The sequence below is a fragment of the Vanessa atalanta genome, chromosome 22 (assembly GCF_905147765.1).
Source record: "Vanessa atalanta chromosome 22, ilVanAtal1.2, whole genome shotgun sequence".
Taxonomy (NCBI): Eukaryota; Metazoa; Arthropoda; class Insecta; order Lepidoptera; family Nymphalidae; genus Vanessa; species Vanessa atalanta.
Window position 1 is genome coordinate 8,292,825 of NC_061892.1, and position 144,179 is coordinate 8,437,003.

The 144,179-nt window shown below is 32.9% G+C and overlaps 8 protein-coding genes and 1 non-coding gene across 13 annotated transcripts; 5 read left to right on the forward strand and 4 right to left on the reverse strand.

The window, feature by feature from the left end:
• The first annotated feature begins 1,236 nt into the window (after positions 1-1,236).
• Positions 1,237-1,320, forward strand: Trnal-cag. The gene has a single exon. It is a non-coding gene; the product is annotated as a tRNA-Leu (tRNA).
• A 766-nt stretch (positions 1,321-2,086) lies between these two features.
• Positions 2,087-4,330, forward strand: LOC125072722 (6-phosphogluconolactonase). Its single transcript, XM_047683398.1, has 4 exons — positions 2,087-2,328; positions 2,604-2,804; positions 3,264-3,544; positions 3,993-4,330. Exons 1-4 carry the CDS (start codon positions 2,211-2,213, stop codon positions 4,089-4,091), a joined length of 699 nt encoding a protein of 232 aa, XP_047539354.1. The 5' UTR covers positions 2,087-2,210; the 3' UTR covers positions 4,092-4,330.
• Positions 4,331-5,685: 1,355 nt separating this feature from the next.
• Positions 5,686-25,636, reverse strand: LOC125072643 (protein lingerer-like). Of its 5 annotated transcripts, none has more exons than XM_047683286.1 (27): positions 25,581-25,636; positions 22,875-23,020; positions 22,318-22,392; positions 19,476-19,598; positions 18,886-18,997; positions 18,311-18,475; positions 17,865-17,941; positions 17,673-17,747; positions 16,872-16,961; positions 16,151-16,219; positions 15,851-15,935; positions 15,361-15,446; positions 14,947-15,135; positions 14,601-14,693; positions 14,308-14,389; positions 13,679-13,791; positions 13,365-13,448; positions 12,618-12,719; positions 12,034-12,426; positions 11,628-11,726; positions 11,427-11,507; positions 11,189-11,345; positions 10,793-10,896; positions 10,422-10,541; positions 8,961-8,996; positions 7,017-7,111; positions 5,686-6,940 (listed from the first exon to the last, which is right to left on the reverse strand). In XM_047683286.1, exons 2-26 carry the CDS (start codon positions 22,980-22,982, stop codon positions 7,025-7,027), a joined length of 2,805 nt encoding a protein of 934 aa, XP_047539242.1. In that variant the 5' UTR covers positions 22,983-23,020; positions 25,581-25,636; the 3' UTR covers positions 5,686-6,940; positions 7,017-7,024. The 5 variants fall into 5 exon arrangements, with proteins under 5 accessions (XP_047539242.1, XP_047539241.1, XP_047539244.1 ...); XM_047683285.1 differs by having other exon boundaries at positions 25,518-25,593; XM_047683288.1 differs by lacking the exon at positions 25,581-25,636 and having other exon boundaries at positions 14,601-14,690.
• A 416-nt stretch (positions 25,637-26,052) lies between these two features.
• LOC125072705 lies at positions 26,053-29,713 on the forward strand. The gene is made up of 5 exons (XM_047683379.1): positions 26,053-26,382; positions 26,903-27,049; positions 27,617-27,753; positions 28,106-28,299; positions 28,847-29,713. Exons 1-5 carry the CDS (start codon positions 26,244-26,246, stop codon positions 29,688-29,690), a joined length of 1,461 nt encoding a protein of 486 aa, XP_047539335.1. The 5' UTR covers positions 26,053-26,243; the 3' UTR covers positions 29,691-29,713.
• Positions 29,714-30,405: 692 nt separating this feature from the next.
• On the reverse strand, positions 30,406-39,380 carry LOC125072686 (homocysteine-responsive endoplasmic reticulum-resident ubiquitin-like domain member 2 protein). Its single transcript, XM_047683352.1, has 4 exons — positions 39,028-39,380; positions 33,780-34,219; positions 32,755-32,976; positions 30,406-32,493 (listed from the first exon to the last, which is right to left on the reverse strand). Exons 1-4 carry the CDS (start codon positions 39,160-39,162, stop codon positions 32,250-32,252), a joined length of 1,041 nt encoding a protein of 346 aa, XP_047539308.1. The 5' UTR covers positions 39,163-39,380; the 3' UTR covers positions 30,406-32,249.
• A 797-nt stretch (positions 39,381-40,177) lies between these two features.
• On the forward strand, positions 40,178-41,914 carry LOC125072687 (mediator of RNA polymerase II transcription subunit 20). Its single transcript, XM_047683353.1, has 4 exons — positions 40,178-40,414; positions 40,496-40,638; positions 40,979-41,238; positions 41,578-41,914. The coding sequence occupies exons 1-4, from the start codon at positions 40,401-40,403 to the stop codon at positions 41,785-41,787; spliced, it is 627 nt and encodes a 208-aa protein (XP_047539309.1). The 5' UTR covers positions 40,178-40,400; the 3' UTR covers positions 41,788-41,914.
• Positions 41,915-43,617: 1,703 nt separating this feature from the next.
• Positions 43,618-70,684, forward strand: LOC125072608. Its single transcript, XM_047683239.1, has 14 exons — positions 43,618-43,632; positions 44,022-44,139; positions 44,850-44,958; positions 45,624-45,760; positions 46,478-46,552; positions 46,632-46,714; positions 47,082-47,207; positions 47,987-48,143; positions 48,570-48,691; positions 49,998-50,130; positions 50,770-51,069; positions 51,260-51,393; positions 51,765-51,767; positions 70,673-70,684. Exons 1-14 carry the CDS (start codon positions 43,618-43,620, stop codon positions 70,673-70,675), a joined length of 1,515 nt encoding a protein of 504 aa, XP_047539195.1. The 3' UTR covers positions 70,676-70,684.
• Positions 54,864-58,548, reverse strand: LOC125072759. The gene is made up of 4 exons (XM_047683442.1): positions 58,390-58,548; positions 58,042-58,176; positions 55,478-56,503; positions 54,864-55,073 (listed from the first exon to the last, which is right to left on the reverse strand). Exons 2-4 carry the CDS (start codon positions 58,156-58,158, stop codon positions 54,957-54,959), a joined length of 1,260 nt encoding a protein of 419 aa, XP_047539398.1. The 5' UTR covers positions 58,159-58,176; positions 58,390-58,548; the 3' UTR covers positions 54,864-54,956.
• A 7,859-nt stretch (positions 70,685-78,543) lies between the features above and the next one.
• On the reverse strand, positions 78,544-81,639 carry LOC125072609. Its single transcript, XM_047683240.1, has 5 exons — positions 81,589-81,639; positions 81,086-81,205; positions 80,569-80,719; positions 79,520-79,629; positions 78,544-78,849 (listed from the first exon to the last, which is right to left on the reverse strand). The coding sequence occupies exons 1-5, from the start codon at positions 81,637-81,639 to the stop codon at positions 78,544-78,546; spliced, it is 738 nt and encodes a 245-aa protein (XP_047539196.1).
• Between the last annotated feature and the right edge of the window lie 62,540 nt (positions 81,640-144,179).

Consider the following 144,179-nt stretch of genomic DNA (forward strand, 5'->3'; position numbering starts at 1 on the left):
TTACATGCCTTTGAATGCACGTAAGAGCTTTTGATCCTACGCGTGAACTCTGTGCGGTCTTGTCGATAATTTCGCGTATAGACACAGTCTCGGAATAAAAAATAAATACAATTTGCTATTTGCTTTTATAAAGATTTCAGTTTATTTTAAAGTCTAAACATATACATTACTTAACCTGCTAAAGACTATATAGAAAATAATATGCAACAGTAGGTCACCTAATATTTTAATAATTATTTAATTTATGTATACTTTTATATTACTCAACCAAAATTAAAAGGTAAAAAGGCTACATATCTTTAACGTATTCAACCTCGATTACTTATTAAGAAATATATTTGTCAAAAGGGCAAGTGAATCAGCGTAATTTAAAACGTCAGAGGACGATATCCTTCGTCTTATTTTAAGATAAAAGTACACGTAAGATTTAAAATTATGAGATGAAATTAATTGTATTTATTTTTATTGTTATATATAAAAACAAAATATAGAATAAGTTTCTTGATTATTAATTATCTACACAAAAGTATTCCATATAATTAATCATAAATTAGCATATTTTATGGGACACGAAAGACATTCTAGTAAAGTGAACACAAAACAGTCACCGAATCACCACCATTACATCATGTAGAAATATTTTTGACGGTCAACAACCGTTCGGTGGCGGTCGACGTGCCCATTTTCAATAATACTTTCACTTTTTCTCACTTACCCTATTCGTATAAATTAAACAAAAATGGGGCAAACAGCGCCATCTGGTAAAACATTAATGATAACAAAAACAAATATCGGTTAGACTGCCATCTAGTGCAAAAAAGTATGTTTTATATTTTGAACGCCATCTTTTATCGAATAGTATGCTTAAGCATAAAATTAATATAATGGAATATATTACTGATTTCATGAACGTATTGTAAATGAAAAAATACTTAATATCGTTAAAAAAACTTCTACACATCTGAATGCATTTATGGAGAAAAAGTTTTTTATGTTTCAAAAATAATTTATAATCCTAAAAATATTTAATATTCATAAGTCTATTAAAAAAACTATATAAATGATCAATGTGTATACATATCAGAACATTATGATCTTAATTTAAAAAGATTTGAAGTGTTTATTGCTTCTTATATTAACGATAATATGAGAAATTATATTCTTCAATTTAAGAAATCGTTTTCATAATGGTAATGATTATGCTATGTGTAACTAAATTTCAGTAAAACGCAATAAGTCAGGATGGCCGAGCGGTCTAAGGCGCTGCGTTCAGGTCGCAGTCCACTTCTGTGGGCGTGGGTTCGAATCCCACTTCTGACAAATCTTTTTGCGACTAAATCATTTTTCCTACTAAAATAATATTTTTTATATTACATACTTAAATATTTCTTTATTACTATAAATGTGTGATTTTAAGCAATAATGGCCAATTCCAATTCTCTTACACACTTCTGACACGGAATATTTAAGTAAACGTTAATGAATTAAATTGTAAATAATTTTGTTAAATTATTTACCAAAACTTTTTATGCGATTTAGAAAGTAAGTATGCTGGAGTTATATATGTAGTAAGTTTTCGTAATTGCCGTTGACATTATCATCATATTTTATTTACTTAAAGCATTTAATGTAATTTAATTAAGTAAGTTTATCGTACCTCTAATGAGATGCAAACAAAAAAATTGAGAAGTTAAATAATGTATTTTTCCATCGCATGCTCTCAAAATAGAGCTAGATCTAAAAATAATCTTAAAAAAACTATTGGATAAATCGAAAAGTCGTAGCTGCAAGTTACGGCATATTGAGCCTAATTTTTGGTAAGATTGTATTTTCTTGACCTTATTTAAAAATTAAGAAATTTTAATGTATATAAAGTCAATTTTTTTATATAGATTGTTATTAATTTAGATATCCTTCATATCTCGTACCAATGCAATGATATATTAGGATGATAATAATATTTGACACACCTTATTAAAATAATTTTGTAGTAACGATCAATTCAATTCAATTTATAGCGTGTTTATAGTGCTACAATGACATTTCATTTTCCAATAGATTTGTCATTTAAAACTGCAACTTAAGTCTCAAACTGACAAGTGCTGAACGACTAATTTGTCTACAAGTTAGTACTTTGTAGTTGAACATAGTTTGTCGAACTTTTGAAGGTTGTATCTGTCAATTTAAGGTTATTCCAAAATATTGTAATTATGACGACGGTAAAAGTTGCAAATGAACAAGAATTAATCAAAAAGTTATCTTCGTATGTAGAAAAAATTTCAAACGATTCTATCAACAACCGGGGAAAATTTTTCGTCGGTCTTTCCGGTAAAGCTTACCAAAATATTTTATTTCATTATTAAAGTTTCCCTGATAACATTTTGAATGATATTATAATTAACAAATTCCCATTCTAAATTTTAAAAAATTTACATTTCATCCTATGTTGAAAAAAAAAGAGAATTTGGCACTTCTTAAATGCAACAGGACAATAAGTTCCAATTAGAAACTGACTAAATAAATTAGCAGAACATTTAATTTTTCATACATTGTTCTTATATTATTATATACTTATGCTAATTCGTGTAATTTCTACTACTCAGGAGGATCAGTGGTGAAATATCTGTGTGAAGGATTACCAGGTATTAACACAGATTGGTCAAAATGGGTATTGGCCTTTTGTGACGAGAGAGTTGTACCAGAAGACAGCGAGGATTCAACTTTTGGCACATATAATAGACAATTAATACCTAAAACTGAATTAACGAAAGATCAATTCATTGTTATTAAGCAAGGGGTTACTGGTGAGTTTCTTAAAAATATAGGAATAAAATAAATGTTGGGATACTGTTATCGTACTTATCTATTCATATTTTATCAAAATTATCATACAAACACCATTCCATTGTTCATTGTCCATGTTCCATTAGTCTAATTTTAATGGGACGGCTCTGTGATGAGACCAGAGAGAGCTCAAGTATATTTCAATTGCAAAACCCTTATAACTGTAGCCATAACCAGAGGTTTGAAGATGATATATTGAAGAGTTGATAAATTGCCGCTCTGGAAATAATTAACCACATACACAAAAGATATTTAAAAACTCACCCTTCACATGGAAAAATACCTATACAAACTTAATGTTTAGGAGTTAAATAACTGTTAAATGGGAAGCTAAACTATTACCTCAGTACATTTTTAAAAATACTCTGCATATTACAAAAGTAGTATAAGTAGTAAACGTAATATGTATTTCTTTACAGCTGAAGAAGCAGCCAAGGATTATACTGAGAAATTGACAGCATCTTTTAAAAGTAACAATTTCAAATTTGACCTCTTGTTATTGGGCATGGGGCCAGACGGCCACACATGTTCACTTTTCCCAGGTCATCCTTTACTTGAAGAGACTGCGTTAAAAATTGCACCAATAACTGATTCACCAAAACCACCACCGAGCAGAGTGACAATGACATATCCAGTAATTAATAATGCTAGAAACTGCATCTTTGCAATCAGTGGTGCCGGCAAAGCTGAAATGATAAAAGTAAGCAAAATTTTTAAATAAATTATTCAAAAAGAATCATTGAGTACAAGCTTTATTTTTAGTCTTATAGATGGGTAGGCTGGTGAATAGCCCACTCATATCGCTGACTCATATTTGACCCACCAACCTTGATAACTAAGATGTTATGTCCCTTATTTAATTCCTGTAATTACACTGGTTCACTACTAATATATAGTAGTATTCTATTATTGCTGTTTGCCAGTAGAATATACAACTAAACCAAGTAAAATAATAAATGAAATAGTCAACATACAAGTTTCTATTGTTGGTGGTTTTCTTTAATTGAAAAATATAATTTACGATAGTGTCAATAATACCAAAGTTAATTTGCTAACATACTGAGATTTTTTAGATTTTTTTTTTTTTTAATATTAAAAACTATTGTAACCACTTAAATTCATTATAAAATGTAATTTTCTTTTTTCAGCGCATATTAAAAAATAAAGAAGACTTACCTGCAACTAGAGTAAAGCCTGAAGGTTCATTGTATTGGATTGTAGACAATGCTGCAGCAGAATATTTGTAGTATCTTATTTATTTATTAAAAAATAGAAGAAAAAGTAACTTGAAGCAATAATAACAACTAAATTCTTCTGACGATTTTTTGCTGTAATATTGTGATATAAATTTAGTGCCTTGTACTACTGCTTGGATTTTATATGGTTTTTTTTATATTATTTACAATTTGATAGCTACTGTTAAGTATGCATTTATTGTTGGTTTATGTGAAGTACATTCCTGTTTTAATAAAAAATATTTAAGATAGTTCTGTTTATTAATTACCAGAATAATTGTTCTAAGGTAATTTATGTATTGATCGTCTTTCCAATAATATTGTATGTCTAATTGATATATATATATATATATAAAATTGGGGTGAGAATAAAAGACCGCCTAGGAATAATAAGCTAACCCACATGCCTAAGCCGATGCTTGTCAAATGTAGAGAAGCTAGAGTCTTTCATTTATAAAATTCACAAATCCAAGCAGGTATACAGGCAAATATTTTATGGCGTGAATGAGAGGGGATACCTATCGTCCTAGAGACAGAATCGTTGACATGATTTCGTAAGTTTTGAGAGGGGTAATAATAGGCATCACAACAACCAATCAAATCTATTTTGCAGGGTTACATCCCAGTGAAATCTATCGTCTTATCATCACAGTACCAAAGCTACGACTACCATACAACCAAGGGATCGCAGTAATTGCTTAAGTGGTATATTGTATTAAAAGATGTTTGAAAGAGCTTTTGATGAGCCTACTTGAATAAAGATATTTGATAGGATTATAAGGATAAAGGCATCAACAACAGATAAGACTTTTATCAAGCAATGTTACTGCAAAATAATTATCCAAGAGTGAATAAATTACTTGTCCGCATTGTTACAAATATAAATTGAATACTCCCTAACTCTACGTCATGCGTGAAAAGCAAAAATAAGTCGCTATTAACAGTAACTAATAACTACCTTTTTATATATATATATATTTTTCATGGCATAGGTTGGCGGACGTGCGTATGGGCCACCTGAAGGTAAGTGGTCACCGCCGCCCTTACATCGCCAATGCGCCAGCAACCTTGGGAGCTAAGCTGTTATGTCCATTGTGCCTGTAGTTACACTGGCTCACTCACCCTTGAAACCAGAACACAACAATGTTGAGTACTGTTGTTTGACGGTAGAATAATTCATGTGCACACGCTATAATATCAATGAACTCCCCTAAACGATTTTAATTTGAATGAGTCGTTGGGTGACTTCGATTAGATATGATAGATGTCGCTACTATCAGGTATCCAGGATAGTTTTTAAACGAAAAAATAATATTATTACCATGAAGTTGGGTCGGGCAGCTCGTAATATATATATTCTATTCCAATCGAAGGAGGAATGAAAACCCAACTAACTACATCCATTATACCCATTTTAATCTTACCTCCAAAGTTCCGATAACAGTTTAGTCGACGATCGCAATGCCAATTTTTTGGCAAATATCTAATGAATACTTATAGATTATGACAAATGTTGTTTATTTGGCTATGTCCCTTATGGTTGGAATTGATTACAGTTTATTGAGGTCCACGAATACTTACCCCGTTTAAAGTAATAAAAAACACCTCATGTTCCAATATGTGTATTCCCTCATAGTTTCAAATGCCTGCGAGATCATCTCGACATTCTTTCACAATAAAAAAGACCTCGACTATTATAATACGATTGTTACATTACCAACTACAACGTCCATTTATTTATTTTTTTAATAATAATATGTAATTACAAAAAGTATGACAACTAAATACAAAAGTTTCGGCGCGCATAGCGCACCAAACGCTTACATACATATACATATTTTATATATAAAGATAAATGTAGCACTACTGTTAATTTATTTTTAAAAAAAATGTAACCTAACGGAGCGGACTTACGCATAAATGAGACGCATCGGGACGCGGCGGCACGAGAGGCGCGGACACACTGTGAGCGCAGAGGACAGGAACACGAGACGTACAAATTGGCCCCATAGTGTGTGCTCGCCGTAAAAATAACCCGAATAATAGCTAACTAACCTAATCTCGCGTTAAAACGCTGTATTTTCATAATGTTATTACTAAAAAACGCTGCGTCCCGAAGCTTAAATACACTAGGAATTTCAAAAGAAACATTTTATTAACATAGATTACCTTTTCATTCAATTACCTTTCATTTTATTTTACAATATCAGTTACACGTTTAAATAGATACACGTACTGTCTGTTTTATGTAGTAATAATGTATATATAATATATCACGCACATAACAAAATGAAGAGGGCCGGTTGCGTACTCGCCACGCGTCGCGCCGCGCCCACACGAGCACACGCGAGCACACGCGAGCACACGAGAGCACACGCGAGCACACGCAAGCACACGAGAGCACACGCGAGCACACGCGGCATTCGCTTCGCGTTACTTTTACATTTTATTTTAGGAGAGCATTTACAAATCGACACTATACACTATCAATTATTTTACTTTTAAATATTTCCATACAAATTGACACATTAGAAACGCGCAGGAAGGCCGCGGGAGTCACCTCGACGAGTCGATCGTCTAGAAGCGATCGGATACGTGTGAGCGCGTAATTCGAAGCTTAAAATCTGCAAATATATATCAACAAGTGTTTCTCGTGTGCACGCGACGACAACGCAACAAATGACATGATTAAACGTTACACATGACAGTGCGCGTACGCCGGCGACGCGTCCCGGGTCCGGCGTCTCCGGAGCGGCCGGCGCGTCCGGAGAGACCGGCGCGGCCGGCGTGTCCGGAGTGCGTGAGTCGGGAGGGGAGCGGTCGCCTTCTATGTACACGTGTTTATCTTGTGTATTGAGAGCCTGTAGAGCAAAAGTAATGATTAAGTTGTAATTTTACCACAGCGATTCCTTTCCCAAGCGATGTTATGAAACCTACCAGGTGAGCTAGTTGGGCGCCCAGTAGGACTGCGAGTAGGTGGGCTTGCTGGCGGCCGGCTTGGCGGCGCCCGAGCGGCCCGCCGACGCGCTCTCCTGCAACAACACGACGCCGTTACGACGGTTCGTCCCTAATGGATTCGTTTCCTTTAGATGCCCCGGCACGCATCTTGAATATTTTTCGGTGTGGTGGGGGGAAGTGTTCGCCCGTGTGGCCGATTCCAATGGCAGAGGTTAAGATATCAAACGACTCGGACCTTGAATTGACAAGACTTTATTGGTCGAAATTTAAAATGACACTATTTAATTAATTTAATTAGAATAGTAATGTATAAATAAAGATATATTAATCAAGAACCGTTTCATTGCATATGCAGAGATAAAGATAAATACATAGAATGTACCATTAAAACAATCGCGCAATGAACAAACAAAACTAAAAAAAAAAGGATCACTGAAGTCAGTTCAAGATGTTTGCCGGTTTCTACACATATGTACATATATCATTCCACGCATATGTATAATTATTATTACCTAAACGACAACATTACCTACGCACAGATTACATATTTACCAGTAGAATAATAATTTCGCAACCAGTCTCCTACAAACAGTACATCAATATAGTTTACGAGCTATTACGACAGAGGCATTTCACATAAATAGGAGTTATATAGCGCTACGACAGAGACTTATATATTTTTTAGACAACGCAAGTATAACACATAAGCTGAAACGATTTTTACAACAGCAACATCCGAATCCGTTTATATATACATATATACATATGGATTATTGGGTATATAAGTGTTACATACTATTATTATTAAATATATTAAACCTTATTTTTGATGCTTAAACATCTTACGTTGGCACTCAGTACACAGTAAGAAGCGTAAGACTAGTTTACACGTCAATCCTCGCAAGTTAAGTTGCAATAAAAACTTTTTTTAAATGCTTGAATAAATGATATCTATAAATAAAAAATAAATATCAGACACAAGAGTAAGCGGGAAGCAGATTATTAGTAAATTACATAGTATACAAGATATATCAGCCAACAGACTGTTCCAATAGAAGTTGCAAGAAACAAAAAATATTAAAATAATTTTAAAAAAAAACTTGGCTGTATATCCACCAGCATTTGCTTTTACAAATTCATTGTGATAAATAAATAAAAACAAAGACATTATTTTTTCCTTCCGATTGGAAAAAGTAATCATTTAAAAACTCTTACAATAATTGCTTTAAATAATTTTAACAACTTCTACTGAAATGGACTATACATAATATAACAACTACACGATCATAATATCTGAGCACCTTGCTGGAATAAGAACCACTCTCGTTTCCCCCTTCACCATTCGTACTCGCCCTAATTTTCAACCTTTGAAGCTCAGTTTCTGAACTTTCCATATAAATTGTCAGTAGTGCAGGTTCAATAAAGCTGTATAATAAAAAGGGCGTCGGCTGTATAAAAACTTTGAAATCCATTTAATCCGTAAATGTTCTACTAGATGGTTTTTGACTAAAACCAGTCAGCATTAGATTTAATCTGTTTATTTCTTTATTAATAGTAGCTTGATTAGTAATTATATTTTTTCGAATGTAAAATTGGGCAAAATAAAATTATAGCTATAAATTACGACAACTGATGTATCTTATATATATTTCTCTGTGATGTTTTTTAATATTATAATAATATGAAACTTAAAATTTCTATTGGTGATTGTTTTTCACACCGTACCGGTAAGTCCCCGAACGCCAAGCAGTATGAACTCATCGACGGCGGGTGCTCGGATATTGTGACCGGGTCGTGTATATATATAGATATAGATATATATTTCATGCAATATAGGAAAAAGGCGGGTAACACGAACATATAATAAGACAACACACAGTGCACGGACAGACATCGCAAAATAAACATATATTTATAACTTACCCGCCTATTATGACTACTGTTCACCCGACCATCCATCTACAAACGAAAGCAAACTCTAAGAATATAACAAATTAAAAAAAACTCCTTCTCTATGTAAAAATCCCATGCAATGTATTATAAATAAAAAAGTGTTTTTCAAACGCTAGCTCGATGCTTCTTCATGTTTTGAGGCTATGTAATTACAAGCGTAAAAACTGTAATGAAATAGTTGAAGTTTAAATGTGGTTATATCATTTATAATGGAAAACATGTCAAACTATTTATTAATTTTTTTATTTTTGAATATTTTTTTCTCAATATATCACGTGTTTTTTTCCTTTTTTTTTGCATTGACACCCAATCCTTATATACATATCTTTTTTTAATTTAAGTTAACTCATAAAGTAGTTACTTAAAGTCAATTTCAAATTTCCCCTATCACAAACAACGGCCAAAGCAATTTATTTAAATATGTTAAAATTAAGGTTGTTGAAATTATAAATGACCTAATTTCTCTATTAAATAGCATATTCACCAAAAGTTCAATGTCTATATTGAAACCTGACAGATGGAAGCATGACATCTGGTGGCACAAATAGAAAGTATTTTCAAAAATAGTTACTAATATATCTGACCGTGCAAAAACAAAATCAATATATACTTTATTCAATTAGGCTTTTACAAGCACTTTTGATCATCGTCATCGACGGTACGGACTATATTAAGTGAAGCTGTATGTAGATTCTACCGAGAAGAATCGGGAAGTAACGTAATTAGCCGGTAAGGAAAGACTGGGTACTTAAATTTGTAATGATAACCCTCAATGCTAATTACCCAGACTGGCTAAGCCAAGTTAGACTCCTTAATTACTATCAGAAAAATCAGAAGTAATAAAAATCTGCAGTCCTCATTAAAAATAATTTCTCGCCGACTCAATTTTATACTTAGTGATATAGGCAGGTCGGATTGGTGACAAAATAGTATTATACAGTGTTTTATTGCTGTTTTTACAGCTGATACTAATTGAAGTCCACATATTATAAAATAGTATGAGTATATGTTTTACAGGTAAAATCCGGCCTATCAGCCTCGGTAGTTTGTGTTTTCAATGAAACTGTAACTATATATCCGCTGTTTTTAAGATCTGCCCATATGTCAGATCTCAATACGAGCAACTTGCAAGCGCATTAGCGTTTGAACATGAGGTAAAAGTTAAATAACTTATTAGGCTTGTCAATGTGGATTTACTAATGCTCTAAGCATAGAATATTAATGTCCATGTCAGTGTCTGTGTAATGCGATGGAAGTAGACAGTGTACATGTGTTGCTATTAGTATAATATATATTAGTGTAAGTCTCATGCAGTCTTATCTTCATCACCCAATATACGTACTGTTGTATGTGTTTGCGTGTGTAATAGCTGTTAGGTAATGGTGCTGTCTAAGTGTGTCGCGGCGCGGATGGCGGCGGTGGCGGTGGTACCTGGTGCTGCTGCGGCGCGTGGTGGTGCGGGTGGTGGTGGGGCGGCGCGGGGATGTACAGGTGCGAGCCGGCGCCGAAGGGGGGCGGGGTGCCGCTGTGGAAGCCGGCCTTCTCGTAGCTCTGCAAGACACGGCGGGACGAGTGAGTGGCGTCATGTCGAATATGACGTAGTGACGGTATTGTTTGGAAAGACTACTTCAGCAAATGCCGTAGTTTCTTACAGTAGTCGAAAAATCATATCATATTGAAGGAATTTAAGTTAATTATCTCATGCTTCACCAATCTGATTCTGTATACGTACGTCAAACGTATATATATATTGGTGTTAATCTACAATTTGTATGGATGATTTAATGAAATCGTGTACTCACATTGACCTTGTTGAGCGCGACATGCGCTTTCCCGTACATGGCGCTGGTCAACTCCGCAGTCGCTCCGGCGGCTGACTTGCTAGCGCTCCCAGTGTAGGGACCACCTGATGGACGGTTACTTATGTAATTAGTTATGGAATTATATATATCATTTTCTTATTATATTCTTTTCACAATTTAAAATTACAATCCATTTGAAACGTTACCACTAATTGATCATTATTTAAGTAAAAAAAATCTCATACCCACTGAATTGAGAGCAAGATAAATTCTACTACTATAAATTCACAATTTAAATAAAATAAAGTTTCTTTACTATCGCAAGAATTGTCTAGAAGGTTATAAGAACGTCTAAACAATCAGTTAGTATGTCATCAACAAGCGCGATGTGCTCACCAGGTTTGTAAGTGTCTTGCGCGTCGTAGGGCGGCTGCTGCTGTTGCGAGTACGCCGACACTTTACCACCGCCGGACACACCCACTCCTCCAACTCCTCCCACTCCACCGACTCCTCCCACTCCACCTACACCACCTACGCTCGAACCACCGCCGTACTGAAATTCGATGTATATATGAGTTGGGTACGAACATAACATTAAACTCAATAACATAACTCTGTCGATAGTGAAACTCACCGTGGGATAGACACCATATTGGTACGTTGTAGGTGGTGGTTGGTAGAAGTATGCATAGCCTGGTGGTAACGCGGCAGGGACCTGCAGTTTATGTTTAATGTCAGAAAAGATTCTATTACTCCATTTTATCACGATTATAATAGCAAATATTTATGATCATTTGAATTTTATTGTTCGATTAGAAGTTTAAATTTGTCTCACCTGTTGAGGCGACGCTGCGTCCGTTCTGCCGAACCTCTCGCCAGCCCCTAATCCGAATGTGCCTTCCCTCGCGCCGTAACCAACTTCATAGTATCCACCCTGCAAATAATCCTTCCAATAAATATTAAGATATATACATTATAAAAATGTTTAACGAAATACAGCAACTATAAGCAAGATACATTTATGAATTATGGTTTTGATAAAAATTTTAAGCTACATGGCCCAGTATGACCTTTATCGATTATTATCTGCAAAGGTATAAGTATCACTTTGATGACTTATTGTGACACAAATATCAATTTCGTAATTTGAAATTTGATGAATAGAGATTAGACTTGTTAGATTTTATGTACCTGACACTACGTGTAAATATAATTTATATATAAATAACTAGTGCCCTCACCATGTGATGCGGCAGGCCACTCCTCATGAGCTGCTCGTCGTAGGCGTAGGCGCCGCCGTAGAGCGCGCCGCCCGCGTAGCCGGCCGCGCCCGTAGCGCCCGCGCCGACGCCCGTGGCGCCCGCCGTGCTGCCCGCCGACGACACGGCGCCCGAGTTCACCGCGCCGCTCACCGTCGTCGTCGTGACTTTGGCCGTGGACGTCTGCGTGGTGGACGTGCTCGTCAGGCTGTTGCTGGACGCCACCGAGCTGTCGTACTGCGGCTGCGCGTCCTTGTGGTGCTTGGGCGGGTGGTGGTAGGGCGCGGGGTGCGCGGAGTACGGCGCCGCCGTGTACAGCGCGCTGCCGCCGTACGCCGCCGACACGCCCGACACCGCCGACGACGCGGGCGTTTGCTGCGATACGAGCGGCGTTAGTGTGGCGGGGTGGCGGTCCAAACAGGACATTTACAAGCTTTTATTTCATTTATATTGAGACTATTATTCCACGGATCTGAACATGTTCTGGGAACAAGTCTCAAATTCGTTATTTGGAACAGAAAGTTCAAGAAAATTCATTAGCCGCAATGTTCAATTATTCGTCTAACCTGGTACGAGTTGATGATGGGCTGGTACTGTGTGAGCGTGACGCTGGAGGGGTATGCACTCGCCAGGGACGCACCCGTCAGCGAGGCGTTAGTGGAATTCACCTTTATTAAACAATATACAGAGTAAGATTATCTTAACTGCTTTTATTATCACTAGATATTTTTCTTCTATAATTATGTTCGCAAATTATAAGTATCGCTTAAAATGTATGACTTTCAAAGCATCGCCCGACCAAGTAAATTTGATAGAACGACACATAAAGCCGGGTTATCTAGCTCGGGTTTTACACCGATGTCGACAAAAAAAAGTCGAATCGCTCTAGCTCCGCGCGTTAGCTATACTGTTTTATTTCTATTACAAAAATAGTAAAAATAAAATATTATAATTAACAATAAAATAAAATCAAAAGTCGATACATATCAGGTTCCATGTATGCAATACAACTGGCTAAAAAATAACCATTAATATTGGACCAAATAAACATTATCTTTGAGACCAATAATTTACAAGTGAATTCAACTCTTTTTCTATATATACGAGAATAAATAAATATCTGCATTTATTTTTAATAAGATTTAATTCAAATTTGGGAATATGAAAATTGTACCAAATTGTTCTACAGCACACGGATCAGACATAGGTTAAATGACACTGACCCTGTGTCAGTAAGTGGTTCAAATTTAGTATATTTCAAATACCTTATTTTATTTTATATTACGTAACATATAACTGCAAGTATATAATACCTGTTGCGCGTAAACATTAGCTCCGTACACGGGCGGATGATGCGACACTGCATGATGGGCGTACACGTTTTGCTGTCCCACCGTCTGCAGGAAATCATTGTTGGTTTATATCATCAGCTGTATTCCGAAATCGTTTGCTAACAAGTTTACGAAATTTGGTTGACGATTTTATAATATGATCATCCCATTGATGGAAACTTAAAAATTATTCTCATTTGATTTACTTTTATTTACTTCAACGTTGAAATATTCGAACGAAGAATAAATTTATCGGTACTTTGGGAGGTTTCTCTAAAAGGAAGAATTGTGTTCACCTTAGGCCTGTGGTGCGCGTAGTGGTGGTGCGGCTGCGGCGGGGCTGTGTCCGCCGCACTCGCCGCGCCCGACACGCCCAGTTGCTTCATCGACGCCGACAGCTTGTCTAGGGCTGCAACGCAACGTTCCTTGTATACTAAATGGAGCTTATGATCGTCTTTATACTACATTATATATTTATATTACATAAAAATATTTGTATGAGGTTTGATTTTAAGGCCGTTTGTATCACCAGGAAAATTGACACCTGTATTTTTCATGGAGATGTATTTATGAATACCCTCTCAGTCCCTTTCTATTCTTTAGAAATAATCGATCAACCATCGATCGAGTTTGTACTACAATGTAGTACAATAAAATCATAGACAAAATGAATGTACGGAGGTCGCACTTGTTGCCATAGCTGTACTATATCGTCGTTTCGTAATTAAACAGAGATGTGTACAACGCATATGACTTAACTAGTCCTTTCGCGCTGATGACGTTGTAGACGCAACGGTATCAAATATGCTATCGGTACCAAGTGCAGAGTACTCGCGTGGGGCGCAGGAGGGCGTCGCACTTCAGAGAGGTGTTTAGTTAAGTCGCACGTATTGTATGATCCTGTATAATATCAAAATATATTTACATGTACTGTTTGTGACTGCAGATTCTGTCGTGACGGGTTGACTCACGGGCGTCGTTTCTGCTACCGATAAGCTTTCACTTAGCTGTTGAACAAGATTCTGTATTTATATTCAAATAAATAATGTTTATAATGTCGTATTACGTACAAGAAATAAATATTTATTTTAAACTAATAAAAATAATTTAATACTTGTATATAAACATATAACATTATAAATGTCTTCTTGTGTCTTCTTCATTATTTTTATACGTTTTTAACATTATTTGTTATTATTATTGTGTAATCGTACTCACCATACTGTTTGTGTTGGGGTAACTGTTGCTAGGTGCCTCTGTCGTCGTTTCGTGACTCGATGACACTGGCTGTGTTTCTGCTTGTGTTACCTGCTACGTTTATAAAAGAGTTATTATATGAGGTCATAAAAAAATATAGATGTATTTTCAAAGATAGGTAATATATAATATAGAGAATAACAAGAGAATAAGAAATGCTCGCAATAGTCAAACCGGAATATTTAATCATAATAAAGTTCACAAGATTTTTCGGTACGTACGTAGAGTATGCCAATAGAGGAAAAATTCCGAGAAGTAATTATGTTACAAACATAAGCATTTTTAAACGAGAAGCGGGTCAACGCACCTTGGGCGGCGCAGGCGGCGCGGCGGGCGGCGCGGGCGCGGGCGCGGGCGGCGCGGGCGGCGCGGCGTGCGGGCTGGCGGCGGGCGCGTCGTGCAGCGCGTCCGACTCCAGCGCGCCGAACTGCACGTCCAGGAACATGCCGCCGCCGCTCTCCGGCCCGCCCGGCATCTCCACCGCCGACGACGGGATCTGCGGTCGCGTGACGCGTGACTCGTATACGGCGTGTTCATATTTATGCCAATAGAACGGTTACTTTATTCCGTTGTTAGATAATTGTCTTAAGATATTATTTTAAGTATATCGTCATTCAAAATATTAATTGAGTTCTTGGATGAATGGTTCGTCTCTTTCGTCGTCTACCGGCGTGTGCCCGGCAGCGCGATAACGTCAATAGTCGAAACTTTCGATTCTAACCTTAGATGGCGGCGGTACTCGCACTCGCTGCGTCTTGCGCTGTGTGGACATGTCGCCGTACACGCCGTAGTTACTCGTGTAAACACCTGAAATAATACAACTTATTAACTTCGATGGACAATACATTTCATACTAATATAGACATTAATTTACTCCAGTAATCAGCATTGAATACTTTATATCATTTTTGGTAGTAGGTAGTAGTTTTTTCTAGAATGTATCTTAGACAAAAAAAAATGCAATTGTAAACATGATTCCAAAAAAAATTGATAAGGATTAACACAATTGAATTATATTGCATTATAAAAAGTAAGAGATCTTCAAAAAGTATCATGAAATAGTGACAAATATTTGAACGCTCGTGGGAAAATAAGAACGTAAGTCGATAGATTGACAAAATAATGAACTCTAGAATATGTATCTTAAGTCTACCGTCTGACAATACACATGTCCAGCAATATGGGTATGGACTATGTACACTTGTACTCACTGGCGTCGTGCCTCTGCGCCTGCTGCGTGAGCTGCGACAAGTACTGCGACTGCGCCGCGCTGAGGCTGCCAGACATACCCATCGGCTGGAAACACAAAAATATTAACATGTAGATTACATTTTTTTAATATAATAGGCGTCAAGTATTGCAGTTCAAGCAATTCAACACAAAGCAAACTACATAATTTCCGTAATACTTTTGAATACATTGGAGCCATTAATAATAATCTACTAAGCTACGATGGGTGTCGAGGACTGTGTTTGCAAAGCGTAGTCGCAGTGGAGTACCGAGCGACATACCTGGTGGTGCTGCGCGTGGTAGGAGTCGGGCTCGCTCTTGGGCGGCGGCGCGCTGCTAGCGCTCAATTGCTGCACACATATATATTTTTAATTTTATATTTCTAATTTATGAGTTTGGCGACGAGTCTTATCGCCTCTGCTACTAACTAACATTTTAATAAATATTTAAATAATATATATCAGACATTACTTGAAAAAGTTGCTACTGAGAGGGGCTCGTTGATTTCTCTTTCTTTTAAATAAAGATTTATGTAAATCTTAAAGATGGATAGTTGCAATTATAGTACAATTTATTAATAACTTTTTCCTTTTTCAAATTTCTATTACTTAAATCGTTGAGTCGTGTGTGTTTAGTAGTTTTGGACACACAAATTTAATCAATATAAGACAGAGTCCTGAAAGATACCGAGTAAAACTGAATGAATGGAGAAGGGTTCTCTCACAGTTTTGGTTCTGTCCACTCAAGGATACATCACAAAACCCTCCGTTTCCTACGATATAATTCCATAGTAGGACCCCTAATTAATGACTTGATATGATTTGCAACATTTGTTGGACTATTTAAGTATTTAAATTCACTGTATAGTGATTTTTGTAAGTGTTATCTCATTATGCACGATACGCGCGCTACGCTCACACAGTCGTCCGAAAAAGTAGACTTTTATTTCTGACCAACCTCCGACGTGGCTTATGTTAAACGAATATACATTAATAATCTTACCGGGATGTGCTGCTGTGTGTTGTGGTACGTGTAAGTTGGGATGTGTGCCTCCCGCGGCCCGTTCGTCTCGGCAGGACACTCCCAGTCCTCCTGCAACAATATTATATTAACTTAACTAATACTTAACTATTATTGAGTCAGCAAATTTATTACATGTAAATATTATTACAAGAATTGTAGCTTTAGTAATATTACGAGATATTTAAATAAACGCATGGTAAGATACGCAGCGTGAATTGTGTGACAAATTAGCAGAGTACGGGCGAATATTTATGTCTCGCTGATTAAAAAATATTATTAAATTAAACCTTATTTTACCATACAGAAGTCAGGACAGTTAGCTAACATGCAATATTTGTGTAAATTTTTCACTAAATATCACAATCACTTAAATAATCAAAAACTAGTCGCCGCTCAATGTTCAAAATTACTCTCAATGAATTGCTAATAAAAAAGAGACTTGTCATTCATAGAAGTATTTGAGCAATTAATTAAACCTAAAAAAATATTATACGAGAGAAATGAACTGTCTAACAAGGAGAGGGAGATTAATGTAAGAGACTGACGTAATTGAGATAACAGTAAGCAAATTCTGAGTATGTACTCTCTATTCCAATGGAAGTAGGAATTTGGTAATAACTCAGCTATATTGTGCACTACTGAGAGTTTATGATTAATAAATCTTTATTTATAATACAACACTATTACACTTAACTAGTTATATCCACTATATTTATTTTATTCCAAAATTCCGATAACAGTTTGTTTGGAATAGAGTATATGTATATGGTAACGACTTACTGTGGCGGGCGGCTGTGCAGCCGTGCCGTCCGCATCGCTGCCAGCGCTCTGCGTGTTCACGCTCGGCGTGAACACCTGCGACACGATATATAACATATTTTGAAAAAATTGAGTCAAATCATTTTGTAACTTCAATAAATAAATCACATGCTATTCGTAAATTTTTGAATACGTTTTTACTATTTTTAGTACCTTAGTGTCTGAAAGAGAGCCAGACCATTCCTCATTGTCCCAGTCTTCTGTGGTAGGAAATGAGTCGAGGTTGCCACCTGAAAATAATTGATTCGGTAAAATTAATCTAGTCGTAATAAAACATACGTTTTTATTCGCCGACGACAAATTTATTTTTTTCAAAACTTGGGTTACTTTCTATTTAAAATATTTAACTGACGTGTGGATGGTGGCTGAGATGAATAAGTTCGAAAAAAATATATGCGAGTAAAGCAAAGCAAGCCAACAAAATACATAGTGAATAGCATTCGCCGTATTTCGTTCATTCGCCTCATATCTAGCCACCAGACTACCAAGACGGGAGATTAACTTAATAAGTTTTACGACTTAGTAACTTAGTAAAAAAAAAATCAATCAAGAACATAATCAGTACGTCTCCGTTATTTATTGAATAAAAATATACCGACCGGTGTCGGGCGCGTGCGGCCAGTCGGCGTCGTTGCGCGGCGCGTGCGCGCGGGCCGGCGCCCCCCGCCGCGCGCCCCGCCCCGCGCCGCGCCCGCCGCGCGCGCCGCCCCGCCCGCGCCCCGCGCCGCGCCCGCGCGCCGCCCCGCCCTCGCCCTCGCCGCGTCCTGCACGATGACGACTTTGATCAGACTATTGGACGAACTGTATTATTTTACCTTTGAGACTTTCGGGGAAGTGACCCGATGGAAAGTCCCTGAAAATGATTGTGTAAAATGTATAATATTTAAAATGCAAAAAACATGGCTCTTCGTTTTAGTATAAATTCTGATTATAATATTATAAAGAAATGAGTAGCTGCTTCCTGCTGAACCGGCGATGCTCATGGCGGACCATGGCCATGGCCATACAGGAGCAAATTGATTACACACTGATAGTCCGATGTGCCGACTGTTCGACACAACTGGTACTATGTATTTCTTGAAAAAATAGCTTCCGTTTCGTTCGAGCCGGGATTCGAACCCTGGCGCTCGGTATCAGCAGAGGGAGCAGAGGGGGCAGTGAGGCGGGTACGGACGTGTGCGCGGGCCGGAGCGGCTGCGGGCGGCGTCTCGCGGCGCCTCCACGTCTCCGTTGCCGGCGGCGGCGGCCGGCTTTTTCTTCTTTTTCTCGCTGGTTTGCCATTCGCCCTGAACGAACAAAACATATAGATTAATTTAATTCGCATGCAGCCCCAACTACTTTAAAATTATATGTCTGTCAATTTTTCATGGGGAACTTAATGCAGGTGATTCATAAAAAAAATAGGATATGTCATTGTAATCTTTTTTTTCATGTGTCCATCGAATAGAATTTTATTATAGGATTAATTCGATGTTCACGTAGCCTGAGCAATCGAAAATAAACTCGTCGATAGGGCGCTTTTCTGGCTACTATTATATTTATGAGCTACAGTTTATATAGAAAATTAGTGAATCAATAAAACATACCATTTTCAAAGGTATCCAAAACAGCATGGCTTGGTTAAAAGTGCTGGATACAGGGAAAGAGATAAAGTCAGGCCTATATTGTCTCTTTATTTTTATTGCTTATATAGCTGTTCATTTAAAATAATATACAACTTTTTTTGCCTTAATTATAACCTATATATTTACAAAATAAACATACCTGTATCCGCTGACTCTCCTCGTACAGGAGGTTGCAAGCGGCGGCCATGTCGTTGTTGGTGTCATGTAGTGCTGAACAAACCTCCTCTTCGGTACGTCGAGTCATATCCATTAGTTCGGTAACCTTTAACAAATAAATTATCATTTAAATTTATTTATTATTGGTATATTTACTAAAAACTAGTGTAACCATAATGTAGGAGACACGTTTTCTTGCCAAATAACAGAATAACAGACCATAGTTATCGCACTTCTGGGCAAAGGTATCTTCTTCCCTTAACGAGAGTCTTCCTAAATGTGGCAGAATTTTGTCTTACAAATGTAGGTTTTCTCGCAATGTTTTTCTTCACCTTTGAGCACGATATGACTTATAACCACAGTGAAACAACAAAATTAGTATTTTTGTATTCCGGTTTAAAGGGTAGATGAATCCGTGTAATACAGGCACAAGGAGCATAACATCTTAGTTCCCAAGTTTGGCGGCACATTGGTGATATAAGGAATGGTTAATTTTACCATCTGTTTTAAACAAAAACTAATTTTAAAAAATTATGCACATGAAATATCAGTAACGCTTAGCCCATTTGTACTATGTTCTGTTAAAATCCACGTGTGCTATTCACTGGGTTTGAAATTGGTTGGTAATATAGTGATTTCGAATAAGTGATTGTGTATCTTTTGTTTTAAAATTTTCTCAATCAAATATAAGTTTTTTTTTTTCATTAAAATTATTAATGTAATCTATTTTTTCTTTTGTGTTGTCATTAATGTTTACACTATTATCACACTGTTTCTTCTAACATATACAATACAACATAGATATCACAATATGATGCGAGTCGAGTACTTCGGTTTATCTTAATGAGTACACTTATCATAGATTGTCACAGAGTATCATACAGTGAATATGAAAATTCCCTCAGCCGTTTAAATTTTTAATAAATCTCTAATTAAAAAAAAGTCGAAATAGCCGTAGAAATAGTTAGAAAATAGTGTAAAATTATTTTTTTCTATGAACGGTTATCAGGGGAGGATGTCTTATAGGCTCGAGTGGGCTCGGGTCTAGTGGACAACATTTCGGGAAGGGTTTTATTTTAAATCGATCATCGTTTAAAAACTCAAAAATACACCCAAAGAATTCCTTATTATTAGGGCGCCAATATTTTAGATTGTAATACACATGCAACATGATACAAACTTGCTAAGATTAAAAAAACTGCTGCATTGCAATGCAATGTTTATCTCAGTGATTGTGTTTATGTCAGTGGCGAACTAACAGGGGGGCGGAAGCGGCAACGCCCCGGGTCTTCAGTTTTGGGGGGCCCCAAATGCATCCGCGTTCTCCTGATCAAATCCTAAACAAGACTTTAAAAATGTGCTTATCACTTACATAATTTCATCAAGATCAAAACAGACTTTTTACGCGTTACTAATATTCCTCTAACTTGGCTAATCGCGTCCAATAAGCTGGGGGGAATCCCCGTCTTTGTAGAGGGTACTCCTCCAGGAATCTCTATATAAATGAAGTGCAAAGAATTCACTCTTGTATACCTACATTTTCATTCACTGCATTCTATTTACGTCGAAATAAACATTTGCCTCATTTAAAATATACAAAATTTCATAACGTTGATATTTAATAGTTTATTAGTGTGTACTGATATTTTTGTGAACGGATAAGACTTTGTTCAAATTAACATAAACACTTATTTATTCCAAAAATGTAAACTAAATAAAAATCTTGTAAAACTACATTTTTTTAAAAGCTGCAGGGCCTTATTCTGCTTTGCAGTTCCGGGTTTCTGACGGACTTAGACCGCCACTGGTTTATATCATCAATTTGACGAAAATTGACGATTTCCCGTACAAAAATTGTTCAGGCAAAGGACTAGACATCCATTTTATTTTTCTTCTTATATTTCAATCTTGATTCGTCTATATTTCAATACAATTTTGCGATCATTTTCTTAAAGGGGCACCGGTGCATTTACAAAGTCAGGGTATATAAGTGGTACCCCTTAAATTTAACCAAAGACTTCACTTAATTGGGAAATCTAGATGATGTCATGGAGACATTTTGTTATTTATAAAATAAACTTTTTTTTTTTACTAAATTCGATTCCCTTATTATAGCTCAGTTGACTCAGTTGACGTCGGCATGCGTTGCAATGCACTAACCGAAACGACTTATGCGCCAGCAATTTATCTTCAATAATACTATATTAAAAAGTGAAACAAGTTCTTACAAACACCAAAGAAAAATATTAATTTGTGTCTTAATATTATTCAAAATGTCTTATAATGTTTCTTAGGAAAAACTTAAGAGTACAAGAAATATATATAATTAACACTCCATCACTTTCAATGTGCTGTCAACTACAGTGCTACAATAAAAAGTATTGAAGACGTTAGTCTTAAATTTAACCAAATAGTGTTGATAATTCTTGTGTTTTATTTCATAAATAATATTAATACTCAATTTATTGACTAAATTAATCTTAAAAGATTAATTAAATACTTTAATAATTGAGTAAACCCCGATAATAAAAAACTAACACGTCGATTCTCGTTCGTAGTTTGATATAACTAATATATAATGTAAGTTATTTATCCGCATTTATAAACTATTATAAATCTATATGTGTGTAGTCTTATATTATAGCACTATACCAGCAAAAGTATTCAAACTCAAACACCTGTATAAGATCAAACTATTGATTCACGCTGTATAATTAGTCTTGATACTAAACACGAATAATATGTAACGGGTAAACGGCCTCCATTGTATAAAGAACTTTCCCATGTACAATTAGAAATTATAACGATCACTATCACAAACTCACCATTCTTCGTACGTCAGACGGATCTTCGCTTTTGCAGTCGATCATATTTGCCATACGAAGTTGTTCTGTGGTTGCCTGAAACAATTAAACATATCCTAATTTACAACGTGTCGATATACCACGAAATAATATGAATCTCGTATAATTTCTCGATTGAATTTCGAACACTCCCAATTTTATAAACTATACCAAATGCCCAAGAAATATTGTGCACAAGTAAGAATGTAAGCACAGATGCACTCCCTATTCCTATATACTTAATTATCTGATTGGAACAGCAATCCAGCACACGACCGCAGATCCGTAGACTTTCGTACTTGCCGATATTCGGAAGTCGTATCCGGGCCTTTAAAATACTGCCATAATAAGCTAGCCATTAGGCATAAAAGGCAACTCGTGCAAATACGCGTCAACAATATTTAAATATTTTTTTAAGAACAGTGACATTATATTTTAAGAATTCCATATACATATTAAATGTTAATAAATTTGGCAACACCTAAACACAATTATACTAATACATACGTGCATATTCATTATATAAAAAAAATAATTACCTGTGGTTTTGTTTTTTCCTTAGGCTGAGGCTTTTCTGCGGCCTTGCCTTTGTCCTGTTTCCCGTCCTTCTTCGCACCACCCTTGGTGGCGCGCGCACCCAAACTCATCTTTATCTGCTATATTTACAGCCTCTATTTACAAGCAGCTGTAAAGAGAAAAAAAAAAATACATGAAAAAAAAATCATATAACATTTTTTGTAAATTATACTAATATGATAATACTAAATGTTTTTAATTACATACTAAAATTTAAAGAATGGTGTGTGCAGTGGATGTCATAAACTAGATACCGTTTAAATACCATTTGTCTAAAATTTATCTGGTTGGTTCAATGAACAGCAGAACTAAAGGCATACTGCAATGGGCCTGATAAGTGGATGCATAGCCTTATACATATTCAGTTGAAACCTTAACAACAACCCGTTGATTGGCTGAAATACCCTTAGAACTTTATTGGCTCCTATGTACAGCTTGTTTTGATATAATACTTTCCTCAAAATTGGCCAATAAACAAGACCCACGTCAAATTATGCAATTAACAGACTCAGCAGAATTTATTTCTCGGACCCATAAAAGACACATACATGATCTGTTTGAGTGCGCTTAGCATTAAAATTGTTCTATTTTATGCCAATGTTTATACCAAACACATAAAGTGAAATTCTGAGATAGAATTTTGAAGATTCATTATTGTATCAAACAACAACACGAGGTATATATTCAAATCTTTTAACATAGATTAGAATATGGCTTATTAAAATATTTATTATTTTCAGAAAGATCGATAAATCAACAACCTATCATTATCGTTAGTATCGTAGAATACTGCTAATCCAGAATCTGAATGGATAGGAATCCATACACTTAATTAACTTGTAATTTAATATATATATAATCTTTTATAATTATCTTCATTTTTAATTATTTAAGATAATGTTTAGCTTTGTTAATGTTATGAGCTATCTCAGTTCATAAGTCAAAATCCAAAAAAATACATTATGTATCGAAAAAAAATTATTTACGAGTCCAAATATTTATATTTTATGACACAAATACAGCAGATATTAAAGTTAAAATAAACTGGTAATCTAAGAGGAAAATATGTGTTATACTATAATTTTTTTTTAAATATGTGTTAAGAGATTTAGTCAATCCATTTGAATTTATGTACTTGAAACTATTGCTTTTTTTACAAGGCTATGAACAAAATTGTTATTATTTCTAGTGAATAAATAATTTGAAGTGAAATCATATAAAAGATGTACTTAATTAATTATTGTTATACTAAAATGAAAATTATATTAACTATTAAAGTTGAATTGGTGTAACTAAAGTGCATTTAATTGTGTAAATTAAAATTTATTTTATCAAAATATGAATTAAATATAACTAAAACTTATCTAACCAATAAAATATTTAAAAAAAATCTATTATTTAACTCTTCATCCAATGAATAAAACCTAACAGAGTTAAACACAGAACATTAGTAAAAAATATTAATTATTTTACAAACAATTGTTATAAAATTATTTGGACTTCTTCAGCACATCTAAAATGATCTATCTGTATTCTCTCTTTGAAATATTATTATAAATTATATATATATTAATATTGCAAAGATAGAATGATATCTTCACTACTAAAAGAATCAATCAAATCACTTAGTTGGACAAGAGATACTTTAGGAAATGTAATAAAAATATCATTAGAAAACATTGGAAAAACATATTGACTCACTGAATATTGTCTAATATTTAAGTTAATTTTCCAAAGTATATCCTAATTAAAATATTAAATCATACAAAATTTTCAGTTAATGAGATCTTGCAGTAAGCCCAGTATGCAAGTTATAATTCTGATTAGAATATTGATTTATTAAATGGAAGTAAGAATTATCAACACTGATGTATGTTTATTCACTCTAAAATGGTTACCTAAATAGAAAATATACTTGAGAATTGAGTTGAGAACAAACGTAATCAACTAATGTTTAAAAAAAATCGTTTTAATGAATATTTTTTTTTTATATATTTTTTAAATTGAAATAATAATGATATATAATGTATTTTGATTATAATCTCATACTAAACGTTATATAAACAACGAAATCATACATCAAACAGTTAATTGAAAGCTACTTCGCGGAAGGAACCGCCAATCGGTAGGAAAGCGGTAATCGAAAAATAAATAAACAAAACAGTTTGGTGGATAATTGTCTAATTAATGTTTCAAACTTAGGGAAAAATCTTTACACCATGAATATTCACTATAAGCATGCCTAAGTGTGCGAATAAAATAGATTTTTGCGTTACTTTTCGCTGAAATCGGGACAATGATTCATTGTAAGTGGCAAGGGCGATACCAATTTGAATTTCTTTAGTGTGATGAATATTAATCGAACACAATCAATATTAGTGCATTTGCACACTGGCACGTATACGAGAGCTCACGTCATCAATTTCTCAAACTTCCAAAGGAGACGAAATTCAATAGGCGGCACATGTGGGGGACGCCATTCCTGAAGCACCTTTCTTGGTATCAAAATGACAGTCTTTGTTAACGAAATAAACGTGCACGACACCATTTTACACCTTAATTATACACTCATTAACACAGTTTCAAGCCTAGACTTAAAAAATTACCTTAAAGCTATTGTTTTATCCGTAATACAACGCGATTACTAATAAAATTACGAATTTCCATACCTGTGAATGCGCTCTCAAAACGCAAGCTGGTCACGTGACTTACTAGTGGTGAACCATGTTCACAATTACGATTCAAAGAATGGCCAGATTTATTGCCAATTTTTTATTGCATAACAATTGATATGCATTTGATAACACATTTTGGATTTAATTGTTAAAAAGGATACAACAATAAATAAAATATTAATCTTAAGATGATAAAGCTAAAAAATTATCAAAATTAAATTGATATCTATAAAGTTCAACTAAACAAGTTTTATTTGCTCACATTCGATACACACATTTACTCGTACAAATTCAAATAATACTTTTTTTAATACATTTTATTGCTCTAGGCTTTAGATTTTTTTAACTACGTTTAAATAATTATATCTTATCTACAGTACAAAGTAAGCAAACTTTAAGAGTTCCCTGACCTCACTTACCTGTGAGTATATACTGTGGTCGCTGATCAGTGATGTGACATGACATATGATATTGACAGTTAACGTTACGTTTGGCTATTGACCGGCGACCGCCAAAATTTAATGATCATTGTGAATGTCAAAAGTCTTAGAAAAAGAAACGCGTTGTTACCTATTTGTATGATATCTATCTTTTTGTACTTGGGTATTTGGACTTAAATGAACTAAACAAACCTTAATCTGAAATATAAAAATTAATATGTCACTCTTGGAGGATGTTTTTCTCCAAGATGAAGCAAATGAAGCCCAGGAATTAGAAAGGGTTATAGAAGGCGACGAATTTGAAGAAAGACCTCGTTCAGATAGCGATGAAAACAGCGAAAAAGAAGACGAAGCAGGTACATCACTTTGTTCTATTAGCATTCACACTTTAAAACCATTTCTTAAATTATTGGACCTACACTTTTGTGGCAATGTTTGTATTGAGGGGGAACAAAAGCAAGTTTGTAAAGGAGACTATTTATCCTTTTTAAATATATTTTATACTCTTAATAGTTTGTACCTTATGATCATTTTTAGTGAACAAAGTTATTAGTCTATAATTCTTGTTATTAAAATGTATTTGCCATTAGCCATATTAGACTATTCTAATAGAAAAAGGGTGTGCACTAACAGTTAACCATTAACCGCTTACTTCAACTTTCATTTTCTATAGGAGATTATTTCAGCCTAGGTTCACCAAGGAAACTGATACAATTTTTCAATTTATCTTATATTTTTGTATAAGCTAAAGATAATATTCTTATTTTTGTAATTTAATAAGTATCAATATCATATTGTACTGCACTTAATGAACAAACCAAAATAAAAACAAAATATTTTTCATTAACTATGTGTACTAATTTATTTCCATTTTAGAGGAAGATAAAAGACGAGTCGATCCAACCACAACTAAGTCCAGACGTGTAATTAAAAATCCAAGATTTGTTTTAAACCCAGCAAGGCTCATGGGACCTAGGGGTATACAAGTTATACCTGATCACTTCAAGGATTTCAAATTTAAAGGTGATATTTGTTCAAAATGAAAGGAATAGACAATAATATAAACAATTTATTGAATTTATTTTAAAGTTTGGGAAACATTTTGAAAACTATTTGGACATGAATAATATAGAAAATGTATGTTAAATAATAACTCATTAAATGACTTTTCACATCTATAAAGCCCACAAATGCCCTAACATTGAGCAAACACTTCCTTTCCTCTGTTATGAATAGGAATATATCAAATCATTATAAAGTAGTTAAATTGTCTATGTCTTAATCTCACTGTATTTTATTAGTGATATTTGATCACTTGTTTGAGGGGCTCAGTGCAAACCCGCCTGAATAGGTACCCACTACCAATAAATTACATCGAATTCTACTGTGAAACAGCAATACTTGGTATTGCCATGTTCCAATTTGAAACGTGAGTGAGACAGGGCCACTACAGACACAAAAGACATGACAACTTATTTGCGAACCTTGGGAAGGTTGATGGAATACCAACGGCCAATAGCAAAATAATACAGTTAACAATATTGCTTTGAATGGTAATGTATGACATAAACAATCCTTTTTTTTCAACAGGTAAGGGACACGAAAAAGAGGACTTAGATTTAGTGCTCAAAAAGCTAGAACACTGGGCATACAGATTATACCCTAAGTTTCAGTTTGAAGATTGCTTGAAGAAAATTGAAACACTAGGGAAAAAGAGACCTGTTATGGTTTGTGGAACTCATTTTCATTTCAATGACTAATAGATGGATAGAACTAGTAATTTTTTTTAAGAAGACTCCATAACAAATTTTATGTTATGAAATTGAGAAAATTGTGCCATACAGTTTTTACTTTTTTAATTCTATGTATAATATTCATAAAAAGTTTAATATTTTGCATTTCGAAACATGGTTAAACTAGAAGGTGAAAAAGGTAGAATATTCATTACAAAAAAAAAAATCAATCACATAAAACAATTTTATACAATCCAAATCCATATATAATTATTATACATATTATAATTGGGAAAGTAGCCAAAGCCGAGGGGGAATGCTAGTTACAAACCTTAAAATATTGCAGGTACATCTGCACAAAATAAGAACAGATCAATATCTGACTGAGGAAACTGTGGTTCAAAAGGATTCTAGTGATGAGGAAGCACCCCCAGAGGATGAATTTGATAAATTACTACAGCAACAAATTGAGTTGGCAAGATCAACTCCCGCCCCAGGGTCTGTTAAGAAAGTGCCGATTAGCCCCATTAAAGAAAACAGGTAAGAAGATATACTATTTTATAAGTTAAACAGTAAAGATTATTTGAAAAAAAAAAAACCGTAGCCCGTATGACTCGTGATGACTCGAGATGCGATGCGGGAAAAACGGAAACCTCGAAATGCACGCCTTATGCATAGTATTTAAAAGTTTTAACAATCTTTCCAATGAAAATAACTTTAGAAGTAAAAATTCTTTGGGTGCTCTGAGAATAAAATTACAAGGTCGAAAAGTGTTTGAATGTATTAATTATTGTATATGTTTAATCGTATCTTTTGAATGAAATATTTATCATCCTAACGATGTTTATAATAATTTCCTTATGAACAATTTAACCTGATATTGAGCCAATCCATAAGTATATCATTAATTTTATTTAATCATTAGCAATATGCTCCAAAACCTTCTCTTCAAAGGGAGAGGAGGCCTTAGCCCAGGAGTGCGAAATTTACAGGCTGTTAATGTGAAAAAAAAGAAAAAAAATACATAGAATCAATGAAAACTTCACAAACATATTCTTATAAATTTAACTTCAATATTTTGTTGCAGATCTTTAATTATGCCAAAAGCGACTTCATCACCATCCATCAGTGAAGAACAAAGAGAGAGAATGTTGAAAAACAGAAAACTCGCCGAAGAAAAGCGCTTAGCACGGCTTAAAAACCTTTCAAATGCAAATATTAATGTTTCGGAAAGTCAAAGTACAGAGGTTATAGAAACAGCAAATCTACAAAATGGTAATGATAATATTGAAAATATGAATATTAATCCAAGAACAGATGATATAGTCGAAGTTAATACAGAAATACCAATTAGAAGACACAATAGATCTAATGTTATCGACAGTTCAGATGAAGATGAAATAACGACAGTTAATGAATCAATTACGGCTGATGTACATATACACAGGCCAATAGATCATGGGACAAGGAAAGATAATTCTATCACAAAAAAAGCTCAAGATAATGACATTGTTTCTGAAATTAATGAAGATATTGAGCAAGTTCCAGGGAATTCGCATACAGAGAATGCAAATACATTAAAACACGATTTTATTGAAAGCGAAAATAATTATTCTGAAAATGTTACAAAGACAGATAATTCTATCGACAATATAGAAAAAACTCCATCTTGTAATCAAAATGACGATAATGACATTATTACCGAAATGATTGATGAAGTTCCAGTTGAAAGTAGAATTAGTCATTCAGATATTGTTGAAACCGATATACAAGAAACAGATAAAATTAATCAAATTGTGAACTCGACTGACACTAAAGATACAAATGAAGACCAAGTAAATATTCTTAATCAAGAAGCAGTTGTTAATCACAAAGATGATGTTGAAATTATTGAAGATTTAATGGATGTTGATTTTAGTGATGATTTTTAAAATAAAACTGATAAAGTATGTTGTTTCTTTTTTCTAAGTATTCATTGGGACTATTCTGGAGTGTAATATTTCTGTTAATGTCTAATGAGATCTGAGCAGACACCATATTCGTCTAGAAAATCACTGAAATCTTATTGTGGTTTTGTTACAAATTTATTAAGTTCTGGAGATGTTATAAGTAGTAATACAACTTCTTCTCTTGTACTTTTGAATTAGATTTTTATATAAATTAAGCATCTAAAATTCCCTATGAAAATACAAACAAGTTTATCAAAAAAAAATTCATTACTTTTGAATCAAGCTCAAGAAATTCTTAAAATATGCAAGTGGGAGAGAGACACGAATACTGTTCCTAAACTTTCATATTATCTTATGGTTATCTAATCTTCCAAATTTCACATTGCTAGCTATTTATTAAGCTATAGAATATAAATGGAATTAATCAAGGTTAACTGTTTACAAGCTTTCTGGTGCTCAGGTCTGACACTCCAAGTATATTGAGAATTTCTGGCTAAAAAAACAAAATGAAATTAAAGAGATAAACCTAGGTTTATTTACCGGGTTAGGAGGGATTGCTGTCTACAGCATGGGTATGAAAGGCTGTGTTATCGTGACATCCACAACCTCTCCCTTTCTGTGTTACATTTGAGGCTCCTCAAGAGATGATTAAAACTTATACAAAAACTGAATGAACAATTAAAAAACACCATTGTAAATTTTAAAAATTTATTCACGAGATCGCAAACGAAAACAGAACTTATCACAGTATGATTATGATTTCATTTCGCATGCTCTTAAACTGTTTACATAAATAACCTTAATTATATTACAAAATGCGTGATCTTTGTATGACATAAAAACCGGGTATAGATTTATGTAACTATAAAACAATATTAAACTAACTAAATCATGGAAGTATAAAATCCCTTTTAAAACGAGACGGGCCTATTTCAAGCAAAATGACATTTAGCCTTTACATTAATTTTCTCTTTTAATATGTTTACCCAAACGTCAGAGTTAGATAGCTGGAAAGTAAAATTTCTATATAATTTGCTCATGTGACAATTTAACCTACTTCAGCCCAAGTAAGACTTATTACAAATTTAAAGCGCTGTAACGCTTAAAACGCAGCAGCCTTACTAATGACTAATCCAAATCAACTCGTACCTCCAATCATCACATGAGCAGATCTTACATATATCGAAATGTTACCGAAGCGTTCTAACCATCATTCGATTCCAAAAATATTCAAGCCATTACATTATTTCCCGATTAAAATGTTAAAGCAATATTAAATATTACCTATAACATCTAATTAATTATATTTAACAAACATCGTACCAATTAAGAAAAAAAATATTTTTTGACCCATGACTTAATACTTTAAAATCTACAATTACATGAACAATATTTCTATACCTAATACAGATAACTATTTTTATACCATATAATTAATAAATGGCAAATTTTAAAAGCAAAAACGATCACGAAAATATTAACAAAAGGACAAAATGTTCATTTCCTCTGTACATACTTTTTTAATATCATCAAAATATACGTAATTCTAACACAGCTAAACTAGTTATATAAGTTATATACAATTAATATTTGGTTTAACGTCAGTTCATACGTTTAAAACATTCATACAACCATATATTTCGCGGTAAAACTTTTTTTTTTTTAATAATATGTATGCCATTAACTGAATTAGGGGCACTCAGGAATAATAAAAAGATATAATGCTGACCGATTATATGACAATAAATCTCAATATTTAAATCCATTTAAATGGAATTGTCAATATTTATTGCCATATGTTTGTATTAAAATTTCTCGTTTATATGTAATCGAATCCTCAAACAGTGGTCTGCCTCAATCTTCCAAATTAATCAAAAGCAAAAAAACTTCAACAACCCTACCCAAGAACTATATCAAATATAAATCGGAAGGAAAATGTCAAAGCCTTGATAATATAATGAAATTTAATTACAAGGATTTTTCTCCACCATTCTTAATTTCATACAAAATGGTTTTGAATTCCATGACCTAACGTCAGATGTATTGTAAAACCCCTAAACACAATTTGAGATTGACCAATCTACATGACCAATCATGTTCAATGTGTCCGATAATTGGGCCGCCATTTGGCACTTTTGACACATTGACAATAAATGTCGCAACTGTCAAAGAATCGAAGAATCAAATCGCGCATTATTCCCGTCAATTTAGTGTTGCTAGATTTGATTATTTAATAATTATTTGAATGTCACTCAAAGGTCACAAAGCTTCACCTTCAGCGAAGTTATATATCACGGCTTTGACAATAACTCGAAATATATAATAAATATATTTTTTTTCGAAGATAATTCAACATGCTCACATATATACAGTGTTTGTAAAGCAATTACGTTTTCACTGGTATTTCATCGAGCTAGGCAAGCAAGTATATGATATTAAAAAGTTATTTGTATCATTTTTATATTTTTAAGAAATCAATATGAAGTCTCTTTTTAAATACTTGAATGGTGTTAAGAGATCTAAATCGCTTTAAAAGAAACATTAATTTGTATCCGGTATTAATGACGCGAAAAATGACGTGAATATCATCCAAGTAACCGATAGCAACGATTGTTGATTATCGTTATCATTTTCTTGCTGTTCGTTCGGTTGTCGACTGCCTTGATTTGGTTCCTGGTCGTCGTTATTTTGCGGTTCGTTTCTTTGTCCGTTGCGCGGTTCGTTACGGCGTTGCCCGTTATTTACAGGATTCACGTTCAAGTCGCGGAAGAAGCCGATTTGGTGTCTGCAATTAAATAATTACTTACTGTTATAGTATACTGTTTCCTTAATATTAGACCGATTAATTTAAATACTTATGCTTATATAAGCATCAACATTATAAACGTTTCTTGTTGCTATTACACCATATTTTTTACAATTGCAACTTTAAGTGACAAGGGTTGCCAGAAATAGAATAAGGAACGTTTCGTAACCTTTAAATGTTAGTCGAATTTTCCCCTTGGTTAGTCATTGAGTACTATTACAATATGAATTATCTACTTACAAATAACCAGCTGCCGCCAACAATATAACGAGCAGAAGTCTCGCAGGGCTTCCGTACAAGCAGAACAACGACAAGAGTATCGCAAATCTTGAAGCCGCATACAAATGGTCCAGCCAGTCTCTCGCTGCGCCCTCATCTAGTTCTGGCTCTGGTGCCTCCGCTGGTGGTGGTGGGGCTTCTGTTGCGGGTGGAATCGCGGTGTCAGTAGCCATTGCTTGTCTCCTGAAAAGTGAAGTTGTAATTATAATTTCGTCTAATAATGCACATTTTAAGTACTTTGGTAATTTAAAGTACTGTTTTTTCGTTATTTATTTATACAAAGTTTATATAAAAAACAATAGTAATATTTTGGTGTCTATTCAACTCTGTGATTGTAAAAAATAATTGATGAATATTCGGTCTAAGTTAATAGCGTAACAAGTTTTAAAATGATGAATGAAATTTACTTGAGTGGATTTCAAATAAATTGATTGCGTTAATTGGGTTGACATTGAACTGGTATAAAATTCAGTCGTAAGATATGATCCACTCAAACTTTTTTAAGAGTAAGGTTGGTTTGACATTATTTTCTTCTGAATCTTATTATTATTTTATTAAGGAAAGTAATGTTTTGAGAATTCTTTAAACTCTACAAAAACGAAACAATTTTAATGTCAACGCTCAATATGAACAATTATTAATATTGATCTATTCACTCAAGAAGACGCGCCACTCCACGTTATTATTATCAGTGCGTAAATGAGTGACACTCGTGCCTATAACATGTCATAATGTGCGTGAGACGAATCAGAGTACAGACAGCAAAATAATCAAATTAAGAATACATTTCTTATTTTATTAAAGCATCGATAAGTTAGTGAATATTAGTACTTGAACATTCCATAATTAAATTTATTTATAAATATAAATTAAGTTACAATTGAGTTGTATTTTCCTTCTGCATATGTTGTTGTTATACTGTTTAATTTAATGTGGGTGGAAATAATGTTGAATGATATCATCGATATTTAAATATTTCTACTCACATGTTAGCATATTGCTGCATATATTGCATATATGCCTGTTGCATCATCAGCATATGATTGGCCATAGATGCCGGATCATTCGGAACAGGCAGGTAGCCTTCTCCGAAATTATAGTTAGGATAGGGCGGAACCCTTCCATAGTTGTTAACGAAGGATGTGAGATAGTTCTGCATTTCGACCGTGTGGTTTTGATCATTTTGCCTCATTTCCGGTCTAGGTGTAGTTTCTGCTGGACGCTGTGAATTCTCCGTCGTAACATTTCTCTGTCGCAGACCGTCCGTCTTGGGTACTTCTGGGGTGTTTTCCTGCATTCTTTTCGACGAGCAAACCAAGTGCATAGTATGTGCTATTTGACTTTCATAGTTTCTTAGCACGTCTTTTAAAATGGCGTTGTCCTCTAACAGCTGACCAGAATAGATAATTTTCTGCTCGTCTGCTTTCTGTAACGGAACAAAATTTCTGTTACATTTTTTTTTGTCTGTATCTATATTAAGTACCTACTAGCTACCCGTCCCGTCATCACACGATACAATCATTGTCTATAAACTACCATTAAAACAAAAAAAAATCTTGCTTTTTTTCCACCAGATTGAAAACCAGATGGACCTACGAGAAATGTCTCTTTCTTGCACACCTTTGCTATTTAGAGTAACAAAGACAGAACATATTTTATATAAAATAAATACAAACAAAAATAATTATTTCATGGTTACGACATCTGTTCTATTTAAATATTTTTTGTTCAAAGATCGATAATAAGAAATATACATGAAAAACTTGTTTTAACCTTTGATCCATTAATCGATAGATAAACGGATGTATGAATTAATGCCCGTTATTGTAAGGCTTATGCTACACACTAAGCGATTTTAACGGCGCGTTTTAATAACGGAAATCGCATACGGCCAACGGCGTCAAAAATCAAATGTTTACAGCTCGATCAAGCTATACAACGATTTCTTTCGATTGCATCATTGCAAGCTTAGCTTCTAGTACGCACGTACCTCGTACCTTAATATGTTGATCTTGTTTGCTAATACCGATGACCAAAAACTAATAAAAGCGCATCAAAGGACTATCTATAGCCTCAGAGAAACTAGTGAGAGCTTTCTCGTTGAATACGAATATTGAAGATATTTTTGAATTAATAAAACGGTACGGACGGTACTTTCTTTTCTTTCATAAAGGCCAAAACACAAATACATGATACGACATTGCATGGTGGCAAGATTCGAAGTCGTAGTCGATTAAATATGATAACAATCTCATATGTTTTATCGAAACCCCGAGACGATAAAACAAAAACATAATGTAGATTTATCTATACTAATAGTATAAAATTGTTTTTTTTTTATTAAAGTAAGTACAACTTAAAATAATTCTTGAACCATAACCTACAAAAGAAGTTACAGTAACATCGGTAATTTTATTGACATAAGAAATACGTCAGTCTGAAATAACAATAAGAATGCCTCATACTAACAAACAGAATGCCACGATTTTTTAAATGTTCGCTTAATTTTAAAGTAATTGTGAAAGACTGAAATATCTTTTCGCCGTCAACGAAATTAACTTTTTATTAACGTTTTAAATACAAAGTGAAAGTTAGTATAAAAACGTGTAATCATTACTGGGCTTTACCTACATCACCATTTGCGTGCAACGATATTTTGTACAATATAGACGACGAATGTCAAGAATGTTCTTTTAAATACTAACCAATTTATAAACATTAAACAACATTTTACGACTACGAAATGCTAGGCAGTTAGTTGTTATCAACAAAAAGCGATTATATTTATTAAAAACATGTTCAACGTTTACAGTTATTAATTTACTTTGCTATTGTTTGAATTCGAACACGTATTTCAAGGTTATATTTTTTATTTAAAGAGAAACTACTTTGAGCGTCTTTAGATTGAATTCATTGTTAAATTTAAATTAAAATATTATAGTATTTTGCGTAACGTTTCAATGTTCTATCAGGATCTTAGATCCAAAGTAGAAGGCAGACGGCGCACGCGGAGTTTTCAATAAAGCGAAGCACCATGTAGAACAATGATAAGAACGTTGATTTACAAAGATGTGTGTGTGACCTTGTTTCACAACCAAGTACAAACTGCTGTTGCTACTGAATAGTTTTTACCCTATTTTTGCATATTAAAAATAATATCAAGAAGTTATTAATATTATTTTTTAATAGAATAATTAAAAATATACGTATATTTTTCACAAACTGGTTAAATAGAGAGAAGGTAAGTCCTGGTTAACTAGTAAGACCGGGCAAATTAAAGTTATGCTGGTAACAATACTATAAATTGCTTTAGTTTTGTTTACAAATATCCCACTGGATGGCATTTTAAAACAATAATTGATTATTATTTTGTAATGTCTAGCGCGTCCGGTTTCTCGTATAGCAATTAAAATAAATTTCAAAATCATCTTTCTTTATTCTCGTGAGAGATTTTTTTATTTCTTATTTGATTGATTACAAAATCAAGTTTGACTCATTAAATTGAGTATTGACTAATTTTATTGACCGATCAAATTGACGTAAAATTTGTCAATTCAAATAAAAACACTATCGCTGATTTTAGCTGCTTCCATTCAAAAAATACATGTCTGTTACACGTATTTTTAAAAATTCTAAAACGCGCGGTCTATTCTGAAGGCTTGAAGTTAGTGAAGAGGGCTGAGCAGAAACATATTTTGGGAAAAACAGCGTGGGTTTCTACCCTTTAATTATGACTAGATTAGAATTTTAATTATGTAAATGGTGGTTTACCGTTATTATCGATTGTAAATGGGATTTTTGTTCAATGTATCGTGTCTATGGCATTCTTTGGTGTGTAAATGCTATCAATATTTTTTACTCAATGTACTTAATAAAATATTATATTTACATACTAAATATAAAATTAATTTAATGTTTAAACATCGTAGAAAAATCTGACTGTTTCCCCTATCCAATTTTAAGAGCGAAAAATCGAGCAATTTTCGAAGCGATTATCAATAACAGTTGAAAAAAAAATCAACAAACATTTTGATTCTGATGATCAATCCAATACTACTGAATATATCAATATTTAAATTCGAATAAAGGAAAACATTCACGGAACTAACTAATCTCGTTGTAAAATCATAAATTACAAGTTGCAAAGTCTATTTAAAATAAATTGAGATTCGATTTAAGATGACCTCTGACCTAGACTGGTAAATGAGGCCACCATGTAGAATGTTGTATAAAATAATTGGAAAATTTATTATTTATTATAAGATATATAAAAAGACACAGTAATCTTTGTAGATTCTAGTCTAGTTAGACATCACATATTTTAAAGATCCCACATAATCTTGACACGACAAAACATACAAGATTGCTGAGAATACTCGCTGTATCAAGAGAAACAGCAATTTGTCAAATGACGCATCTTAGCACTTTTTGTAGCTGTAAAGTGAGGATTTTGCACCAATTTTATAAGTGATGATGAGACATCAGTTTGAGCCCCAATTAAAGCAAAAGTTCTGGCACAAGCAAGCAATAAAGAAAGAATTAGATTAGACAACAATGAACATATTTTGGGCCAAAAAATATGCGTTTTGGCGTAGTTTGGACCTCTCATCATATTATACATTTAAATTTTTAACTCCTGGTAGGCTGACTTAGTTTGTGCATACTTTAAGTAAGTAAAATAATGTTATTCCATTGAAGAAATGGATTAATATGAATTTAAAAAAATAAAATGGTATCTTTTATTATTTTTTCAAACAGACTCTGTATTTATGCATGTAAAATAAAAATATTATTTACAATAATTATTGTAAATAATAATTTCATCAACCTTGAATTTTTATGATTGCTTACTAAATAAATAATGCAATCTCGGACGTATGTATGATTGATAAAAACTCAAGATTACAGACTCAAATTAGATAAACAATGACATATATCATATAATTAATGACTTCAAAATAAGTAATAAATATTCCAGAGTTAATATTGAATTTTTAAAGACATTGCATTGACCTATAGATTTTAGCTCTTGAAAGAACATAAAACATCAATCACATCTTTGGCTTACTGTGAGAATCATTTAAGTACAACAATTTATTAATTACCTACATTGATTGTTATGAATTATTTATCTATCTATAAAGTACATACATTATTATTTTTCAATATAACAATATCATATCAGCTATAGCATATGTGTGCTTGATATAAATCATATTGAGACTTAGCAATCGGTGTGTTTACTTTGTGAATAATCACACTATACTGTTATATAATCACTCTTAATTTAACTTTTATGGTAGAATACTCTTGCAAAATTTATTTTCGTAATTTTAAAATTATATTATTTGTAAGACAATAATTTAATGCTCAACATACCTAAAAGGTAATTTATTGTTAAAAACAATTTTATTGTTTTGTCGTTTAATCTATATATAATTATATGAAAATACATATTTTTTTTAATTAAATATTCATATATGTATCATGAAGGAAAATTAATTTTAAATTAGTTTGTTTCAATAATACTTTTCAAAATTACATTACGTACAATTTGATGGTATATGTTATTATTTCAAGCACTTAAAATTGCTACATACTTATTTACATGACATAGATTTCTGATAAGTGTGTGTACTATAATTTATATATGCAATGCAATAAATTTTATTTGTGATTATATTTGTCAAATATTAAATACTTTATTTATCATTAGTATGTAAAATATTTCACATCTATCTTAATGCCTGGAGACTGACTGGTGCTGATTTTTAGCCAAGAGAATCAGAATTAGATTCAATGAGGAAATGCTAGTATTATAGATATAGTCACAATTGTAGCACTACAATTAACTTATATATTTAATATATTATTTAAGTTCTGATTATCTCAAATAATTGTCATGTAAATAAAAGTATTAATAATAATTTAATTTCAAAAGATTGGCAAAAACGTACCATTTTTTCCCCTTTTCTGTGGTGTATCTAGTTAGGCAAGTTAATTATGTTAACTATGTTTAATTTATTTTTAATACGGTTACACAAGCTATTTATTCTTACATCATTTTTTAAATTTTTTAAATGAAATTTCGTATTTGAAAATGCCATATAGTTGTACATATTATGGTCAGTTGCAACTACGTAGGAGTTTAATGATAAAATGATTGAATTTATTTAGTTTGTTATTAGAACTTTTTTGTTTGTATCCGAGGAACGATAACAAATAAAATATTACCGGTTTGCTAGGATAAACTTCAGATAGGTGTCCTTTGAGTTGTCTGACTGTCCATGAAGACTCACACTCGATATTCTGATCATCAATTTGCTGATTAGGCGCCTTTACAATCAGTGTCACGTTATCTGGTATCATATTTGATCAATTGTCACACTGTTAGATAATAAAAAACTCTTATTTCCACTCTGTATTGTACTATAAAATGGAATTCGTATAGTAGATATATTATTTGTATGATGTAATATAAGTCAAACTAAGTGGTACAACTGTTATCAACACAGCACTGATCAAATATAATTGGATTATACGTAAATAAATACTCGCTAAAATAATTTAAGAGACCCCAGTACTTGTCAATTTGCCATCAAATTATCTGTCCGTTTTTCATTGGTCCAGTAATGAATATGAATTTGAGATTGTAGTTAGTTGTTTTCGTTGATGTTAAATCTCTCTTGTGATTGGCTTAAACTGCTTTACTAAAATATAAAGGTAATATGATTGGTTGCTTGTAAAAAAGGTTTCATTACAACATTGTTATTATTATAAGGGAAAACATACATCAATTGTTGGCATAAAATTTTGTTTTAAGTGGTTTTCAAATATTCACTTTTCATCGAAGATAATTATTTGATGATGATTTTTTCAATATTTTAATTGAGAACATTTCATAGTAAATATTACTAAAATAAAAATAACTCAAAGTTTGAGTAGTACGGTTATTTAGTTACAGAAATGTATTATTTTTTAATATACTAGGTACAGTTACAAGTGATACACACCGAATCGAATACAAAAAATCGAATATATTTTGCCTAGTTTCAACAAATGGGTAGCTTTTTGTCAACTCTAATAAAATTATATAATATAATATTACATTTTATGTATGTTTATTTGTATTAATCTTTAAAATATAAATTAAATATTAATATTCGATTCTAATGTAACTTAAAACACGTTCGTTTTCTTAGAAATTTTAAATTAAAAAAATATATTCATGTTCATTATTTAGTGACCTTATTGTAAGATATTGTAAGGTTTTTCGTAGAAAAGACAGTATTTGCTATTGAACCTTGCGTTTTTTTTTAGATATTATCATGTAAATGGCAATATTTTTTAGGACTGTAATCGCATAATTCTGTTTCATATTCATACTGACAACTCACTGTCAATTTACTGTTTGTTGATTTTTTTTCGTTGTAATTTTAATCAACATTTATAAACTTGAAATTTTTAAGAAACGACCACAATACTTTATAGAGTTTATCTATGAATATTTTAAATACAGCTCCCAAAATATTAAAATATATAATGATATATTTCTCCATAACCTTAAAATAATATTAGAAAGAATAAGAATACAAAGTTTAGTCAGAATGGGTGTTACAGTGTTAGTGTTTTCTGAATAATAAAGCTATTTTAATTTGTTTATTATTCAATGAGAATATAAAGTAAAATATATAATATACAGTTTGCAGCAGTATCCAGTACCCGAGAATAAAACCGGCACATACGTAATAGAATTATTAACGAAAAGAATATTAGCTCTTGGCGCAACACAACAGGGACAGTTTCTTGTGGATTGCGAAAGTTATCTTTCACTTCCCCAAATGGGTAATGATCTTCCCTTCTAATTACGTAAATTACATTTTAATAAATATTAAATCATTTTAATACACATAAATTAGTCTATAAATTTATCTCTATCGACAAGTTTTTTCTAACATTAAATTTTGCACAATGTCCATATTTTTAGATTGATGCATTATATAGTATCCTGAAAACAATACATTGACATAAATATTAACTTGAAAACTATATAATCAATTGTTTTTCCATTAAATCTAGTACAACACAAAGAAATTGTAACTATGTTTGTGGTTAGTTTTGTTTCATGTCCCTAAATGTATTCCACAGTATCAAATAAAATGTGAGTTGATATGTCTATTTTAAGGTACAACAAAGACTGTTCACATCCTTCATAATTCAGAGCAACCAGCATCTGTTTTTTCAATACTAGAGAGTGGTACAAAAAATATCCATGTCATAGCTGATGGATTGTTCGACTTATTAATGATGAAACTCTCCCAACACTATACATCTAAAAAACAAACAAAAATAGAAAGCAAAGGCCCAAGATTTGAGCTTGGTGACTTCTGCGTGAAACTGGGCTCAGTAACAATGAATCAAAGTTTTAAAGGTGTTCTTGTTGAGGTGGGTGTATTTCATTTATAGCTTTCTTATATATATATATATTAATAAATATATGTATACTGTTCATATACCAAATATTTATTCTGATTACTTAGATATTTACATAGAAATATAATAAGCATATTTATATTGAGCCTAATTTAAAAAGAATTGTGGTATTGACTTTGAAAACAAACAATGTGTGAATTCAATTTCGAAACACAGGTTACAAAACAATAAATGGCACACAGCCAAAAAAGGTTGTCTAGCTATAAGCAAGCCTACTTTCTCAAATGCCTATCAATCACAATACTATAAGGCAAATAACAAACAACTCATAAAACATTTTTTATTTTGTAGGTAGAGTATCGTCCATGTGTTATGGCAAATGCAGTATGGGGTCTGCTTCGTGAATTCCTACAAGGACTTTTAGGTCCTTCTGTACCTGTCCAGCCGCCGCAACACCTCCTTAGTAGAATGAACGAAATTTATACACCAATTGACACTATTTACCAGTATTTAGAACATTTTAGTGCTTACAGAAAACTTACAGGATTAAGAAGTGCATAGTGTGGGTGATTTTTTTCTTAAGCATATTTGTCTTTTTAAAACGGCAAATCAATGGTCACGTCCGGTTCCTATATTTAAGGATACGTTTTTGATTTAAATAACTAGCTGTTCTTTAAATTAACATTTCATACATTGAAATAAAACTAGTTTTTAATGGATTTAATCGCGTATATTATCTGCCCGTGACCACGAACACTGCAAAGTGCTCGAAACGTCGGGATGTTAAAATAATTAATATACGCGATTAAATCCGTTAAAAACTAGTTTTATTTCAATGTGTAATAATCGCGAAAATCTAAGACAACATCATTTCATACATATTTCGAAACAGACGGATGATTATTTATTTTAAAGTTTTTGAATTGCACATTGTTGATGGTTCGTGAGCAAAATGAGTTGTTTCTTAAATATAGGTAACCATTGTAACTGATTTAAAGTGTTGTTTAATAATATATATAGATAGATTTCGTGTATAAAACTTGTACTATGCACAGTTTGGGATACAGTCGTTCTAGATTGGTCTCACAACTGACAACGCATGTAACAGGTCTTTCAGAAATACAAAAATTGCCTCAATTGCCAAAATAACCTTATAAACCCTTTTTGGGTTGTTTATCTAGCATATAATGATATATTTTATTAAAATATCTGTTACTTAATTTAAAATTAATAAAACCGGCTAAGCTAAGAGACAGAAGTATCGATGTTTGACCTACGTATATTTTCATATTCATCATGTGTATTTCATATTTTCATATCTGAGTCATAAAACACATTATTGTTTTATTATATTAAAGTTAAAAGTCGTAATTTTTAGTCTGTATTTCACGTGACCTAAAACACGAGTAGCACCGTAGAGTAGTAGCACGAGTAGTGTTTCTGGCAAGAAAACCTGTTTAATTTGCCGAAATATATATTTTTGTGGCTTTTTATTAGGAAAATCAATATTTTTAAGTACTTTTTCAAATATAGTAGAATACCATATTGTTTTGATTCATGACGTCACGTTAGGTACTAAACATTATCACGCTTGCCTTTTATACAAAATAACGTACTCGCGGAATCTATCTATATATAAATAAGTTATAAGGTAGTTATAATTAGAATTACATTAGGAATGACTTAAGGAATAAGTCTTTGAAGTTATAATAAATATTCCTAAATTTTTGTATATATATCTACTTTTTGTAATGAAATTTTATTTTAGTTGTAAAAAATTAAAATAACATTTTTTAAGATTTATGAAGTGCAAATTTCTGCATTAAACTTGTTAGTTCGACTAATAAATGTTTTAGTTGAGTTGTTTAGTTGCAAAGAAATTTTAGTTGTGAATTTATAATTAACAAATAATCTCAAACTAAATACAGCAAAATCGAGACTTTGGAAATAAAGTTTATTTAAACAACATTTTGTTTAATTTCTCATCTCATTCCCATCTTGTAAACAAACATTGATAATATAAATACTTCTTATATTTCATAACAATACATAACATTGTATTATGAATGATCGTTAAATCATTCTGAATTATAATTTCATTTTAAGAAGTACATTTGTAAGATAGACATTAACAGTATTAATTGAATAAATTTAATTGTTATTTAAAATGTCTTTTTGGAACTTTAAACTAGTGATTTTAATTGCATTATGCAAAGGTAGGTAGTATTTTAAGTTCATTAATTCGTTTATATTTAACTCTTATGAAGCATTATACTGATATCGTGATCACCCAGTGGTAACTAGACGTGATTTTTAACCGATGATTCGGAATTTAAATAAAAGGCGAACGCAAATGAATTCTTGTGTTTGTAATTTATCTCGTGGTCGGCTATGAAGGGAAGCATCGTGAGGAAACCTGCATGCGGCGGACGAGAATCTGCCACGAGTATCCACCAAAGTGGGGCTCGGATGAACATAGCTCGCAAGCACCATAGATCATTGTAGAGGCCGATCATTTTAGGCGAGTGCAAACACTTTATCTCTCACTTTATAACCACTACCTTCAATAATAAAAATAAAATCTTTTTCAAAACTTTACAAAATATCCTATAATAGTAGATGCGAGCAAAGTTATAACAGATTGCATAAATTCTGTGTTCACGAACTCCGTATGTACTTTTGATTTTTAATTTTAAAAATATGGAGAGGGAATATTTTGCGTCGCCTAAAAAAAGGTCGATCTTGAAGTGCAGGCTCAGATTTAAATTTATGCGGCAAAACATTCAGTGTTACAGGTACATCTCGTGGAGCTGGATTTGATAGACTGTGGTATAGACCATGAAATGGACGTGGCGGAAGGCAACGTTGATATTTCACAGTACCCATGGCTCGGGATATTATATTATTCCTTCTGTGTGTATTAGTTTTTTTTTTATTTATATAACTAATAAAAGTCTTTGCTGGACAAAGGGTTCGTCACTTACGACGTATTCTAACATGTGCTACTCTGTTGATTGGGAAATTTATATGGCAGGATTTCTTCCGATGATTTGTTACTGCCAAAATACAAAATCACTATGATATAATGGGCGAGTCGTACCTATCAGACAATTGTGTACATTTAAAAAATTAAAAGGGTATTGCAACGCAATCCTGGTATTGGCTTATAAGTATTATAAATGTGATGATGATTCCTGCCTGACCGATTCTGATCACGTAGACTATTTTCAACCGAGACTGCTATAAAGCGTACAGTTGTAGACGGCCTCGATACCTGCATCCTAGCCCATAGTCCAACGAGGCACTTAATATACATAACTAATTGTTCTTGTGTGTATTCTTTATTTCGATATTCAATCAAGAAGCAATTCTGATAGAGAAACTCCATTTGTTTTAACTTTGTTACGAGGTTAGAATTATTCATACTTCTTAAAAATTGTGAGGGGCATTCTAAAAGATGATCAATATTCTTGGTACCTAAATAATTAGATTAGCTATAGGTAGTAAATTAATTTCTTAGTTTAATGATCTTAGTTGTACCAACAGGATGTCAGGTAGGATTGGTTATCAGGGAATTGGTCGGTTAAAGGTACTCTATTATTCTTAAATATTTTGGTTTACAGATGACAGCGCTGGTGAAGCACGCGCCGTCACAACCGTTGCGCTAATACAAGCTGAGTTTGTGATCGCTTCGGCTGCAGATATTGGACCAATGCCTAAAAAAGATTTTAGGTAATTTTAAAAAGTATTGCAACGTATAAATAAGGAATGCCTGTAATGTACAATTTCAAGAAATTCCCGCGAGTTCATACGCGTGAAATTTATACATATATCCCGTGTCGCGTTAATAACATTAGTTTCTTTACAATGGGACAAGAAATGTATGTACATATAGCCTATTCCAATGGAAAAAGGGAAAAAAGATAAACAAATCTTAGATTTACGTATTTCATGCGATTTACTAATAACTCCGCTATATTGTGCACAACTAACAGTTTATGGTAAATATATCTTTAATTATAATACAACACTTAAATACTTATTTCCACTTTAATTTCACTTCCAAAATTCCGATAACAGTTCCGTCATTTGAAAACCCCTGTTTTACGCAAATGATATCGCGTCAATTAGCTGTAAATTGTTGTTTATTTGGTTTTTTTCCTGTTATGGTTGGACTGGAGTATAAATGATATTTCAGTCATTATCTTAATTAAAAAAGTTATTTTTGAAAATTTTATATCTAAAATTAAATTAGGTACAATGAATATACATGATTCTTCAAATCAATACTTATAATAACATGACGTATTATTGTTGGAAATATATTAAGTTAAATACTCATGTCTATGAATTGCGTACATTTCTTTTTTAATATCAATGTAATATTTATTGTCCAGAAGCAACAGTTTTGTCCTTCTCGGCGATGACTGGCAGCGAGGCGAGCGTCGCGTGCGCAACTATGTTTTGCATCCTGAGTATGGCGAAACTTATAATACTGTCGCTTTAGTGCAGCTTAATACGCCTGTTCGTAGTGGTAAGTGAAGCGTAATTATAAAACTTGTCATGTATTATTATAATTTAAAATTTACATACGTTATTTATCATAGGGGCCACCTTATGGTTTACTTACAGTGCCAACAATCTAGGCATCTAAGATTTCTCGTGCCTGTAGTCACAATGGCCTCACAATAACTCTGCCCTGAATATAAAAATACTAAGGATAGCTGTTTGAGGGAAGATCATGTCAGATGAATGGGTGCTGATTGTCGGGTCCAACATCCAGACTTCGAGCTGTTAGAATTATGCTGCATAAGAAAAATGATAAACTTTAATCGGTCCGACCTGGCATTTGAGCGTAGGACCTCTTGATCTCAGGCCTTATACCTAGCTACTAGGCCATCGAGGCAGTTAATACACATATTATGTATAGTATAATACATACACGTTATAGACTGTAAATATACTGTTGACCGCGAACCTTTTAACTACAGGCACGAAGAAAATAATATCTTTGGTCCCATGGTTGGTGGCGCATTGGCAAGGTACGGATGGTCAAGATTTTTTACGGGGCCGATTTCTATTGGCAATGGTGACCATTTACCATCAGGCCATTCCAACCATCCAACCATCCATTTGATAGTCCACGTACCAATGATTTGCAAGCAAATATTTGGTTCCATAGAAAAATAATTACTAACTGTGTATGTGTTGAAATAAAATTTTATTAACATAAGTATTATTTTTTTTACAGAAAAGATAAGACCATTATGTCCGCCTCCGGATAGATTGAGAAATCCAGATTTTTATGTTGTGAAATTTAAAGATAGTGATGGTAATTTACATTCTTAGACACTAAGATTTTTCATCTTTGTTCCATGATTATCGAGATTTCGTATTTTTTCTAGATTACAACATTCTTCAAAAGCAAGTGATTCCCGTAACATACGTGATGTCAAGTTTGTGTAAGGAGTTTTACGTTCGCGCGAATGTACGTATGCCAACATAAGCTTTGTTTTTGTAGAAGATCTTTTAATGTGTTGTATTTTTCATGGAGTACTTTAGTCGCTTCTCTGTCTATCATGGGCCTAGGATTGACTTAATGTGCCTATCAGTTTGGGTGTACTTTTTTATTATAAAGTCAAATGCATTACGTGCTATCCAAGGCACGGGAGTGTAAACTGATTCAAATTCGGTGCTGCTACTGACATGACATATGAATAATTTGTTATCCCAACCTGGAGATCAGTGAAAAGATTAGAAAGAAAGAAATAAAAATGGAGATCGACCCCAAGGCTTACAATGTACTTGAGTAAGCAAAGAACAAAGAAAGATAAAGACCTCTTATTTGATGACAGTTATACGCAAAGAAGATGCGTCCTCCACACGTGGCGTGCGCGGTGTCGCTGGAGCAGGGCGACGTGTGCGTGTGGCAAGCGGGCGGAGCGCTCGTGGCGCGCGACGTGTGGGGGCGCTGGCAGCTGGTCGGTCATCTCGTATTTTCCATCCCATTTCCTATGTCGAAGACTATTATTATTATTTTAACAAAGCTGCAATCGAAGTTTATTTAAGATTGCTATTAAAGACCTTCGGTCCGAACTTAATAATAATAATGTCGTCCTGACCGGACTTTTTCCACGGCGGCCAATCTCAAAGGAGACCAGCCAACTATTTCTATTTTCGAAAGTTATATATTTGTAAGAAATAACTAACATATTTATCAAAAAAGTTATTGACGACCATAGCTATTAAAAGTAGAAAAACGTGCTCTTCATCCAATCAGATTCTTACGAATTTACGAAAATTACCACACCGTTTATTTAAAACTATACTTAAGGTCTGGCTGTAAGCAAATTATTTATACATGGTAGGAAATATCTACCAAAAGGGCCCCAAATTCATGGGTGCCCAAAGGCCCCAGGATAGCTTGAGACGGCTCTGGATGGAACGGCAAATCCGATACGACCGGAAAGAGTTCAGGCACAGAATCAAAAGCTCTACGTGCTTTTCGAGGCGCGGAGGTTACACACTTTCAACCTCTGGGCTGTTACTGAAACTGATTCGATAGAAAAACCCGATAACTTTTGACTACTAAAACGGGCTACTAAACATATTCCGAGGTCCTGGGTTCAAAAACATAGGACCTCGGAATCCACGGCATTCTACCTAGCCACTAGACCAACGTCAAATCCGATTTTACGATACGTTGGGTCGGAGCGCTGAGCGGGTATCAGACGCACCTAGCGACCTCGACGTGCTGCAGCTCGGGCTGGGCGTGCGCGGGCCGGGCTGCGGCGCGCCGTCGCGCTACCTCGACATGATGAGCTACTACCCGTGGGTGGAGAACAGCCTCGACAAGTTCCGAAGGGTCAGCATCTCTAAGATATCGAAGCAGAAATATATCTTGCGAGGTAGGAGCCGTATTTTACTTTTGGAATTTAAGTAAAAATCTACTGTGGGCAGCAAAAATGTTGAATTAGAGCTGAGCCACTCTCGTAGCCGTACCGGTTGCATCTTTACATACATTTTAATCTTGTATATTGACGATATAAAAATTGTCGTAGAAGCTCCTTTAAACGAATTTTTATATGATTTGATTTGCATAGAATAGCGATCTATTTGTGTATTTTGAAGCACTATACATAGTACATGCGTACGTGTTAGCCTATAATTATAAACATTTTATGATTTTACCTTGTCAAATTTTGATTCAAAAGCATCTCAAGCCTCCTTGAATAAACTACACTGTGATTTTAATTATTTTATTAATCAAAATATAAATATTTAACTAATATTAAAATTATGAGTAAGTTTGGACAGCTAAAAAAATTTCCAATTTATTTCAGCCGGAAGTCATGCGTATCAGAGATTCGGTAATTGTGACGAGGGAGAAAAAACCAACCTGCTTTACCGTGAAATGATAGCGCTAAGAACCGACAATAATCAGTACCAATTTTTGACGTATAATGTGAGTATACGACACAGAGAAAGTGAAAGAGAACCGTTTGAGTTGGTATGTGAGGCGCAGAGACTAACCAAAAGAGTGTTAAACGTGAGCGTGGGGGATAAAGGGGATGAGGAAGACCTAAAAAGACCTGGATATAGTGTGAGAGGGATAGGAGAGAGATGGATGTGAACGATCAGATGACTAATAATAGGTGAGAATGGAAGGACAAGACATGCTGTATTGACATACACTCATCATTTATCCTGTAGTCTATTTCAATGGTAGGAGGAGTAAAGATATATCAACTTTGACCTCGTGGAGACATGACATCATTGGTCTGGATACAAAATAAAAATTGTGGGTTTGATTTTATTTGTCGTTTAAAAAAAGTTGTCGTTAAAAAGGTACATTGGCAATATAAATATTTTACACGAAAAAATATAAACATATTCTTCGTAACATTCTCTGATTTTGTGTACAAATTAAAAATGTACACAACATTCACAAATTTTAATTTGTTAACTAATTTTAAAATTGTAATCGTGTTGATTAATAAAGATATAACATTCAAGAGGTATTTGCAGGGTATAATATTGTCTATTAACAAATTGCAATATATATATAAGGAAAATCAATTAACATAACTAAAACAAACAACATTCAAACAAGTTATATAAAACGGCGCAAGAGCGGAGAGATAATAATTATACTCGAGCGCGTCCCTATTTCGACTCTTTAATTTTCTTTAATTAAATACTTGCAATGTATACTTATAGTTACTTTCTATTAAAAAAAACCGGTAATTAAGTTAAACAAAGGCTTATGTTTAGTCTGTGGAGATGAAGTAACATATTCTATACATATAATAAAATTGTTGTTGAGTGTCTGTTTGTAATAATAAAATAATCTTTTTACTAAATGCATATGTATATACCAAAATGTCATTTATATTGTTTGTCTGTCTGTTTGTTCCGGTAAATCTCTGGAACGGCTAGACCGCTGACGGGACTTTTACTGACAGAAAGCTGATGTAATAAGGAGTAACTTAGGCTACAACAATAACTGCGGGCACAGCTAGTATATTTATAAATGAACTAATAAATATATGTATCTTTATCAATTAGTAGTAAGAAACTTTCGCACTAAGAGTTCCGTTTCGGTAGGAAATTGTACTTACATGCCGAGTGTTCGGCTTGGCCTTTATTGGTAGACTTGAAATTGTATCACACCCAAAGACATTGGTTCTGTAAAAAAAATAGGTGTCCCCTATGCTCGTAATTACACTGTATCATTAAACTTTTTAAAACTTATAACAAAATATGTTCAGTTTTCGATGTACGACTCCGTGGAGTTCTCGTGCCTGACAATGGAGTTGCTGAATGCATCCGCCGTCTCCGAGATGAGGATCAAGCATCTCTGTACGAGGGAGTCTAAGGGGCCACCTTGCTATAGTTACAAAGGTACTGATAACAAAATAAAACTACAATTCAAAATTGATTTTGATACGATTTATTGTGAGCAATCAATTAATATCGCCATATTGTTATTATTATTCCTCATACTTTGTATTGTTATATTTAAAAAACGGTTTATTAGCAGCCCGTATATGTCCCACTGCTGGGATAAAGGCCTCCTCTCCCTTTGAGGAGAAGTTTTGGAGCATATTCCACCACGCTGCTCCAATGTGGGTTGGCGGAATGCACATGTGGCAGAATTTCGTTGAAATTAGACACATGCAGGTTTCCTCACGATGTTTTTCTTCACCGCCGAGCACGAGATGAATTATAAACACAAATTAAGCACATGAAAATTCAGTGGTGCCTGCCTGGGTTTGAACCCGAAATCATCGGTTAAGATGCACGCGTTCTAACCACTGGGCCATCTCGGCTCAAAAAACGGTTTAATATATCTAATATCGACAAGCGTGTCACCAAAATCACGTACGTGCCAACAACGGTACCTATAAAATTTCAACTCAATCGAAATAATGCTAGACGCGAATTCAAAGGTTATGAAACGAGCATTTATTTTAAATAATAATAAAAGTATAGGTACCCAAATAAATCACTTCTAGATATTTACATTTTCTTCTATTTCAGGATCCGTCTTCGAAATCTCAGTGTACCTCATGTTCTCCGACACATGCCGCTTCGAGATGTACGCGTGGGGCTGGAAGAAGAACATGACGCTTATCGATATCCAGCATTGGAAGTGGGAAGAGGGCACCTACTACGACGATTTCACCTTGCAGCCGGTGGAGTATCGCGGCCCGATGCACGAGACGGAGTTCGGCTTCGAGCCAGTGGACAGCGAGATGTGGGTGCCGGACTACGACTCGTGGACCACGAGCGACATACCCGACCCCATGTGCACCACCACCACGAGGCGCAAAAAAGGAGGTATAACCCTTCAGATTTATATGGACATAGCGAACATGACTATCGGACCTTTCCTGCTTTGTTTTCCTATATAATTATTGTAAACGGAAATATTGGTCTTTTAAAAAACATTTATTCATGAAGATGAATATATTGCAATTGTCTATTATTTAATTAATATATTTGCCTCACTCGCAAAAAATTTTTTCAGAGGATGAAACCCCCCCACCAGAAGAAAACGTAGCAGTAGCCGGCGGCCATGGCGATACTGGCGTTAAAGATTTGCGTAGCACGAGAGAACCGAGCTACAAGTATTTAGAATTCATGACTGGCCAACCTAATCCTGTACCCAGGTATACACCCAGGAGAACGTCAGAGCCGGGGTCTACCGACGGATATTCAAGTTCGACGGTTGAAGGATTTTTTTCGACGACCATAATATAAGTTTTCGTTTTTCTCAAAATAAGTTTTGAATACAGTCTGCTCATTGCATTGTCCCAAAGGGCAGATGGTGCACGCGGACCGTTTATAGCGAAGCAACAAAAGCGAATACAAAATTAAAAGCGAATGTAAATTTCGGGAGTGTGTGTAGTAATTAAAAATTTGTTAAGAACGCTTATAAGGATGTTATTTTTCTAGAAATAAAATGAAGTTTGAAGCTCAATATTGTGCATTTAGCTTAGTTTTAATTCCTTTTTTTCTCAAAAATAATATAGAATGTTATAATTTTTTTATTAATAGGTTCATTCTATATAAGAGGCAATCTCTTCGTTTTTGTGTTTGCAGAAAAAACTTACAACTATTTTTTATGGGCAAAAACAACGAATATTTTGAAAACATGCATTATAAAAAATAATTTGTCAATTATATCAGTAATTAGATATATATAGTTTCAATAATTTCTATCTCTAAAGAGACTTAACTTTTATACACTATTTTTTATTTAAGTCCCTTCAAGAAAAACCGTTAAAACGGTTAGTCCGGTATAAACGCTCTTAATACGTCAACAAAATTAAGCCCTCGTTTCGCTTCGACTTGTTGGTACTTGGATAGTAAGTAGCATGCTCTTATACTGTTAAATCTATATCTAAATTTGAACTGCGATTCAGAAACTGAAGATTAGTAATCAAGTGTCAATAACGTTATTATAATATGAATATGCCATCAGATTTATATATTTATATGTAATATTTAGGCGGACGGGCAAATGGGCCACCTGATTGTAAATGGTCACCACCGCGTATAGATATGCTGTAAGTAGATAATTAGCATTCCTTACATCGCACCAATCCGGTACCAACTTTGGAAGCTAAGATGTTATGTCTTACGCCTGTAGTTACACACTCACTTGTCAAATCGGAACACAATAGCTGTTTAGCGGTGGAATATCTGATGAATGGGTGGTACCTATCTAGGTGGACTTGTACCCAACCCTACTACTAAGTAATACTATTATAATTGTAAGCAACGCGATCGACAAGAAAGTCAGTATAATAATAAAACATTTTAACTTTGCCGCTCTGAAGTCGCAGCAAGCAGCGATTATCGAGTTTTATATCTAGTTTCCGTCCTTTTGTGAGGGGTAGTAAGCGGTAGGTGTTAGGTGCCCTTTTCAGTACCTTGATGTATATATAACCGATAACAGCAATATGTCGTCCTCGCTTTTAAAAAAAGTACCTCATTGTCTATTTTCTATATTATATTTATCTATATAGATTATTATCGGTATTTATGTATTAACGCCATCGCAGCAAAAAATAGGCAGGTTAAGTTTTATTAATTTTTTTTTTTTTACAAATTTATTTTAAAAAATCCTAGCCTAGCCTAGATATTGGCGATATTATTATCGGTATTTACGTACTAACACCATCGCAGCAAAAAATAGGCAGGTTAAGTTTTATTAACTTTTTTTTTTTTACAAATTTATTTAACAAAAACCTATCCTGTAATTTATTAGATATTGGCGCATTCAAAGATTTTTTTTTGCCGCGGTGGCGTTTATACGCTAGTACCTTTTTATCTTTGTTATATATATATATCGGAGCGTGGTTACTTTGGTTGTTGATTTGGATAATTAATGAATCGAGTAGTTGGCAATAATGTTTGATGGCTGATTTACTTATAAGAGCGGGTCACCCCGAATGGAGTTGTAAGCGTCATGGCAACGCGAGTCGTTATGTTTTGACAAGCTTCTCGAATGCGATGGTTGCTTGCAAACCCATTTGCTCTTAATCGAGATGAATTATTGTAATCCTTTGATATTTTTGTGGTGTACGATTATTGAATCAATGAATACAGTGATTAGACGATATTAAATACCTTTTATTTTATGAATATCTTCATTGCACGCCCACATAGTCTTCCAAATGTCGGATCAATCCCCGAACCCAACTGTTCGGCATCCTGCTTCTCCGACATATATTTGTCAAGTATTTCAATGAATTGACATAATGAAAAAAAATCCATTATTTATGACATAATATTGATATAATCTCAAAAAAATATAAACGCTACAGATACATAATTACATACATAGCTTAAAATTCATAATACTCATACATTTTTAATAATACATTATTGTAATGTATTTATATCATTAAAAGTTTATAAAAAAAAACTGTAGTCTTATTTCAGTAAAATTATATAATAATTAATAAGATTTATTTTGTAGATATGTCTTAATACTTATTCGTATAATCCTTATATAAATGGCAATGTCCTGGCTGACTATCAACTACCAATGCTCACTTTTGATATAAATTTATATAAAATTATTTGTATATATAGAAAAATCTGGGTAATCTGGTAAAAAATCTGGGTTTACTGTGAGTTTTTACTGCATATTTTTATGTGTCAATTTTCATGGCAACCGGTATAGAAATTGATATGTAGTGCATAATTTATGTGTGTGTGTGTTCGTGTGTGTAGTCGATTAAAAAGTCTTGGTTATTTTATCTCAAATAATTATACACTACAAATTTTACTCCTGGATTGAGTATTCAATAGAATTGTCAGTGTTGATTGTAACTAGTTAATTTGTACCAGTTTAATTTTTAATATATATAGTTTTTTGTGACTTGTTTGTGCTGGTCGGGCACGGATTATTTTAAAAATTTTTACAATGCATATTTGGTTTATAACTTCTGCTGATTGTAATATTGATCGTGTTGATTGTAACTGAATGGTTGTAACCGTTAGGTTTAATACATTTTTAAATACTGATTGTAAAATAATTTTTACTCAGGAGTAAATGACATCATCGATTTAGTCAGAATTTTTCATTCATATTCGACATTTGGAGGAAATATCACTTATTGCATATAACAAAATATGTATCTTTAAATATTGAATAACAAAAAAAATAGGAAGTCCTTACTAAACATATTACATAGAACCTTTAGTGTTTGCGTACATAGCACCGCTACAGACTTTCTAATAACACTAACAAGCATAACACTCTGCGTTTACTATTAGCTCACTTCAAGAAAAGTGATTTGGCTATCGAGTATCGCAAACTTATAAACACCAGCCAATTTAAAATGAAGTTGATTTTTTATATGATTTCCATTAATCTTCCGTCTTATTCTATATTATTTATCCTAATATAAACTATACTAATTTGTAAGTTATTTTTTGGAAATTAAATATCACTTTATAGTCGATTCCAATGGAGGGAGACAAGATAAATAAACATTTTTGACATTCAATTGACATGACATATTGGTCGAGATAAAATAATCTATAGTATTTATTATTAAAGGAACTTTATATGTCATTTTATATAGATATATTAATCGATAACTGTTTGTATTGCTTATGAAAAACATGACATTAAAGTTTGTTTATCGTTACTTCTCCTGCCATTGAAATGTACATAAATTGTGCAGAACAATGTTTAGTACAATTTTTTATATATAACCCCTGTCCACACAATGTACAACATTGTTGGCTTCCCTCTGTCGCCCAGCTTTAGTCTTGAACGGTGGAAGTTGCCAAAAATCATCAATGTTCATTTTTTTGTCACCCTGCAAATAATTTAAAGCACATTTATATTTAAAATCAATGTTAATTGAACTCTCAATAAGTAACTTGTAAACATCCCAATGTTGGGCTAGTCTTCTTTTGAGGAGAAGGTTTTTGATACTTATTTCAGCATACTGATCCATTTCGCACATGGAGTTTTATTCACAATATTTTCCTTAACCGTCGAGTAAGAGATGACATTAAAAATGTTGCTTGTCCGGGTTTCAACACGCAATTTAGGTGTTATATTAATTTAGAAGCTAAATTGATAGTTAAACATTTGAAAAACAAAAAAAAAAAACAGATGACACATTCAATTGACCTCAAAAGAAATTTTAAATACTACTTTATAATAAAGTATTCACGAACAGATTAGCTTTTTTAATTGTATATCCACAAAACTAACCTCCATCTCCATATTGATGGCGTCCTCTGGCGCCAAAATAATAAACGGCGTTGATTCAAAGCTAAACGCCAAACCGAAGTAAGAATATTTCTTCACTTCTTCCATAAACGTTTCCCACGAATACAGCTTATTCGGATCGCTGCCTAACTCTCTTATCTGCTTGGAAAGGATATCATAATAATATTCCAGCAATTCATCGTAATGTTTGGATCTCAATTCTTGTTCCGTGCACGCGGCAATTACAAACGACATATCAAGAACAGGACTGGCACATCTGGTTAGCTGGAAGTCAATTAATTTCGCGTCAATCGGACCACCGTCTTGGTACTTGTATAGGAAATTATTGGTCCAACAATCGCCATGCGAAATGACACCGTTCGTTTTGTCCCTGACTGCCCTTATCATGTCTTCGTAAGTTTCCGGTACAGCGAATTCTTTAATTTTCTCCTCGTATATTGAATTTGGGTATTCTTTCTCGACCGCATCAATAGCAATGCCGCATACCCTGTGCCAAAATTTTCGGTACCAATTCCAGAGTCTAGGATCGTAGTAGGTTTCAAAGATAGCATCGCTCAGTCTATTGAATGTCTCCGGTTCTTGATCTCTCAAAGCAAACGAGAGTGCGTGGTATTTGGCTAACGCTTTGAAAGTGACTTTGCAATGATCTAAATCTATACCTTCTTGACGTACAGCGCTACCGAAATTCTCCAAACCAGCGTCTTCGAGGCATATAACTCCATTCAGGCCATCGGTGTCGGCCAAAAATAGCTTCGTGTAGTTTGTAAAGGGATCTGTGACATTTTTCTTTGATTGAAACTTGAGCAAAGTTGGAAGAACTTTTTGATAAAAATTGATTTCATTCTGAAAGAATTCCTCGCTTCTATATGTTAATCGTCTGCAAGCATTTTTGGGGATGTTCTTCAAAATCACTTGTACGTGGTATGGGTTACCTTCGGAGTTGCCGTGGATTCGAATTCGAATTAATTCGCTCAAGTAGGAGTCTCCTTTGCCCGTGTCACTTACATACTGGAAATGAAAAAATAAATTATACGTGTGATAGTTTTCGAATGATCATAAAATTTTTGGGCCGAATTTATATTACACGTGAATTTAAATCGAAATTCGCGCGCGATCATTGATTAGTGAAACTAATTGTTTAATAAAACTAAGTAATATGGATTTAATAAATAATCTTCTGACCGAAAAAAAGCTGACGTGATTGCACCTGATCCCACTCCACGCAATGCACGAAGCAAATAGCAGTCTTATTGAACTATGTGAGAAGTGAAAACGTGATTTTTTTTTATGAAGCTGGTAAGCAGACGTGCAATTACACCACTCAATGGTAAGTAGACCCCATCGCCTATAGAGATTGACACCACCATCTTTGGAAACCAAGATGTTGTCCCTTGTGCGTGTAGTTATAATGGCTCACACACTCAAATCAAATCTGAACATGGCGGTAGACTATCTGATGAGTGAGAGGCACCTACCCAGACGGGCTTGCACGAAGCCAACACCAACTATATCTACGCAAAGGCATGTGCCCAAGATATGTATCTGTGCGCCGTAATATCTCTGCACAGATGGCCAAATAGATATTGGCCTCCATGATCAAAATTCGATCAAAGGCTCATTATAATAGAAGGTTATTATGTCTTGTGGCGGGAATGACTATTTTGTTAAAATTATTAATTAATTTTAATTTAATATTAAGTTTAAAGAAAGCATGACAGTGTATCAGTACTGTATTTTATCTATAAATACCTTTGAAGTAGTTGGTTTATAAAATTAGAAGTAGTAGTCAGTATATAATATTATATACTTCTGATTTTTCACTTTTTATAAAGATAAAATTAAAAACCGATACAAATCATTACCATGTAGAATGGTGCTTGAGCATAGTTATGATATAAAACACTGATAATGCAAGGAGGGCAATAAATCACTACTTATATGGAGTGTCAATGTACTTGGCATTCACATACCTTTCCCAAGTACAAAATATAAACTTGCTATTCACAATTTCTGTCCTAACTCATATAATTATTATATTTATATGTTGTTTGATATGGTATTTTATATTCACTTTTATAAAAAAATGTTATGATAATGGCAAGGCGACTTTTTTTAAATTTGCCAGACAGCGGTTTAATCTTCATTGAAATTGTATATCAAATATCGTTCATTAAGAAAAAAAAAAAAAAATTATTTTCATATTTAAAATATAATATGTTCTTAATCATATCTATTATTACTTATTCCATGTATTTAATTTGCAAAATGTATTTTTTATGTTGAGCCACCTTAACAAGCCAGACAACCGTATCTTGAAATATTTGGCTTAAGAAAAGAGTATTCTCCAAGTATGATTGTTTGGGTATGACAATGAACATGAATTATAAAGTAGAAATGGTGATATGATGGTTCGCTTGTTTTTTTAAGGTTGAGGAAAGCGGTTCTACGAGAATAATTGTAATCTAATTATAAAACAGGCTGTGGTTGCCAAAGTGACCATAATAGATTTTATATACTAAATAATATGAATAAAAGCTTTTTATTACCTCCCAGTGAGTAAAAACAACATCAGTGTGGAACCATTCAGAGAGTGCTTTGGTCAACATATCATTAGTGAGCGCTGGAGACACATGCAACAAGGACGTAAAATCATCCTTCTCCATAGTGCAATCCTGAATTTTCTATAAACAAATATAATTTTATATAATGTATATTTATATATTTAAAGTATAAAAAGGAATATGCTGTATTTTTAAGCTATTTCTATGTACAATTTTAAATTTATTTAATTAGAAGTTACGTATTTTATTGATTTTAAATTGTTTTTTGTAGAATAATATAGGTATAAGAAAATTATAAATTGCATTAAAATTGTATTTTATTTATTTACTTACTTCGTATAGATGAGCAATATTAAATATATTTGTTTACTTCAGAATTATCACAGTCAGAGCGCCTTGTTATAATATTTACAATAATAAACTAAAAATGTAAGTAGATTATTTTGAAACCCACTTTTAATGATTTAAGTGAGGCGACAAGTTTAATTTTGACATTTCAAACCAAGTACCAACAGTATAACACTAAATACGACCACGTCAAATTTGACTACGAAGACGACTTCCACCGGATATTGAGGTTGAGAATTATTTATTTTGCCTGATATTTTTACATAATACAATTAAAATGATTTTAATTAATTTAGTTACTGAAATATTTGAATCAGTTAAGGTTTTTAAATTAATTTCTACCGTGATATTTTTTCGCTGGCAAAAAATTTCATGTTTCAGATTTGACATCTGAAGATTCTGAAGTTTTGACGATATAGAGTTGCCAATGATTAAAACTATTCACTTTGAAAAAAGTTTCGATAAATAGATTACAATTAGTAGGTAATCTATTAATTACAATGAAACTAAGTGTCTACACGAATAGTATACAATTACTTAGTTTAATATTTAAGATAACAAGTTATTTATGCCTAGATAATTAGAAAACTAGGGGACTTGTTCTAAGTATATTATTTATTATATTGGCCTATTCTGATATTAAAACTTCTTATATTATTGCAAAAAAATCGGCAAGGAGTGGAAAAATTGTGGATGTTAGTAATTGATTAATTTGACATGTTACATAATTAGCTAAAAAAGGTATGATCCTCACAATGGTGCTTAACTAATTAAAATAAATAATATAATACTACGTAATATTAACTAAATAAAGTTAAACAAAAAGCTAATAAAAAAAACAAAAGCTTAAAGCACTTAAACTAAAATTAACAATAATTGAAATATAATAAACTGTAGAAGTCGTATTTATTTATTATACCGATATAAAGGTGTAACATAAATAATTTTAAGTTTACAATCTCTTATAGCAGAGTTGTTAATTAATTTATAAAGACTAATAATTTTGGAGTAAGGTTTACCTTATCAATGCTACTGATACTATTCATGAGAAATGAGATAATCTCAGCGTTTCCATAGTAAGATATATCTATATAAGTATAATATATTTTATTCATATATCGTTAGAAATCATCAATCAAACGTAACTACAGTGCTGAGACTATAAAGAACATAAGAAGTAAATCCTTACGGGCCTTCCGTTGCCACAATCAACCTCTTGTACTAAAAAATAAGACTGTCTATGAAAGAGATTTATTTTTAAATTAGACCCTAAATAGTTGTCATAAGGTTCAAAATGAAAGCATGTATTAATATCAGCAGTAAAATGATATACGTTTTTGAAAAGGAGATGAAGCTAGTCAGAATAGCTGGGAGGTGTGAATCAAGAATTTTACGCGCCAAAAAAAATCACCGCAATCTTGACGGAACGTTGAACCGTGTACGTCTTTTAAGATTTGAATAGAGACAATCATAGGCTCACTTTAAAAACTTCTAATTTATCGCGTATTGTGTATTATATTTATGCAGTACTTATTATATAAATATATCTATTATTCTATTATCATACCTTTCTATTATTCAGAGAATAAAAATAGATGAATGGTCCCTAAATAGTAACACAACTGGTAATTTAAGAAAATTATCGATAAAGACAAGATTTTTTATTTTTGCAATATCAGACGAGCTACTTGTCACATATTAGTAATTGGTAGGTAGCCTTGCCCTCAAACACTGGCACTGCATGCATTCTACTGCGCTGTCAATCAGTCGATCTTTTATCTTAAGTAGGTAACATACAGCATTTAAGCTCACATGGAATACAGCACTAAATATTGAATTTTATCGGAAGATACACTAATATGTGAGACATTAGTATTTCCACTATCTGTTTATCGGCAGTTCTTAATTACTTCTTTACGTAGTACCAACTTATCCAGGTAGTAGTAGTAGTAGGTTGTTGCAATCATTAAAAGATATTTTAATAAATAAGTAAAGAATATATTGTATATTGAATAACATTTTATAACCGAATTACTAGGTACGTTAAATTCCGGTTTTCAATCTCACAAATCAGAATTGTATTATTATTTTTATTAATTTAAAAAACGAATATTGAACCTATATCCAATTTAAAAGTATAAATGAATGTAGGTTTAATTTATTTCGTGAAACCATTATATTTTGGATAAAATTCCAATTAATCAGCTCGGCTCAACAGCGTGCGGCCTGTTACTTTTTACTACCTTTATTTAATTTGTAAAAGAAATACAATCTATAAATTAATGAAATATAAATATGACTGGATGCTGTCAAATACATTATATTCGTGGATAGGACAAGATTCAATGTTCAGAGTACAATATGACATAATAGTGGGAGTATTTTTTTAACGCTGTGTCAACCTTCAGGAATTTATCCGATCCCTTGGGAGGAAGCGGGTCATGTTATTTTTACCTTCTAAAACAATTCCTATCGTCTATACGTCTTCGATACAGATCGGATAGGCAGCGGGATTGTGTCGATATAATTGCTTCCTTATGACCTTACCCGGGCTATGCTACACTCGTGGCTCTACCCTTATCAGACCTGACGCGTCCACGATCCCAGAGTGACGCTCTATCTTTTAGCCCCGAGTGTCGGTGTTGTGGAACGGCCGCAATGATGTTTTCGTTATCTTTGCCGAGCGGAGTGCTCTTTACCGTTCTCACTTCTTCATATTCTTCTGAATCATGATGGCAAAGGCTCTCTCAGCGATTCCCTTGCCGAAACCATTTCTCACAGGTGAGGTGTCGTCCGACCTCGCGGACAAGGATCAGTCTATCGCCGTTACAGGTCTTCAGCGGTATAATAATCGATAAAATGTTGGTAGAACTTTTTTTATCAGGTAGCTATTTCAAACTTGGGCAGGTGTTATACCTAAAAACCTATCTTAATTTCTGTACTCCAGGCAAATCATATTCATAATTTTAATGATGATCGGTTGAGTAGACATTATGAATGAATTCATTGGCGCATCCATAGTGTTAGTTAGTGCTTGCTGTCTATTACCTGCCTATTTATAATTAAAGGATTATTATTATCTATTCAAACTGTATTTTGTGTTGACATTAATTCGAATAATTTTATAATAATTTTTTATTTTGGTTATATCTAACTCCTTATTGGTGCGTTTCCAATAATACGTATGGTTGGAAATTTCGGTTTTTGCAACTACTTAGAAAGTTGCTTTATCATGTAGCATTCATTTCATGAATTCATCATTTTACAAAATTAAATTAAATAAAAAATGATCCGGCAAAATTCCGGCAAGAATCCAGCAGTTCTCTATTCCTACTGGAATTAAATTACAGAGGTAACAAAAGTTGCCAATATTCTTTTAGTGTAGACACAGTTTAACATTTATTGAAGTATCAAACTACAAACGATCACTAATTGCAAACGGTCTAGAAATAATTGAATCTGGTCTCTGTTCAATTCAGTCTAGATATTGGCAATTGCGTGTACGAATGCTAGGATTGTATGAGATAACCATTTAAGCTTGGCCAATTTAAACATAGAGATTGTATAAGATTGAAGATTTTTTAAATAATCTTACTAAAATAGGTAAACGAACAAATTTTGAACATTTATGGACATTTTTGTTTGTATTTTGAGTCGACTTTTATCAATATCGTATTAACAATAATTGTAATTTTGATACTAGCTTAGATACTTTTTGCGATTCAACGGGGAAATGCTGCTAGCAATCTTGCCACCATTCCACGTGTCAAGATTTATACAGTAACTATTTTTAATTCATATTTGTATATATATTTAAGCACTTGATGTTATCAATGCTTAGATACTTATCTAATATATTTTTTTTATATTTATAATGTATTTTATGTACTTTACAGCTTTATATGGCAATTTAGATGATTTTATTTTTACTTTTTGAACGTAATTGTAGGCAAATATTTGTCTCATTATGATCCCGAGAAATTCGATATTCGTTCGCTAAAATTATCAAATTCAACTTTCCTCTTCCCTTGTATTTTAACAACTTAATCTCAATTGATATTTACGACATAACGACCATTAAAGTAGTAGCTATAAGGCTGATTGTGCTGCAAAATTTAATTTGCGCGTATTGAGTTCAGTGTCCCGACGAATTTGTACGAATCTGTCCCATTTTCACCTGCTCGTTGACACCTCCGCTCGTTCCGTACGTTCATTTATAATTCATTCATTCACTCACGACCTGAGTCGGCAACCGAGTTTAAACCCCATTGGAGATACGTCTATAATGCTACTAAATTGTAAATGACCATCCCGACTTTGAGTGAACTTCGAATTTCGGGTGTTTAAATTATTCATCTTAAATTGGCTGCGTGCCATGCGGGTGTGGTTTCATGAATAATTTAGCGTTTAGAAGCGTTAAAGGAGCTGTTTGATAACATTTAATTTTATTTCCACGTGATTTCAGTAGTAACGGTCTTGTTCATAGGTTCAATGCAATAGCTTCGGCTTGTAAACGAGGAATTGAAAATATATTTTCACAGCTAAGGATTTTATAGTCATACTTATTTTTCTTAAACTCGCTTTAATAACTGTATGTGTTAGTAGTTAAATATCTTCTCTTCTGTAAAAGACGACGTTTAGATATTCGTTACGTTACTCTACTGCTATTGAAATTCAACATTTTACAAAATGAATGGTTTCGATTTTTGGAATTTGAATCCGAGCTCTTTGGTTAAGATCTATGCGTTCGATCAACATTGAACTGGCCATTCAGTGTTTTTAACATCCGAACAACTATTCGTTTATTAATTTTTATTTAACTTATTGATTTTATATTTCAAGTGTATCGAAGCAGTATTGGTTTTATATAATTAAAATGCAAAACAAAATACGCTAGTAGATACACGTTATCTTTTCGCGTTTACGCACTTTGTATCAAAATCAATTATACTTTATTCAAGTAGGCTTTTACAAGCACTTTTGAATCGTCATTTAACAAACTATATTAAGTAAAGCTAGCAAAGGTTTGGAATGTAGATTCTACAGCGAAGAACCAACAAGAAACTCAGTAGTTACTCTTTTTCAGCATCTAAAAATACAGTAATGTTAGTTAAATACAATTATATATGTATGTTATATATCCTGCCTGGAAGTCAACAACCATTAACTCCATATTTTTTTTATCATCTATATAATCTCGTATCGAATAATATGCCTTCTTTACCAATGTATTTTTTACAAATGATCTGAATTTATGAAACGGCATTATTTATATACCAGATGTGACAGAACACAATAAATATTTAATGATCCTTGACAGATGATGCGATATACTAAAATATCACACATTATACAAACACACACATATGCTTAGATCTACGTGCATAATTAACAAACATACACACCTCAATTTCTGGATAATTTACTGCTTATTTAGAGTTAGTATGTAGACACGTATTACACACGTGCGAAGTCGGGATAGATAGCAAGTTTGTATTATAAAGCTAGGAACTTGCACGTGCTAATCTCAGAAACAAATCAAATTTGAATTTTTTTACGTTAGATATATAGATTCTATTTGGCTAATATTGTCGAATGTTAGATGCTTATTATAAATAAGTTATATATACAATGTACTACTTGACTTCACGTTACGATCTTTAAGTCATAGAATCTGACAAACTATATGAAACAGGCACGTAATCCAAAATTAGCGCGTCCGTTTGGGATTAAACTTTGATTTATTTCTGAATACTATTGAGCTTTCGTGTACTTTGTCTATGATTATAATTCATTTCGTGTTCGGAGGTGAAGGAAAATGTCGTTAGAAAACATGCACGTGCCATACATGTGTATCCACCAACCCACTAGAATAGCTTGGTGGACTAAACACAAACCTTTTCAAGGAGAGAGGGCATAATGTGGGTGCTAAGTTCTTGATCCGTAGTACCCTGCTATTTTTTTAAAATTAAATCGTATTGAAGTTTGACCAGGTTAGGTGCTTATTTAACCATAATGCTCCAATGTGGATTGGTGCACACATTTGTGACAGATTTTCATTTACCTTATGCTGGTTTCAGGCACATCAAAATGTTTGTGGTGCTTGCCCGGATTATACCCACAATCGTTAATTTAGATTCAAGTGTTCTTAACACTAAGTTTGATCTTGACTCTTAATCTTAAGCAATACAAACAAAAATAATTTAAATAAACATTGTTCGTATAATTAATTCAAAGATGTTATTTATAGCAGGATTGTCATCAACAAGATATACCAGAATCGGATTAAACAATGGACCACAAATAAGACATTTACTGGGGAACGGCACAAAGCCAGGCAACTAGGCATTGTCTTCCATTGTCCGATTACTTAACACGACCTACGAAATGATGACCATTGTTAGGGTGACCATGATGTTTAAGTTTGGGATTTATAAAGATCCTTTTAATATTTATTCAGAGGTGTAAATAATTATGTTACTTATAACATCCCTGATGATGATAATGATTTTTTTTTTTTTTTTTAATCTGTTTCTTTTATTTAGAGGGTTTGTTCTATACAGTAGAATATGCCACCCGCATAGTAGCTATTACAAAATATTACATTCTACGTTTACAACCTTTATGAACCATCTTGTATAGCATCTTAGCCTCAACTGAATTTGGTGAGGCTAAGATACTATTGCAAGATGCAAAATCAAAAAAATAAGGTAAAGCAGCTTCAATTTGCTTCCTCTCTGCTTCGTTCCGTACACATTCCAGCAATATGTGATATACATCTTCTATGATTCCGCACTCGCTACAGTTAGGAGATGGAACCTTCTTCATGAGGAAAGCAAAACTATTCAGAGGGATGTGTCCGGATCGAAGCCTCATTGAAGTTATTACGTCACTCCTGCTCATATTGGAATTCTCAAACCAAGGTTTCTGCAGTAGACATGGTTGGACTGTTCTGTACCAGATACCTTTGGTTCGCGACCTTTCGTTAAAATATTCTGACCAAAGATTGAAACAGTATTGTTTGGCTAAATATAAATTTTCGGAGCAACTTGGTAAATAATTTATAACGTAACCATCAACAATAGCTTCTTTTGCTAGTTTGTCAACAATTTCATTGCCAGTAATTCCAATATGAGCTGGGATCCATTGCAGTTTTACATTAATATTTACCTTGTGAAAATCCTTTAAAAGGTTTAAAATAACAAAGGCTATTGGAATTCCATTATAACCCCAGGAGCACCTTTTTATGTGTTGAAGTGCGCTTTTCGAGTCACTTAAAATTACGAAGTTTTTACCTCCGAGAGACTTAATATACGACAGACATTCAGCTATAGCGATAAGTTCAGCAGACATGATAGGAATATTTAGGCCTAACTTTAATTTAATGGAACTTCCAATTTGAGGATCGAAAAACGCTATTCCTTCATCTTCACCTTTTTTTGATGCATCCGTAAAAATTATATGGTAATTATCATATTTATCATTAATAAATTTACTACAAATTAATTTCATATCACCAGTATTACACTTTTTCTTTGACTTAACTATTACAGGTATATCATGCATAATTACCGATTCTAAATCTATGTAATTGACCCATGTATCTAAATTATATATTTCAGGCTTGCTTGCAGAATATATGTTATAAGAGTTAAAGATTCTATAAATGTTTACTAATAACGGTAACTTTTTAGATCTCCAATAATAATTTTGACAATTTGCATTAAGTTCTACAATATTAGTGTACACTGGACTTTGATTAAGTGCTATACTTTTAAATAAAAATTTGCTTCCTAAATACATTCTACGTATATGCAACGGTACCAGACACAGCTCGCTTTCCATCACATGAATGGCGGTGCTCTTAACAAATCCACCAATCAAACGCATTGCCATATTTTGAACACGATCGAGTTTAATGAGATGAGTTTTAGCAGCATTGTCGTAAAGAAAACATGCGTAATCTGTCCTGCTTCTAATTATACTTATAAACAAACGTCTAAGGTGTTTGGGGTGAATTCCCCAATTTGAGCCAGCTAAAATTTTAAATAAATTAATGAACTTTTGTGTTTTTTCTATTACACTATTTATGTGTATAGCCCATCTCAATGACTTATCTAGCCAGACACCTAAATATTTAACGCTTTCCACAACCTCCAATAATACGCCAAAAATGTTCAATCTAACTGTATTTCTTCGAATATTTCGTTTAAAAATGCAAACTTTACTTTTCCTGGGAGAAATTTCTAATCCAATATCTAAGAAGGTTTTACTTAAATAGTTTAATGCCGTTTGTAGATGTCCAACGCTCTCCGAAATTTGATTTGTTACGTAAATCGCAAAATCATCTGCGTATTGAGATACATATACATTGTTTATATTTTTACAAATATGTATAGTAATGATGTTAAATAATAACGGAGACAAGGGATCTCCTTGAGCTAATCCTTTACTAGTAGAACGACAAATATAAAAATTATCTCCAGTTATTTTTAAATATCTTTCACTTAAATATGACCATAAATATGCACACACTTTAGACCCAACAGAAAATTTATCTAAAATAGTCAGTAAGGCTGTAATTTCTACATTATTATACGCGTTATCGATGTCAATGAAACAGCCAACCGTTGGACTTTTATTCGTAAAACCGATTTGTATCCTTGAGACTATCGTAACTAAGCTATCTAAAGCAGATTTTCCTTTTCTAAAGCCCACTGTATCTTGAGAAAATAAATTATTATGTTCGAAAAACCATTCTAATCTAATTTTTAGCATATTATGAAAAATTTTGCATATACAGGACATCATCGAAATTGGCCTTAAAGACGACAAGGAATGAGGATCTCTTCCTGGTTTAGGAATAGCTACGATATTGATTTCTCTCCACTGCCTCGGAACAAATTCATGCGTAAAAAACAAGTTATATAAACGTAACAGAATTATTTTGCCATTAAAAGAAATATGCTTAATTGCTTAATATGAAATATTGTCCAGGCCAGGAGAGGTGTCTTTTGATCGTATACATTTTAATAATTCTGAAAGAGTAAATTCAACTTCTAATTCGGGATTATCTGAAGTAAATGTGGGTTGCAATGGACGTGCGTAATCTGGCGTTATACTATTTAAAACTAGTGTCGCCCTCTCTTTGTCAATGCCATGCTTAGGAGATTTAAATCCCTTAAACCACCTCATTTTATCCCACATTTCGACTGACGTACTAACTTGGTTTATCGAAGTACAAAAACCTTTAAAGTCGACATCTTTTGCTTGACGCATCAACCGCTGTGACTGAGCTATTTTTTCTTTAAGAAGGTCAAAATTTTGGGAGATAGGATTACGACGGAATGCGCTTAACGCTAATCTGCGTTCGGCAACGGATTTTGACAAATTTGGATTCCAATATTTTTTTGGCGAAAACTTACTATCCGGATTTTGATTTAATTTAATGTATGGTATATGGAGTTCTGCTGCTATATTTAAAAAATCTACAAAAGTATCATAGTCCCTTTGAAGATCATTGGAAAAATTATAACTGTTAAACAAAGAGTTTAGGCAATTTGTGTACGATAACCAATCGGCCCGTTTATAATTTCTACGTAAAGAAAATTTTGAATTAGTAATAAAATTAAATGAAACTTTTATGATTAAATGATCGCTACCTAAAGACTCATTAAGAACAGTCCAATCTAATTTTTGCGCTATATCACAGGACGTAGTAGTTATATCTGGAGAACTTTGTCGTACCTGATCATTTACTACAGCTATTCTAGTCACGGAGCCATTATTTATCGCAATAAAATTACTATTGATTATTGAATTATATATTTGAGTTCCTCTTGTGTCTGTTTTGCATGACCAATTTGTATGATGTCCGTTAAAATCCCCAAGTATAATAGTTTTACTGTCGTAAAAGGAAAATATGTAATCCCAATCACTTTGGCTTGTTCTGATTACCGATGTACAATATACACCTATTAAGTTTTCTATATCGTAGCAATTGCCAAGTTTTATTTGAATAACATATATTCCTTGGGTCAAGTTACTGTTGTTCATAGTATTCAGCATATGCGACTTGATCGATTTATGAGTTAAAACTGCTAATCCACCATAACCGTCATTCCTATCAACCCTAAATATATTGTAATTACTTATCTTAATAACTTCGTTCTCTTCTAACCACGTTTCAAATAGTACAGCAATGTGAACTTTTTCTAGTGATAATAGATTTTCCAAGGCAATCAATTTTGATTTCAAGCTTCGGCAGTTCCACTGTATAATATTTACTTTAATTTTATTTTTATCCATTATTACCTATAAATTGTAATATATTTCTAAGCCACAAACAATCCGAAAAACACTCCACAATATTCAAAATTAAAAATTCTATACCTAATTTCAACACTCTCTTTACTTTTTCGTGTAAAGAAATTTTATTTAAAAATATTACGTTTTTAATTCTATCTATTAATTCTTTTAATGTTATCTTACCACTTTTATTAGTGTCCTTAATGTTAGTACTATCGTGACTTGTTTCACCTTCATTGGTATCGGCAACAGACTCTTTATCCGATGGTACACTCCAGTTAAATTCCGATGAACGATCATACTTCTGACGCTTTCTTTTCTTTTTTTTATAACGTGTCGTTGTTTTTCCTGACTGAATGTCTTCTTCCTCAGTATGGATATTTTCTTCAACAATACCTGTCTCTATTATTGGTTTTTGAGTGCCGAAAATTGTTCCGATGTTCGATTGCGTATTATCATAATTAATTATTTGAGCAGCTGTTTTTAGCTTTTGATCAGAGTCCGGAGGAACGTATACCTCAAGCGCTTTTCTATAAGTACAATTGTATTCAGCCATAATTTCTCGTAACTTTTTTTCTTTAATATACATCGGACATAACTTTGACAAAGCCATGTGCCTTCCTTTGCAGTTTGCGCATTTAAATACATTTGTATCGCAATTAGGATGCGAATCTCCACATTTTGGGCATATCACTTTTGGTGAAGAACATCTTTTTGCATAATGTCCTAATTTCCAGCATCGCGAACATTGAGACACAGGAAAGACGTATGGCTCCACATCAATTTTAAGTCCATCTACGGTAATACATTTAGGTAAAAAGGACCCTTTAAAACACAAGCGAACAGCTTCGCTTGCCACCCATAAAGCTTCACGGTCCTTTCCTCGGCGGTTAAGTCGACGCACAGATACCAAATTATCTGGCCCTTCATATTTAATATTTGTGTAGATTTCATCCTCAGACAAATCCAGGTCGACAGATTTAATGATCCCGTAAGTGTAACTTACTTCTAATGGCCTATGAAATTTCCAACCGATTCTCCCAAACTCTTCGCATTTTATAAAACTTTCCATACTCTCTTCATTTTGAAATTCCACTCTTATCTTATATGGATGTAAATATTTTATGCGTACTACATGTTGAATACCATTTTCTTTAAAAAGTTTGGCCAATCCAAATTGTTTGGGTAATTTATTTTCACAAGAAACGTAAACTTCAAATTTATCTTTCCTTAGTCTCTTCTCCTTCCTGTTTTGTACTATATCCCATTCTGATTCTTCTTCCAGTAATTCAGAATCTTCTCTTGCCCTCTTTGAATTCATAGTATCCCTTTCTTTATTTCCTTCCTCACATATATACTGCTCCTCACAAGTTAAAATGTTATAGGTCTCTTCTATTTCGATATTATTATCCATCATGTTTCAAAACGCATAAAAAGTTTTATTCATAACAACGTATCGCCGGGTCGGCATTACCTGCGCGACCCGCGCGCGCACGGCGTTGTCGCCTTATCGGCGATGTAGTAAACAACTTGCTTAAAGACAAATTAACGCGACCGCTTCGCACGAATACCGCCACGAGAATCCGATGATAATGATAATCTCCTGAAAAATATTAGCCTGACAATTCTCAATGAAGATTAGCTAAATGCACAGACGTTATTATATTGCTCAAGTGTGGGCGAAAATACAGTGATATCCCCACTCTCATAATCTGATGGGACAGTTTGACACTTACGACCGCAATTTGGAGACTACTAGTTTTCGAGGCCCGGAGAGTTGACACAACAGAACTTTCCAGTTTCGTCTGACCCGAGGTTTAAGCCCAGGATCTCGAGGTATGTAGCTTTGAGAGGTATTCGCTTTTATAATATTATTATAATAGCGAATCAGTATATTTATCTGTAGGTTTATCGTTCTTTCACCCGTTACCGGTCGACGTGATTTTTTATACATATATAGTAGATCGGAGAGTGATAAGGGTTACATTTATCCCTAAAATTTGGAATAAAACTTGATTGCATTATTCAATAAATATAACAATTTAGCGTTTTGTTGAAAAATTACTTTAGCTTTAGCTATTGCCAGTAAGCTACTGCCTCTCCTCTTAAATACAATGTTTCTAGTTTTCCGCCACGCTATTTCACTAGCTGATACATGTGTCAAATTTCATCCGACACGTGCAAGTTTTCTCAAGATATTTTCCCTCTCCGGCGAGCCGGAGATTAATTATAAATACAAATTAAGCGTTACGTTAAAATATAGTTTTTAATCAAATTTGAGCTTGTGTGGTTAAAATTAAATGTAACCCCTTTCGATAGTCTATCATATATTTTTAGATTAATTAATTCAGATATATTATATGAAAAATGAAGTATTTTATATATATGACAACATAAAACATAAACATAAACAGCCTGTAAATTTCCCACTGCTAAGGCTGGGCTAAGGCCTCCTCTCCCTTTGAGGAAAAGGTTTGAAGCATATTCCACCACCCTGCATTTATATGATATCCTAAATAAAATGTGAAGTTCAAGACTATTGCAATGAGTCAACAGGTGAAGATCAAGTTAAATAAATATAAAAACCCTACGTTAGTAAAAAAAATAAAATTTATTTTAACAATTAAAATATCAAAATTTTTCTGCATGTACACTTGACCTAAAAACTTAAAAATTATATTTCAATATTTCTAAAAAATCAATGAATAATTTATAGTATATATGTCATACTATAGTAATGGATGTTGTACAATGTTAAGCATACATTGTTTATAAATATAGAGCCCCGTGCCCCTGGAGTGCTGTATATTGTCTCAACAGCGTTGTTCAATTTTCGTTAAGTCTTACACAGCGTTTACACTGTACTATCGATATAGAGTATAATATAATTTGTATACGTAAATATCATTAGGTCATCATAAATTTGTCACTAATTATTATATTCAAATTGAATGCGATCGATTCGAATATACCAATTGAATATAAATTTGTCTACCACGGTAGCTATACTCTATTTGATGGTACGGGTAGGTGACGGGCGAGGTACCGTATGGTACCTACCATCCGGTAGCCCCATTTCCAGCAGTTATGACCACTTAGTCATAACTGCCTATAGACATTGGCACCGCCAATAAATATTAACCATCCCTTACATTGCCAATGCGCCGCGACCTTGGAAAGTAAGATATTATGTCCCTAATGTCTGTTCTTCAAACTGGAATACAACAATAGTTAGTATTGCTGTTTGGTGGTAGAATAAATGATGAGTGGATGACACCTACACAGAGGGGCTTGCACATATCCCTACCACTAAGTAATTTAGTCCAGCTTCGAAAACAATAATAAGACAAACAATGAACGCCACGTCAGAAGGACATAATAATTATGGTTATCAAATTTATTATAAATTTTATCTCTTTTAAAATTTTTAGTGTCTAATGATTGAGATTTTAGACTATTTCAGATACAGATAACTAAGTTGTAATAAGTGCTCCCAGAATTCCAATCGTTTCCAAAAAAATATTTTCCATTTATTTAAGTAGGAAGACGGTGAGGCGAATAACCATTGATAGTAAATGCTCATCTCTATATTTACGTTAGTAATTTAAGAGAAGTCCTTTCTCCCACCTTCAATGTGACTTCACCAGTAGGGTTCATCACATTTTACTTCCTTAATTACAACAATCTGTATCAAAGTACCTAATACTTAGTAAGTATTGATATTTGGCGGTAATATCCATGTGTGTCATGTGTGTCATATCCAGATCGGCTTACACAAAGTCTAATTACAAGATAAATAATAGTAAAATACATATATATTATTTAATGAAAACCTGCTAAGTGTGACTCGGATAGTAGCTTAGAAAGTACCCTATAGGTTTTGATCCCCTTTGCGAATGTATTGGAAAAAAGACGTAAATGTGACGTATATGTATCTTTTGATTGCGCAGGGTCTTTGATTGAACAAATCAAACGTCTAAAAGGTTCGACTTTTGCACAGATCCAAAGAAACGCAGATTAAATTGTTTGGTATTATTTTCAACTTTATACCTCTACGTGTTTCTGAGAAAAAGGATCTTGACGGACGGACAGACATACAGATAGACGGACGGACAACAAAGTTATCTTATAATGGTTCCTTTTTTCCTTTAAAGGTAGGTTACCCTATAAAATAAAAAATAAAACCATACTGTGGCGTGTTGAAACAAGATTTTTTTATAATAATTATAAAAATATCCTGAGTAATCATAATTTATGGTTCCACTACTATTGACTATGATATCCAGACCGAAACGTAGATCCTTTGGCTTAATGTAATTGAGATGACCCGTTTTATAGATATATATTAATTTCATTACAGTTTTTTACTTTACATTATTTGTTAAAACTTTTAATATATTCTATTACAGCTGACCAGACGAAAGATAGGACTTTAATTCATTTTTAAATTTACTGCGTTTCTTAGCGTATATATCGTGGGCGGAATTCACAGATCTATTAAAAATAATTAAACGTATATTAAATTGTCTTAAAATATAATAATAAACTACATACACATATATATCTGTGCTAATAGTACTACACGCTTATGTGTAAACTTTTAACTAGTACCATTATATTATTATTGATTTAACGATAAAATAGCTAACGGTAATTTGAATAACATTTTCAGTCTAAAACTTATTATATGCGTGTGCATATTGTGTTATTGTGTTATGGAAAATCAGAAGTCAAGGCAACATAAAAAACTAATGAACTTTTTCTACATCAACTCAGCCAGGAATCGAACCCGGGACCTCGGAGTGGCGTACCCATGAAAACCTGTGTACACAACTCGACCACGGAGGTCAACGATAAAGTAAGGTAATGTCGGTCGTTAATTTATTACAATTAATTTTCAGAAAAAAAAATTGATAATATAGATTTTTTTAATCATTATATATTTCGCACCAAATAACTTTCCAGTCAATCCACTTTCAATGAAAAGTGCACGAACGACTCGTCCACACAATACCGAACATTAATCAGGCTTATCTGATGCCGGCTTAATATAGATATTTCACAATTACAGCGGTTAGTCCAATTGTGTTCAATATTGGCTGAACTGGAAATGTTATCGTCTTTAGAATATTTTGCTTGTATAATTAACGTAGTCGACGAAAACTTAAATACAATTAGAAATATGTTAAAATCCACTTTAACAGTTATATACTAGTAGAGCAAAAAGTTTGTATCCTTTCAAGAAGTTGTCAATTCGTAAATTCGACGGCTTGTAAGTTTTTAAGTCACATTTTTTATGACCATATTATCAACAACCAATTGGAAACAATATATCTTTTGACTGGTCTATGTGAATATTGGAATATATGAAAGCCGCTATAAAATTTACGCCATCAGAAAAATAAAGGTGAAACAATTGAATCACTACGTACTAATTAATTTAATGTTATGTCATATATTGGCAATGTATATCTACTAGAGCTTGAACGAAGTTTGTCTATCTATGTCATGAGAAATGGCAGCATATTTAAGAAAGTCCTAGCGGTATACAGAAACGTGAGTCTTTTCAAGTTAGGAACACATAAGTAACCACTATTGTACAGCTATTATAAAACGACAAATATTTGGCATTTGCCGACATTTTAATGTAATTACTTGGTGGTAGCCCATCAGGGTAGGTTACTCCCACTCATCCGATATTCTACAGCTGACCAACAATACTTAGTATTATTGTGTTGGTTTAAAGGGTGAGTGAGGCAGTGTAACAGACACTAGGGCCATAGCGACTCAGCTCTCAAGGTTAGAGTTGCATTGACGGAATAAAGTATGGGTAATGTTTTTTATACAGCTAACGTAAATTGTAAATATCTATCATTATCTATTATTATCTATGTTTATGGCTGCACCGCCTACTCAGATGTTTTTAAAAAAATCTCTCAAATTGGGTTGTGTGGAAGAGATGGCTAATTAGCCATAAGTCCGCCCTTATTATATATTACATCAAATATTTATTTATATTTTTAGTATTATTTCTATTTTTGTTTATTTAATTTTTTGGCGTTTAGTCTTAAGGTTTCCGTAATTTATGTTTGTAGTGTACAATAAAGTATAGTAACATTAACAATTGCAATATTCCTGGTCCAAAAAACAGAGTTTAGTATGATAATCTCTGTTTCTATAGTATGCTATTGAATATCGACTACAGGGCTACAGAAATTAACGCGTCCAGCAGTAATTATCACGCGTGGAACATTAAACTACAGCTCTCCTCCTAGAAAACTGAGACTGCTTCAAGCATAAGTGCTCGTAAAAGCAAAATGGTTTTAAAGAACACCCCGATTCAAGACGACGTGGTTTTTAATTGTTGCATTAATAATATGACTACTAACAGGACCGATTCGACGGCTGTCAAACAGCCAAAATAATTGGATGTTTTAAATCGTATATATGTATGTAGATGTACAATATATATAATTTACAAGAATTGAAATTCAGGCAGTAAAGTCTGTGGATAAAAAGTATCGATTACGCAGCCCATTTAAATCCGGAACGAAATTTAATAAGTCAGTCGCTAGATTCAAAAGAAAACAGTTTAACGATGTCCAAAACAACAACAATTTTGCTAAAGGCTCGAAGTCCACCATTTTTGTTTTTAAGAAATATAGCGTGTGTCCTGCAAGAGTTGTGACTGTTATAAATCACACTGGTCCGAAATTCGTCCGGAAAAGACAGAAGCGGAATTGTTTTCGGTTTCATGAGGACAACGTCATATAACTTTTTTGTATTGAGACGCAACACTTTCATGGCAAATGCCAGTTGGGGTGAATGAAGAATCAGTTGACGATGGATCGTACGAGTATACCTATCTAGGGATACCTGTGCCTGTATCCGGTGTGTAACGTCGTGTGATTAAAAAAAACGGAATGACCAGTCAATTTTGATTAGTCCACTTAAAACATGTGAATACATCGTTTATACTAACTTATTTTACTACTGAATAAGGGGTAATCGTTCATAATATAACTTTTGTATATTTTTGTTTTTTGGTGAAGATATTTACGGTATCATATTTCATGGAACGGACATAATACAATAACATAGGCCAGGACCCGGATAATTAGTAATAATAACTTATGAGGCCAATAACCCGAGATACATAGTTCAAGGATTAGAACACGTCTTAATGGATGGTGCCAGACAAGCGTCACCGAATTTCCGTGTAGATATAAATTATGTTTTGTACTCTGTTAAACAAATCATCGAAAACAAATTTAAAATTTGCCATGTTTATTAACATTGGTCTCATCATATCGTGTTGTTAACTTGGTGAGAGGGGTTTTGTGCAAGACCGCCTGGGTAGGTACTACCTACTTATAAGATTCTACAACCAAAGAGTATGGTTGTGTTCCGGTTTGAAAGGTGAGTTAGCCATTGTAACTGCAGGCACAAGGGCCACAATATCTTAGTTCCCAAGCTTAGTGGCGTATTGGCCTTTCCTGAAAGGCCGGCAACGCACCTGCAAGCCCCCCGGTGTTGCAGATGTCCATTGGCGGTGGTAGTCACTTTCAATCAGGTGAGCCTCCTGCTCGTTTGCCACCTTTTGACATAAAAAAAGGATAGGTTAATATTTCTGACAGCACCATTGTCTATGGGCGGTCGTGACTACTAACAATCAGACCCATTTGCTCTTCCATCAGCAATATCATCAAAAACAGTAACAACAATAACACTTTCTTTTGTAATAAACAATAATAAATAAAAATAAATAAATTCAAGCCTGTCACATCAATAAGTCTAAATTTAAAGCCACTTAAACTGCCAATCTCAACTACTTACATCTACACTTCAAACCTTCTCCGAAAAACGCTGTATCATCTAGTATAAGTTTTCTAAATAAGACAACAAATAAAGTCTCCTCATTTATTGGTAGATTATTTAAAACGTGTCTGTCTTCTTCAGTATTATATTTTTTTTATGAACATATAAATTTAATTACCAATTAAAATAAGGCCAGTTATTCCAGCTTCCTTTGTTAATATTTAATCAAGAGAAGTGTTTCTGCATATAACATTAAATTGTATGAGTTAATAATTACCCTTTCAACATCTTACGTAATTATTATTTGTTGAAATCTCGAGTGCCGTTCTAAAGCAGAATCGTTTCAGAATGGAGTTAATCTATTGGAAATGTCCTCACTTCAGGTTAAACCTTTGATATAGAGATGTGATGTTCGTTTATCGAGGTTGCCGTAATATCGATAAAAAAACGGTAAAGTGTGTTACAAATACTTTATTAAATTTTACATAATAAGAGATATAGGCAGGCAGACTAACAAATAAGCTACACCATGGTAAATGACCAAAACCGCTTTTAGACGTTGGCATTGTGAGAAATATTAAGTATCCTTTACATCGTCAATGAGTGATGCATTCCGTACTAATTGAAAAGGTAACAAACTAAAATATTATATACCTTGTCTAATATAACTAAGTCTTGCTGATTAGCGATTGAATATGTGATGAGTGGGTACTTTATATGTATTTGATATAACCGTTTATGTAAAGGGGCTGACTAAAAGCCACTCAGTACCACCCAATACTTGTATTACTTGGTTTAAAAAAAAAAGCAATTATATAACATCATTAAAGACAATAAAACAAACAAAATAAATAAATAAATGAAAGCTTTTGTGTCAGTAACGTTTCTCTTCAAAATGTATACACTTATATGATGCACAGGAATTTACAATATTCTTTATTAAGGTTCTTTATATATTGATCACTAGTTTTCTCCTAGGCTCTTGTAGGTCGTAGCTTATGTGGTCTTATTTTCTTAACGGCTAATTCGTTATCACACTCTCGGGACACTCAACAGAAGTGATCACTTACAAAAATGTCTGTCCGAAATACGGCTAACGCTGTGGGTTAGAGTGAGAGAGAAGGAGCCTGCCTGCCGCTGTGGTATGCGTAAGAAAAAAGGAATCCAGACAGACTGGCGCCGTAACGCGTTACGTAACGAAGCGGTTTACTCTCCCATAAGAAGTTATCACTTCAAAAATACTCTGGAAGACCCTGAGATGAGCGCGCTGAAACGAACTAATTATTCCGCTTTATAAGATTATTATAGATTAATTAGTAACACAATTAAAAACATTAGTCCCTTAAAATAAGTATTCGATAATTTATTTATCGATAAAATGAGTAAACGCCCCTCCTTACTAAAGAATACCTTTAACGAAGAAGTCGAAGTCTACGTTTTATTTTATCAAGTTTAAAGAGTTTTTTTAGACCAATTTAGATAAAATGTTGGAAAAAATACGCCAAATATTTTTTACGGGGCGGTCTTAAATTTATATTGGTTGGACGATCGAAAACTTTCCGCATTCTAATTTTAAACTTATATATCTAAAAAATATTAAAAATAAAATAATTTACGGTACAATTACAGTAACATATACATAAGGACTCTATATTATGACGTCATTTGCCTTTAAATTATAATTGTTAGGTATGGGTGAGTAGCCATACCTAACAATTATAATTTTGATTAATTAATTTAAGTTTGTAAGACTTTTTGCAGCCTCTATTGAGTAATACAGGCTGCAAAAAGGTTAAGCTTGTAGAAATCCTCCAACTTTTGGTTTTGACGTAGTCGGTATAATTTTAACATTATAATTAAAAATCATTGCAAGTATTCAGCTGTTTGGATTTCATGTTACATGTTATTAAGTTAGGAGGTTCAATCAAAGCAAAAGGTAATACAAAAAATTGTCTATTACACTATCAATACATTATTTTTTTAATTATCGAACGTAAATAAAATATACAAAAGTTAATCTGTCCCCATAAGCACAGCGGGAAATGTTTTTTTTTCATTCACTCGAACCATAACTTTTTTCATGTCAATGAGTTTAACTTCCCTCCCATACGCCATAACTTGATAAATCACTGAATCCTTGAAGAATATTTCCACTGCAAAATCTATTTGGAGGAATCGAAACGTATAGCAAATTGGCTTTGGAGATTGGCACCAACGCTTGATACGAATGCTTGGCTTTTCTTTAAACCACTTTTGTCTTTTGTAATTGAACACCCGAAAGACGATACATGAATATTCATAGTGGGAGAAGATTGTGAACTGGAAAAATAATTGAGCAAAATTAATTTGTTAAGGACGAGATTTATTTTTCTAATTAAGTGTGTACATAAAGTATTTATATATAAAACATGACTGACTTTACGAATTTACTGTCTCGTTAGTCTTGTGACTACCAATAAGGCCGCAGATCCCGGAGTGGGGTGAAGTGATTGGGTTTAAGCTCCGGGTCGGGCCATTAAAAAGTTATTGGGTTTTTCTGACGAGAATTTCTCAGCTGCTACTGTGAAATACTCATCAGGTCTGAAAGATTCTCTGAATGTAAAAATGCCTTAGAAAGCGTATAAACACTTTAGTCCTGTTTTTAGAATTAAGAAAGAGAGGGAAAAGAGAGTGTACCTGTGTTTGCGCACACATATAATTATTATAATATTTCCTGCACTGTTCTCTATTAACTCTTGGAAATGGGTGCAGTGGGCGAGATCGAGTTTTTTGGTTTAAGTTGTCTTTCTTTTTTTTAGTGTTTTTGTAGACAAATAGTTCAAGACTGTGATGTCTTACAAAGAGTATGTTTAAACTATTTGCACTTCCCTTAATGTTCCTTTGATATATGTAGCATATTTCTTTGTTTCATTGCAAAAGGTTATAAAATCAATAAAAGTTATATTTGATAAATGTAATTGTTATCGTTTATGCTTACGTTGTATCTAACCCGATGGCTCATTTTACTTGGTCCTCGTTCAATAATAGTGCGATCAGTAAATAGCTCAGCCTTTACTTCCTCGATATCACAGGGTCCATATCTTTGGACATTTGAAAGACCTAAAAGTGCAATTTAATTAGTTCCAATTGCATAAAATATATTTAAGAGAAATACCACTGATGACAATGACTTAAAATTTGATGGTAGGGTTTTTGCACGCCCGTCTAGGATGAAACCACCCACTAATCAGCGTCTTGCGCTAAACAACTACTTAGTAATACTTAGTAGTTATTGTTTGTATAGGAAGTGAACCAGTGTAACTATCAGGCACCGGGGACGTATTATCTTAGCTCCCAAGTTTTGTGGCGCATTGGCGGTGTAAGAAATGCTTAATTTTTTTACAGCCCCGCTCGTCCTCCTACCTATACAATAAAAATATATTATAGTTATAGGAAATTGCTGGCTAAGAGAAGTGGAAGAGGTAATCAATTTTGAATGAATTTTACTCGTACGAAGTCAGGACGGACAACTATCTTATATATAAAAATAGGTGTTGTTATATTTGTTTGATATCGTATGACCAAACACTATTTAAGTTGCTATATAAAATGTATATTTTCACGGAGAAGGTTTTTATGCTATCCATTTTATTGTAACTATCCACTAGACGGTGCTTCAACATTTTTACAGTTCAATTGATCGACTTGACAGTTGACATATATTATATCTATAGAAAGTTGAGTTCACGATGACGCACCCCACTTTTGCAATCGCTGAAGTGCAAATGTGCAAGAAAGCTGCTTATGTGTGTGCTTTTGTTACGCTCAGAGTATCTATGTGGGCAAACGCACACTAAGTAAAATGCAGAGATTCAAAATCAACTGGAACTATGCTCTACTACATAATCCCGATTTGAAATGTCGATGATATCTAATAAATGCAAATATTTTAAATTATTCTTTCATTCTGTCATATTTATAAATATTAAGAAATTAACATGATATACTTGTAGTGGTTAATGTTGTGCTTCTCAAATATTTAATATATCCACGACTTACTTCTACGTAGAACAATATGATTCTTAGATATCCTTGATATTGTTGGCTTCCCAATTCCCGCAATACTATTTCGTACCCATGGTCTGTACTGCGAATATTCCAGAAACCTAGATGGCGCTCGACAACCTGGACCATAAATTCCAAGACCTACCTGAAAAATAAAGTTCACGTTATTTTTATTGCATTAACTTCCAATCCTGTTTTTTTTTATTTCAACACACCAACACATCAGGAAGTTAGTTAAAAAAAATTACACGTTTTGAGTATACAATACCGTGTGTAGTGTGTGTGTTGTATTTAAACAATAAAGTATGCCTTAGTTTTTCGACTGTTAAATCAAAGCGGTGTTCAATTAAACACCCGACACTGAAAATCTATAAGTATGGTCGCTACTTTTAAACCTTTTTTAATTTGACTAAATGATATTAATATTAAGAAATATACGGTAAAAAATTTAACGAAACGTATGCAAACGAAGACACAAGCATTGTTCGTTCCAAATAAATTGTAAGCATACCAAGCTCCATTTATTATTCTGTCTCAGAGCCAGCACAGCTCCGCTACGCCAGATACATTCGGTTCCTGTCAATGCTTTCGCACATACCGTATGTATAGGCCACATTTTTTCCACATCCAACTGAAATAAGAATTTTTTTTTTGTTAATATGCAACGAATATACGCCTTTTGGGAACTCATACTATTAAATATTGTCTATAAATAAATTATTTTGTCTACACTTCTTATTTTGTATACACAGTTCTTTTTGATAATCACGATGCAAAAAAATATTTTTTTTTTTATGTACGCAGATTTGAAGCATAAGACACCGTGAATAACGCTTGCTTATATCAAAATTGTTTCATAAATGTAAACTAGCTTTAACATAGATATAAATATAAATGTATACAAATACAATGAAGTTTAAAAGCATATTTTTAAAATAAAATGTTTAATAAAAAAATTGAACAACACCGACGAGTTGAGAAAAATTAAAGCAGCTTTGATAAAAACGTTTCCACCTCCGATTTCCTGTAGAAGGTTTTGCATCGTTCAGGATCTACGTAAGCCATTTTGTGTATTTTTATAGCGGAACGCTTGCAGTCTGAAAATAAATTTCTTTGCTTACCAAATACATATATTACGGTAACCAGATAAAAGACTTTTTTAATCATTCTTATTTTTTATTGGCAGATAAAGTTGATGATATACAAAAATAAATAATCCGGTGCAACAAGGGTCATATTCTTTGTCCTAAAACAGTATAAGTCTAACATTACTAATATCTTCGATATTACGTAAAAAGGGCATATGTTATATATAACAATCAACGTCTGTTAATTTTTTGACATTGACAAAAGAAACCCGCTGACTTTCTTCCGCTGTTTCCCTCCAGTTCAAGGTATTATGTTTTCCGTACCAGTGGTAGTTTTTAATTTGAAAATCAATAACTGAGTGTAATGCTTCTATGTTGAATAAAGAATTTTGTTTTGATTCGATTCTTTTCTATTATGATTGCCAACACTAAGGATTATTGATATATACCCTTTTAGTACCAGACAATAATAAACATTATTTTCTATTTATCTCTTTCTGCATAGACTTTTGCTTCCGTGAACAAAAGGTTTATTTTATAGATCCGTTACATTCTGGTTTAACATTTGTTCCATAAAGAATGAGAGAATATATACATAATCACCTAAATTAAAAATAAGATTAATTTATGTCATGAATTATTTTGCACTTTCTAGTTCACACAAATAAAATTAACAACAAAGTTTTATAGTGATATAATACTTTGACTAGTTTATTTTGTGCTGTTTGTCGTTTTTTAGGATTAGTTTCAGCCGCTAAGCCCCAAATCCGTACTAGATAATCTATGTGTGGTTTGGCTAGCAAGTTGTAGATTAAATAACGAACTTGCAGGGGTAGACATCGTTCTACCCCGCGTAGGGCTCCGTTTTTTAAGGTTCCAAGTAAGCTTATTGTCTAAAGTTAAAACTAAATATTTTTTGCGATCTGATTTGCTAATTGTGTTGTTAATTTTTGGTGGTTCTGGTTCGTTACTTTATTTTTATTTTTGGCTGAAAATATTACATAACAGGTTTACATTTTCATTTACAAAAACACAAACACCACTATTACCATACATTGTGTATACAAACTGATCTTACACTTTGAACTGTATTAATTATATTTACAATGTTATTGTCATAGTCAAAAAGGGTGATACCACCATACCAGTCGGTATAAAGGGTAAATTCTCCTTAAATATAAGTTTACTTATATTATTTATATAAATTAAAAATAGCATGGATACAAGAATTGAGCCTTGCGGAACTCCGCACGTTATTCGTTTTCGGCTGCTTTGGTACTCGCCAATTTTGACTACTTGAACGCGATCAGTTAAACAGAATTCTATAAGTTCTTACGCGTTATCAGAAATGCCTACATCTTTTAATTTGCTTAGAAATATAGGGTAGCTAATTGTATCGAACGGGTTTTAAGTCCATAATTAATATTTTAAGTTAATATCATCACATAGCACATATTAATTAGATTGTTGTACTGTTTGGAATACTTTTTGTTCAAATTTGACGTAGTCACCATTATTTTGGATAGCGTTATTAGTTTGTGCCAATTCGCAGAATTTAGAGTAATTAAACATAATTTCTTAATAATAACTTTTGTTCATTTTTTTTTGTTTCTTGCTGACAGATGCCTATCTCGAGATCAATCTGTTTGTGGTCTGACAATATCGACATTGGTATTTATGTTATTGTATGTAATACAATGACGACTGGTTCGTACCCGCGGCTCTGTGTCGCTACTTTTTTTTGGTACGAACCAACCTTAGTTTTGAATTCCATATCATTCTAGGGTCTATAGTCTTTCTCTATATCAAATTTGCGCAGATTACGATAAAGTTATGATAGGATAATCTTATACATATAGTTTCCACCCGTGTCATCACCAACGTTTGAGGAGAGAGTAGAGACAGTTGTTTCTCAACACGTCATGAGTTCTTACAGAATAAGTGAGAGATGATACGAGATGAGCTATTAATAAAAAGCTACGAAAATAAATAAAATAATTAATAGTTTTGTAACTTTTAAAGCAGTTTATCGAGTTTGTCGAACATATTACATTGAACATTACCATCGATCGTCATAACGTAGAACAGCGGTTTCACCAGCACTCTCGGCGGCGCACATATCGGGTGCAAATCTGCAAATTAAAACACATCACGCCATAAATAACTACGTTATCGTCACACGTTGTCACTTTACAGCGACATTTGGTAACGAATTCATGTAATAAATGACGCATTTTAAAATGTTCACGAAATTGAAACAAATAGTTTATTGTATTATAGAACGGCTGATTTTGAGACTACTGGCAATTTTTTTTTTTTTATTTTGATACTAGGTTAACTAACAGACACATTCACTCTGATTTGATTCACCATTTATATCTATACCGAAAGGCAATATCCAACATTGTTTTATCTGTGCACTGATTAATCTGTTTGTCATTTTTGATCATTCTATTTGTTTAGTTGTGTCAATTTCTGTGTAATTAATAAAATGAACGAAAAATAAATCGATTACAACATTATGAAATCTGAATGAAGTGATCGTTGAAGCTATCAGTAGAAGGGTTGTGATTACTGGCAGTAGACTTTTATTTTGACCGTACTCACAAATTGTAAACTTAAGTTTCCCGCTCGCGTGTGAGGCTGGGGGACTCGTTAAATATCTTATGCCGTTTTCAGTTAACATTATAATTTGTTTGCAACGTTTCAAGCGTGGCAGATATTAGCTTATTTTCATATTATTGTTTAACAAGTATTCTCTACATCAACTTTGACTGCGATCAAATGCAATGTTCGAAAGGTATAATTGAAAATACACACTTCCGTTTACATTTACAAATATGGATATTTAATATATTTTACACGTCATTAAGTAATTCGTTTCGAGTTGTATCAGAGCTGGTGTGCTGTATGTAGTCTGCTTGAAATCCGGATGATAGCTGTAGTCTTTCACTCTTATGCCGGGATTAGAGCAATTACGTCCGAGTATTATCCTTGAACGAGACCTGAAAGATAAAATTCAATTATTTTTTTATATTGTAAATTTGCCACCTGATAGTAAGTGATCACCACCGCCCATAAACATTGACGTTTGGAAACTTTTGTGACTGTAGATACACTGGCTAATTCTTCCTTCAAACCGGAGCATAACAATTAGTAACCGGAACGTAACAATAGTTTGGCGATGGTAATATGCAAGCACATTTCGAAGTTCCTTTTAGCTCTTATGTCGATTTTTTTCGTTCGTTACTACTAAAACCTGAGATTAATAAAAACAAACAAAATATATTGGGAAATATAGCTTGACTGAATGGAAGGTGATAGTCCAGAGGATTAAACAGGTGAAAAAATCACGGGTTTTTTTAACTTGGTGGTAGGTCTTTTTGTAAGCCCGCCTGGACAGGAACTACCTATACTAAAAATGATTAAGCTGTAGAGTTTGTTTGTTTGTGGGAACGAGCTAGTATCAGGATCTAACATACTGATATTTGAAAATGAAAACATTGCTAGGCATGCGTTAGATTAAACTACATATGTAAACATTGTTCTTTATGTTTTATATAAATATTTTTTTGAAACACTTATGAGAAATAAGCGTAGAAGAAGCGTAATACACTGGTGTTTGAGTCACATGGCACGTGACTTGATTTTGACGACTTTTTTTATATATGTAAGTATATTTGTGAGAATACTAGGGGCATAGAATGTCAATTGTATAGTTATTTTCTTAGAAAGAATCAAAGAATAGTTTATTCAAGTAGGCTTTTACAAGCTCTTTTGAGTCGACATTTAACAAACTATATTATGTGAAGCTAGCACCGGTTCGCAATGCAGATTCTACCGAGATCCGGTATGAAACTCATTAGTTACTCTTTTTCAACATTTAAAAATAAAAATTAATGTTAGTTAAATACAATTATATATGTTTGTAATATATCCTGCCTGAAAGTTAACAAGTATTAGCTCCGCGCTTTTTTATCATCAATATGATCTTGTATTAAATAATATGCCTTCCTTACCAATGTATTTTTTACAAATCATTTGAATTTATGAAACGGCAAAGTTAAAAATGGAATGAATTTTATTATAGGAATGGATACCTTGCCCCAAGAAGGATCTGTTGACTTTGCGGAGTCGGAAACTTGGCGTTATAAGTTTTTGCTTACTTCTCGTGTTCATACAATGATTATCACTGATTCTATCAAAATCATCAATGTTACTGTGAATATACTGTGACGCAACAGTGAGTATTAGGAATACTTTGTTAAAGACATCGCGAAGAGAGTCTCTAGCTCCATGATTATAAATAGACGGGACTGCTCTCTTTTGTAAAATAAATACAATATAAATATATAAATATAAATCAGGTTCTTGATTTAATTTTTGGGGGTTATAACAAATAAAAGAACACAATATTTATACTCATATTATAAATGCGAAAGTAATTATGTCTGTCTGTTTGTAGCTTTCAAAGCCGAACTACTGAAATGAATTGGAAGAAATTTGATATAAAACAGCCTTGAACTCATACGAAGGACATGCTACTTTTCATCCCTAACAAATGACGATAAGAGCCGAGATGGCCCTGTGGTTAGAACATGTGCATCTTAACCGATGATTTCGGGTTCAAACCCAGGCAAGCAGCACTGAATTTCCATATGCTTAATTTGTGTTTATAATTCATCTCGGTGAAGGAAAACATCATGAGGAAACCTGCATGTGTCTACTAATTTCAATGAAATTCTGCCACATGTGTATCCACCAACCCGCATTGGAGCAGCGTGGTGGAATATGCTCCAAACCTTCTACTCAAGAGAGGAGGCCTTAGGGAGAGGAGGCCTTAGCCCAGCGGGAAATTTACAGGCTGTTAATGTGTAATTCTAGCACGTTGAACTAAAACTGGACCTTGAAATTTTGCTCTCCTCACCTCAATGATGTCCAGCACAGTAAAACGATAACGCAACGAAAGTTGCATGCTCAATACATATAACATAAGTCGACACACTCATTAGTGAGAAACTGTAACTTCCAGACTGTTCCTCGTTCATATTAAAATACATTTTCAATTAGAGTTGATAAACTAACAAGCAAGCTTGCGAACAGCCCGCGGCGCACTCAAACCTGCTCTTTGACTGCTAGTTCTGTGAACATAACTTTGTTTCGCTACATCGAGAACTACAATTTAAGAATTCATAAATTATTTTTAATGTGCAGATGTGTAAATCAAAACATACTTTGTATAAGTCATAGTTTGAATCACTATTTTCAAAAGCATTTCCGTTTTTATTACAATTAATTAAGAACATTTGATACGAGTATATTAAAATATAATCTGTACTTAAGATCCTTAAGAATATCAAAGCGGACAGACGTGCAAACTGTAATGCACAACAGTGTGCGAGAATGTGGGAGCACCTACACGCATCAACGGTGTGTATAAATCAATGGGCAGTACCGTACATTCGCGAAATTACTCGAGTGTATTTTTATAGTGTGCCCCGGGCGTTAAACCGCGCCTACGCTTCTACAGATATTAGTTACCGGCTCTAAGTTTAAGGTATTTCTAAATTCTTTTACATAAATAGTACATAAGCTACTACTATGTAACAATAATAAATAACACTTTTATACTGATTTTATTTGAAATGATTTTATATTCTTCATGAAACGCTGATGGAGTAAGAATTTTTGTGGCATAGTATTCTATTAATATAAATATTTTTTTTTAGGCAAATTATTTGTCAATTAGATCATATTGACGACTGGTTTTACACTAAGGTCGATCAATTATTAATATTTCCAACTATACAATAGACATGCTTATAACAAACAAATAAATTTACGACAACACACACTTAAATCTAATACTAAAGCAAATATTACAATTCTTAAATTGAAATTTACCAATCAAAATGTATACGATTAATTTATTCCTCGTATAGGCAAATCAACAACAAGACGATTACAGACAAACAATTTTGACAATGAATTAACGCGATATCATTGGTCGAAATTTGGAATCATTTAAGATACGTTTTGAATGCAAGAACTTTGGGCGTAAAATTAAAGTATATAAAAGTAGTGCAATGGAATATAGTATTATATATTATGAATTTATTCACGCACTAAGATCCCCCTCTACGTTGAATTATTACCGGCGTGCATTAGTATGAGTGTGGTTCGTGCTTACAGGACGACGTGGGTAAAGACAGCAAAAAACTACAAATTAGATTATTTTTAGTAAGATTATTTCATGAAAACGCCTATTATTTTAAGGTGGTGGGGAGGGGGGGGGGTGTTATGAATAAAATTATAACTAAGAACTGCATGTGCATAATATAGTAGAACTGTTTGCAAATCACATGAAGTACGTAAATCTAAGTTTTGTTTATTTTTAGTATTCCTTCGTCTGCAATAGCCTATGGTTATCCTTTCGCCATTAAATTAGACACATCGTATTATCTATCAAGGGATAGCTGCCACCTGAAATCTCGTTTAGGTAATTTGTCGATGTCCATCGCGGATGCAATGACAATCTGTTTGGTCACGAGCACAACTGACGTCGTGTACAACGTATCATCTACAAAAAAATACAGGTTAGTAAATAATGCGTATATCGTAACTATTAATTAGAGTTATAATATAAATATATTCATTTATTTTTGGAATGTCAACAAGCTTTACAACAAAAACGTCCCGATCGTGACTTATAGCAATCCATACTAATATTATAAATATAAATAACTCTGTCTGTTACGTTTTAATATATAGATAATATTATTGCTACTTTTTATTGCCGAACTTGATGAGCAACTTATAAAACGCGAGCGATGCGGGCCACAACTAGTAGTCATAAATTGACAAGAAAAATATAACTATAGAAAAAATAACTGAACAAGTAATGACAGTTACTGAAAGGTCAAAAAACTCGAGTATTTCATAGAGTCCCGTATAGTATTTTCATTTTTATGTGATATTAGATAGTTATTTAAACGAAACTGATTAAAACCCTCCGTTTGTGATCTAGCGTTGTGTTTCTTTACTGACCCAAAAGGAAGGGTTCTCTACTAAACATCGTTGAGTTCGTAGTTTTTACATTGAGCACAAATTTTCGGAATCATTTATTAGAAAGAACATACCCAGTATATAATATTATATACGTTATATACGGCCGACATTTTGATGAACCTTCTGGGAAAAGTGATATGTTTATATAGGATGTGTCTTGTTTAGTTTTATTACAATATAGAAATTTATAATGTATTCAGTGGTTTGTTAATGGTTGGTGAAATATTTGTTTATCATTACGATAGACCAGAGCAGGGCAGAGCCCAAGGAAATTCTTTCATAATTAAATATTTTTTAATTAAATGATATCGTAAATGATTGGCGATTAAGAGAGTAAAATTATGTCTATTTTGTGATGGTTATATGTTTGTGAAAGAAGACATTGCTATGGATACATGGAAAATATACTTGGTTTTAGTGGAAGAATTTTAAAGATTTTTCTTAATAAAATAATAATATTAAGCGATTATTACTTAACTTTTTACTTTATTTGTGAAATTTCATAGAATATTCTTTGATATTTAATTAGCTACCAGGCCCGGCTTCATTAAAGGCCGTCTGAATATAAAGTTTACGGTATAATATACAATTCTATGTGTCGACACATTTTTTTGTGACAGCAACAGTCATATAATTCAACCAATTTACACAAAAAATTATGAATTTTACAATTAAACCTTCTTCATGCGTCAATCAGTCCTTTAGTGAAAACTGTATAAAATTCTTATAAGGTCTTTATTTTATAATATGTAGTGATGTAATCTGTCGAGTCTGTATAGTTGAATTTGTAGTATACGTACTTATAACTGTAAAATTACATTAGAAGTGTATTTACTTGATGGATAATAGAGAACTCCAAGCCAAGGATAAGTTTCGATTTTGGCCATCCCCTCGTACACCACTTTTATAGGCGATTTGTCGATACCACAATTGTTGTATAGCGTTTCGTTACTGAATCTGACAGCTATAAAAATATATTTTGTTATTAATTTTAATACAAAACTGACATACAACAAAACAATTTTTTTATAAATATAATTTTTTTCAATTTTTAAGATGTATTCAACTTTCCGCGGGCGTTTCAAACACATCTATTTGTATTTGCGGAGATAGGTGATATAACGTCACGTCCCACACTGACATTAGGCTTTAGAAGGACTGCATCACGATATGATCGTATCGAATACGTAACATTTTTTTTTTCTTCAACTCAAAAATCTTTATTCAATATAGAAGTGATTACACTTGCGTATTGATAGTCAAAAATCTACCACCGGATCGGAATTTAACACCTCGGACCTGAGAAGAACCGGCGAAAGAAACTCAGCGGGACATTTTTTTTTCTTTTCTAATTTGCATGTGCAATAATAATCATATTTTATTGTATTGAAAAATACTAAAAAAGGTATTCAGCTAAAATAAGCCAAAGATTCCTACTCAATTTCGCTACTTAATATTTCAATGTTAATAAAGAAACTTTTTATAGATAGCTCAGAAAAAACGAATAATACCAAATTCAGTATAAATTTATACCTAACTTTATTCGGTAATCGAAAAAAATAACAATGTAACTCAAATGAATACATTTCACGAATATCCACGATTTAAATGGCTTTGTGCAATCCTGTCTGGTTACTTACTAACCAAACAGTACTTACCAGTACCAATACTTAGTCTTGTGTTTATTTGAATTGAAGGGCTACTGAACCCGCGAACAAGGAACATGACATTTCTCAAGATGGCGCATTGCGCGTTAACATACAATGCAAAATAATTAAACTTACATAAAGTTTCACATGAAATAAATATAAAAATAATACCCTTCTATAAAATGAAATGATATAAAATTGTAAACAAAACAAAAGAGATAAATAAAATATTAATATTATACCTCCATTTCCGAAAAATAAGCCGTGCAGCATCGTAATGACTTTCACGAATTCCATTCTCTGATATGTTATTTGAAGTCGATTATTAAAAATACTATCAGAATAGTGGATTCATATTTTTGTTGCTTTAATTATTTTTCATTGTTGATTTAAATGTTTATAATATTGTTACAGTAAGAGTATTTAAATTAAGTCGAAATAGCGTAACTACGAAGTGACTGGAATTTTCTTTAAGACAATTTCAATTGTTTTTTGTAATTAGATACACATGTTTTGTGTTTCAAACGTTCCTTGTATATAAAACTGCGGTTTGCTTCTTTCTATATTTGTAAATAAACTGTCTGTTGATTATAATCAGTGGAATGTTATTTTCGAACATAATCTATATGAATATTATAAATGCGAAATTATAAGTCTGTCTGTTATGCTTTTACGGCCAAGCCACAGGACCGAATTTTATGAATTTTAGTATGAAGCAAGCTTGAAACCTAAGAATAGACACCGTACATTTCAGACCTAATACCTCACAAATAAATCCTAAAACGCGAGCGAAGCCGCGGGCGCCATTTAGTATAAAACATTTCAGTAAATAAGTAACAAAATAATTTCCGTTTATGATTTACTTTCAATACTCCACTTCGTATAATAACATAATACATTTTGTTTGGAAATAATAACAAAGAACAATTATTAATAAACATGGATATATATCTGTTTTATTAATAGGCTTCGACGCTGATCTACAATGAAAGTTTGCACATACATTACATGACTAGCTGCTTGATGCCGTTATAACACATCTACCTCTATGCTGTTCAACCGATCGCCATAACAATAATTGTTAAACACACACGAGCAGACTGTCTGCTAGGATTCCTAGTCTTATATAATAAAAATGACATCGCTCATATTTCTTGGCTGATTGGATCAATCGAGATTACTGAGACGAAATATATGTCAGTGGAGTGGTGTGGCGCCATTTAAAATCAGGCTGTGGCTACCCTGACGCCGTCAACAGCCGTACGCAAGTCTGACGTCACAATGAGTCAGGCTTAGATGAGTCGTTAGACAGGCAGCAATCAAAGTTAAGAGCTAGCGCAGCGCGACCGTCTCTGGTTGATTTTGGCTAGTCTTTGAAATAACTTACTCTCCGTGTCGATAATAAAAGTTTATTACATGAGGATGCCTATCATTTCGGAACCCGATTAGAATACTTTCCCACGGAGTCCGAGAAGCCGCCTTCTTACGACATACATATTTTTAAACAAGAATAATATTAATTTAAGAGCATATTATTTATCATTAACTACACCGATAACAAAATAAAGAAGATCTATTTTCGTACAATCGCTTAAGTCAGAAGAATATTATTACTACGTACCTACTACGTGTTAAACTGGTGTTCATTCATTTATTTATCATACACCAACGTGCGACCAATCTAAACTGACACGTCCAGATCAAGAAATCGTTTATAAAGATTCAAACTCTATTGGAAGTCTAAGCATTTGCAGTATGTACGCGTTGATCCGTCTTCGTGCTACAGGCACAACGCAAGATAGAATTAATCAGCATTTCAGCATCACAATACAACGCTGTTGACAAATCAGACGCATGGAATGCGATTATACGCATATCTTCTGCACTCTTTGAAAACTCATTTCGTATAAGCGGGTAGTTTAATCTCGCTATTCCGATACGTTTTTCTTTAATCTTTAACTAGTTTATCGGTTAAGTGGTGGTACTTATCTGATCCTATGGCTTCGTCGCGGCACGTTCCAGATAAAAGATAACGACTTCAGTCATCAAGTGCGCTTGGTTTGTAAAGAAATAAGTTATCACAGATAGCGGTGTACTAAAAGTTCCTTTTTCAATACATTTTAATATTCCGATGAAAGTATTTCACTGTATAACTTTAAATTTTATTTAATCATCTGTTACTACAATATATTTTGAGGATTTGTTTTTTATGATTTATTGGTTTTATATGAAATAGACTTTTTGGATAAATATATTTAGATTTAGGCTCGGGTTCCAACGTAGGACTGATCAAGAACAATAATTGTGGATACTAACCCCATTATAAATCTGTATTTTTTAAAGTAGTTAAGCCATCGTGAATAATATCTATTTACGATGGCTTAACTTTTGTGCGATTACTATGCTCCATATTCTGTTCAAACTGGAACAACCTAGAGGGGTTACAGTGAACCCCGTTAGTTCCGGCTATTTTTAGAGGCGGAGGAGAATGTGAGAATGCCTCCTCTCCTGTATTCTTCACCGGATTTGGTCAGCGGAGGCACTCTTCTTGGGCTCCCGTTCCGCGGCCTTCTTCTGCTACATGACACGCATAAAGAGACCATCTCCATCCAGCACCTCTCGCTGCCAGGTATTGCATTCCATCTAGACAAGTCTGTACCAAATGCTACCAATTAATAAAGATCAGTAATTCTTGGATATTATAATAGCTTGCTGTCATTTATTTGGTTCAAATTAAATAAATATAATTTTAAAATATGTAAATCATAAAATCAAATGATGTTATCGTATCCTTTACGTGAAAAAAAGTTTTCTTTTAAATGCAACCACATTCAATTATGCGTTTTCATGGACTATGTTAAAGGGATTTTAGTTGAGTGAAAGAGTTTTCTAACAAGGCGGGAAGCGAGCAGCCTATCTGAGTGTTTTCCAAACTATCACTGGGTAAATGTAGGCGAGACTCGAAAGGGTTGTACAAAATATATTTTACCATGTATACTATTGAATATATAGATATTGACATAAGAATACATGTAAAAATTTATATGTGCCAAATAAATTGAGAATTAAGATGATATATTCCTTGTGCCTGTAGTTACGCATTGCTGTTTGGCGGTAGAATATGATTATTGGGTATTCCTATTCACCACAACCTATTCACTTGTACAAATCTTTACCACCAAGCAAAGTAGTTGTACGAGGTTTGGCAGTTAGTTGGTGTCTTCCAAAAATTTGAATTGAGCAATAGTTATGGCTCATAATGCTTTATCAATTTTTTGCATTGTCTCAGACGTTATTAAAGGATTCATGACATTGATTTACTTTGTTTTATCAACAGTTCCGATGCGCTTTATTGATGTATACGGTGTAAGTAGTTTTTTTCTGTTAATTCGATACTTTGATTTCAAGAGGCAGCACACTGATAGCATGTTATTATATAATTTAAAGCTAGCAGGTTTTTAATTTTTTGGTCAAACTATTTGAGAGTAAATTTTCATTTTGCAGCAATAAATTTGCAAACAATTTTGTGTTTCTACCCAATTGACCATTCCAGTTTTAAAGATGCCGTCTTCAAAGCACAAGCAATATTTGTATATCTATTATTAATCATATCAATGGTTTTTACAGGTCAATTACAGTGGATTGGGCTCCCTGTGTCGGAAAATAAAACAAAAAGTTATTTTTAATAATATTTGAGTTTTGAAATACAAAAAAAAGAATAATATCTATATTTTTTGCAGGAAAATAATCTGAAAAATTCTAATCGATTTGTTTTAAGAAGTATGTATATACAAGTTAGTTCTGGCCTACATTAATTGTTGAACAATCAATCAGCGCCATCCCTGTCTCTGTCATTAGTGGCTGAAAGCTCCATCGACAGTTCACGCTAACGACGTTAAGAACCGTTTGGTGTTTCTATATTAAATTCCCCGGACAAACACAACTTATCATTTTATCGACAAAAATCGAAATTATTAAATGGATTTTATCGTCGTTGATATGGAAGAACAAAGTGGTTTGTATTATATTTAAACACAATTGTATAATAAAAATGAGAAAAAAAACATGCTGATTTTCACACTATTAATACAAAGAACAAGCGTAAAATTCGAACCTCCCAACTATAGAGGCCATTCTTTTGGCGCACAATATCTTCCAACGCTTTTAAAACAGTATCCCAGAAGACGTTTGAAATCATTCAATGTTAAAGTTAAAAAAAATTTGTAAAAGAAACTAAAGTATGGTTTAAGAAGCTAAGGGCTATATAACTAAACTTAAAAGTAAGATATCTAATTGGTTCGGGGTCGTTTTATATAATAAACTAGTTTCCGTCCACGTGTTAGTTTTTAGGTATCAAGAAATCAAATGTCCTTCTTTAGGGTTCAAGCTTCGTTCACACCAAATTTTAGCCGTAAAAGCGTAAAAGACAGTTATACACTTACACACTTACTTTCGAATTTGTAATATTCGTATAGATAATTAATTGAAACTAATTAATTAAACAAAACTTGTTGATAAAAAATAGAACAGCTATAATTATATGACTAGAACTACGATGAGATTTTTCGTCGGTTCTTTCAGGTCTGAAGTATTTTATATTTCATTGGGAACTGATGGTAGATTCAATATGCAAAGAGACAAGAGAAGCCATTTAATATGAAAAAAACTTGAACTTTTGATTCGAAAAATATGTTTAATTTTTTAAAATTATAGTATGCAAATGTTATTATTATTCCAATGCTAACATATCACAACAAAATACTTCCTGTGTTCTTTTTAAATTGACGATTTTTAAAGCCTTTTTGGGCGAACGATTTTATGAACTCGATTTCGAATTGGAATATTTCAACGTACAGATATTGTGGCTGGGACAAAAGTTATATTGTACGATCTAACGTTACTTCGATTGACTGTGGAATTGTGGATATTTCTAGTATTTCCTAAACAAATCCAATGTTACAAATACTGGAATATTGTTATAACCGTAGGGTATACACGAGAAGATAATATCTGATCGAAGCGAAAATGTATTCTTAAAATTATTGGAGTGTTAGTTTTTTGGGCTTGATATTTATAACTTTAATTTAAAAAAGATTGTTAGATCTATTACGGATAAAATTTGTGTGCATTTTTATATTTAGCGACCCGCAAAAAAACAAGATATTTATTATTTGTTTCTAACAATTTTGCTGTAAAAAAAAAATCATTTCAGTTTTTTTTTTCAACTGAATTCTCAGTTATTTTTGAGTTTATTGTTAGAGTTGTTGCCAAACAATCGTCTACTGTATATAAAGCTTGATAGCTCTTCGTATACAAGGGGCAAGGGCAAGCGAACTATAGGTACTTGAAACCTTAGACCTATATATATTATAATCTACCATTCACCAAAATATTGAAAAACTATTCACAAGTACTCCTTAGTTAAAAAAGTTATAATATATTTTCTCATGCCACGTCGTCTGTCCGGTGACGTCACTTTCTCGGCCACGTCACTCAGTTCAACAGTTATATGTATTGAGTACAAGTATTTATATTTTAGCTGACATTGTGGAATACCATTCACATAAGGATATACAATAGCTAACAATATAGGAAAAAATTTAAGCCTTTTTCTAAATTTCTTAGATTTTATACATATTTAATAACGACAATAATATTTATTAGGAGAATTATTTTTTATATTATTAAAAAAATATATTTTTATTCGATAATATAAGATATTTTTTCTCTTATATTATTAAAGACTTATTTATATTCGATAAAACCGAAGTTATACCGTGTGGAGCCGTCTTTAAAATTCGCGACATAAGTTCATACCGAGCGGTAAGTCCATATAGAATTGAAAACAACGTACGTGCCTCAGGCAAAATTCAATTCTTCAATCGACAACTTGTATACATCTCGTTATAAGCTGGTCATTTCAAAACGAATTGAATTTGACGTATTTTGGTCTAGGGAGATAAATTTTCATCGAAAGACTTTCATGTCTATACTAACTGTAAAAACTCAAGCAATATACTTAAACATTGTATTAGAAGATGTAGAACGTTTTGGAGAAGGATTTACTCTATAATATTAATAGTGTATCATATAATAGACATGCGTGGTAGATTCACAACCTATTTTTTGGTATAGGTTGGCGGACGAGCATTTAGGCCACCTGATGGTGGTTGTCACCACCGCCCATTGACAATGGCGCTCGGAGAAATATTAACCATTCCTTACATCGCCAATGCGCCACCTTGGGCACTATGTTGATGTTATGTCCCCTGTCCCTGTAGTCACACTGGCTCACTCACCCATTTAAACCGGAATACAACAATAAGTAGTGTTGTTTGGCAGTAGAATATCTGATGAGTGAGTAGTGCCTACCCAGACGGGCGCTCACAAAGCTCTATCACCAAGTATTTACCTGCTTAAAATTTAAACTATTGTCGTGACGTGACACCCAGATGTAAAATACATAACATAACATAATTTTCTTTGTAATTTAAATATGTTTAATGTCCGGTTCGTTTTACTCTACTAACCCTGCTACTAGCTTTGTGCTATTATAATTTACTTTGCCAGCGATTATAAAGCATCCTATAAAACTGATGGAATGAAAGTAAAAAGATAAAATTATGAAAATGGAGTAGTCGACGCTATCCGTCTTGCTACCTGTAAGTCGCTCTTGTATTTTTAAATAGTGATGTCCGATTTAGTTTATCATTATATATATTTATCGAAAAAATAGTATAAGTTGTCACCACTTATTTATTTTTTTGGTTTTTTTTTGACTCCACCTTGAAGTTCACTTAAAAGTCAAGTGTCAAGTCATTCGAAATAGACAAATTCACACCTTATTTTATTTGATAATGTTTATTTAGTTAGGAATTTAAACCGTGATTGTTATTATTGTTATTATGGTATTGGTAAAAAAAGGAGAAATTACATTTATTATATTGTTGACAATAATTATTAATAAATATACATAAATTTAAATTACTTATATGCATACAATATATTTTTTTTAATAACGCCGAAGAAGTACAACTTCTCATGTGCGTAGAAAAGTACATTCACGTTTTCTTAAACAATGACTTATGTTTTTATGAATATTAATTGAATTTAAGAGCGCCGAGAAAATCAAATGAAAACATTAAGAGAATATGTACTATAATACTTTACAATACACGACTGTAAATATATCTGGACTTACACATGCATTAATTTTTTGAATGTAAAAATTAAAAACCGACCTAGTTACTAAATACAGTTTCAATTAAATTAAATGTAATGTAAAAGAAATCGCATTATTCAATCATCGATATATTATATCGATAAGGCTAACGTAATCTAAGACCATCACTATTGATGAGAACGGCCAAATAGCCGCGAAGGATATCCTGTTTCGCTTAAAACAAAATCAATTACGGCGCCACTGCCAAGAAAAACCGGTGAAATGTTGCTTTTACTTTAAATTAAAAATAAGCTTTTCGAAAACGAGCCTTTGTTTAATCCATTAACTAAAACGAATAAAATTAAGTAACTCTTTGTCACTACTAGCAAAATTGTGTGCAAAATGTCAAGCTAAAGGGCTGAAGGCAAAATTTGTTGTACTTATATTAACAGTTGAAGTAAGAATAAATGCTTTTAAATATGAAAAAATAATTTTGAGTTGTTTTTAAATCATTAAACGTTCTAACCTTAAATAATATAATACATTTAATCGATTGATGGTAAGTTTGTATAAGCCCGTCTGTTTAGGTACCATCCATCATCAGATATTCGTCCGCCAAACAGCAGTACTCAGTATTGTTATGTTCCGGTTTGAAGGGTGAGTAAGCAAGTGTAACTACAGTCACAAGGGACATGACAACTTAGTTCCCAAGGTTGGTGGCGCATTGGTGATGTTCATATTTCTTACAGCGTTTATGGGCGGTCCATTGTCTATGGGCGGTGGTGACCACTGATCAGCAGGTGGCCCATGCGCTCGTCCGCCTACATATAAAAGATAAATCAGTTGTTAGGACGCAAAAGCGTGCCAGACTAACAAATAAACAAACTCTCTTCTCAACTTTCGGTAGACTTCACTTAGAATAGCTGGTGAGTATTAACTTACACATCATTTCACACTAAACTAATGACTACTGTTTAACATAATAAAGTGATCTGAATCGATAGGTCTTTGTTTAAAAAAAGTCTCACAAAGACAAGAAAGAGTAACAAAGCCCTCTACCAAGTATCATGAAATTTTGCACACAGAAAATACTTGGTGGTAGGGCTTTGTTCAAGACCGTCTGGGTAGGTACCACGCACTTATCTGATATTCTACGGCCAACCTACTCAGTTTTGTTGTGTTCTGGTTTGAAGGATGAGTGAGCCAGTGTAATAACAGACACAAGGGACAAAACATCTTAGTTCCTAAGGTTGGTAGGGCATTGGTGATGTAAGGAATGGTTAATGTTTCTTACAGCGCCATTGTCTATGGGCGGTAGTGACCACTTACAATCAGGTGACCTATTTGCTCGTCCGCCTACCGATATCATAAAAAAAACCTAAAATCCCTCAAACAACACAAGCCGCTTGCGGAAATTAGTTGCTAATAAATCGTCCAAAATGAAAAAACAAATTACTTGATTGATTATTCTTTTATATCTAGACATCTATTCGATTATGTTTTAAATTGTAGCGATTCAAAACGAAATAATTTTATTGTAAGTTTTGATATAATTTGTTTTACACTGAAGAATGAATATTATATTTCGAAAATTATCCCGCATAATGTCGTACAGAATAAGGTTCAAAGTGCAAATTTTAGCTTCGTATCTATCGAGTGGATGTCGCATGCATTTATTGATATCTCGTTATGGTCGTAGTCCAGGGTGTGGATTATGAGCAAAGTGCGGATTTTGCACTTCGTGTAAAAATCTTTGAATTACGTAATGTTAATTCTAAAGAAGTTTAATGTAACGTTATTAAAATTTTAATGATAAATAAGTTTAATGTTTAAAAGATAAAATCTTATATGTATATAACATTATGGGCTTTTTTGGTTGGCGTGTCCATTCGATGACATGAACTGTTTAACATGTGTTGTTGGTTATTTCCTTGAAGATCAGGAAGGATGAAATACAATCAACGTACAATCGGTGACGTACGAATGGTATCGAATATTTCATAACAATTTCGGAGTTGCATTATAAATCTTGATAAAACATTTACAAATTTAAGTAGGCCTATATTTCCTATATTCGTTGCAGAAAAGTATTAAAGCTAACTGTTTTTCTCTTAATCGATGACGACACATCGCTGAGAACGCTGGATAACAGTATATGGACAGATTATTTAAGTCTATGTTGTCAAGAGTCTTGTTGGTTCATTTATCTTTCAAATCAAAACGCAATAAAAAGTTTCATTCTACGGTAATAATAATTTTATTTGCACTAAACATGACATACATGTTTAGTCAACAATACGAATTTTTTTTACAATGAATTAAAAACTAGTGCCAACAGTTACGTTAAATTTATCATTTGTCAAGCATAAGATTACAAAGTACTATTAAGATTAAAAATCATACAATAAGATGCCATATCCAAAACAAGCTTAAATTTGCTAATGGAATACAAATACATAATATATAATAATAATTTATTTTAAACATAAATTATATGATTACGCATTGAAATAAAACTAGTTTTTAACGGATTTAATCGCGTATATTAATTATTTTAACATCCCGACGTTTCGAGTACTTTGCAGTGTTCATGGTCACGGGCAGACTGATACGATGACACGAACACTGCAAAGTTTTATTTCAATGTGTAATAATCGCGAAAATCTAAGACAACATTATATGATTACGCTTACGCTTACGATTTCTCCGTTCATAATTTTCATGGACATGTCTAGACATTTATCTCTATACTAAGCGAGATTTTATGACAAAATACTTTAATAAATCAATAAATGAAAATTCAAATATCATACAATTATTTTCATACTAATTCAATCAAATCTTTGGTGGATTTCAATAGAGGCATATCATCTAAACACGTAGGTATTGTAAGACTAAGATGTATATATGCAATTGCCACTATCCGTACATGTTGGGGGTAGGGCTTTGTGCTAGCCCTTTTGGGTAGATACCACCCACTCATCAGATATTCTACCGCCTAACAGCAGTACCCAGTGTTATTGTGTTCTGGTTTGAAGGGTGTGTGAGCCATTGTAATTACAGGCACAAGGAACATAAAATCTTAGTTCCCAAGGTTGGTGGCACATTGGCGATGTAAGGAATGGTTAATATTTCTTACAGTGCCATCGTCTATGGGCGATGGTGACCACTTATCTTCAGGTGACCCATTTGCTTGCCGGCTACCTATATCAGAAAAAAATGTAAGCTCTACTAACTATGTGGTGCCGAGAAACTAATCCACTAACAAAATCAATCCAATGGAAGTTTAACGTAAGGCAGGCTGCCGGCTGGAAAATACGGCCAAATGCTTACCATGCCGCTTGCACTTCGACGACCTAAAAATGTGGAACAAGGACAAGCGAATGACGATTATTTGCCATCAGCCAACAGTACTGTCTTGTGCTTAGTATACAAGATAAGGCATGTCATTTATATAAATAAGAAAGAAAACTGGACCAAGAATAGAGACCTAGATGACCCGGCCGATGGCAATGTTATAATATTTAAAAACAGTAAAAAGTAAAGAAAAACGCTTTACTAAACTAAAAGTTGAAAAATAATTCCTAATGATATTCTATTTTCTCTTTTACTTTAGACCACATGCAACTAACCACAGCCGTATTATGATTTTGCTCCAATACGCTTATTGAGAGAGTTCGTATGCACTTTTCTACTTTCAGGGTACGGTCAGTAAAAAACAAACACGAAAATGCATTTCAACGGTTTTGTGTTATTTTGGGCAGTAAAAGTCGGTTTTATGTTTTGAGTCCTTTGTTAAATGTTGAAATGAAAAAGTTTTTAAATAAGAATTAAGGTTTTTATTTTTAATCAGATATAGTAAAATATGAATTCTATTGGTTATTATTTTATCTATAAGTGTGTTACGCAAAAAAATTCTACCTAATCAAAAAAATTAAAATCAAAATGTACTTTATTCAAGTAGGCTCTTACAAATACGATGTATTTAATATCGGAAATATTATTGATATTAACATATTTCTAATAGTTATGAAAATAAATAACAAGAAAATAAATAATAAAAAAACCAACTGAAGTCCGTCAATTTTGTAACACCGTACCGACTACACATAAAATATAATTTAAAATATATCTCACAACTTAAGTTCTCATATAAACGTATAAAGAAAACGTTTACCAATACATCACGGCGATTCATTGAAGCCGAATTGATCGATTTGTTCTAGAAAGGTAAAAAAGACTATTAATGTATATATCATTTGACATTGTTTATGTTTTATTGAATCAAAAAATTACGCTGTATTGGATTGAATTATATTTATGTTGCAAGAAGCTCACAGGCTAACTGTAGTTAGGTTCTAATGCATATAATGGATATTAGTAAAAACATTTTCTTTCAAAACGATATCAATAATTTAAATAGTTTTTACTAATTCCTATAAAATGATGTTTGATAAAATTATCATATTTCGATTATGATGTTGTCTGGCAATAAAAAACATGCAGGCAAATTAAAATAACATAAATTAGTAACAAGATACAACAACGATACGGACAGGTCTTTGGAGACACGATAAAAAAAGACTTGATGCAATTGCAAAAAAAGCAATGACTTCTGACGTACGGTTCATTTTAGTTCAGATGTCAGGCCAAAGACATTTTAAACTCAATCATTGCTCATATATATATATATATTTTACAATGAAACGTCATAAAAACCGGACCTGGCACATAGTTATTCAGATACACGAGTTTTATATAAGAAAGGGTTAACAATACAGTTATTATTATTAAACATTTTATTGTAATACTTTTTCTTCCAACTCTCCCTCTGACCGATATCGAGGCTTGCGAGTCTTTTATATCAGCCACGAAAACTGTCGTTTAGTCTGCATCTGAAGATGTATTGGAAATTATAATAGAGCACAGGAAAACTAACCGTGTCTTCGGTCCTACACAGATAGAAGATTTTGTTGAACCGACGAAGGCGTTCGTGAAATTGATAAAATGTCAGGAAGGTTATTCATTTGAAGCAAAAAGTTTTTATATGACCTAATGTTGAATTGATCTGAATTAACTTATTTTCACTTACTATATCACTTAGAATAGTTTCTCGATTTTTCATAATACTCTCAGGATAACATAAGTATCGTCGTTTTGATTACCTTAATGTCATTTGGTTTTAGGATTTTTGAACGAGTCGAACTCGAAGCGGGACCAGTGCTATACTATCGGCAAAAAGCAATGGTGGTTCATGGTTTAATTTAATTTATTTTTACAAACATAATGCAGATGAAACCGCAAGGCACAACTGACGTTTAATAAACGAACTTGTGCTACCACAAATCTATTTTAATTAAAAAAATATACGGATGCGTTCAATTAATTTATATTAAAAAAAACAATAAATATGTACCGAGTTAAATAAATAAAAGTACAGAGTTTATTTACTAACATTTTTTTAAATAAAATAATAATATATAGCAACACAGTAATATTCGCGCCAGGAAGGGGGGAGGGGGAAGCAAGAAGATATAAAAGAACGACATTTGCCGTCTCAACAGACCTAGTCGCCTTTATCTAGTAGGCGTATAAATAAAATTGGTTTGATATAGCAATTTTTCGAAATAGATTTAAACTTCCTATATAGTTGTATACTAAACCGAAGTCAGAAATCACACTAATCAGGTCTAAACAAATTTGCATTGTTTAATTTTATGTAATTATTTGTTTCGTTCCGTTTATGTTTCCAATTAATTCAGTTGCAATAGATTTTAATAGTTATAATGAAATTATATACGTTAAAATAAATGGATTTGATTTAATAATCTAAAATCAACCTTTTGTATCGAAAATATAAATACAATACACGAAATGGAGTTATTTACAGCTAAGAAATATGAAATAATCCCTTTGCAATGGCTTTCGATGAAATTCAAAGCTAATTTTCGTCATTCCCATCTAGAACGCATTTGACCCTACCATTTGTAATGATCGTAAATTTGTGGTTACAGTTTGTTTATTATTTATTTATTTAATAAATAGAGTCAAATATAAATTAATAAAAATGTAGTCGTTAAAAGACATCTACAGGATGATGATTTTTCTATAATGAATATAAACTTTTATTACGTAATATGTCTTATTTATTAACGTTTTCTTTGTACAGGAGCTTTAAATTTCTAATAGGCCAAGTTAAAACTGTGGAATATTATTTTAGAAACGTATACCGTGCTCCAGAAGGATGTATAAACTTTACGAAGTTCAAACTAGGTGTTATTACTTTACCTTGCCTGCTTTGTCTATACAATTATTGTCACCGATTCTTTTAAAAAGATCTATATAATATTTTGAATGTACATGCTATCATTTCAATCATATTGTGAAGCAACTGTAAGTAAATCCACTTTGTTAAAAACATCACGAAGGTATTTTAAATAAAATAAAATCAAATATTGAATGACGTAATGTAAAGCTAAAAAACAAACGATCCAGTAATTTAAAAAAATATACGGCGATTGATTCGTAGTAGCGGTAAAAGCTTAGTTGGAAATTCGGTCCGAATTTCACAACAACATCCCGTAATCGTTTTACAATTGATTTTGAGTTCAAGTTAAACAAAGCCAGGTTAAAATTTGCTCTATTAATTTATTGTTTGACTTTTGCAAATAGAAATGGCTTGTTTGCAAATATAATTCTAATCGTATACCTACCAACTACCACCCTCTTGGGTGGTAAATAAAACACTCTTTTCTGTTTATTTTTTAGTTTGTTAGGTTGGTAGATGATGAAAAATGAGCGCTAGTTTTATTGAAAATACAGACCAATATCTGTTTAATAGAAGATTTTTAAAAGCCTTTTAAAATCGCGGTTATTCAAAGCTAAGAGATTTAGTAGCTAGTATAAACTCAGTTCAAACTTATAATCAAATATATTATTTTAAGAAAATATTTGAACCTTCATGTGTAACTAAGACAAGAAATTTCCATCAATCATGCATTTAAATACTCATATATAATATCTTGTTCAGAAATAATAAGGCTTATTTTTATTTTATTATTATTAAATTAAGGCGAACTTTTACATACATTTTTTATTTCCGACCCTTTGGTCTCTTATACCATGACATGACTATTCGATGCGATGAATTTTTTGAATTCCGGTGCTCATTCCCCCTTTTATCTTATTTTATGGCCAGCGAAGCGGACGGGTTATGAATAGCCTAGTTTATTTCTAAATTGTTATGGTTAAAATGTGAGACACAGACTACATATATATATTTTTTTTATTATATATGTTGTTAAATAACCGGGCCACCTGATGGTAAGTGGTCACCATCGCCCATAGACAATGGCTCTGTAAGAAATGTTAACCATTCCTTACATCGCCAATGCGCCACCAACCTTGGGAACTAAGATGTTATGTCCCTTGTTGCCTGTTACACTGGCTCAATCAAATTTCAAACCGGAAGACAACAATACTGAATACTGCTGTTGGGGGGTAGAATATCGGATGTGTGGGTACCTACCCAGACGACCTTGCACCAAGAAAACTACCCGTTGAATAGTGAGTTGATGTTGAATTATATTAATAAAATAATAAGACATGCTGCTCTCTGAAAATCTGGACAGTTAATTAATATACAGGTTTTAGTCGAACACGACATTGCAGCAAAGACAAAGGACAACAATATCCCTATAAATTAACCGAATCTGATCCAAATCGGTGCGTTAATCGCTAATTACGCGCTGTAATCACATCAATATGCCGCCAGTGATGTTATTGTTGATATAAATTGACTAATTTCGGTTATTTGATTATTATTACGTTTATAAGTACGTACCGTTTAATACAAATAGATTCAGAATGTTATGCGAAATTATTACAAATTTTTGAGTTCTTTTGTAAGATGAATGAGAAAATTGCCGGAGTAAGATACTAAAGTGTTAGTCTCTTCGTAACAATATATGATAAGATTTTGGGCATTAAATAACATTACTCTCTCACTGACTGACGAGCATTCACCTGTAATCAAGAAGAAGTTGTTTTTCAATGTAACGCTCGATTCTTCTACTGATGTAATGTTACAAATTGCATCATTAGAGTTTGCTCAGTGTAATGTTAAATTATTCTCACTCAATTATGTAATAGAGTCGAATTATGTAATCAAGTATGTATCGAATCTGAGCTGTTACAATACACGAGAATACTTTCGATGACCGCCTTTTGATATCAAAGTCAGTATAAAATAGTTTAATTATACGTTTTCATGGTTGACACTTACAACCCTTAGTTTGAATTAGGTTGCCATTTAAGGTCATTTGTAAAACTAGTAAACAGCCGATAGAACGTTCTGATACTGGGTTAAGTTCTTATTTTGAGAAAACTGGACCTTTATCACAACAAGAACCAGTCCATTTTTCATATGCTTAATTTGAGTTTATAATTCATGACGTGGAGGTGAAGCAAAAACTACATAAATTAGATAAATATTAGTCACATATGTATATACCTATAATAAAATATAGTTTAGTGGGATAAGCTCGGAAACTTCCTAGACCAGAGGAACGAAAGCGTTAGACCAGTAGTAGAACCTTTAAAGACTGTTATTTACTTTTTTTTGTATAGTTACGGGACGGAGAACTGGGTAAGTGGTCAAAACTGTCCATAAAAATTAGTGCTGTAAGAAAAATTAACTTTTCTTTAACTCGCCGTCAACCGTGGAAACTAAGATGTTATCTTCCTTTAGTCAAACTGACTCACCCTTCAAACGGCTTGTTGGTTAAGTATGTGATGAGTGCCGCAATATTTACCTGAAAAAGAAAGAATTCCCTGTTACTTTTCTTAATTAGAATAATGCATGAAAGGCAAAAATATAAAGAGAAAGTTTTTTTATGAAGATTGTAATAAAAAATAACATATTCAACGTCAAGGAATAATGTGAACAATGCTTTAGATGATTTATGTTTGCCTTTCGCAATTGTAGTCATTTCAATAACAGTTTATTTTAATTCTGTTTATGGCCTTTTCGAGCCGATTGTCAATTATTGTATTGGATAATTACTAGAATATCATGTAAACAGAAGTATTGATTAAACATAAAATACATGGACATTTAATTGTATTTAATGTATTGTACTAGCTGTTATGGTTCTGCTACGGTTTTATTGGATTCAAGTTAAATGTATTCATTTATTTTATTAATAATAATTGAATACATCGTTTTTTAATTTATAGTATGTGTGTGCTTTATTTATTCATCTATTTCACCGAGGATTTTCGAGCCGAGATGGCCCAGTGGTTAGAACACGTGCATCTTAACCGATGATTTCGGGCACCACTGAATTTTCATGTGCTTAATTTGTGTTTATAATTTATCTCGTGCTCGGCGGTGAAGGAAAAACATCGTGATGAAACCTGCATGTGTCTAATTTCAACGAAATTCTGCCGCATTAGAGCAGCGTGGTGGAATATGCTCCAAACCTTCTCCTCAAAGGGAGAGGAGGCCTTTAGCTCAGCAGTGGAAAAATTTACAGGCTGCTAATGCTATTTCACCTAACACTTTTTCAAGACGTCTTGAAATAAGCTGTTGTGCATTATTAAGTCCACCTTTTGCACAATTCATTTTGTTGATCAAAGCTCAACGTTTAAATAATTTTTCGTTTGCTTTTGCTCGTTAATACTGCTCTTAACTGCCAAGGATTCCAGTGGATCGCAATGAAATACTTCAGTTTGCATTTAGTTTGAAATAAAATATATTAATGAATAATAAATTAAAAGTATTTTCTAATTCCAAGACACTGAATTCTATCTAAAATTTCTGTAAAAAGTATGATTGAAAAATTGTTACTTTAAATATTATTATTAATAATTAAAGCCGAATTATTTAAATTGTTTGAATAATTATTTAAATGATTTGCTTATATTATATTATGAAAATCCTACAACCAACGAATTTTGACGTTACAGTGCTTCAAATCTGTGAAAAACAAGGGCTCTAGATCATTTCCTCATGTATGATTCTGAATCTGATAATCAAAATCGTCCTAAAAAACGAAGATAGTCCACTGGGCAGAACTCCAGGGATCCATGATTGCGGAGCATGGTTATAAAATGTAAAGTCATTTGTTCCGGTTCTAGTTGCGTTTATTTGATTCATTATCTTCGTGAATACGATCGAAAATTGGCAGACATTTTCCCCCAATTATGAGCGGTACACTTTTGGAATTAACGGGGTTAAGCGTACGTAGCTTATCACCAATCGATTGATGTTATCGAAACCTTATACCTATGTACATATATTTTTAGATGATTGCTCCTTTAACTTTAAATTAGATTTTGAAAAACTATTGTTTGTAATTGACTTGACGAATAAATGTCAATTTTAGAAAGTTCGAGTTTTGACGAAAATTTAATAGGTAAATGATCATAAACTACGAGCGGAGCAAAACGCAGGCGCCGCGAATGCGTTATGGTGGAAACAATCTTGTAGCCTTCAAACATCATATCAACAAATGTACATGTTTTTAACGTTTTTTATTTCGTATACATTGTTAAGATACCTTGAGTTCGTACCTTGAGTACCTGTGTGTTTTTTTGTATTTTTTGACAGAGGTGTAGTCGGGCAAGAGGTTTATCTGACAGAGTGACTACCGTTGCATCGCCCGTAGACGTCTATAAATACTATAAGAGTGTCTAAGTATATATTTACGTAATTTATAAAATATAGAAGATATTCAAAAGAAGAAGGAAGTCAATTATGTAATCTAAATAGCTTATTCATCTCTACTGAATGCATTTAGAACGCTATTATACACCAAGTATGCTTTGTTCCCACAATGCGGAACAAAGACGACTTGGCCGAGGGGCCTTGAGGGCCCTCGGGAGCCGATAGGAGGGCAACGGTCTGGCGAGTCGTGTTAGAGTGTCCGTAGGCGGAATTGACTTTAAAGGTATGGAAAAAACGTAATAAAATTTACTTCTTAATTATTTCTATAGAGTTCGAAACTACACGGCAAAATTAAAATGTAATATTGTTTTATTTAAACACGTCTGGGAAATACCCTCTCTATGTATTGTTGTAGTGTTCCGGTTTGAAGGGTGATTGCGCCAGATTAACTACAGACACAAGGGACGTAACATCGAAGGTTGATGGCGCATTGATGATGTACGAAATGGTTAATACTTTTAACGGTGCACATGTTTATGGACATGATTTTTCATCAGGTGGCCCATCCGTCTTCGCATACAAAGGAGAGGCAAGGCAGGCCAGAGGTTAGAACACGCAAGAACCGTAGCCCAAGATTGAATGATCGGCCCCATTTAAATTTTCATGTGCTTAATTTATGTTTATAATTCATCTCATGCTCAGTGATGATGATAACCAATGAGTGGGAACGTGCACGCGTTGAATGAATTCATGATTTCATGTGTTTCAACAAACCGCATTGGAATGTGAAATAAGCTCCAAGTCTGTTTCTCAAAAGGTATTTTATTATATGATATTTTATTATTCGTCATTACTTTAAATACCTCATGTATAATTTATAAATATATATCATATTGTCGTTGGTACTTGTTTCAAGGTGTCGAAATGACAAAAAATAAAAATTTACGTATGTTTAATAATATTAATGACTTTATAGCCCTGAATATTATTTATTAATAAATGTAAACTTAACGAATATGCAAAGAAAATAATAATAAAAATAAATTAATAATATTTAACATTGTAGCTATTGCCACAATAAGTGTGTGAAAAAAAAAAACATGGATAATATCTATATACTCTGTTATGGTTGTCAAACAAACAGACCACAAAAACTATCTTACTGTATATTTTATAAATCCGCAAATTGGTCACACCGCACCAATATATTTCCTATTCTTTTTGTTAAACTTTTTCCCCATTCGAAATATAAACGCAGTGAGCAATAGTTTTATTCGTGTAATGTGCGAGCAAGTACGTGTCAACACAGATTATAATATCAAAGGCAGATGGCGCCAAATCGTCTTAAAAAAAAAGTAGTATAAAAAGTATGGAAATTATTTCAGTAATAAATCAATGAGTTTTTTAATATACAATAAGCTACCATATTAAGTCAATATCAAGAATATATTACATTTAAGATACCGTATCATATAGGCGATGAAGAGAAATATCGTAAGGAAACCTGCCATGCCATGCGGGCTACTAAACTGAGAAGTTTGGTGGAATTAATACCTAACTCATCAGAGAGGAGGCCTTGGCCCAGCTGGACATTTAAAGGCTGTTAATATTTACTTACTTTTTATACTAAAGTCAGTAATAATTAAACATTTTTAGTTGTTATTAATCTTGTATGTGTTTACAAAAGTCGACGACACACCGAGAATATCTGTGATAACATCTTTATAGTATCTCGTGTTTTCTTGTTCAATTAGGCGGAAGCTTGAACAGGATGTTCAGAACACAGGATATCGAGTTACCACACTAATCAGTGTCTCGTGAACGGAAAAATCTACCTTATACCTGTCTTCATTACGTACGGTTAGCAAAAACAATTTTGGAAATATATTTTATTTGTTTTAATATAAAATATTTTTGTATTTAATTTAAATGAAAATGTTATACTGCGTTAAAATAGTAAGTAATTTAAAATGAATGTCGGTGTAAAGTTTCAGATAATTTATTTAGTTGGAACTGGCTTAAAATTAAGTTGGGAGGTCTGACTAACAGAAACTAATAATAATTAATCTATTGCTACATAGTAAAAAACGGAATCGCTTCCCGCCGTCTATACGCTTTTTATTTTCTTTGTGCGTTAATCACGAGATAACTATTCAAAGCATCGGTGTGAGACGAATCAATCGACTCGGAATCGTCCGCAGATGATTACAGGTTATTATTATTTTTTATTCTGTTGCTCCTTCTCTTTTTTTTAAGACCAGGGCGGGCAGGTAACGTCAAAACCACGTAAAGCCGTTGATCTATGTCGGTTTGTCTTCGCCTATTTATACACTATAAATTATCATATGGATTCACGAAACTCTTGATTTTAAACGCATGACACATGACGAAAGTAAAATTTTTGAAACACGTGTTCTTCGATAATCTCTTCCACTATTAAAAAAACTTAAATAAAATATCTTATAAAAAATTGTCATGCTGTCTGTACAAGCTCATCAATATTCGTCGACGTCGTTGTGACGTCGCAATAAGATTTATTATTCTCTTTACATTACGTATACCTCCTGCATACATTTTTTATATTTTCATATATCCTTTAAAAGTTAATTTTAATATTAAAACTGATGACGACGATGTTTACGCTTGTATATTTGACTGAAGCCCTTTGACGCAATTCTCCGAAAATTTTCTCAAGATTTTCGCCATGGTTTGCCATTTTGAAATTTGTTTTGTGTAGAATAATTGTATATATTTTTAATTTTATTATTTTGATAGACAATAATTGGAGAGTTAAGGGCATTTTACGGTCAGAAACGACATATCGACTTTTTTTTCTATTTATTACGAAGAACAAGAGAAGTAACATATAGTTCCTCCGTAGAGTCCGTAACAAAAATTAATAGCCAATAGTGATCTACGGATGATGCCGCATTGATTGGCTATATTGCCATACCGATGCATTCAGCAGTTAACACGTGATTGAACTAAGAAAAAAAATATATAAAATGATATAGAGAACCTATTAGTTTGTGTTAGTCAGACCTTGTAACTGAAATTTAAACCAGTTCCAACTAATTGAACGATCTGAAACTTTATACACACGTTAATGATAAAATATTTATTGCTATTTATTGCTGGCGGCTTCGCTCGCATTTTAGGGATTCGTTGTTAAGTGTTAGGTATAAAAATGTAACTGAAGTCGTTCCTTGGAGTTCAAGTTTATTTCATACCAAAATCGCGGTTTAGTCGCAAAAGAACTACTGAAGTGGTGAAGTGGTTTTTTTGTTACTTGGTGGTAGGGCTTTGTGCAAGTCCGTCTGGATAGGTACCACCCACTTATCAGATATTCTACCGCCAAACAGCAGTACTCAGTATGTTCCGAGTTCAGTGTGTTCCGGTTTGAAGGGTAAGTGAGCCAGTGTAACTACAGGAACAAGGGACGTAACATCTTAGCTCTGAAGGTTGATGGCGCATTGGTGACGAAATGGTTAATACTTTTAACGGCGCACATGTTTATGGACGCGACAAGGTTGGTGGCGCATTGGTGATGTAAGGAATGCTTAATATTTCTTACAATGCCGTTGTCTGTGGGCGGTGGCGACCATTTACCATCAGGTGGCCCATTTGCTAGTCCGCTTTCCGATATAATAAAAAAAAAAATAGTAACTAGTCAAAGATACTTTCGCACTTACGATACTAATGTCGATAATAACTTAGTAAACCAAATTTTTTTTAATTATATTTTACTATGACACAAAATTATTTTATTCTTATTTTAAAATAACGACAAAGCTTTTAGGGTAAAATGTTTGTATGAAATATAATATTATTTGCTGTAAGCGGTCAGTTATCTATCATCGAGATTTTCGTCCTTCGATAATATTTACTGATAATACGTTTTAGGTTTAATACTATAACCCTCATATTGTTCGGTATCCGTTTGTCAATTGTTCAATCGATCATCGCATTTCAATTTTGTTATATACTTAAGGCTATTATTATAATATGTTCGAAGCATTGCCTTTCATTGCTATTTATTTATTAAAGACTTGGTGGTAGGGCTTTGTGCAAGCCCGTCTGGGTAGGTACCACCCACTCATCAGATATTCTACCGCCAAATAACAGTACACTGTATTGTTGTGTTCCGGTTAGAAGGGTGAGTGAGCCAGTGTAATCACAGGCACAAGGGACATAACATTTTAGTTCCCAAGAATGGTGGCGCATAGGTGATGTAAGAAATGGTTAATATTTCTTACAGCGCCTCTGTCTATGGGCGGTGGTGACCACTTACCATCAGGTGGCCCATATGCTCGACCGCCAACCAATGCCATGAAAAAAAAAAGTTGTTTAATGTCTTTAATATGTAATTGTTTCTATGATCCGAATGGGCTATTGCCAATAGCCCGTTCCATTAATTCCATTGTTGTTTCGTAAACACTCTATGACTGGCTGGTGATGAACGCAGCGTTAAGCTTACCATTTATATATAGTATATAATTTATAAATAATGTCTATACAATAATTTTATAAATGCGAGATTATGTATCGAATGTTTGATACTCGTTCGAACAACTGGACCGATATTATTTAAATTGCGAAAGCCATTAGCGAGAATATTCATTAATTTCCTATACTCGTATTAAATCAACTGAGCTATACTCACCAAGCCTTACTTGTCTTTACTGTATACAAAAAATATATTACTTGTATATAGTATACCGTATTTGATTTCTAAACAAGGCAATATATAATTAAACATAATTCATTAAAGATTTCACATCTTAAAATAGCTTTAAAGATTTTTAGATTCTATCGCGAAGATTCAATTATAATATTTATAATTTGCTATATTTAAATTATTATAAGTCATGTTTCATTATTATATAATATGTGCTATAAAATACAATAAAAAATAACTAAATAAAAAATCGAAATGCTACTGGAACTTTATCTAATGTGATTGCTATACCGGTTCGTCTATGATCCGATAGTTTTACGAGCAAGAGATTTGTAACATTGTAGATTTGGAGTAATTTCTAAAGCTTAAATTAACATGTGTTATAAACTAAATAAAACTCTTTAATAACAGAGACTCAATTGCATTTCAAGTATTATAACTATTGTAAGACCTGTAGTTTAGTAATAAGGAACACTATAAAATATTACATTTTTTTTGTATTCCCTCTGCTGGGCTAAGCCCTCCTCTCCCTTTCAGGAGAAGGTTTGGAGCATATTCCACCACGCTGCTCCAATGCGGGTTGGTGGTTTAATTATGCTACATCTACATCTACTGATAGATGCATTAGCATTAGCAGCCCGTAAATGTCCCACTGCTGGGATAAAGGCCTCCTCTCCTTTGAGGAGAAGGTTTGGAGCATATTCCACCACGCTGCTCCAATGCGGGTTGGCGGAATACACATGTGGCAGAATTTCGTTGAAATTAGACACATGCAGGTTTCCTCACGATGTTTTCCTTCACCGCCGAGCACGAGATGAATTATAAACACAAATTAAGCACATGAAAATTCAGTGGTGCCTGCCTGGGTTTGAACCCGAAATCATCGGTTAAGATGCACGCGTTCTAGTTAGATAGTCTGGTTAGAACGCGAATGGGAATATAAAATTTATTATAATTTAAGTGAGCTCACAAAAGTACAAAATATTTTACAAAGAAACCGAAGGCTTGTTTTAATAATCGTAATATTTTTTAAATTCCACAGATCTGTTTTCCGTGCTTTTTCTATTAATTTGAATAATTTTAGTAGTGTGATCTATATGTTTTTATTTCCAGAAATTATAACGATAATTTCGTGATCAAAATTTTAATTGCCAGTTGCGATTGATTTACTCATTCATTTATTCATATCATGTTATATAAACAGCTGATGTAGTTCAGTTGCTACTTCTATACAGAATGAACGGATTCCTTATACCCAAGTCATGTTTTTGTCACTTCACAAAAACACGTCTGCTAAACATTTATTTTTCTATTAGGCGTGAAGATTGCCTCGCCTCCCTTTTATTGTTCGGGACTCCATTTGTATAAGCTTTATATAAATCTGTTTTTATTACGTTTATTCTTATATGATTTGAATAAAACGATGTATTGACGTTTATGGTAGTTGAATTTATTTATTTTATATTGGGTCCTATTTGTGAGAAGATCAATAGTTTGTATCGTTGTGTTTTTCACCGGTTTCAACGGTGACAGTGTTCACACAGTCACCGTTGAAAACATTTTAAATAGGAATAGAAAAATTATTTTTAGGCTACACGGTAGCCCATTTACTTGTCTGTCGTTCTGTAATACATTTACAAGAAACTCTATATTTAACGGATCATACCATAAAATACAACCTTTATGTTGAAAACGTGTGATCTGCTAATCATTATAACCGGAAAAAAAAGAAACAAGCAAATACTTCTTTTTGATCTTCGTATAATTTAAAATGTCATACGTTGTTACGCGTTTCTATATTTTGAAATATTATAACAGGCTCTGCTTGTTGAATTCGTGATTCCACCACTTCTGATCTACAAAAACTTCCAGATATCTTATAGAACAGAGTAAATGACAATGTCTGCAGTGAGTTAGTAATAGTTGTCACCAGATTTATATTACTTTCGAGTTCAATTAGAAAGCAAGAGATACTCGTCTAATAACACTATATTATAGAAGACTAGGCGCCACCAACCTTGAAAGCTAGATGTTCCTTGTGTCTATAGTTACACTGGCTCACTCACCCTTCAATCCGGAAAACGACAATACTAAGTATTGCTGTTTGGCGGCAGAATGATGGTACCTACCCAGACATGCTTGCAAATAATTCCACCTACCAAGTTTGTGGCCTATTTGCTCGTCCACCTATTTATGTTACATATATATATAAAATTACGTTGAATTCAGACAGCTATAAATTTTTGTCAGGGTATTTCTAAGAACTTTTATTAACCTGGCTTGAGTATAGAACATGCACTTTCCAATAATGTTGAATGTTCTTATAGACTAGAAAATTTATTCAACATTTTCTAATTAGGTCTAGTTTTAAAGAGTTTTACAGCTATGTACTGCCTTATAAGGCAGAAAGATGTGTTGTCACAAACATCCACGCGTAAATCCGTAACAGTAAACCTGCAACCCGTTTCGTTTGTTTATTATTCTGAACAGTGTATACGCAAAATGACATATCTGTCACGTGCAATGCTCTGCTAAGAACTCACTTCCTATCTCACACGTGAAATATTGAAAACCGGTGCATAATTATACGCTATTTTGATGCGTTAATCATTATGTATTATGTAAGAAGAAGGTCGAAACTCATCACAGAACGCTAATTGTAAAATTTATAGAATACACGTATCAAGATGGCGTAAAACCTTAATTAAATATAACAGCCTAAAGTCCTACTAAACAGTGGGCTAAGGCCACCTTTCCCTTTTGAAAAGAAGGCTAGAGCTGAGTCCAAAGTATAACGGCTGTCAACATTTCACAAGTGAGAAGTGAACTTTACATATTTACACAACTGCGGTACGTTTGGAATTAATTCTTACTGAAAAGTTCTACTATACTGTTTGTGAGTGATTTTATTCCCATAATTAAACTGTTGATACGTTTTGATTTTGAATGTTATTGAAATGTACTAGCGCAATCGAATATAGCAAGTATGTCGTATGTTGGCTTGTTAAGATCAGAGCGTGTAACTCATACCCTGTTCGTGACACTTGAATCATCGTATCAACAATATATTGTCCTGAATTTTCGAGTTCCCGTCAATGTGTCACTTTGTGCCTGCGCCTTAATGTAAGGCTTTGTTAGAGATAAACTGACTAACTAGACATGGCTTACGTAAGCTTTGAATACATTTTTTTAAGCAATTCGTCGCTTTCGTATTGAATATAGACCGTGTAATTTTTTTATGATAACATATTAATCATTTGTACTCGATTTCCTTAAACTTACTTGTTACATACAGAGTTACGTAAGCCAGTGCCATTACACTGGCATTGTAAGAAATATTAATCAATTGACAGTTTTAACGTGTTACTAATCACGTGATGTTAGATATTATATTTCATCTTAGGAAACATCAGAAATACAAATGTTATCACTTCAAAAATCGAAATATCAATTGAATTTTCAGGCATTTTTATGTGTTCGATTTTCTTAAGAAAAATAAAGATTCCGGTGATGTTTTCTTTTACCACTCAGCATCACGAGATGTAAACTAAGGTTTAACATTTCAAAAATATAGTGCTTGTGTATCGGATTTGAATCCGTAACATTATATAAGATTCATAAAGCACGTGTTCTAATGTATTCTTTGTAAACGGATAAAATATCAAAGACACTCTTAATCTTCAACTTTATCTAATCGATTTGCAAAAGTGACATTATTTTAAAGATATAAATAAATATTGCCATATAAAGTCATATTAATTTTGGTATTAGACAAACCAACAGACTTGAAACATTATCAATAAGACTGAAATCAAAATGGTTTCAAAGCATTATGATTAATAAAACTATCGTATAGATAAATCTAACACGTATTCCATTCATCTAGATCGAGTACAATATTAATTTAATACAGAGTACATAAAAACTCATTGGTACGTCCAGTTTCGAACTGACCACCTTCATTTAAATCGACGAACAAACCTATAGCGTTGAAAACGCATCAATATTTTTTATTACTTAACATCCGCGACGGATAGAACCAGTTAGAATATACATAGAAATGATTGCAGCTCTATTGATTAAATGTCATCGTAGCATATTGGCTGTCTGTGATTTAGGAGTGGTACTGTTAGATACAGTATAGTTAGTAATACGTTCTGGCCTCGGTGTTTACGAGCACGCGTTAAATTCGACGATACGATATGTTGTTCATTGCTAAATTGCCATCATAGGGACTGAATAATGGATTTACAGTTGATACAGTGTAATTCAAAGTTCTATATACTCTGAATTAGATATTTAACACCGATTTAGCTATATAAGAATTACTAATAGTGACCGCTGAGGTTTCGAATTTCAAGATGGCTTATTGTTTTGGCTTATGGTTAATAATTTAGGAAGGAATTAATAATAATGATTTTATGAATATAAAAAAAAGTATTTCGCTAGTAGCATGCTCAATAGTTCTGCTAGTTATACTATGCTTTGAGACAAATAAAGAAATTTGGAAAATCAGTGCATCGGTTGTGATGATTTTTATGCACTTGTCGATCTTTGTCATCCTGCGATATGATAAATGATAAAAGGAAGGAAAGGAAAGGAAAACTAAAGATTTTTCTATAAACATAAAGTATTTTGGTTGAGTTATAACTTTATTTTGCTTTTAAAAAGATGTTATTGTAATTAATTTATTACAACTAGGGTAGAAGACGAGATTCTATTTAGTAGTTTTCGTAAGTTATTATGATTTTTCCTGGGTAAAATAGAAACCGATCTTCCAGTCCATAGCACATCTCTCTGCAAAAATCACGTTAATCCTTTGAAGAGTGAAAGAGGGAAATATACATATGTACATACTGATTTATAACAGTAGATATTTTATCAACCTCACTTATAAAACAGGGGCAGACATTAACAGTTTTGAGGTTGATACCCACAAGCTGTCAACGCTGTATCACGACACTGTGATTTACAACCGAGGACCGCTCAAGCTCGTAATACATCCGTCCGAGTGAATTCATGGCGCGTGGGATATTTGACGTAGCGATGTGTTGTCAACTAAATTGACGCCGGTGCTTAGATTTACATTTTAATAGTATTCATTCGTCACTTTTATTAAACGAAAAATAACTTTTCGATAATCTTCAAAATTTGTTCGTTATTTTACAGCATTGAAAGTTGTGTATGAGAATTAGTTGGGTTTCTTGACTCATACAAATTATGTTGAATCAAATCAAATTGAAATTTAAAGATAACATAAAGCTGAGTTCATACAATCTGTGCTATTGTGTTCCTGGTTTAATATTTGTAAGAGTTTTAGTCAAAGTGATTACAGTAGTAACTGGTTTAAAAAAACTTTAGCATTAGCATTAGCAGCCCGTAAATGTCCCACTGCTGGGATAAAGGCCTCCTCTCCCTTTGAGGAGAAGGTTTGGAGCGTATTCCACCACGCTGTTCCAATGTGGGTTGGCGGAATACACATGTGGCAGAATTTCGTTGAAATTAGACACATGCAGGTTTCCTCACGATGTTTTCCTTCACCGCCGAGCATGAGATGAATTATAAACACAAATTAAGCACATGAAATTTCAGTGGTGCCTGCCTGGGTTTGAACCCGAAATCATCGGCACGCGTTCTAGCCACTGGGCCATCTCGGCTCTCGGCAAAAAAACGTATGATATAATAAATCCCATTACTAAGCAATTAGGCTTTATACTGGCTATTGTACGTATTTTATGTTATTACACGTGTTATAAATCCAAATCTGCAGCTAAAAGTTCCCTTATGAATTGTATTGTATAATTTAATTTTATTAAATGTCACTAGGCGTGCTATAGACGTTTCAATTTCGATTTACAAACTTGTCAATTTATCTCGAAGTCGAGCGTGTTCTGTAAACCTGGGTAAATTTAAACACTCTAAGTCAATCGCTCAAATCCGGCGTACCTAAACGACGGTATGGTTAAAATTCAATACAGAACAACCAAAACTGCGCAATCGTTAAGGGACTATTCTGAGAGACGATTATAATTACTCAAATATATCTTTGAAAATATTTTTCTGAAATATTTCTACTTCGTTACTAGCGAAGCAATAATTTTCTTGATCAATTTTGGAATTGGTAAAAATTTGAGGATTCATTTGATACACTAGTGTTAATCTTGTGTTTGTGTGTGTTCATTATTGGTGAAAAAGACTTCAATGATGAAAATATATCAGTAGTGCTTGATGTCAATTTGTGTTTCAAAATGTCTGCGATTCATCTCACCAAACTGAGGCATGAAGCATTAACTAACAACACTTACTCTAAAATTACAACACGTGCAATTAAAGCAATAATTGCTGTATGCTCGTATGAACATTAGATAACCACTTGTAATTATAGGCAGAATATACATCTAACATAGAAAATGAATCGGTGGCATCGAAGTGCTGATCTTTTACGATAACAATATCAATTTGTTTTCTGTTTACACGTGATTTTGTGCAACTGGGATTCATAATATATTCTACCGCCAAGCCGCAATATTTAGGATTGTTGTTTTCCGTTTTAGAGGACGAGTGAGTCAGTGTACAAGAAACTACAGGCACAAGGGACATCTCAGTTCCAAAGGTCCGTTAAAATTTCTTACGATGCCGATGCCTATGGACAGTGATGATCACCTACCATTAGATGACCCATTTATCATCTATGCTATGAAAAAATAAGTAAAATAATCAGGCTGTCACAGTACGCCTGGAAGATGTGAGACATCAAAATTTGTGGTTTTGATTTAAAATTGAGCTTTGGACACTTTCAGTCTTCAATAAGATCCAATCGAATCGTTTAAAGTGTACATTTATATATTTTCTAACGTCAAACAAATAAGATTGTATCCTGAAACACATTCATTATTATTTTTTAAATATAACACATAGGTTAGTGTTTGTTGTAATGCTTACTAATTTTCTTTTGGGTCTCGATGAATACATCTATCTAGTCTTTTAATGTACAAATTTTTGTCAAAGGACAGTTTTGACTTTTATAAGAATGGTATAGGTATGTATATGTCACTTGATATTTTTTTCTTAAATTGCTGAAAGATATCGATATTAAAGAAGACTTTTTAATTAGTAACATCGTTTACTATAAGATCGCGAATGTCGCTTATTATAAGATCGTTAAAATACCGTTCTCAGAATACAGCCAGTGGTCCGGTCATCAATATTCTCTGCGCGGTTTATGCAAAACGCGGCTAGTTGGAGGTGCCGCTCAAACTTTGCCGTGATCAAGCTATTTAGTCTGGCTTTTGTCTTGCCAACACGTAGTCATAGAAAATAGGAGTATAATTTGGATCAATAAATAACAAAACATCGTTGGAATAACAACTATTGTAGTTTTAACGGGTAATATTATAGATGATCACAACGCAACAGAAGAATCTAACGGATTTATATTATAACGAAATTCGATAAATTCGTCTTAAATCAGCAATTTGAACTCGAAAAGTTTAAACTTTAAAACTAAAAGGAAACTATTGAACGAAATCTTTTGAGTCACTCAACGACAAGGGCTTTAAACTTAGATTCAGCAGCCAAACGACCTTATCCCACTTTATAATTAAGTTGGGAAGTTTCGTAAAAACCGATAAATATTTTACTATCCTAAAATATTATGTTAAGGTTTGACCTTAACATCACATTTTAAAGAACGATAAACATGTACATGAAAATTTTAACAGACGTCCTGAGAAAAAATCTATGCATTTTACCCCAATAATATGTTTAAATTCACCTCAAAATATTTAAATTAGTGAAAAATGTATTCACTTTAAAAATCATACGAAAATTTTAATAACGCTCCCTCATTTTATGCGGCTTAAAAAGATTTACCCAATCTGGTCCACATACGTATTGTTTAATAGACTCAGTTGTACGTGCTTTGTCCCTCAAAAATTCATTAGGCTGAGAATCCATTATGTCACAGAAAATTTCAGAGAACATCCTGCGGAAATTCATGAGCCTTCCGCTTTAGGACATAAGGGCTAAAATCTAATGGTTTCTCTCCCAGCTTCGGTCATACGATTGGATCCGACGTTTTGTAGGAAAAACAGTATGAAGTGAATAGAAACGCCAACAAAGCGTCACACAAAGGAGATTGGAAAATGTATTTATCGCTTGTGCAGGAACATCTAGCTTTGATTACGAAAAATAACAATACACATGTTCGTTTTTTTTATTTTTGTTTGTTTTCGAAATTGGGTTTGAAGCTTCATTTGAAAAACTGTTGCTTGCTGGATGTTTCTGTATTGGATCCCTTTCGAATGCCTCACTTGTATTCATTTAATATTCCAGTATCACTGCTGAGCAAAAGTATTTCAAAACATAAGATAGATTCAGTTTAGTACTCCATTGAATGAATGGATGTTAGAATTTCTTACGACATCTGTTACATGACCAAAATGAATAATTGTTCGATAAAGTTAATCTTTTTAATATATTATGACGTTTGTATATTGTTATATAGCTAAAGTCGAAAGCTGATCAAAATCAAAATCAAAATATACTTTTACAAGCACTTTTGAATCGTCATTTAACAAACTATTTAAAGTAAAGCTACCGCTGGTTCGGAAGGTAGATTCTACCGAGAAGAACCGGCAAGAAATCATGAGGGAAATAGCAGGTGGGTTCACCAAATTTAAACTGAATAATAGGTATAAAAATATTTAACTTTTGTGGTCGAGTAAATAAGTGGATCCCACAAATTTACTAATATTAGCAGAACTTATATTTTGGATAAACCTGTGCCTCCTGTTATTCATATCAATGCGAATCAGCTTGGTGATTCTAGTCAAGTATGTATATAGTTTTGTATACAATATAAATTAATCATCAACATCATTAGTCAATTACAATCCACTGCTTGACATAGGCCTCTCCAAATATGCACCAAAACTTTTTGGCTCTGATACCGGTACCGAGATACTCCGCCTTCCGCATCCAATCAGATCCCGCTACCTTATTCTGGCCATCGGTCCAACTACATCGGTCCTACGTTGTGTTCGCCGCCGATATGATATATTACTATTATTACATACTTAACTAAAAGATAATAAAACTGCCTGGAAATATATCTCAGCTGCTCATAGGCCATTTTTGTAAGTTTAAGGAGTTATTCGATCATGCTGATCCAAAACAGACATACTTAATAAAATATTTACAAAATTATAAATATTCTTCAAAAAACCACGATAATACAGAGAGATTAATTTGTATACTTAATAAAATCATCTCATATGTTCTTACGAGGATAATGACGCAAATGTTCAAGAGGAATGAAGTATATGTTGGTAATAATTCTTATAGTCCAGTTGTTATAATATTTGTCTGAATATTATGAAAACTGGACTGAAAGCGTCTGCTTACGCTTACTGAAAACGTTGTTTAGGGAGTAATTAGTTAACAGGTTCACTGTCCAAATAACCGACATAATATCTAAATAATAACCATGAATCATATGTGATGCACAGGAACTAGTCCTGTGCAGCAAAAAGGGTTTAACAGTGCTGTGTCTTCTAGTCTCGAATGTCAAATCAATGATTACAGAAATAGTCTTAGCAGCATTTGCTAAAACAGTATTACTTGGTCGTAGGGCTCAATGCAAACCGGTCTAGGTAGGTAGCACCCACTCATCAGATATTCTATAGCCAAGAAGCGATTCTAAGTATTGATTTGTTTCGATTTGTAATTATAGTTTCAATTTTATTTTTGTGTACTACTTGATAGAGGATTATATACATTTAAAAAAATGCGGGGTAGTTAATAGTTCAATTATTGTATTTAATATTTTATGAACCGTGAGTGTCGGAAAAGTGTAACTGAGTTTCTTGCCGGCTCTTCACTGTTCTCCGAAGATTCCCAATCGGTTGTAGCTTTACATGTATGTAATAAATGAATATGTAAAATTACTTAATCATATAAAACGAGGATACAAAAGTGCTTGCAAGAGTCTACATAAGTAATAAATTATGTTTCGATAGTGTAGTGTACAGAGATCTATAATAATATATTCATTAGCATTAGATTTATATTTTATATAAATATATATTATCTGTGTATTTATGCATCTGTCATCTCGAGTGACACACATCGCAAAAGCGCGGGAAAAGAGGATATACAAAATGGGCGCGCGGTGAAGACGGTGTGTGTGCACAGCGAGCTGATATTTAAATATAATATGTATTTATTTTATTTTATTGGTAGATCGACTTTACCTGTGAACATTACAGATAGCTAATTTTTTTTAAAGGTTGTTGAGCCAGTCTTCTTACTAACACAAGGAATATGCTAAGTTTCCAAGGTTAGTTTCCAAATTACAATTTCATACAATGCCAGTGTCTGTGGGAGATAGTGACCACTTCCCACCAGGTACTCCACTGCCCGTCTGCCTAACTATTTTATAACCACTAAACAGAATTCGTAAGTAAGGCTGTTAGCTTACAAATAATTCCCTCCCTTTGTATTTTAAATTATACCAATTTATTATACATGTTCAAGTAAAAAATGGGATCAGACCGTAATTGTACCCTTGCGAAATCGGTGCGGGTAGAATAGAAATATTATTGGAATTTCCTAAACCGACGTTATATAAGTAATGTGGTGGATGATAAGTATAAAGTCGCATTTGTCAAGAAACACTTGAGTCTCGTGGGTCGATACAAGCACGCCCCGTGGGCTTTGAGTTTCTGCCGAATACGCGAAGAGCTGGCTGATGAATTGGGAATAAAAAAACACAAAGTAATGACAGCTTAACGGACGAGTAAATACAGATACCTACTTGAAATTAACTTTTAAAATTAATAATTAACAGTAAAGATACGTTTAAAAATTTAGCAGTATTTTTTGTTTAATTTTTTTTTTTTTATAGAAATGAATGAGATGGCTTTGAAGCAGGATTTGATAAAAAAATATGCAGAGTAAAAAAAGTAAAGTTTAAAGTAATTTTGAGTAAGTGTGATGTTTAACTTAAATTTTAACTAAAACATTGGGTAATATAGTCCGTCCAAAGATAACCTTTTACAAAATAAAATAATATAAAATTTAAAATATTTTAAAAGATCCATTATTAATGAATATTTATGAATTGAATCAGTAAACTAAATACGTATTAGTTTGAAGTAACAACTTATATTTGTAAATACTACTCTTATTTTTTATTAAATATAGTAACCACACTCGATACAAATATTGCCATCTAAACGACAAACGGGCTCTTGGACTAACATCTCAAAGCTTCTCAACAGTAACAAATTGGTAAAAATTCTTACACATGTTCCTTTCAGTCGTTAGGTTCAAGAGTTTTATGCTTCGACGGTTCTCGTGGAAAAATGGCGAAGATGGCATATTTGTCAAGACGCTCGAGTATTACGTCTTAGTTCTGACGATACTTAAATAAATTACTTTATATAAATTATATTTAAGGACGCCAATACACTGTCTCATATTCACGGAACGTGGAGAATTAAAAATATCATTTGTATTGATAATTTCAAGATTTACTAGAAAGTTTCAACGCCGATAGAGACCGTTGCGGGTCATATACGGCGTCAACAATTGTCGGCGAGAATAGTTTGTCGTAACTACTGAGTTTCTTGTCGGTTCTTCTCGGTAGAATCTACATTCCGAACCGGTGGTAGCTTTAATTTAAATGGTTTGTTAAATGACGAATCATAGGTGCTTGTAAAAGCCTACTTGAATAAAGTATATTTTGATTTTGATTTTTTTGGTGCCGATATGGTTCTCTGTTGATACACTCTAGTAGGCAAAATCTGTGTCATGCTCGTTTCCGTACCTCATACATTCAAAGCACGGTCATTGTATGAGACGGTGTATAGGGTAGACTTATTGCACCAACAATTATCAACTTTTTATGGTTTAATTAGTGGATATACATATACGTGTAAAATTTCAAAAGATTAATAATTTATATCATACATATAGTTCTGTAACCATCATAGGAGTTACAAAATATATGTAATATTTTTATTGGCTGTTTGTATCATAATGTAGACGAGCGAACCTTTAAAAGAAATAGGAGTTTTAAAGAAAGTTCTGGAAATTTTTCCTTTCTAACTTTCATAAGACGTTCAAAACTATCGAGCGAAACGGAGTGTAGTTCGTTAAGATAACGACGTAAAAAGGGACGATAGCAAACAAAATATATTTATTAGCGAAGGAAATTTGGCAAAAGACTGGCAGACGGAAGACGTAAAGGCACCGTTGATTTAGCAAGTATTTCGCGTTCAGCTAATTTGACTTCTCTCCCCCTTACGCGATACGAGTCACGCGCTTTTTGCATTTGGATGTGGTTAGGTAATATTAATGTTTTATTTTGTGGCAAATTAACGCAGTTCATTGATATTAAGCGATAAAGAGAGCAAAAATATTACATTGATATGTCTAATTTTAGTGATAATGTTATATAAAATTTAAAATTATATTTTTTTAACCATTAGAATGATATATTTCTTAATAAACCGTTAGTAATTTATACGGGTATTAATAAAAGAAATTAACTCCCATTTTAATATATTTATATTTTATTAATATTCATTATTGTGTTATTAAAATATATTTCACATAATATGCGTTAAATAATGCTTGTTTCAATTAAATAAGATAGTAGACAAATGTACTAAGGCATCTAATTTTTTTACTATATACGTAATATTTGCCACCAAGTAACTGTTACGTTCTGTTATACCTACATAAGTTTTATATTAGTGTTATGTAAATAAATGTGTTACTTTATTACCTCATCCACTATTTAAAGGTTGAGGTTCGGCGCCCGGAGTCCCGGTCTGATTGCCGTCTCGAATATTTATTAAATAAATATTGAACCGACTCATTTGTTGAATTTTGCGGCGAACTGTCAAAGGTTTAACTTTACTGCGTTTACGTTTAAAGCGAGTGTCGAAAAACAATTGCATTGCGAAAATGTGTTGTTTAATATTAAATTAATTTTGATTTTTTCAAATTAACTTTAAGAGTGTTTTTATGCGCGATTATTATCATATTATTTAAAACATAATTTTGAAATAAACAAAAAAGCTTGAATAATTCGGGAGCTAAAAATTTAACTGCGATGATTTTGCTGTTATTATAATTATTTTTTTCTTTTTTTATGATAATAAATGAGCCTTTGGACACGGTGCGTTTCTTGTGTTGAGGGGCCGTTCTTGGTGGCTATATTCAACAGATATCTCACAGCCTAGCGTGACAAACACCATGCTAGGATAATCTTTATGCATAGGTGCTGAATTTAGATGGTCTCTTTCTGCGGAAGTGTTACGTCGCAGAGTATATTTAATTCAGTTTGAACTGTACAATTTTAAAAATAGATTCCTTTATTTCAACATGTTACATTGTATTTTACGGAGTAACAATTAACGTCAACAATAAGCCATACGTCAAATTAGATTGCATACTCGAATAGACAGTATCGGTTGGGAATTGAAACTAGAGGGTTGTCTCTCTTTATCCCTCTCATTGTTTCTGCATATTGCTATTTCACTTTTTAATTAGTGAATGCTCCCAAAACATCTTCTGTCTCGTTCTATCACATTAATTTTGTGTATATATGTTTCGCTCTTTAATTAACCCCATCCCGTCGATTCGTATTGAAAGACACTTGACGTTTCCGCAAACTGGCAATTTGGCGGTAAACTTGAAGTGACGTCGGCATGTCAAATTGGTAACAAAATTATAATTTAAATAAATCGTCGATATTTAAGCGTCGGATTAAAATAATACTAATAATAATAATTAGAATAATACCTTTTTTATGTAAGTATATTTAAAATTTAGACGTACATCATGAATTATTTGAGTTATTTGTCTTTTCGTTGTGAGGATGTAGTAGGGTTTAACTATAATAGCCTTTTGACTGATTTGTTGATCACGGCGACATAATCTAGCTAACTGTGCAGGAGATATGATATTGCATTGCGAAAACACAGGTGATCTCTTATTACCTTCTCATACATAATCTGCTGCACTGCGCTGCACAGCAATTTGACAATACAGGACAGTTCCACCAAAGGATCAACGGCTTTATATTCGTGTAAAGGCTCGGGAATGCTATTTTACAAACTCCTGAGAATTTCTTGGCAGAAAATTGTAATGGGTTTTATATAAATCCAACCCAAGATTTGAGTCTAGAACTCTTTATTCCGGACCGGTAGTAGCTTTCAATTTAATCGAAAATGACGATTCAAAATTCCCGCTCGAATAAAGAATTTTCTCGAATTTTGATTTGATTTGAATCAAAGGTTTATAATAATATAAAATTTTAAGGTTTAGACATCACACGTCAGCTGTAGACGTCGGCACATATCACCCACGCTTTACCTTTCTGTTCTATTAAACCTAAACTAGTGGGTCGCCCGCGTAATTCACGTTTATTTAAAAGATTTCTTAGGACTTTCGAAACCTGACAGATTTTAATTTCGTTTCATTGTAAACTGCAAGTCACTCATCTACATTTGGCGTCAAAATGATGAAACTTTATTTTACAATTTACTTTAATTTGTTGACGTTTTTCATTTTTTTTTCGAACTCTTCAACCGGCCAGTAACTTTTATCCGCTCTTTAAAATTAATTATTTTTCAAAGTGTAACAATTTAGTAGATTCCAATCAAGAATCCTCTTTATTTTTCTGAGCTCTTCAAAATGAGACCATAACCGACCATTTTTTATGTGCACCTATCGTCCCATAATCACTGGGATAAAAATCGGCTTACGCTATTAATATATAAGATAAACATTAAGTTGATAATAGGTATTCTATATATATTTTTAAAAGTCTGTTATTTATTATGAATTCATCTTTACATCATAAAGAAAATGTTTATCCGAAATAAACCTCTTATAAATTTATTCCAGTACGATATTTAACCTTTGACATTTAACTGTCTAACATAATCATAAATATGTTTTTCATACGCACATATGTATACGGATTTTATAAGTTAAATCTTCTATAAATAATAATATGTGTACTCGTATAAATATATGTTTTATTTGTAGTGGAGTTGTGTGCAAACCTGGGTAGGTACCATTTAGATATTCTACCTCCAAGCAGCAATTATTATTGTTGTGTTACGGTTTGAAGGTTGAATGAGTCAGTGTAACATCATCATCAACATAGCATCGTAGCTCCGCTTTAGTGGCGCTTTGGTGTCATATAAGGAGAGGTTATTAGAGGTGCGGTTACGTCAATGTCCATGGGCGGTGGTGAATGCTTACTCTGATGGCCCATTTGACCGCCAGCCTACTTAATACAGCAAAAAAAAAATCTAAAAATAATACCTTCGTAGTTTTAACCGGCTGGTCTCTGTAGCATGAGTGACTTCAATAAAATTTATTCTGAGTGTAATTTTAGTTTTGAATATAAAAATATAGTCAAGTGACACATGAATACGATTATGACAGATCATTTATATGTACTCGTAAATATGCAAGAGGAAACAGTTCCTTGAGAGACAATTGATACTTATTTATTTCTTTTAACTTCTTTAAAATATTAGTACATTATTATTGACGCGGAAATACCAGATATTAACTAAAAACCTATCGAGTCGGTAAAGATCAGAATGAAAGCGCGCGCCTTCACGTCAAAATTATCGGCGTGCATTAGTATGTGTGACGCTCGTACTCACACGATTGTCTTTGTGTGTGATGCCTAATGTATAAAGTTGTCTTGGTGTGAGATGACGAGTGTCAGAATAAAGACAGCAAAAGATATATAAAATATATTATATATATATTTCTAAAGGCACGCTGATAATTAAAGGTGCACCTTCATGATAGAAATATAATTAGTTACACTAGCGATCCGCCCCGGATTCGCACGGGTGCAATGCTGATACTAAATATACTACAGAATGTCTTACAACGTTCGCAGTTTTTCAGTCATTAGACAATACAAACCGCTATGACCCTGCGTTTTAAATCTGTAATATCTTCGAAAATATTCTACTACTACTTATAAGCTACTTAATTAGATAAGGATTAATGCTGCATTGCTTAAAATCGCTTCGAAAATAAGCCATTATTTCTCATAAAAAGTAAAGAATAAAAAACGGTTATTGTGGATTATCCCTAAGAGATAGACATATAGGTACCATTGACTTTTTGAGGACCTTTTAAGTTGTACAATACTGTAGTACATTATTTTGATCTATTTCGTATGGTTGAACCAGCATTTGCAATGTAAGCGCAAAAAAATGTTTTTATTTACGACTTTTAAAATTATCAGTGTTTATCTACTATATTGTGCATGTATTATACATATAAACCTTCCCCTTGAATCAATCTATATATTTAAAAAAAATACATCAATATCTGTTGTTATTTTAAAGGTCTAAGCATATATAGGGACAGACTGCGGTAAGTGACTTTGTTTTATACTATGTAATGATGATTCACATGTTCTTATCACTTGCGTGGGTTTTTTTTTGTCTGATTTAAAATTATATACAGTTTTTGCTTTGACAGGGGTATATTGCCCAGTACTATATTTTCCACTGTTTCTCAAGTCAAATTTTCTGGTAGTAGATTTCGTTTCGTTGTAGACGTATTTACATCTTAAAATAACTTTATAAAATTGAAGATGAGTATCATTTACAAGCTTCGATCTTGAATTTGTGAATTGTAATTAGGCGAGTGAGCGAAGAGTTCGATTAAAATCGTCTGATTGTACCGTGCCTCAATGTCTCCTATTAAAAATGTTTTATACGAACAAAAATGGATCCAATTGTGCTTAAAATTAAGAATATTTTCGCTTAACGAAACAAATACTAATTTAAAAGTGAGTTGTAGTTAGTTAGTGATAATCTTCAATTTATTTTGTTAAGAATATAATTTCATATGAAATAATAACTTCATATTTTTCTATTAAAAATATTCAATAGTCTTCCCAGATGAATCACATTGATATTCACCGAAAATTGTAGTTTCGGAATTATCTCTACAGAATTTATCACGGGGAATGTTCCGAGGAATTGTTCGGATTAATCCCGGCTGCTGAATTTCACCTTCGGACATCTCGTCATAATTCCAAATATCACCCGCACCACCTAGATGTCCGAAAATCCACAACAGCGCGATTTTTAAGACATTTTCTGCCTCGCACAACCACTCTGTGGAACCAGCTTTCGCCGGCGGTTTTTCCGAACCGATACGACTTGGGAACCTTCAAGAAAAGAGCGTACTCTTTCCTGAAAGGCCGGCAACGCACCTGCAAGCCACCCGGTGTTGCAGATGTCCATGGGCGGTGGTAGTCACTTTCCATCAGGTGAGCCTCATGCTCGTTTGCCACCTTTTGACATAAAAAAAAAATCTCGTTAGGAATCTTGCGTGGCTAAAATAAAACTTTTCATTATATACGAGATCGTAATATGTTATTGAACAAGTCTGTACTCCAAAACAAGTGCGTCCAATTATGACGTATTATGTATCCATAAGCTATTATTAAAGCCCAGATATCACAGTGGGTAAATTATGCGAATCTGAGCCGAAGATTAGTTTCGACCCAAATAAGCATCACTGAATTTATAAGTGCTTAATTCGTGTTTACAATTCATTTCGTGAAGGAAAACGTCATTGGCTCGGTGGTTAGGCTTTGTGCAAGCCTGTCTGGGTTATCTACCCGTTTATACCATATATTGTACCGCCAAAAAGCAATACTTAACCGCTTTGGATTTTGGTTTGAAGGGTGAGGGTATTTATATTAAAATAATTTGAAATAAAAAATGGTGTAAATGTAGAATAAAAAAATATACATAATATTATAAAAACTATTATTCTACGACTTGCTCCCTAAGATAATAATAGAATAGTATTTAAACAAAAACATTAAATCAATTCCCTTATGAACAACAATTCCTTATAAACATTCCCAAACTTCATCGCGGTAATATTCCACATTTATCCATCGAACTTCGGGAAATTCCAAACCGGAGGGTTTTATATTCCATTTGGCGGAATCCTAAACACGGCGTCTGGTTCCGTACGTTCCCGCCGGAGTCCGCGTCACGGGTGAAAGTTTACACCTGATATCGACAGCTCCGATGCTATTATTAAGCTTCGAACTTCGGTTACCAATGAATTTGCACTTTTCGAATTAAAACACTTTTTTGTTTGATTCGTACAATTATGCACTATACGGGTATAGATAAAGATATATTTCAACTAAGAAAAAAATTTAATGCAAATTTTTTCGGTAGTTTCTTATGGTATTGAATTTACCCACGTAACATGGTTATTTCAAAGTTCTTTTAAATTATCTATTTGAACATGTATATAATCGTTCTGGTTGAACCTTATGTTAATTAAATATTTTTATTTACATAAGATTTATTAATATTAAACACTTAACTATATACAAATAAAAAATCAAAACAGTCACCGCACAAATCATGACCGCGTGGAATTGTGAATAATATGAATTTCAAATAATATTATCATCCCTGAATTGAATATCATGATTGTATCTTTGACAATTTTGTTACTAGCTGAAGACTGCTTCATAGAGTTTATTAAACATTTAATTACATTAATTGATTGAACACATGATTACATTATAAGATTACATGTAGATTTATTATCTGTGCACGAAACTGCTTTGTAACTCTAGTAAGGTTATTGGTGTATTCCTAGATTAGTTTAGTGAACGTGTGTACGAAATAGTGGACGGGTAATCCTATAAATTCTTGTAAGGACGTTGAAATTGATTAATCCGAGTAATTGGAAATAATCGATAGCTTATTTGAGAATTTTATATATTAGTAGTAGTCGATTTTGTTCGCGACTCGAGTTTGAGTAATTTAAGTTTTTAGCTGTTGACTTCAATCCTGTTGTAGCACACGAAATCGATATGAGAGGAATTTTTCAAGTAATTTCGTAGTTTCAATCCTGTCTTTATGCATTTTACATTTTTGGTGACCTAACAATGGAACAGTATACCAATTTACTTCTGCCACTGTGTAAAGCCATAGAATCTAATGGAAAATTTGTTTTCACTATTTAGGTATACTATATATTTTAGTCTGTATATGTAAATTGTATTTTTGAGCCAATATTCACATCAAGATTTGGAATGGTGAATTCGCCTATCTTTATAATAACGAGTGGATATTCTTTGTGTATTAAATTTCTTTTTCTTGTGAACTGAATGTGGTTTTATTCAACCAAAATTGATCTTTTATTAGAATTTTTATTCAATCGTATTAATTATTATTCTTTACTAAATAAATTAGCCGCGCAAGTAGCATAACTTATAAACTAAGATTAACGTAAATTACATAAACAATTAATATCCGTCAAGTATATACTCAGCGCTGGATTTTCGCTGGTCATCCGGGGCTGGTGCACAGGGCGTTAAATTTTCAAGGGCGACAAGATTAGGAGAATGAGACAAAATTATCTTCGCATTCCCGAAATATAATAATAAGTTTTCTGCTGTAATTAATGACTCCATTATATTTGTTTGAAATTTGTATATCGAGCGTGAGACGTGAGGCGTCATTTTTTACAGTGCCCAGGCGTAGCCCTAAAGTTGAATACTTTTTATACTTGATTATTGACGGATATTTACGGATGAAATTAAATACACCTTCATTTTATTTCATTCATACCCCCTATATATACTCGTATATATGATCGTTTTGTGAAATAATCTTTATTACATATTATTTTTTATGTTCTTTTTCCTGTGTATACATTAATAAGTATAGCAGTTAAAGTGCTTAACAACAAAGTGGACAGGATAAAAACCGTCTTAATTAAAAATAAATTAAAATTTTCATCATTTTAATAAAACCGTTCAAAATTCCGCTTAAGTTCGAATTTTCTGATGTGGCTCTGTACGCTTCTAACTCGTTGGATAGCGAATACGAAATTCGTGCCGGTATAGCATTCCATATTCCTTCCAGGGATTTGCGCCTTTATTATTTATTCGGAGGATACGGCGAGGTGATAAATTACAGGCGATGGAAGTCTTATTGTTTCTTAAATAAACATCTGATGTTAAAACCAAATATCAACTTTAAATCCAGGCTTTTAACTAAATAAATAAAGTATTATAAGCATATTGTCTTTATATATATAAAAAAAATAAAAATAACCTAAAATTATAAATAAAAATAACTCATTTTTATTGAGTACATGAAAATAGATATACACATATATCTGTTTGAGGTTTATAGATTTCAATAGCGTTCGACCATGAAAGTTCTGCACTTAGTGATAGGGCTTTGTTCAAGCCCGTCTGGGTAGGTACCACCCACTCATCAGATATTCTACCGCCATACAACAGTACTCAGTATTATTATGTTAAAGGGCGAGTGAGCCAGTTCCCAAGGTTGTTGGCGTATTGGCGATGTTAGGAATGGGCGGTGGTGATCACGTCCGCCAAAAATATATGTATATCAATGCCTTACAAATATATTGAATATGCCACTATTCTCGTAATTAATTTTAGAATATATTCCTCTGTAATTTGACATCCTTATTGATCTACTGGATAACTTGCACGGCTGTAGATCTCATGTTTAAAAAACTGACTCGGATCAATTAAACATTGAATTTGTCAACACGTTATTAGTAACAGCCCAAACTTGCGATTTGGTAATTTTTACACTTCCATACCTTCGAAAACATGAAAAGCCTTGCGCCTGAACTCTCTCCAGTAGTATCGAATGGGCGTCCAATTGAATTATAATGGTGAGAGAATATGCAGTATATCTGTGTTTCCATACACATGTGAGTACAACAGTATCCGAGGTGCAATTGATATTGACCGTCGTGAATGAAATCGTGCATCTTTCGGTTCACCGATCTTGTTCTCTTGGACATTGCTATCATCGTCACACAATATATCCTTGATCAATCAAATTCTACTGCGTAATACCTATTTATTTTCAGGAAATAAGCCTTAAGAACAACACGCATAGAACGTCTTTAAGAAAAAGAAAAAAAAGGCGATTATTGGAATTTCATCCAGTTTGTTTCATTCGGGTTTAATTTGTGAAATGTCTACAATTACTATCGTATACGAGGTAAATATTTTGTGAAGATGACTAAATGCAGTGAACACGCCGAAGCTATCCTAATTTTCTTTTCGATGTAATAGGCAATTTTCCGAAGATTACGTGAAGGTCATTTATAATATCCGATACAGCAAAGTTATTCTGAAAATAAGAACCCCGACACTCGAAGCTCGACCCGATAGTAAAATGTTGAAAGTCGACTTACGGTGATACGCTATTTTGGTCCGTAAATCCATTTATCATAATCATTATTTTAATTAAATTAAACATTACACATTACTTTCTAATATTTCACTACTCTAATTCTCCATTGTGTTCTCATAACGAACCCAATCGTTCTCATAGGAGCTGCAAAGATTGAAGTCCGGTTGCTGAGAAAATTGAAAACTGATTTTAATTATTATTTTATTAATAAAAAAAAAACTAGTTCTACCGACGTTGTTGGCAGATGTTAGGTACCCTTTGTCCTTCGATGTGATAACGTGTAAGCTGAATTTCACGAAGGAAGCGTAATGCATCGTAATGTTGTGATGTGAAAACATGATGTAAGGAACAGTAGCATATCAAGCAACTAGTAAGAAAACGTTCATTTTAACGTTTATAAATGCAGGAGTACTTAATACTTTTCCTTTTGTTCAAAGAAGCAAATTTAGTTCGAGTTTTCGATACTCCTTTTCGTTATTGGAACATCAATAGTATTCTAGTGTAATACAACCAACCTTATGGTAGAATAAGCTCCAAGAAACTAAAGAATATACCTTAGCTCAGCAGTGGGTTATATTCACTATTAAAAACACTGGTCGCCCGTTGGTCGAAATTCGAACGTAATTAATTGCTAATAAAATATTAGATGTGTTGATTCAACAGATACGTAAGAAAAATGAGGCTCAACTGGATGATACCTTGTTACAACTAAAATAAAAAAATTCAAATGTTAAAAATATCATTGATTTTCATTTTCGACATGTCGTGTGTTACTATAAATATTCTATATTAAATATTATCTCGATAAATGTTTTTTTTTTATTATTTAAATGTATTTCAAATGCTTATTTTATTTAAATTAACTTTTAATTATTAGATTTCTGCACTCCTTCTCCACATAAACTGTGATAGTTCCAAATTTAATACACCTCCGACCGCGTCATTTTAGTAAAAAAGGGTACAAAGTTCACCGTATTAATATATAGATGAGAAAGAAAAGGAATGATGACAAAAAATGCCATGAAATTAATTGCACGTATATAAAAATACTTGATACACAACAATACAACTCTAAATGAGAATTATCTTTGGCTACTTTGGCAATTTTTTTAATATATAGATTGATTCAAGAGGAATGTTTATATGAATAATATTAAAGGCCGGCAACGCACCTGTAACCCCCCTGGTGTTGCAGATGTCCATGGGCGGTGGTAATCACTTTCCATTAGGTGAGCCTCCTGCTAGTTTGCCCCCTATAACATAAAAAAAATGCACAATAGATAAACAGCGATAATTTTAGAAGTTTCTAAATTGATGTCGTAAATAAATACAATTTTTTGCGCTTACATTGCAAACGCTAGCTGAACCCTACGAGATAGATCAAAATAATGTACTACAGTATTGTACACCTTAAAAAGTTCTTCAGAAAAGTCTGCGATGGTATGTTTATCTCTTAGGGATAATCCACAGTAACAATTTTTTATCCTTTACTTTTTAAGAGAAATAATGGCTTTTTTTGGAAGCGATTTTAAGCAATACAGCATTAATCCTCATCCAATTAAGTACCTTAAATACATTGTGCATTTAATATAGATTAATATGGCCATTTACAGCATGTAATTTAAATAAATATTTTCGAAGATATTACAGATTTAAAACGCAAGGACATAGCGGTTTGTTTTGTCTAACGACTGAAAAATTGTGAACGTTGTAAGGCATTCTGTAATATATTTAGTAGCAGCATTGCACCCGTGCGAAGCCGGGGCGGGTCGCTAGTTTTCTATATAAATTAAGTCGTAGATATTTCATATAATTTATAAGTGTTTACCGCTTTATCTATCAGCTAGATGTCGTGTAGTGAGAGCGTTGGTATCGTGTCGTCTAAATGTCGTCCATAATCCCCAATTGATGGCTCATCGTTGCAGAAACTGTTTTTCATCGCACCGCCTAATTAGGCCAGCCTTCTGGTCAGCGTTTTTTGATGACTGAATGGAGGATATTTTTGCTTTTAACGTTTATTACTCGTATATTCGTTTATATTAAGAATTGCAAGTCTTATGCTGTTAATTTTTGCAATGCACGTATATTATGTCTGATTTCTCCAGCTGTATCAACATGCCATCTCAATGGGCTGTTAGAGCGCGATACTTGAGACAATAATGGATAAAAGGACAATAATGTAATATTAGAGCCGAGATGGCCCAGTGGTTAGAACGCGTCCATCTTAACCGATGATTTCGGGTTCAAACACAGGCAGGCAGCACTGAATTTTCATGTGCCTAATTTGTGTTTATAATTCATCTCGTGTTCGGCGGTGAAGGAAAACATTGTGAGGAAACCTGTATGTGTCTAATTTCAACGAAATTCTGCCACATGTGGATTCCACCAACCCGCATTGGAGCAGCGTGGTGGAATATGCTCCAAACCTTCTCCTCAAAGGGAGAGAAAGCCTTGACCCAGTAGAGGGAAATTTACAGGCTGCTAATGTAAAAAAATATGTAATATTTCATAGTGTTCCTTATTACTACAAACTACAGACCTTACTATAGTTATAATACTTAAAGTGCAATTGAATCATATAATATATATTTTATTGACTTATAAATGTTTCTAAGATTATTTTAAAGAAAATCCACTACAAGAAAGCTTTTACACTCCTAATGACCTCAAAGCCAGTGCTGACTGGCGTCGAACACCGAGTACTGAGTAGTACTGAGTACCTGCCTTGTAGACCATTCAGAAAAGCAAAAGTGCCAACGTCATGAATGAAGTGCCACAGGGCTGTTCATTCTTTGCGTTTAATTTAATTAACTAAATACAACAATTTCACCAATACCTTAATTCAATTATTATGATAGGAACAAAACCCTTGAGACATTAATTTTATTTCCAACAAAATTCTCAATAACATTAATTTTTAGTATTCATAACTATTGAGGCTCGTTTTCTAAAGCCTCTATCTGCGGAAATGCTTATAATCTAGATTGAATTTTTTGCAAAATTGTTACTAAACATTTTTTAACTAATTAGATGCACACACACAACTACAAACATAAAGAATTCGAAAAACGAAAATTATAAAGACATAATATAAAATCTATAGAAAAAACACGCCGTCCAAAAGATTATCCAACATTGTACCCAGGAAGGAACTATTACCTCTCTGAATCGCATTCCTCAAACTTGAGCTAAGCAAGCGTCAGCTCGTGAGTGAGCCAGAAGCGTGGACCATTTTCTTAGAAAGTTACTTAAATATATTTAATGGTAGTAATTTTCGGTATATTCTATATAATCAGTGGTTGCTTTACATTACATTTTAAAAGTGCTTGTAAAATTATATGTAATATTATGTAATAATATAGTTGTTTGTGAGTATTTTCAGAAATAATTACTGAGATAGTTTGTATAGGATTTCGTAAAAAGAAGCCCGATAGTTTCAGTTCATGCTTCAAAGAATTTATCTTGGAGACGATTTGACTTTTTTATTTTTTTAATACCCTCATTATATCCCGCGAAATTTTTTCCGAGTACTTTTCCAACTTTCCAGACTCAATAGTTTTTGTTGTCTGTTGACTGATTATTAGTCACGACAAACGATTTCATAAGAATATATAAACCACTATATACGTATATACATGTTATATATAAAGTAATATATGGATATTGTCTTAGCCCGATAAGAAAAATTAGTAGCAACACATGTACATTTTCCGGATCAAACACGACCAATATCGTAACATTGGCCTCTGAACGCCGCCTAAGAGGCGCCGAGTGGTCAAAGATTAGGAAACTTTGGAAGATGTTCCTCTATCGAGAATCCGTTTCCTCAAGTTTCATTTGTATCTTACTTCAATGAATATAAAATGAACTTTAGTTTACTTGCTTCTATTTCTAATACCAATTAGAGTTCGGTTTTAGTTGAGCATTTGTTGTTTAATAAAAAGGTAAAATAAAATATTAAAAAACAAATTCAAATTTGAAATCGAATCGATCAAAGATTTGCTTTTATTAAGCTGATTTTAAATTAAATGTGTTGAATTAAACAGTAGTTTGTCAAAAACCCCCTTGACGCCTTCTTATTTATGTCGACTTGATATATTATTTCTGATTAAGCCGATTTCAAACAATAAAGAAGTGGTGGAGTGTGACTCATTTTCACTAAATTTGTGCGTCGTTTAATAATAGTTAAATAAATTTATTCGTGAGATAAAAAAAAAAAAAAACTTTTTAAAAATTGTATTCATTTTATTCTATGAAAGCCTGCGCATATAATGCTTCTATATAAGAAATTTATTGCGATAAGTAGATACATTTGCCAAGTTATTTCGAACTCTATGCCTTTATTGTTAAAGTTGTTTTTTGCTTATTTTATTTGAACTTCTTAGCGGAATTGGGCTCGTTAATATTACCACTCCGTTACGTTGACTATAAGATGTTATGGCTAGTGATTTATTAATGTTATGTTCATGTCACAGCTAACAAGGGAAATAGGATATTCCTCCATGTTATTTATCATTTTTTTATTGATCACCATATAGGAACTCTTTTTAAAGTTAACCTTTTTTATAAACTCAATTTTTTTGTGCCTAATTTATGCAGCGAATTTCCGTGTAGGTTTTCTTATACAATATATATATATATATATTATATAAGTAGCGCTTTACAGTTTTACCAATTTAAGCTATTTATGTGATAAGCGTCACTTTCATGTCATTGATAAAATATAAATGTCATAAAAACTTTTTGGGGTATTTAATGTATTGTATTATATAATTTTTTTATAGATAGATTTTGATAGATTTATATAAAAAAAAAAATAATATAAATGTGAAACTAACTCTGTATGTCTGTTTGTTGCTGTTTACAGCCAAATTACTAAACAGAATTTGATAAACTTTGGTATGAAACAAACTTGAACACCATTTTATTTAGGATACTATTTCATGTCTAACTCCTGGCGCCCAACCCCTAAAACACAGGCGACAATTGGTAATTCATACAAATGATTTGGTCATTTAAATCGTTATCACTGTGATACTATATTGAAACATTCCGTTTAAAACCACGCTTTACGCTTTTCCCGTTTTCATCAGTGTAAATATAAATAATTTGTTTTCAAATGTAAAAACGTGTTTCATATAATTATTTCATATTAAATATATAGGATTGAAGTATGTATGTTAAATTTAGACATAGTTACTGTGAAACTGTTTAAAATTTAAACATTTCAAACTTTAAATTGCTCTCCTGAACAATTTGCGTTTGTAGACCTGATGATATATGATATATAAGCAGTCGATGCTATATTTAGATTAAAATAAACTTTATAGTATTTTATTTTATTTAAGTCAATGCATGCAGCTTATTAGTTAGTTTGCGCTACTGACTACACAAGGGACCATCCTTAAATATTTCGTGCCAGCATATTTATTTCATTGTGATCATATTTCGTCCATATTTTTGTTAAAAATATTATTAATTAATTTAATTTCAACAACATCTATATCCGGTTTTGACTAAATAAATTTGTATTGATCATAACCGGATGTTGCTACAGACAGTAATTTAATTTAATTTATTAATTTTCGAAACACCATCGGCATATTCACAAAATATTTAAGAAAAAGTAAGAGATACATTCTTGTAAGTTCAGTAATTGACAACTCTAATGTACTTTTAATTATCTACACAAAAAAATATAATTATTAAAATATAAATTGATATCAAATAAGACCCGATCTCTGATCCAAAAGTTAACATAAGGATACGAAATTTATTTTGACAGAAGGACCGGGTTTTTATTTATTCAGAATTGCGACTTAACGGAATTGTTATATATAGCATTCCACAATATGTATGTACTAGCAAAATACTTTGTAAGGTAAATAAGAGTCACAAAAGGTAATTACCACAGCAGTGGAAATAATTTAATTCGTATTAATCACGATCAAGGCTGAATATGCGATTTCATGATTCAGAAAAATAAAAAAAAAAATGTCATCAAACCAAATTATTGTAGGTACATCAAAAATATTTTTATAAGGAATCAAATATTTAACATCGGAATTTCAATTCAACAGGAAAATGCTTACAGAATTCGTGCCGCCGTTCCACGCGGTCATGATTTGTACAGAAGGTATTTTTAATTTTGATCTGTGTAGTACCTACTTAAGTTGTCGATGTATTTTTTTTTATGTAAATTAATATTTATTAAATATCTAAAAAGAAAAGCGGTCTGTGCTACAAACATAATTACTATTTTATAAATTGTATTTTCCACGTAATGATGAAGTTTTTCTAACGAATTCGGTCACAAAGGCCATTCTGATCGGAGACTAGCCAAGTATCTGTCCATTAATCTAATAATCATCACGGAAGGTCATTTGACCTAACACTCGAGAGTTTAGCCTATACGTACTTTCCGAGGCACAAGAATGGAGTGTACCGCCAACTCCCTCAACTGAGCTGTTTCAAATATTTAATGACTGTACATACACACATACTATGTATGTACTTTAAATGACCAATAATAATAAAAGAGTTTCTATGGTGCATTTGTTACTTGTTCTAAATATTTATTCGTGTAAAGAGTATCTTATAATATTAAGTGGTTAGTTTTTTAGTGTTTATCGAAAACGCCTCTTAGAATTTGGCTCAATTTGATGTGTAGAAAAGTTTTTGCCATATGAATTTACCTACTTATTAGAGCCGAAAAAATAACGATCGCTCGTACTGATTTGATAACAATGATAAGTTATTGTCAAAAATCAAAATATATTTTTATTCAAGTAGAATTTGCAGGCAGTTTTAAATCTTCATTTTAAAGAAATATATCAAAAGGCATGCTACTACTAATACCACTAAAGTTATGTTAAATCTGTTGTTGAAAAAAAAAAAACAAATTTGCTTCACAAAATAAAAATGATTTAACTACTTCAAACTCGTTTATAATATACTACAAATAGGACTCTATTTGTCTAAAGCCTTAACCAAGACCAACTTATATAACCATAACCACTAAATTTATATTCATACCATTTAACAGAATTGGAAACGGCTTAACTGATGTCCAGTCAGCTGCTGTAAGTAGCTTAAATTTGACAAATCGAGTCAATGTTTCCATTACGATCCATGTTTACATATTCCTCTTTCACAAAAAACCTTCCATTTGGAAGATATTAATATCAGATATTTTGTGATTCTTTTAAACAAATAATTAATTATCAGGGACGGCCTATCGACATAAAATTTAAATGGTTTAGTCTTAGCCTTTACATACTTTCGGAGGAATAGGCTAGTTGACAAAATTTGGAAATTAGTTTAAAACTATAGCTTAGCATCTATTTCACCCCAAAAATATAATATTTTAAGAAAAATAGGTTTTTTATGTTAGTATTTTGAGTTTTTAGAAATGAACTTGAAATTGACCGCGAAAAAGGCCAAGACTGTCATGGCGTCTTGAATGACGTCACACCTCGCGAAACAGCCGTGTTTGTGTATGACAGTCAATTGTGTTTTTTAATAAATAATGAATTCCTCGTATTATAAATACTGTATGGTGCCCCAATGTGAAAGTACAATGATAAAAACGCCAGACAAATTATTCATATACGTACCAAACAATAAATAAATACGAATAAAGTGCTTAAAAATGGCATGGAGGGAAGATGCTCTTATTTTGTCAACTAATTCCACAATTTATTTCTGTGAAGATCATTTCGATGTAAGTATTAAATACAACTTTATATATCTAGTTATAAATGTATCGTAAAAGAAATGAATTTAGCAAATATAATATATTACACATAACCTATAAAATATTAGGACTAGAATAGGACTTTATGATTTGTTTGAGTTAAAATATTATTTTCGTTTTATAAAATGTAATAATTCAAACTCTTCTTATGTTTTAGTTGCCAAATGATATGACTAATTATACAGAGTATCATATTATGGGTAAAGACACAAGTGCGCATGAAACCAGGTTGTATACCAACGAAGTTCGAATGCCAAGAAGATATATGTTGAAAAAACAAAGTTTGTCAATAATCGCAGAGTGTTTGAAAGATCCAGAACCAAGTAGTACCCCCAGTTTATCTGCCATAATGATAATTGATAGCAACAACGTAGCGTTCCGCGCTTGTTTCGCGAGGTGTGACGTCACGCAACTCTGATTGGTGTTTAATGTCACGTGATTAAATGCCTCATTTTGTCGATTTTATTTTCCAAAAATATAATTAATCTTTTATTATTTTTGTAGAAAAGTTGTTTTATTATTTACTAATTATCATGGTTAATCATTAGAAACTCAAAGCCATCCGATTTATTATTAGTGGAAACAAGCCTATTGTAGGATTGTAGGTTCGGTCAACTCCCTCAACTGAGCTGTTTCAGATAATTTCGTCACAGAAATATTCAGTGTTCTATGAGGTTCAGTTTGATAAATCTTGGTATTCTAATACCACGTTTAGGGTATTTTGTGAAATATGTGCATTTATGAAATTTAAATAAATGATGCGTTACGCCTCATATTTAGCCAATAGCTATACGACTGCACGCTCTATAGCCCCGGGTTTCGTGCGGAATGCGTGTTCTACTATTAAAATATTAAATTTGAAATAAAAACTAAATATTAAATTAAATCGTCAATAGCGCAATGACTTAAGAGCCGCCCAGCGATTCAAAAAGTCGCATCGGTTCGGACCCCTTGGGCTATTGTCGTTCCCACGCCTAGCAATAGTTTTAAGTTTAAATGGGGGGGTAAATAGGAATATTATTAATTCCTCATAATGGGGCAATGCTACTATTCTTTTTTTTAAAAGAAAATATCTTTAATCCTGTCAATCTTATAAACATTATTAAGTTTTCATTTTAAAGGATTTAATTAATGTAAATCTACCAAAGGCTTAGAGTGTAGAAAGAAGAAGCAATAAACTCAGTAGTTACCTTTTAACAATTAAATTATCCTAGTTTTTTTCTTTTTTGCGGACAGGGCATATCGCTCGAAGATCCGAGGGCCGATGGCCGCGAGGCCTTTATAAAGCAGTAAACGTCTTTTGAATTGATGACACAGAAAAAAATATTTACTTGCTGGTAGGGTTTACTAACGCAAAACAGAAGTATTATTGTACTCCTTTTGGAATGGTGAGTGAGTTAGTGTAATTATAGGCACAATAATAATAATAATAGATATAGCCTCTTAGTTCCCAATGTTGGTGACGCATCGGCGATGTAAGGAATGGTTAAAATTTCTTCGTCCATGTCTATTGTCTATGGACGGTTGTTACCACTTATCATGGGGTGGCCCATGCCGCGTCTGCTTACTAATGATATAAAAACAAAAACGAATCTCTATTTTATATTATATATATGTATTGACTGTTTTTTTTTTAAATTATTAATTCCTGTAACGATCATCGAATTTTTTCTTACACCTACCGGGCGTTCTGTGACGCCCACACTACTTTCAATATAAGAATTAATTAATAATTTAAAGTTATTTACTGATTCGATTAGTATCGACCGAGACGACTCAATTTTATGTTCGTTGTCGTTTCGTTAGAATATTCATAATTTCACGTGCAAATAGAACCAATTATCAGAACAATGGCAATATGAATGAATTATTTTGAACGCTGAGAACACTTCCACGATGAACTTAGGTAATATATTTTATTAATAATTAGGTTATGTATGTAAATTAAATTTAAAATGATTCTCGGTGTATATTCTCGTTCTGTTTGAAATAATATTAATATCTAAAGTACCATTTTACCTTAAGTGAAATTCGGTTACAATTTAATAGTAAAATTATTTGGTGTCAGTCAGTTTTACTAAAGGTATTGACTGATCAAGGCAACGATTGTGTGTAGCTCTGTATCTTAGGTTATGAATTTTAGGATTTATTAAAGAAATAAACTCTTTTTTTTTTTAATTTTTAAATGTATTTATATTTCCACGACTTATTGTCCGTGTCTTTGTATCTTACTTTTAGTAAA

What these genes read in the sequence shown, in the direction of transcription:
- LOC125072722 (XM_047683398.1), top strand. Translation starts at nt 2,211, where the DNA reads ATGACGACGGTAAAAGTTGCAAATGAACAAGAATTAATCAAAAAGTTA. An exon ending in TATTAAGCAAGGGGTTACTG is followed by an intron (nt 2,805 to 3,263) that starts GTGAGTTTCTTA and finishes ATTTCTTTACAG; the next exon opens with CTGAAGAAGCAGCCAAGGAT. An exon ending in GCAAAGCTGAAATGATAAAA is followed by an intron (nt 3,545 to 3,992) that starts GTAAGCAAAATT and finishes TTCTTTTTTCAG; the next exon opens with CGCATATTAAAAAATAAAGA.
- LOC125072643 (XM_047683286.1), bottom strand. Translation starts at nt 22,982, where the DNA reads ATGAGTTTGGGTGCGCGCGCCACCAAGGGTGGTGCGAAGAAGGACGGG. An exon ending in ACCACGCGCAGCACCACCAG is followed by an intron (nt 15,936 to 16,150) that starts GTATGTCGCTCG and finishes TTGTGTTTCCAG; the next exon opens with CCGATGGGTATGTCTGGCAG. An exon ending in CTAATGTTTACGCGCAACAG is followed by an intron (nt 12,720 to 13,364) that starts GTATTATATACT and finishes TGTTTAATAAAG; the next exon opens with GTGAATTCCACTAACGCCTC.
- LOC125072705 (XM_047683379.1), top strand. Translation starts at nt 26,244, where the DNA reads ATGTCACTCTTGGAGGATGTTTTTCTCCAAGATGAAGCAAATGAAGCC. An exon ending in GGAAAAAGAGACCTGTTATG is followed by an intron (nt 27,754 to 28,105) that starts GTTTGTGGAACT and finishes AAAATATTGCAG; the next exon opens with GTACATCTGCACAAAATAAG. An exon ending in AGCCCCATTAAAGAAAACAG is followed by an intron (nt 28,300 to 28,846) that starts GTAAGAAGATAT and finishes ATTTTGTTGCAG; the next exon opens with ATCTTTAATTATGCCAAAAG.
- LOC125072686 (XM_047683352.1), bottom strand. Translation starts at nt 39,162, where the DNA reads ATGATACCAGATAACGTGACACTGATTGTAAAGGCGCCTAATCAGCAA. An exon ending in AAGTTTATCCTAGCAAACCG is followed by an intron (nt 34,220 to 39,027) that starts GTAATATTTTAT and finishes GTTCCGTTACAG; the next exon opens with AAAGCAGACGAGCAGAAAAT. An exon ending in TTGGCGGCAGCTGGTTATTT is followed by an intron (nt 32,494 to 32,754) that starts GTAAGTAGATAA and finishes ATTTAATTGCAG; the next exon opens with ACACCAAATCGGCTTCTTCC.
- LOC125072687 (XM_047683353.1), top strand. An exon ending in TCTTTCACTTCCCCAAATGG is followed by an intron (nt 40,639 to 40,978) that starts GTAATGATCTTC and finishes GTCTATTTTAAG; the next exon opens with GTACAACAAAGACTGTTCAC. An exon ending in TTAAAGGTGTTCTTGTTGAG is followed by an intron (nt 41,239 to 41,577) that starts GTGGGTGTATTT and finishes TTTATTTTGTAG; the next exon opens with GTAGAGTATCGTCCATGTGT.
- LOC125072608 (XM_047683239.1), top strand. An exon ending in AGTTTTACGTTCGCGCGAAT is followed by an intron (nt 46,715 to 47,081) that starts GTACGTATGCCA and finishes ATTTGATGACAG; the next exon opens with TTATACGCAAAGAAGATGCG. An exon ending in TATCTTGCGAGGTAGGAGCC is followed by an intron (nt 48,144 to 48,569) that starts GTATTTTACTTT and finishes AATTTATTTCAG; the next exon opens with CCGGAAGTCATGCGTATCAG.
- LOC125072759 (XM_047683442.1), bottom strand. Translation starts at nt 58,158, where the DNA reads ATGGAGAAGGATGATTTTACGTCCTTGTTGCATGTGTCTCCAGCGCTC. An exon ending in TTGTTTTTACTCACTGGGAG is followed by an intron (nt 56,504 to 58,041) that starts GTAATAAAAAGC and finishes TTTCATTTCCAG; the next exon opens with TATGTAAGTGACACGGGCAA. An exon ending in CCATCAATATGGAGATGGAG is followed by an intron (nt 55,074 to 55,477) that starts GTTAGTTTTGTG and finishes AATTATTTGCAG; the next exon opens with GGTGACAAAAAAATGAACAT.
- LOC125072609 (XM_047683240.1), bottom strand. Translation starts at nt 81,639, where the DNA reads ATGGCTTACGTAGATCCTGAACGATGCAAAACCTTCTACAGGAAATCG. An exon ending in CCTTCTACAGGAAATCGGAG is followed by an intron (nt 81,206 to 81,588) that starts GTGGAAACGTTT and finishes TTCTTATTTCAG; the next exon opens with TTGGATGTGGAAAAAATGTG. An exon ending in TCATATTGTTCTACGTAGAA is followed by an intron (nt 79,630 to 80,568) that starts GTAAGTCGTGGA and finishes TTGCACTTTTAG; the next exon opens with GTCTTTCAAATGTCCAAAGA.